The sequence below is a fragment of the Carica papaya genome, chromosome 1 (assembly GCF_054855325.1).
Source record: "Carica papaya isolate Zhongbai chromosome 1, ASM5485532v1, whole genome shotgun sequence".
NCBI classification, from domain to species: Eukaryota; Viridiplantae; Streptophyta; class Magnoliopsida; order Brassicales; family Caricaceae; genus Carica; species Carica papaya.
In genome coordinates this window covers 24,003,550-24,146,441 of record NC_142309.1, presented here as the reverse complement: position 1 = coordinate 24,146,441, position 142,892 = coordinate 24,003,550, and the positions used below count along the sequence as shown (strand labels likewise).

Below are 142,892 nucleotides of genomic sequence, written 5' to 3'. Positions count from 1 at the left end.
ATACAGTGAGATTACAGACATGAGCTTAAAAGATAGACTTTTCCATAAAAGTTACTATTGCAACTTCACACACAAGAACTAAATCAATTCCAAACCAGATGTTCGCTTCCAAGTTTTAGGAAGACGAGCCAATCAGAAAGACCTCTGCTGTAACTTTTCTCACAAGTTAAGGCATAATCTTGAGAATATGAATATCAAGAAAGCTTTGGAGATATTAAGATATTCAAGGAAAAATGTTGATTTCCAACTGTAGCTTGGGCACAACTCACATGTTTAGATCATCTAGCATTGACTCCAAATAGTCAGGAACCATCCTGGCAGTTTAGTGAAGTCTGTTTAACTGTATGTTTTGCGGCAACCCCACTTCAGGAAAAGTGCCAATTGAAGAAGCCAACCCCACAGTGAGACTACAAATCTGAGCTCTGTAGTGCTATGATCAAATGATCTTTCCATCATTGACAGAGCCAACTTTAACTTATAAATTTGGAAAAAAAAAAATATTTGGCACTCAAGAAACACCAGAGTAATCTCGTAAGTATCCAGAACAAATAGGTAATGAGCTGATATTCGGCATTAATTGATGAAATTCATGGGAGATGAATAAATGCACAGAAGAAAAATACGCCCAAAGGCAAAGAGACAACATGCTGACCTACAATTTAATGGTGTGGACATTCAGATCGTAAAAACATTTCAGGTATGGAGAAACATAAACATATATTTCTTTTGTTCAGTTGGGATTACAGTAGAGCCATCAATGACAGGCAATTTTGCACACATCTCTAACTAATTGGAGAAGAAGAGTGTTATTTTAGAACATTTCAAGTCAGCATTACTAAGTAGAGGGAGTTTTTACCAAGTAAAATGAAAATCAAATAACTTCCTCACAAAATCTGGACAATCCAAAATACTATTGTCGTGGAAACATCCATGCTATGGTTTAAAATCAATATATTGTAACTCGCTAGCGGTTAATCATTAGATTTAGAAAACATAAAATTGTACAATGCCTTCAGGGCACCATAGTTGGACGCGGGTTTCATATGGAGGAAGTCATGCTCCCAGTTTGAAGTTGATTTATATCATTGCCAATACAGTAGCAACGAACAATCCTTCTATTTATGAACCTAAGTGACAACCTTAATGATAAATATTTAATATGGAAATGCAAAAACTCAATTAGAGGCGCTTTAAAGTCAACAAATGAAGCATCTGACTTCCTCTAAAAGCCCGATTTCAATGTACAGCAGCCGCCCTATCATGCTCCTCGTCAGGGTTCAACTCAGCCGGTGCATCTTTTGCTTGCAATTTTGCAAATTGTCTACCACGCGCCACTCTAATTGGTCTTCCCATGAAAATCTACAGGCCAACAATATTCACATGAAAATTTCAAGATTCAGACAGAAAATGCACCTAGTATTGGCATACATAAGCACCATAGACAATTAAGAAATACATTGAGATTAGAACCCAAAATACCTTTCCTTGAAAAGTAGAAAGGGCTTCATCAGCCTCTTTCTTGGTTTTGAAAGAGACAAATCCATAACCCGAGGACCTTCTCGGATTATCGTAAAAGATAACTTCAGCAGAAACAATATTGCCCCTTTCAGCACTAAAAAAATCTTTCAGATGTCTAGACCTGGCATCAAATGGCAAATTTGCCACAAACAAGTTAAAAGTCACTGCTGGCCTCGGTTGCACAGGTGGGGCTGGCTTCTTCTTTTTTGGCTTAGCATAATTGACCTTCAAATATCGGCCCTCTAATACCTATCGATCACAAATCACAATATAATGAAAGTACAAGTTGAACAAACAACAGGATTCAGAAGAAACTAAGAAACAACAATATATTATATGATTGAATTGCAAAAGATAAAGAGACAATTCAAGTAGTCTATCTCATATTTCTGCTCATTAAGTTCCTAAAAACTACCAACTACTGCTTAACTTAATGGTTTTTACATTCCTTCCTCTGCAAAGAGTCATGTGTTTGGGTTGGACTATACTTCCGCGTGTGTCCGCATTTTAAGGTTATTTATATTGTATTTCGCTTAGTGTATGTATATTAACTAATTGATGAATGTATGAATTCTCTAGTTGAAAAGAAAGACAGCAAAAAACTAGACAACCAAATAAAAACCAGAGAATATAAACATATATACTTACATATCGCATATATATGTTTGAATTTATTAAACAATATGCTTACATACGATTCGAGATTATTGAGAGCAGCAAGAGCCTCTTCAGGTGAACTCATTGTTACAAAAGCCAAACCCCTATTCTTTGTCTTGTTGTACATGGATAGCTACATCAACAAATCAAAAACCACAACAGCCACATCAATACAAATATTAAGAGAAAAGCTCAAAACCTATAAAGTTTAAAAACCTCAACGTCTTCAACTTTCCCATGCTTCTCAAACAACGCACGAATATCTTCAGGAGTACAAGTCCAAGGAACGTTCTGCGCGACCAACCTCACTTTAGAAAACTCTTCTTCTTCTTGCTCTGTTTCGGATTGCAGCTGTGGGTTATCGACGGAGACATTAACGCTTCTGGTTTTGGTGGAAAAGGTGTTGGTATGAGTATGAGTAGGAGAACGACAATGAGAGAGACGAGAACATGAAGACAGAGACCAAGAAATGGAAAGATTTCGGGAGGGAGTGCGAGTATGGTGCTTAGTATTGGATTGGCCGAGAGGATTTTGAAGATAGGAAAGAGGACTTTGATGAAGAAGACGAAGTAGAGCCATGAGCACCGAATTTTGTTTGCTGCTTAATTTTGCTCTTCAGAAGCAAACACGAGAGGAAGTTCACGCGTGCGTTGGAATTCCAACTTTTGGATAAGGAGTTGCGACAATGCAGGGATATTTTTGCGAGGTCAAATGCCGGGGGAACCGACGTCGTTTGGTAATTGATATTAATTTCTCTATTCCACCAACCACGATAAAAATCTATATTATTATTAATGTGTATTTGGTATTTGAATAATGATATATTATTACTTATATTTCATAAATATACATCTAAAATGAATTTTTTCGTTTTTTAATACGTAATAGATTTTAAAATAGATGGTCATAATTTTATAAAATTAAACAAAAATAGAATTGATAACGAACACCTTTTCAACCGAACATAATCACATTATGTATTTCTCATATTTGTTTCAGAAGTCCACTTTTATGGTTACTGCATATCTCTGGTAAGAGAGTTATAACATGCCATTACATCAGAGAAATCTAAACCTAACCCACTAAGAAAAACAAGAACACCTCCCCATACTATAAAACAATCAACAAAAACTAGCTTCAGGGAAGCCATCTCTTAATTGGCTTGTAACTCCATCCCTAGATACAAAGATATTGAAACAACTAAATGCTAAATATATGGCAGCTGTCATTTCTTACGCATTCTGGAGTCAGGTGAGTTGCACCGCAAAGGTGATAGAGGATGTCTAACCGAATCAACATCATTAAAGTCTAGCTTCTTCTCAATTGGACTGCTGCTGCTCTTAGGACTTGATTTCCGTTTGTTCTTCTGTCATTGCAACTAAATCAAATAAGCATCGAAGGGTGGGTGGCAAAGAAAATATGCAAGGGATACACACTTTAGATATTGTTTAGAATAAATACAAAACTTTTACATGAAATTCATTTGCAAACACCAGCTGATGAAAATGCTACTAGATGATTTAAAAACAAAATGACAATTATATGAAATTGCATGAGTCAATGACATCATTTCGGTGAGTATTTTTCTCTTCTAATTGAACTAAGTATCTGTTTAGAAATTAAATTTGCAAGATTTCAACTTTGTTCCAATAATAACCTTAAACAAGAAGAGAACGTTATTTGTTTTTCTGACCTTAGCAGATGCACTGTTGGCATGCCTTCCACCAGAACCATGAAGACTACGTTCCTTGTGGTATTGTCTCAACAACATATTCTCCTCATTTAATATTTTATTTTCTTTGTATAGCACTTCACCCTGTATAAACCAGTAACTTTTCAATTAAGGACTAGGGTAACCGACACTGCAAGAAGAAAGTGAAGCTATAATATTCTTCTCACCTCTGCTTCAGCTAAATGAAGGTTCTTTCTTAGTTGCTCCTTCTCTTTAGCAAGTGTCCTCACTTCCGCAACCAGTGACAAGACCTTTTTAGTTGTAGGCCTCAAACTGCCAAAGGAAAAGAGAAGATTTTTTGAAAAATTTATTTGACAGACTCAGCAATCCAAATAAGCAGAATACCTGGTGATAGTAAATAGTTTCTGTAGGAAGACCTCATGAGAGGAAAAAATTATGGGAAAAACCTCACCAGTTCCACTTTCTTAACAAAGTTTGACATGATTCTTGTTCATTGTTTGCCTCCAAGAATGTCTGCCCAGACACAACTTCATCTTGGCCAGGCAGTGTTGATAAAATTGACTCAAGTAATTTCTCTTCCGCAGGCATAACTTCAGGAGATGAGTCGACCTTCAAAGTATCAAAATATAAATTTGAAGTCTTTATTAATGAATTAGCTCTTCTCCAATTAAAAAGAAAAAAAAAAGATACTGGCATTACTCCTCAAAAACTGATGTTAGACACCTTTTAACTAGTTTGGCACTTCTACCAGTAGAAACAATCAAAGTTGTGCAGACAATCAACATAATCATGAAATTCAACATTCCTCCAAAATTCTAAACCAGTATCCCATAGGTCCAATCTCTTCCTGACAGAGAAGCACCCATGAGGGATCAATAAATTTTATAACCACAATATTCAACATCCAGAAAGACCAAACATGGAAGGAACCGTCTGATGGATTCACACCTCACCTTACCATGCATCATAGTTTTAACTTCCAGATTTAACAAGCATGGAAATTGGAATAATTAACTGCACCTGGATCACTTACCAATCTTTTCTAAATATAGACTCCACGGGAAGTACCCAAATCGAATCACGGAAAGTACAAAAAGTTGCAAATCATATTATTACTTCTAAACAAAATGCTAAGATCCATTGTACTGTCCGAACGATGCTTCAGTGTCATCAAGCAAATTAATACACAGCGAAAATGAATGCTCGTTAAGGAATAAAATCAGTTACAAAGAGATTAAAAGAGAAGTTCTTAATAATTGTCTTTGGGTATTGTAACTTTTAGCAACTGCTATGCATCATATCAAGGTAACTAAAACGTTATGTAGACAGTAAAATTGAAATCCTACTACTCACAAATTCTTAAAAAAAGGCAGTCATAACTAAAAGATGTTTGTACCAAAAGCACTAGCAAAGGATGTGTTCTGAATATCCTTTAAGCAAAGTAGTTTACTAGGAAAAGAAAAAGAAGAATTCTACTGATGGGTCATATGATATGCTAATCAAACGTCCAAGCAGTACTAAATTCTAATGAATAGATGTTGACCGACAAAACTTGCGGCTTTTAGGTTTTAGCCACTATCATCACTCATACACATCCAAAAATATTATAGCTTGCATACACACCCACTTTCTTTCGAGGCAACAAAACCATAAATCGCAAACAAATGAAGGAAACATATATGAAATTAAAGGAGAGAAGAAAAGAGGAAATGGAATTACCCCACGAGTGTCGTACTGATGCTTGTAGAACTGCAATTCCTGAGACATCCTTTCCAATTCCTCCTCCAAGTCGCGAGCCCTAATCTCAGCCTCCTTTGCCCTCTCATCAGCCTCGTTTCCAAAATCCATCAAGGCCTCGCGGTCGTGATCGTAAAGCGAGCACTCCCTCTCCCATTTCTTGCACTGAGTCAAAAGGCTCGCACACTCCGCGGCCAGTTTCTGGTTCTCCTCTACGAACTTCCTCAGTGCCTGAGCATTCAAGCTTGCTTCCCCCTACCAAAAAGCCAAAAACAGTCGCATAAAACTCACGAATACGTATTAATACAAAATTATATATAAGAACAATACATGATGCACGAACCCTAGCGCTTTCGATAATCTGATCTTTCTCATTCAATTTTGAAAGAAGAAGCAAGTACTGGCCGCGAAGCCGACGTTGGGCTTCTTCCGAAACGCGAAGCTTTAGCTGCAAAGTCTGATTGGATACTGGAAGCCCTACGGATTCGTCGATTGATTCTTTCATGTAATCATCGATTTCTTGAAGAATATCCATCTTTTCACCTCCTTTTTGCTTTTTCCGATCCCGAGAACTAAAAAAGAAAACTAGATCGATTAGCTGCTACTGAAAGAAGCCCTGATTGTTAGAGAATCCTAGAATTAGTTTACAGTTGGAAATGGGGGTTAGGGTTTTGGTCCGGAAATGGTAAGAAGAAGAATTTGGATTGTTTGCACCTTTTTGCTCATTTATTCGCAGGATTCAAATTGACGAGAAAGGGCAATAGCCGTTAGAGCAATTTTTAAAATAAATAAATGATTTGTGTTTGGGCTTGTCTATTCGGCGGGTTTTCGGGTTTGCTATTTTGGTTTCGTAGCCCCGGCCCGGCAACCTTCCATAAAATATCGTTAGTCCAATTTAAAAACTAATAATAATAATAATTAGAGACATCCGAAAATGTTGGGTACCCTTGTTTTTTTAAGTCACTACGTTAATAATTTTATACTTATCATCCTGATTAGGACTCATAACCAAAGATTACCATATATATTTTTCAATCACAATTTATTTAATATATATATATATATGTGTGTATATAAGTAAAGGGTGTAAATTTCTTGAAAGTCTTGGGCTCTCATCTAGAAAATCCTCGTCTCTGTTTTCCGATGGAGAAGTATTAAAACTCTTGGAACTGCTCCAACCCCGACAGGAGGACCAGGAGGAAGAAGCTGGCGAGTAAACCGAGAATGACGATGACGTAAGGGGAGATGTGTTGACTTTCGTCACCGGGCCGGGTTTTGTTTGGGCTACAAAACCAAATGCCAAACCCGCCAAATAGACGAGCCCAACCCCAAATTATTTATTTATTTATTTTAAAAATTGCTCAAACAATCCAAATTCTTGTTCTTACCATTTCCGGACTAGGATTCTCTAACAATCAGGGCTTCTTTCAATAGTAGCAAACCGATCTAGTTTTCTTTTTAGGTCTGGAGATCGCGAAAAGCAAAAAGGAGGTGAAAAAGATGGATAATCTTCAAGAAATCGACGATTACATTAAAGAATCGATCGATGAATCCGTAGGGCTTCCAATATCCAATCGCACTTTGCAGCTGAAGCTTCGCGTTTCGGAAGAAGCCCAGCGTCGGCATCGCGGCCAGTACTTGCTTCTTCTTTCAAAATTGAATGAGAAAGATCAGATCATTGAACGCGCTAGGGTTCGTGCATTATGTATTGTTCTTATATATAATGTTGCATTCATACGTATTTGTGAGTGTTATGAGACTGTTTTTGGCTTTTTGGTAGGGCAAGGCAAGTCTAAATGGTCAGGCACTGAGGAAGTTCGTAGAAGAGAACCAGAAACTGGCCGCGGAGTGTGCGAGTTTTTTGACTTAGTGCAAGAAATGGGAGAGAGAGTGCTCGCTTTACGATCATGACGGCGAGGCCTCGATGGATTTTGGAAATGGGGCCGATGAGGGGCAAAGAAGGCTGAGATTAGGGCTCGCGACTTGCTGGAGGAATTGGGAAGGATGTCTCAGGAATTGCTGTTCTACAAGCATATCAGTACGATACTCGTGAGGTAATTCCATTTCCTCTTTTCTTCTCTCCTTCAATTTCCTGTATGTTTCTTTGATTTGTTTGAGATTAATGGTTTTGTTGCTTCGAAAGAAAGTGCATGTGTATGCAAGCTATAACATTTTTGGATATGTAGGAGTGATGGTAGAGGCTAAAACGTAAAAGCCACAAGTTTTGTTGGTCAACATGTATTCTTTAGAATTTAGTATTGTTTGGATGTTTGATTGACATGTGATATGACCCATCAGTAGAATTCTCGTAAACTATTTTGCTGAAAGTATATTCAGAACACATCCTTGGCAAGTGATTTTGGTACAAACATCTTTTAGTTGTGACTGCCTTTTTTGAGAATTCGAAGTAGTAGGATTTCAATTTTACTGGCTATGTGACGCTTTTGTTACCTTGATATGATGCATAACGGTTGCCAAAGGTTACAATACTCATAGACAACTATTAAGAACTGCTCTTTTAATCTCTTTGTAATCAATTTTATACCTTAAGGAGCTATTTTGGCAGTGTGTTATTTTGCTTGGTGACATTGAAGCATCGTCCGAACAGTACAATGGGCCCTAGCATTTTGTTTAGAAATAATAATATGATTTGCAGCTTTGTGTACTTTCCGCGATTGACTTTTGGATACTTCCCAGTGGAGAGTATATTTAGAAACGTTGGGACGTGATCTCGGTGCAGTTAATTATTCCAATTTCAATGCTTGTTAAATCTGGAAGTTAAAGACTTTGATGTATGGAAAGGTCAGGTCTGAATCCATCAGGGATGCTTCCATTAGCGGTTGGTTTTTCTGGATGTTAAATATTGTGGTTACAAAATTTATTGATCCCTCCTAAGGTGTTACTCTGTCAATAAGATATTAGACGTACGGGATACTAGTTTGAATTTTGGAAGGATATCAAATTTCATAATTGTGTTGATTGTTTGCACAACTTTGATTGTTTCTATTGGTCGAAATGTTAAACTCAGTTCAAAGGGGTCTAGCATCAGTTTTTTAGAAGTATCTAGGATCTTTTTTCCTTTTTTTGTGAATTATAAAAAAGCTAATTCATGAATGAAGTTTATTTAATTTATGTTTTTTTATTTTGAAAGTCGATTCATATCTGAAGTAATGTTTATGGAAGAGAAACTTCTTGAATCATTTTTATCAACACTGCCTGGCCAATATGAAGTTATGTCTGGGCGTACATTTTCGGAGGCAAAAAATGAACGAGAGTTATGTCTAACTTTGTTAAGAAAGTGGAACAGGTGAGGTTTTTCCCATAATTTTTCATCCTGATATTCTCCTATAGAAACTATAAATAGATGTTTGTTTGTTATCACCAGAAATTCTATTTATTTGGATTTGTTGAGTCTATCAAATAATTTTAAAAAAAAATTCTCTTTTCCTTTAGTAGTTTGAGGCCCGTTACAACTAAAAAAGTCTTGTCACATATTGCAGGAGTGAAGACACTTGCCAAAAAACGGAGTCTTCATGGTTCTGGTGGAAGGCATGTCAGCAGTGAATCTGCTAAGGTCAGAAAAACAAACGACGTTATGTGGTTAAAGGTTATCAGAGATTGACAATCATCAACTTACATCTGGAATATTAATTTCTTACAACAACACTATGATCTTGAGTTGATTAGCAAGCATGACAGTGTCTAAATGAGTTAAGGGTTGAGATTTTGATAACCTAAGATGAGATAATTAGGAAAATATGATATATCAAGTTTAAGATCTGAAACCTACTTATATAAAATAAAAAGAGTTGAACATAATATCTATAAAAAAAAATTATTAAGAATCAAGATTGATAATCTTAGATTTTAATAATCAAATTTACAACTCGATATCTACATAATAATTACTTAAATGGTCTAATAAATAATAAAAAATGTATCTTATTAATAGATATTATAATACAATTAAAATAAAAAATATTAAACCAATTCAAAATAAGCTAATTATAAATAATTACTAAATAAAAATAATAAAATTTGTATTAATAATATATAATAATTTTAAATAAGTTAAGTATTTTAATAATAAATAAACATTATAATTATATAAATATCTATTACAATTGAGGTAGATCTACTCTAGGGTCTTCTTGTTCTGCATCACAACGTCATTGGCAAATATCAAGTGCAACATGCAAGGAATTGTGTCCTTGTTGTATAAGGTATATATTTCAATGATACAAAACATTACCGCAAAGCAGCAACGCCTTGATTCTAGTTACGAACAAGAAGCAGTTTTAATAAATAAGAAAAGAGATTTATGTGCAAATTATATGCAATTATGACGTTTTACGTGAGAAATTATATGCACATCCACTAAATGCATTAATAAAAAAGTGTACAGTTCTCCCAAAGAAAAAGTGACACAGAAAATACCATGGGCAGAGAAATTCAGCAACTGACCCATCATTATTTAAATCCACTATATAATAAACCTGTTAATGAGTTACATGATATACATGACTAAGAAATAAATTTAAAAATCGGAAACTAGACACGTATATCTTTTATTTCTTACAAAATTTAATCAAACAAAAAAATTATACTAACCAAAAGTTTACATTAGGAAAGGAGGACATAATTTTGTGAGTTAGGTGATAAACCTTGCAAATCGTAGTCATCACACTAATAAATAAGTGGAGGGAAGGGTTTGTTATTAGAACTGAAGTGTGTATAAACCTTGCTCTAGCGGAAAATATGGCATTTTCTTTAGGCACTGGGTGGTGAAGATCAACTTTCATATCGCTCTAGAACAAATGAGACACTAAAATTGTGTCGTCGATTACTTGAAGAAGTCCTGGGGATCTATTTTTCAAGTTTATGATTAGTTTTATCTTTTTCATTTTTTAATATAATTTATTTACTAATTAGTTTTTTTTTTTATTAATAGATATTTTGGATTGACTTAATATTTTCTATTTTAATTGTGTTGTGGTATCTATAAATAAGATATTTACTTTATTATTTATTAGACTATTTATGTAATTATTATATAAATATCGAGTTGTAGATTTGATTATTAAAATCAAAGATCTCCAATCTTGATTCTCAGTAATTTTTCTCTAGATATTATGTTCAAATTCTTTTTATCATATATCAGTAGGTTTCATATCTTAAACTTAATACATTATGTTTTCCTAATTCTTTAATCATAAGTTATCGAAATCTCAACCCTTAATTCTGTTGGAAACTGTCATGCTTGCTAGTCAACTCAAGATCATAGTGTTCTTGTAAGAAATTAACATTTCAGATTATGTTGATGATTGATGATAGTCAATATCTGATAACTTTTAACCACATAACGTTATTTATTTTTCTGATCTTAGCAGATTCACTGGTGGCATGCCTTCCACCAGAACTACGAAGACTCCGTTTTTTTGTAAGTGTTTTCACTCCCGCTTCAAACTGCTAAAGGAAAAGAGAAGATTTTTTTAAAAAAATTATTTGACAGATTCAATAAATTCAAATAAACAGAACTCCTAGTGATAGTAAATAAACATCTATTTATGGTTTCTATAAGAGGATATTAGGAGAGAAAAATTATGGAAAAAATCTCACCATTTCTACGTTTTTAATGAAGTTTGACATGATTCTTGTTCATCATTTGTCCCCTGAGAATGTCCAACCACACATAACTTTATCTTGGCCAGGTAGTATTAATAAAACTGACTCAAAAAGTTTCACTTCTACAGGCATTACTTAGGAGATGAGTCGATCTTCAAAGTAAAAAATATATATAAATTAGACAGTTTTCATTCATGAATTAGCTTTTCTCTAATTGAAAAAAAAAAAAAGATATTGGATACTCCTCAAAAAATGATGCTAGACCTTTTCAAACTAAGTTTGACAGTTCGACCAATAGAAATAATTAAAGTTGTGTAAACAATTAATACGATAATAAAATTTAATATTCCTCTTAAATTCAAATCAGTATCTCATAAGTTTAATCTTTTATTGACAGAATAGCACTTTATGGGGTAAAAAAGCAAACCAATTTAGTTTTCTTTTTTTGGTTCTCGAGATCGGAAAAAGTCTAGTGTCGACTTCACAGGTAGTACTTATTTTATTTTATTTTATTTATAAATTGAGTGAGAAAGATCATATTATCAAACTTGGTATGGTGTGTTACTGTACATATACTCTTATATAATTACATATAATTTATAATATGTATTATTTTTTAAAAGATGTGAGTATATGTAGCATGGCGTTTAAGGTTGTTTTTTGTAGTCCACGCATGTGAAGGAGAAAAGGTTGAGGCATTTTTAGGTGTAAATGTTTAAAAATTGGAACGAGCACAAAATATTTTTGTAAAGACTAAACATTGACTTACTTGCAAACAACAAACAATTTGGCTTGCAAATTTATGTAAAATCACAACACCACTCTTTTTTCCATTGATTTTGGAACCGCTCCATTTGAATAAATATATACACACACACACATATATATCTTTACATATATGTATGTATATGTGCATACATGTTTGTTTGTACGTATGTATGTATGTATGTCTACTGTGGTGCGTACGTGCGTGTGTATATATGTATATATATGTTAGCCAGGAGATTAGGGGATTCATTATTTTCAAACTTGCTAATCTAATTAATTTGAATGTATGCCAGTTGTTGGTGCATGTATACACGAACTGAGGAAATTAAACTACTGTGATTTGCTATTTTATTTAAATAATTATGTCGTTTCCTAATTTTGTCTCTAATTTTAATTTTAAGTGATTATGCTCTGTCTTACTTTTTGAATAATGAAGAATTTTAAAATAAATTTGATACGTAAAACAATATATTTTAAGAAATTTGAAGAATTTTCCCTAGTATATAAAATATATTTCTATTAATCACCCAAATATAAAATTATCATTATCTTTAAATATTACTATCAATTACCCAAATTTACAATTAAAAAAATACATGTAATAATGATATATGACGTGGATTTCAATTAATACATATAATGTGAACCCAATTGGGCACCCTTGTTTTTCTTCTAGTCACTACATTTTAATTTTACCTACTCTTAGTTATCACGTACTTATCATCTTGATTAGTACTCATAACCAGAGATATTACCATATATATATATATATTTTATCACAGTGTATTTGATGTGTATATACGTATATAATGATAAAAGAAAATTGAGAAGTCAAATCAGCAAGTGAAAGAAAACGTATGTAAAAGAATCAGCTTCTAGGAGAAAGAGACATCCTACTTCACCCATCCTCTCCTTCATTACTTCTCTTTCAAGTCAAACAACCAAGTTTTACAACCCACTGACCCTCCTCTCATCTCTCTTCACCTTCTCCCTCTTCTTCTTCTTTTTTACAGTCTTTAATGGCGAACAAGCACAGAAAACTATTCCCAACTTTAGCCAACGCAAACCATTCCATCCCTTGCCAAGATTTCTGTGACCCACCTTGCTCTTACAACTGCTATCCATACCCAGACTATAACGACATCCTCCCCCCGCCGGCTCTTCTCTCAGACGTTGATCGTGTTGACCAAAGTCCACACATCTCTCCCTACGTCATCGTCATTGTCGCTTTACTCGCCAGCTTCTTCCTCTTTGTCAGTTACTACGTTATTATAGCCAAATCCTGTTGCGGTTGGTGCAGTTCCAGGAGTTATACTACTACTCCATCGGAAAACAGAGACGAGGATTTTCTCGATGAGAACCAAGTTGATCATCCCATCTGGTTTGTCGCCACCGTCGGTTTGCAGCCGGCGATTATAAACTCCATCACCGTCTGCCGGTATAAAAGAGGTGAAGGGTTGGTCGACGGCACGGATTGTTCAGTTTGCTTGAATGAGTTTCAAGAAGATGATACTCTCAGATTGTTGCCGAAATGCAACCACGCTTTTCATATTGCTTGTATTGACACTTGGCTAAGGTCTCACACCAATTGTCCCCTGTGTCGAGCACATATAGTCACCGCCCCGGCGAGTTCTCGTCCGACGCCGGTGGAGCGGAGTTCGGAAAATTCGAGTACGATTGTCAATACCCAGATGGAGGATTCCGGGAATGATCGAGATTTTAACGAGAATCCGGAGAGAAATGGAGAGAACTATGAGAACCGAACAGAAACAGAGAGTCGGCGTGAGATAATACCGCAGGTTGGTGATGGGAAACTTCTGAATGAAGCCATGAATTCTATCGAAAACGGCCGTTATCAAGCTGTGAAAAAGGAGATTCGACCAATGAGGAGATCTGTGTCAATGAATTCCTCAAGAGCTTCACCGCTGGTTATCGGCGTCTCCAGTTTATTCCTTGTTTCATCTGGAGAAGAAAACATAAACCTACTTGATGATCACGAAGAAGATGACAGAGAGAAAGTAGCAAGTACAGGGAGCCCATTAAAGCAAGAAGGTAAGTACTTGAGCAAATTTAGAGAGAAAGCAGGGGCATCTTCAATAGCTCAACGGCTTCACAGAGGACCTGTTTCCATGAAAAGATCGTTCTCGTGTGGAGGAAGGTTTTTGTCGTCAAGACATCATCGAAGTCTGAATGCAATCTTTCCCCTGTAGATTCTCCAGTCCTGGTTAGGATTTTGGACAATGTAGTTCAGACATTGAAAGGAGAGATCCGGGTGATTTTAAAGCTCAAGAGTTAATGTTTAAGTTGAGCCGTGGAAGAAATAAGAAAGATGAAGTCGTCTCTGGTTCAGACCAATAAGACTGAGCTGATGCCAGGAATCCATATACAAGGCCCAATCTAGTAGGATATATGGGTCAAAAAAATCTATGCAGCCCACTCAATAAAAGTAGGCCCATTAGTTTGGCATTGCCCATCTAATTTGACACTAAATAAAATCATTATGCCTATGTTTAAAATAAACAATTTTCTATAATTTATTTAAAATTTTCATTTTTAATTTTGTTAAAATACATAACCTTAAAAGACAAAGAGTCACCTCTCTTAATTGAATTACAATATATATATATCATATTCTTTTAGATCTGTTCCATACAAAGCATATATAATTTTTTATATAATAAATTTAAGTTATGTTACTAATAAGCTTTTAGAAAAGATATTGGATCAAAACATTTGATAGAGCCAATCCATTGATGGTGGACATTATTAAGATTGGGAATGGAAGCAGATCAATTCTATTGAAACCAAACATCTTAATTGCTGTTTTGACTTCAGATTGGTCTCAACTTAAAAACCTATGAATTTATTCAATCAGAATTTAAAAAATATATATATATATATATATACTTTTGAAAACTTATTTTATAACTTTTATGAAAAGTTATATAAGACAAACTAAATATGATTATAATAGTAAATTTGGGTAATTGATGGTAATATTTAAAGATAATTACAATCATATATTTGGGTAATTAATACTAATATATTTACATGCCAGGGGAAAATTCTTCAAATCTTTAAAAATATATTTGTTTACACATCATATTTATTTTAAAATTTTTCATTCTTACAGATCATAGTCATATTTATAAATTACTTAAAATTAAAATTAGAGTCAAAATTAGGATATCATATAATTATTTAAATAAAATAGCATATCACAGTTGTTAATTTCCTCACTTTGTGGGCATCCTGCAATTTTATACATGCAACAACTGGCATATATGGAAAAAAAAGATTAATTAGGTTAGCAAGTTTGAAAATAATGAATCCCCTAATCTCCTAGCTATCATATATGTAGATATATATAAGCATACACTGCAGTAGACATAGATACATACATACATTTACACATAAATATATCTAACTATATATATATATATATTCAAATGGAGCAGTTCTAAAATCGATGGAAAAAGTAGGTGGTGTTTTGAGTTTACATAAACTTGCAACCCAGATTGTTTGTTGTTTTGCAAGCCTATGTCAATGTTTAGTCTTTACAAAAAGATATTGTGCGTGTTCCAATTTTTAAACAGTTTCACCCAAAAATGCCTCAAAACTTTTCTAATTCACATGCATACACCATCAAAAACAACCTTAAACGACATGCTACATATGCACATATCCTTTAAAATTAATATATATATATATATGATAAATTATTATATTATATATTTTAATTTATAATTACCTAACTATACAATGACAAGATGACTATTGTAAAGGGTCGAAATCTTAAATAAAATGAATTTATAATTTAAATGAGTAAACGATTAATAAAGTTAGAGTTTATATTTCTTATATAATAATTTAAAATGCATAATAGAGTTACAAAAATATCCTTAAAGACAAACGATAATTAAAAAAATAAAAAGAAGAACGAATAAATAATCTTCCTAAAACAACTTTCACTAGCACTTAAAGAGAGTTCAGGTGGTAAACTACTCACAATTTTCTTACTGATCGGGATCTGGATCTGGATCTTGGTTTTCTTGATATAAAATATTTAATAAAATGGTGAGGTACATTACTCCAATAAGAATATCACACTAATCATAGAAACTGAAAATTGAAGATTGGTAAAAATTATAAAAGAACTAATTGAGCCCTTAATTTGAATAAATTCATTCAATACAAAGAAAACCGTTTATTTCGTACTTACCGTAACGAATTTTTCAAAAACAACCTATGAATACACATTTTCATACCATTTTTTATTTTCACGCATAAGAGAATAAGAGACAATAACTTTCATTTCTTACCTGCTTACCGATACCCATAGGAGTCTATAGGGATGTCCCCCTACTCGTGAACTCAATATCCAACTTAAACAATTAACTAGTCATCCCCATACCACGTTTAATAATGTGTGTTGTTACATTTTAGTACTTATGATATGCATAGCGAACCTTGAGCTATGAGCCTCTATCATGATGTTTTTTTCAGTTTACTGTCACATGAAATACATACTATGTCCTGAAATATAAGCAACCTATTAGCAGAGACTCATAATTTTAAATTTACTCCATGTTCTGCATCCTTTCTAAGAGCTACTAGGGTGGAATCGGTGAATTAAGCTTCTTTTATTCTCTATATCAATTTGGGTTAGACAGTCAGGTGAGCTAAACATGCAACTCTCTTCAAGTCCTGAAGTTGTATCTATTGTACAACCTCTATTACCCTGTATTGAAAAACCATTAGGTGAGCTAACATATCTGCACTTTTTCTACTGAGTGCGTCAGCTACCACATTGCCCTTACCCGAGTGATATAAAATATTACAATCGTAGCCCTTGAGAAGCTCTATCAAACGCCTTTGATGCATGTTAAGGTCATTCTGAGTGAATATGTGCTTCAAGCTCTTATAATCAATATAAATATCAAAAGTCTCCCTAAACAGGTAGTGGCACCAGGTTTTCAAGCCGTGGATAAGGACGACAGATTCTAAGTCATGGGTAGGGTAATTTTTTTCATGACTCTTTAGCTGTCTAGACCTATAGGCTATGACCTTATCATGCTGCATCAGAACACAACCTAACTCCAAGTAAATGACATTACTATAAACTGTACATCCACATGTCCTACTCGGTAAAGCCAACACGAGTGCAGTAGTTAACCACTTCTTGAGTTCTATAGAGCTTCTTTCGCAGTTTTTATTCCATTTAAACTTAAGGTTCTTCTTTGTGAGTCAGGTCAAAGGAGCTGTTATGCTAGAAAATCATTCTACAAATTCTCAGAAAACTACGAATTTCCATGACCGATGTCAATTTTTCGCAACCAAGCACTGCTTCAACTTTTTTGGGGTTCATTAATACTTCATCCATTGATATTATGTGCCCTAGAAAAGTAGTATGCTTGAGCCAAAACTTATACTTGCTCAATTTGATGTACAGTTTCTTATCTTTGAGAACCTATAAAACTTGAGTCAAGTGGTGAATATGTTTCTCTCTGCTCTTTGAATAGACCAGGATATCATTAATAAATACAATGATGAACTAATTCAGGAATTGTCTGAAAATCCTATTCATCAAGTCCATAAAAATGACTGGCGCGTTGGTTAGTTCAAATAGCATGACTAGGAACTCAAAATGTCCGGACCTGGTTCTGAAAGCTGTCTTAGGAATGTTCTCTATCCTGATCTTTACCTGATGGTAACCCAAACGCAAGTTGATTTTGAAGAAGACTTGGGCACCCTACAACTTGTCAAAAATGTCATCAATTTTAGGGATGGGGTACTTGTTCTTAATCGTGACTCTGTTCAATCTCCTGTAGTCAATAAATAATCTTAACGTCCCATTCTCGTTCCTTATAAATGTTACTCCAACATACCAAGGAGATACACTATATCGGATGAACCCACTGTCCTGAAATTCATTGATATATTTCCTCAGTTCTTCCGTCTCAACATGACTCATGTGGTAAGGGGCAACCGAAATAGGCTGGGTGTCAAGTTGAAGATCTATGGTGAATTCAACTTCTCTGTCCACTGGCAGTCTAGGTAGTTCATAAAAAAATACATCTGAAAAGTCTCGGACTATCAGGATATCTTAAATGCAAACTTCTTTCTTATATTTGTCATGTATCACATCCAGGTTGGGTTCAGTATCCCGCTAAATGAGGTTGTAAGTTCTACTCTAGATAGGAGGTCTGACATGTTTATGATTTTGCAGGCACTCTCTCGCATAATATTGGGCACTCCCACATATGCAATAGGTATTGTTAAGCCGATAGCATGGTCAGTCCTCATGATCTTTACCACAGTATTGACAAGTTCTATCGCGTCTTATTACCAGAGCCTAAGGAGGAGTCTGAGTCACTAGCCTAAGTCTTTTATTCTGCTAGGTCGGGGCAGTGGGTGTTGGCCTACAGTGTGAAACCAGAGGTCTGAGATTCCCCACTACTGAAGGAAAGATGCAAAGTTTCCTCTCCACTAGCTGTGTCTTAACCAGAACGACTGAGTAAGTATTGAGCTCAAATACGTACAACTGTTATTTGATCTCAAGAAGGAGGTCCCACTCGAATTTTTTTGTCTTCTTACTTTCATGCATTATGCTTTCATGGGAATACTGGCCCAATTCTAAGAACCTTCAGGAATACTCCGACACAGTCATATCACCATAGAATAGGTGTGCAAACTCTATTTCTTGCAAATGTCAGAGGTGCTCTAAGAGGTACTCTGCATTGAAGTTCATCAAGAACTATTCCCAAGTGACTGTAAGGGGCAGGGTGACCTATTTGAGCTACCACCAGCAACCTGCCTCTCCCACAAGCATGTAGGTGGCAAGTACAACTTTCTGTTTAGGAACCACCCCAAGAGTCATAAAGGCCCTCTTTATCTCAACTAACCAATACTTGGCCTCTTTAAAAGAGGATGCCCCTATAAAGGTATATGTTTTAATCTTTTGTACTTTTAATGTAGTTTTTGTCCATCATGGGTGGAACTGAGTCCCGTGAAAGAGGGACTAGATTATGCTGGAGAAGGACCGAGTGGTCCTGTAGTAGTGCCGGATGATATGATGTAGGCACCGAATTGTATTGTGGCAGTATCGAATGATGCGGTGAAGGTACCAGTGTAACGCCCAAACAATTTGGGCATTTTTTGTTAGTATTTTATTAATTTTATTTAGTTTAATTAAAAAAAAAGGGAGCGCCACGTCAGCAGCCACGTTAGCGGCCCAGTCAGCAGCCCTGGCCTACCAGGACCTGCCGCGTGGCAAGACCACGTCGACCAGGGAACGAGCCCCATGGGCGATCCGCGTGCGCGCGATCGGACGACCCATATACGTCCCCGCGCGCATGGACGGCCCAGATAAAGCGTGCGCACGGACGACCCAGATGCAATCGCACGGACGACCCAGATTTAATCAAAATGGACGGCTGAGATCAAAAGGCAAAAGGGTATAAATAGAACCCCCACACCTGACCACAAAAACCCTAGCCGCCTGCCCTCGCCGGAGAAGACGAACCAGACGCCGGAGGAGCCGGCCACCGCCACCTGCCGCCGCACCGGGGAGTTTTTTGACTGCCAATCGAGGTAAATTTCATACCCCCGACTCGTTTTTCCACGCTGAGTTGCCCTGTGGCCAAATCGGAGCCAAAATCCCGGCCAAACGGCAGGAAAACACGGCCGAAACCCAGCGACGCCGCCGCACCCATCCTCGGTTTTTGCCTCTGATGAGGCCCTTCCCGGCCTCCGTTTGATGCAATTTTTATATCACCGTGATCACCATTCTTTTCTCTACAGGTTGATCGGAGCCGAATCACCAAAACACGAACCTCGCCGGAGAGCCCCCGCACCCGAGAGCACCGCCGCCGGTAAGCTTCGGTTTTTCGTAATTTTTTTAGCCCCCCGAGGGCCCTAGGGTTGTTTTACCACAGGGACCAATGTAAGTGTGGCCGAATTCGACCGGAAACGGCCCAAAATGGCCAACCCGAGGCAAATTGCTGCCGCAAGCAGCGACGCCGTTGCTGGAGCACGGCGGAGCCGCCGTGCCAGAATTGCGATATTGGCCGAAAGGGGCCCTGGGTCTAATTTGGGATTTTTTTGGAACACGTGCAGGTACCAGTAGTGCGTTTCAGTTCCCCGGGAAAAATTCAGGGAAAATTAGGGATAGCCTGTAGGTGCACTGTGGAGCCGTGTTCGGACCCTGAAACGAGTAAGGACCCCTCACCCTATTTTCTATCACGGTATTAAAGTTCAATAATGATAAAACGGTATTTCTTGAATCAACAAATGTGTGAAATTGCTTAAGGTCGCTAATGGAGCCCGAGTCTGGTGTGTTTGTCGGTTAACTGTTATTTGACCTATTTTACAGTTTTAAATGCAGTATGAGGTCTGATGTTTTCATTTCATAGTTTCGTGTGCATATTTTACTGTTTTATTGATTATGGGTTGAATGACTGAGAAACTGATGCTGTATGTTGTCTTGTTGGGCATAAATTACTGGTTTGCTTATTTGTGTGTGAATTGATGATGTTGACTGAGGAAAAGGGGAATAAAAGGTTATGTAAATTGATAATTGTATAATGTGATCAGCCTGACTAGATATCCTGGGAGATGGTGGACGGACCGGGTCCGTAGGGAACCCTACCGGGATTGTGGTCTCTCATACCGGACGGGGTATGGAGACCTTATGTGTTCGGCGCCCATACCGGACGGGGTATGGGGACGGCCCGTTTCACCCTCATACCGGACGGGGTATTGAGGTTTATAGTTTTGGCGCCCATACCGGACGGGGTATGGGGACGGCCCTGGAATCTGATTACAAGTGTTAAGGGTTCACGGGTAGCGGGATCCCTATGGATCCCCATGGATACTAGTAGGCTGGTAAATGAGGAAGAATATGTTGTATAATGATTGAATTGCAAAGGTGTGATAAGTGTTATGTTATACAGCTCATATGATTTCATGTTATAATGATAATGTTACTGCTTTCGTATCTTGTTTTTTGTGAATTTCACCGAGATAAGTGGATAGTAAAGGTTTTTATATTAATAAACGAGTTTTGTTGTAAACTATGCTCCATTGGTCCTTTTGTGTTTTCTACCCACCTTTACTTCCGTGACGGTGAGATAGTGTGATGTCTTTACTGGGCTGGTGTAGCTCATTCCTTATTTAATCATTTCAGATCAGGAAGACATTGTTCCCGAGCCCGTTCCGCAGGAAGACGGCGAAGGGGACGCCTGAAGACTCCGTAGTCATATTTATAGCTTTTATTTTCGAGTTTTTCTTTTAGTTAGTTTGTTCTTTATTACTTTGAGCACGTTTTTGGTTTTAGTGTAAGGGATGTTAAATCAAATTTTTGTTACGCTTCCGCATTTGACTTTTTTAATATACATATTTCATTTCAAAATTTCTGGGGCCGTTACAGTTGGTATCAGAGCCGCATTTCCTCGGACCCATCCCTTACACAATAGTGCCTTAGAGAAATAGTCACCGATAGATCGTTACTCAACCATTCCTTGTGAATGCAGGTACACGGAAATGAGGAGAGGAAGGCCCCCACTAAATCGAGCGGCCCAAGATAATTCGCTTCGGGAGGATTTAGACAGACTATTTAAGATGGTGGAAGCTCTCGTAGCTGCCCAGCAAAGGCGAGAGGAGAGAAGGGAGTTACCCGGACCTCCTCCGCTATCGCAGGTTGAGCCCTCGCTACAGCAGGCTGATCCCGAACCACCCCAGCAGAAGCCTGTTCCTCCACAGTACCACCCGGCACCACAGTCGCGGTACGACCCGGTATCACAGCCACGGTACCACCAGGCGCCGCCACAGCACATTCCTGTACCCCCACCACATCAGCAGGTGCCACCACAGGGTCCCCCAGTTCACCCTCAGCCGGCCCCAGTCCCTCTACCTCGGAACCCCGCTCCTTCCTTGATCGACCTCGGCTTCATAGAGAGGTACAGAAGACTGAACCCTTCTACTTTTGCAGGGGGATCCTCTTTTGAAGAGGCCCAATACTGGCTGGCAGAGACTGAGAGAGCTTTCGAGACCTTAGGAGTAGTTCCTGAGCAGAGGGCTGCCATTTCCTCCTACATGTTGGTAGGGGAAGCAGTACTCTGGTGGGAGCTCAAGCGGACCACCCTGCCTACACCAGCTACTTGGGAACAGTTCTTAGTGGCCTTCCACGTGGAGTATCTCCCTAAACACATCCAACACCTAAAGGAAATGGAGTTTGCTCAATTGGTCCAGGGAAACATGACAGTGTCGGAGTATGCCCGTAAGTTCCTGGAGCTGGGCCGACATGCCCCGGAGACATTGAGGGATGAGGGCCGAAAGGCCAGAAAATTCCAGTGGGGTCTCCGCCCGGAGATCAGACAGCACTTACTGGTAATGGAGCTCGAAACATATTCAGCAGTCCTGGCAAAGGTGCAGATCATAGAAAGGAGCTTCGACACCCACCCTCAGCTAGCGGGGAGTTCCCAACCCTCAGCCCCGCTCCGCAGGCCAGCACCTGCCATGCCTGTCCAACCCAGTAAGAGGCCCAAACCCGCCATCCAGGCCCCTCCTCAGGCTACGGGGGTAGCACATGGGAAGATCTGCCAGTACTGCGGCAGGGATCACGGGGACCGACCCTGCTACCGCCTCAGCAACACTTGTCGCATATGCGGCAGTGCCCAGCACTATGCAAGGGAATGCCCTAGGAACCAGAATCAAAGAAGGCCTCCAATCCAGGGCAGAGTTTACAACCTTACCCAGAAGGATGCCGACGCAGACCCGGACGTGGTACATGGTATGTATACTATCTCTGGCCACATTGCTCATGTTTTGTTTGACACTAGTGCATCACATTCTTTTGTTTCACATGTTCTTGCTTCCAAAATTTGTGTATCACCTGATAGACTTGATTCATTATTGCTTGTATCTACCACTGGGGGGGAGACATTGCTAGGAGAGGTTATCTACAGGGTATGTGCCGTGGAGATAGCAGATAGAAAATTGAGGGTATACCTGATAGGGTTAGACACGGGGGATTTTGATGTAATCCTAGGAATGGATTGGCTAGCAGCGTATCACGCCACCATAGACTGCTTTAACAAAAAGATTGTATTTAATCCTCCCAACGAGGAGCCATTTACAAGTTAATAAAATCATTAAGTACTGATTTCCCCTTATTGCAAGTTTTCTTAATTCCCAGTGCCTTAATCTTGTATTTTCTCTAACTAGGTAAACCCAAGAAAGAAGTTTGTATCCAAGAAATTCCAGTAGTCCGAGACTTTCCAGACGTATTTTCGGATGAACTGCCCGGTCTACCAGTGGACAGAGAGGTCGAGTTCACCATAGACTTACAGCCAGGTACCCAGCCCATCTCGGTTGCTCCTTACTGAATGAGCCGCATCGAGATGGAAGAACTAAGGAAACAGATCACTGAGCTACAAAACAGTGGTTTCATTAGACACAACGTTTCCCCTTGGGGTGCTGGGGTTACTTTTGCAAGGAAGGGAGATGGAACGTTGAGACTGTGCATTGATTACAGAAGGATAAACAATGTAACAATTAAGAACAAATATCCTCTTCCCCGGATTGATGACCTTTTCGATCAGTTGCAGGGTGCACGGGTCTTTTCTAAAATAGATCTACGATCAGGTTACCATCAGGTAAAGGTAAGAACAGAAGACATCCCCAAGACGGCATTCCAAACCAGGTACGGACACTATGAGTTCCTGGTCATGCCGTTTGGGCTAACCAACGCCCCGGCCATCTTTATGGATCTAATGAACAGGATCTTCAGAGAGTTCTTGGATCAATTTGTCATCGTGTTCATCGATGATATCTTAGTATACTCAAAAAGTAGAGAAGAACATGCGCATCATCTTGCCCAAGTCTTACAGGTACTCAGGGAAAAGAAGTTGTATGCAAAGTTGAGCAAGTGTGGATTTTGGCTCGAGCAAATCGCCTTCCTAGGACATGTTATATCGAAGGAAGGGGTATCAGTGAACCCCGAAAAGGTTGAAGCGGTACTTGGTTGGGAAAGGCTGACAACAGTTAAGGAAATTCGCAGCTTCCTGGGGATGACAGATTATTACCGCCGGTTTGTCGAAGGGTTCTCTAGTCTAGCAGCTCCTCTAACCCGACTCACAAAGAAGAATGCAAAGTTTGAATGGAATGAGGACTGCGAAAGGAGTTTTTCAGAATTGAAAAAGCGACTGACTACTGCACCCGTGCTGGCTCTACCGAGTGGATCAGGAGGGTATACAGTTTATAGTGATGCCTCCTATCTGGGCCTGGGTTGTGTCCTGATGCAGCATGGAAAGGTTATAGCATATGGGTCTAGACAGCTAAAGAATCATGAGAAGAACTATCCTACCAATGATTTAGAGCTTGCCGCAATCATACACGCCTTGAAAACCTGACGCCATTATTTGTATGGAGAGACCTTTCAGATCTATACCGATCATAAGAGTTTGAAGCACATCTTCACTCAGAAGGATCTCAACATGCGTCAGAAAAGGTGGATGGAACTCCTCAAGGACTATGATTGTGACATCTTATACCATTCAGGTAAGGGCAACGTAGTAGCCGATGCCCTCAGTAGGAAAAGTGCAGACACCCTAGCCCATTTGATGGTTTCAGAATGCAGGTCAATTGGGGCCACGTAGCAGGTTCGACTGCGAGATCTGAAGAGGGCCACATGTTTGGGCCACCTAGCAGTCCAACCCGAGTTAATCCAAAGAATAAAGGAAGCTCAGTCCGTCGACCCCGCCCTAGTAACCCGCAAGAAGGATGCAGAACAGGGAGTGAGTTCAGAATTTCAGATCTCTGCCGATGGATTGATTCGTTTCAAGGACAGAGTATGTGTCTCAGACGACAGTGAGTTAAAAAGAGACATCATGACGGAGTCCCATAGTTCAAGGTTTGCCATGCATCTAGGAAGTACAAAAATGTACCAAACTATGCGACCTCGGTTCTGGTGGAATGGGATGAAGAGAGATATAGCCGACTTTATATCTAAGTGCTTGGTAGGTCAGCAGGTCAAAGCAGAACATCAACGCCCAGGTGGGTTACTTCAGCCTTTACCGATTACAGAGTGGAAGTGGGAACATATCACCATGGACTTCGTATCGGGACTACCCAAAGCACGATCAGGACATGATGCTATATGGGTAATTGTTGACCGACTCACTAAGTCTTCCCACTTCCTGGCCATCAGAATAACTGATTCTTTAGACAAGTTGGCAAGAATGTATATTCGGGAGATAGTCAGACTGCATGGAGTCCCAGTGACAGTGGTATTCGACAGGGACCCCAGATTCACTTCTTGGTTTTGGAATAGTTTCCAGCAAGCTATAGGAACAAAGCTGTCTCTTAGTACTGCATTCCACCCCCAAACTGATGGACAATCAGAGAGGACAATTCGTACACTTGAGGATATGCTCCGAGTTTGTGTCCTTGACTCCGGGGGCCATTGGGACGACCATCTACCCCTGATAGAGTTTGCCTACAACAACAGCTACCAAACAAGTATCAGCATGGCTCCATATGAGGCGCTATATGAGCGCCCGTGCAGGTCACCGATTTATTGGGAGGAAGTGGGCGATAGAAGATTGTTCGGCCCGGAGTTGGTAGAGGAGACCACGTCCAAGATAGTTAAAATCAAGAAGAACATTCAGACGGCTCAGAGTAGGCAGAAGAGTTATGCAGATACCCGGAGGAGAGACCTAGCTTTTGAGAAAGGCGACCGGGTGTTTCTTAAGGTCACTCATTTCAAGGGAATTAGTAGGTTCGGCAGGAGGGGAAAATTAAACCCCAGATATATTGGACCCTTTGAAATCTTAGACAAGATTGGTACCGCTGCCTACAGACTTGCACTGCCTCCTGAGCTCTCCCGGGTTCACAACGTGTTTCACGTATCTATGTTACGTAAGTACAACCCAGACCTTTCTCATGTCTTGGCTCATGAACCGCTTCCACTCCAAAAGGACTTGTCTTATGAAGAAGTACTGGTCGGTATCATGGACCGAGAGAGCAGAATACTCCGCAACTGGAAAATATCATTTGTAAAGGTCGTGTGGCAGAACCACACGCCCAGGGAGGCTACTTGGGAATTGGAATCAGAATTTAGAGCCCAGTATCCCCATCTGTTCGATCAAGAGCAAGAGGCAAATTTGGGGGACCAAATTTCTTTAAGGGGGGAAGAATTGTAACGCCCAAACAATTTGGGCATTTTTTGTTAGTATTTTATTAATTTTATTTAGTTTAATTAATAAAAAAAAAAGAGCGCCACGTCAGCAGCCACGTCAGCGGCCCAGTCAGCAGCCTTGGCCTACCAGGACCTGCCGCGTGGCAAGACCACGTCGACCAGGGAACGGGCCATGTGGGCGATCCGTGTGCGCGCGATCGGACGGCCCAGAAGCGTCCCCGCGCGCACGGACGGGCGAGATCAAGCGTGCGCACGGATGGCCCAGATGCAATCGCACGGACGGCCCAGATTCAATCAAAAACAGACGGCCCAGATTTAATCAAAATGGACCTCTGAGATCAAAAGGCAAAAGGGTATAAATAGAACCCCCACACCTGACCACAAAAACCCTAGCCGCCTACCCTCGCCGGAGAAGACGAACCAGACGCCGGAGGAGCCGGCTGCCGCCACCCGCCGTCACACTGGGGAGTTTTCTGACCGCCGATCGAGGTAAATTTCATAGCCCCAACTCGTTTTTCCACGCTGAGTTCCCTTGTGGCCAAATCGGAGCCAAAATCCCGGCCAAACGGCTGAAACCCAGCGGCGCCGCCGCGCCCCTCCTCGATTTTTGCCTCCGATGAGGCCCTTCCCGGCCTCCATTTGATGCAATTTTTATATCACCATGATCACCATTCTTTTCTCTACAATTTGATCGGAGCCGAATCACCAAAACACGAACCTCGCTGGAGAGCCGCCGCACCCGAGAGCACTGCCGCCGGTAAGCTTCAGTTTTTCGTAATTTTTTTGGCCCCCCGAGGGCCCTAGGGTTGTTTTATCACAAGGACCGATGTAAGTGTGGCCGAATTCGGCCGAAAATGGCCAACCCGAGGCGAATCGCTGCCGCAAGCGGCGGCGCCGTCGTCGGAGCACGGCGGAGCTGCCGTGCCAGAATTGCGATATTGGCCGAAAGGGGCCCTGGGTCTAATTTGGGATTTTTTGGAACACGTGCAGGTACCAGTAGTGCGTTTTAGTTCCCCGGGAAAAATTCAGGAAAAATTAGGGACAGCCTGTAGGCGCACTGTGGAGCCGTGTTCGGACCCCGAAACGAGTAAGGACTCCTCACCCTATTTCCTATCACGGTATTAAAGTTCAATAATGATAAAACGGTATTTCTTGAATCAACGAATGTGTGAAATTGCTTAAGGTCGCTAATGGAGCCCGAGTCTGGTGTGTTTGTCGGTTAACTGTTATTTGGCCTATTTTACAGTTTTAAATGCAGTATGAGGTCTGATGTTTTCATTTCATAGTTTCGTGTGCATATTTTACTGTTTTATTGATTATGGGTTGAATGACTGAGAAACCAATGCTGTATGTTGTCTTGTTGGGCATAAATTACTGGTTTGCTTATTTGTGTGTGAATTGATGATGCTGACTGAGGAAAAGGGGAATGAAAGGTTATGTAAATTGATAATTGTATAATGTGATCAGCCTGACTAGATATCCTGGGAGATGGTGGACGGACCGGGTCCGTAGGGAACCCTACCGGGATTGTGGTCTCTCATACCGGACGGGGTATGGAGACCTTATGTGTTCGGCACCCATACCGAACGGGGTATGGGGACGGCCCTGGAATCTGATTACAAGTGTTAAGGGTTCACGGGTAGCGGGACCCCTATGGATCCCCATGGATACTAGTAGGCTGGTAAATGAGGAAGAATATGTTGTATAATGATTGAATTGCAAAGGTGTGATAAGTGTTATGTTATACAGCTCATATGATTTCATGATAATGATAATGTTACTGCTTTCGTATCTTGTTTTTTGTGAATTTCACCGAGATAAGTGGATAGTAAAGGTTTTTATGTTAATAAACGAGTTTTGTTGTAAACTATGCTCCATTGGTCCTTTTGTATTTTATACCCACCTTTACCTCCGTGACGGTGAGATAGTGTGATGTCTTTACTGGGCTGGTGTAGCTCATTCCTTATTTAATCATTTCAGATCAGGAAGACATAGTTCCCGAGCCCGTTCCGCAGGAAGACGGCGAAGGGGACGCCTGAAGACTCCGTAGTCATATTTATAGCTTTTATTTTCGAGTTTTTCTTTTAGTTAGTTTGTTCTTTATTACTTTGAGCACGTTTTTGGTTTTAGTGTAAGGGATGTTAAATCAAATTTTTGTTACGCTTCCGCATTTGACCTTTTTAATATACATATTTCATTTCAAAATTTCTGGGGTCGTTACAACCAGATTGTATTGTGGTGGTGCCGGATGGTATGGTGGAGGAGTAGGGTTGTACTGAGATGACTCTAGATCTTTCCGCTGCAAGGGTGGCTCAAACTGTGGTAGTGGGTAAGGGTCAGACAACTCCCTCATTTCCTCTCAAGCTTGCTGGGCAGAGATGAGTCTCTCCAACATCTCAAAGAGTCGGTCAACATCTTCTCAAAGCAAACCATCCCAAGCTGCTCGATTTAGTGGGGGTCTTCCTCTCCTCATATTCTTGTATCTGCATTTCATAAGGAAGGGTTGAATGATAGTTTATTTTTTTGTGTTTTTAAGTATTTGTGTAAGGAATAGTTCTGAAGAACGTGAGTCTAATACCAACTGTAAAAGCCCAGAACCTTAAAGGAAATGAATTTATAATTTAAATACGAAAGCGATTAATAGAGTTAGGGTTTAGATTCCTTACATAATAATTTAGAATGCCCAATAGGGTTACGGGAATGTCCCTACTAAAATATAAAGGGTAATTAAAAAAATAAAAAGAAGAGCAAATAAATAAGCCTCATAGGACAACCTTCACTAGCACTTGAAGAGAGTCTGGATGATGAACTACTCATAATCCTCTTACTGATCGAGATTTGGATCTTTATTTTCTTGATTTGAAATGGTTAATGAAAAGGTGAGCTACACTAACGTAGCAATATTATCATAATAATTAGAGATATAAAAAACTTAAGATTGCTAAAAATCATAAGAAAATTAATGGAGTTCTTAATTTGAGTAAATTCATTCAATATAAAGAAAACCGTTTATTCTGTACTTAACATAATGAGTTTTCCAAAAATAAGCTATGAATATGCTATGAATATCCATATTCATACCACTTTTTATTTTTACGTATAAGAGAATAAGAGATGACAACTTTCCTTTCTTACTTGCTTACTGGTTCCTCTAGGGTCTATAGGGATGTCCCCCTACTCGTGAACCCAATATTCAATTTAAACAATTAACTGGTCATCCCCATATCACATCCGGTAATGGGCGCCAAATATTCCATCACCTCAATACCCCGTCTGGTATGATGGTGAACCATATCTCCTAAACCTTTTCGATAAGGGACTTTTCAGCCCTATTCGACTGCGACAATGTTCACGGTAGGATTTTCTATGTACTGAGCCCGTCTGCCTTTTCTCTAGGTACCCAGTAAATCTTTCACATAAAGATTTTCATTAATAAAATAACCAACCACGCACACTAATATCTTATATTATATTTACAGATCAATTAAATTATATTTATGCTGACGGTATATAACCGAATAAACTAGATAAATTGATAAGGTTATAGAAAATATAATTTAAGAACATGCACCTTATAATAACAAGAAAATAGGGCAGCACAGAAAAATAAATAGAAAATCGGGACAATAATGAACTAACCGGTTCCGCCTCCACTAGTGACCTGCAACTATTTTTAGGGTTCTATAATTTTTCATAAAAAATTCAAAATTATACATCATTGAGTCTTAATTTACCGTAACGGAGAATAGGATGAGGGATCCTTAACTAGATCGGTATTTTGAGACGTTGTGTTGTCTATTACGCCTCCCAACAAGTACCAAGTTTCTTGAATTTTTTATGTGAAAATTCAAAACACTTGTCACATGCCCAAAAATTCAAAATCGGTATCCAAAACTCTTTTCGACCAATTTTGGGGTTTCGGTACGGCAGTGTCACTGTGCTCCGGCACCAGCTTTACCGTCTATAGCGGCAATTTGCCTCAACCTGACCGATTTTGGCCAGTTTTGCACGTATCTCTACAAAAAAAAACACGTTAATGGAGCTCGGTTGGCCAAAAAATCACAAAAACTGAACTACCGGTAGAAGGACCTCGGGTGTGGTGGCTCCATCGGTTCTCCTTCACGGCTAGGATTCTTTCTTTGGCTAACCTACACAAAAAATGACGATGAATACAATGACCAAAAAATCGCATAAAATGAGAAGTGAAAAGGGGCTCATCGAATGAATTTTTTGAGTTTTGGATGCAGCGTCTCCACCAGGCTTTGCTCGCGATTTCTAGCTCATCTGTCGTCCCTCTCACTCCGATTTGGCCACAGGGATGCTCAGAATCGAATTTCGAGCGGGTATGAAAATCTTTTACCTTTTTTGGCACCTGGCGATGCCTCCGGTGCGGTGGCAATCGGCAGTCAACCTCTTTTTCCTACACCTGGTTCTTCTTCTCCGACGGGGGTTGGCGGCTAAGGTTTGGATTCCCATGCGATACGAAATATTTATACTCATCCCGTGTCGATCTGGGCCGTTCATTACGATTGATCTTATCCGTCTGATCACGTATAATGAAAAAATAACTCTAAACTGTTCATCGTGATTGATCTCGTCTGTCCGATCGACTTTAATGAATGAACGAATCTGAGCCGTCCACGTGCGCGGGATCGATCCTGGGCCCTCCGATTACTGGGCATGCGGATCACCCGCGTGGCGCCGATGTCAGCGTGTCTTGCCACGTAGCGTGCTCCATTTTATCGGGGCTGCTGACTGGGTCATCCTACATGGCTGAATTTTTTCTTTTTTGCATTTTAACCCATTGTTTCTTTTTTTTTTTTTTTCAAAAACACCATTCGAACTCAAATTTTTATCTTTTTTTTCTCAAAATTATTTTCGATTACATTCATAACTTATTTTTTTAATAATTTAACAAAATTATATTAAATTAATTTATAAATAATATTTTTATTTATTTTTAAATTATTAAAATTGATCCTGAACTAATTTTCGAGTCCGGATATTATACATATTTTATTGCCGTACTAATTAAGTAAATGAATTAATTAATAGTCTTAACTAAATTTTTCTTGGTGATTATAGTTAGGAATTTATAGAAAAATGTATATAAATTATTTTAATTTGCATTAATTGGTCAATAATTTGTTACATATGAATTTATGATATCAATTTAATTAAGGTACTCGTGGGCGGATACGGTCCAAGAAAATCTTGGTGCTTGCTTAATTAAAATTAATTAAATAGGCCAAAAATAAGTTGCATGGTTTGGTGAAAGGAATAATATATATCTTCACCAAATTGATTTTATGTTCACGAGGTGAAGTCAAACCATTGATGGTCAACCTCTAAACTGGATAATTAATTATATTATCATGATCATATACAACAAGCTTGTGTTTTGGTATCAAAATGTTGCAAATATATATATATATATATATATACAAATACTAATTAGAATTACATTACCTATTCAGTCGCCTACAACACATTTTAGCGACTTTAATTTAACAATTGTTAAAATGTATGACACTTGGAGTACACAAAGCATAATGGGTAAGAATGCGTATGAGGCAGTAATCATACGTTTGTAAAATGTGTGTGTTTGCTTGTGTATATGTACATGTATTAATGCAAATATTATTTATTTAAGTACAGATAAAAACAAAAAAAAAAAAGAGATGCGAATGCTTATCATTTTTGTATAAATATTTATTTTATTTATTTTCGGACGATCGAGAAGAGATTTTAAAACGACAGATCTAGAGTTTTATTCTTCCAAACCTTTATCTTCTTATTAGATCTGCAACTATTTTATATAATTTTTACTTACTTTTTTTTTGTAAAACTTTGTCAAATACTAGTACGTATAATAATTAAATTAAATACTCATATAAATTAATAAAAATAAATTAACATAAAACTAAAAATACTAAATGTAGCAAAACATAATTAAATAATAATAAAAAATATTCAATAAAAATAAAACATGAATATTTTTAACAATTTAATGGATAGAAAAAAAAAATCCTAAATTCAACTTCAGTAGTTTGTGAGAAAAAAAAAAAAAAAAAAAAAAAAAAAAAAAGAGAACAAAAAATTGTAGGCATAAAATATGAAATGATAAAGTTAACGCAGAATTGTAAGTTCGTATAGGAATGTTTTCAAAAATCACATAATGATTTGGATTTGTAATCATTGCACTCACGAAACTTCTTGGCTCTTACCTGGATCTCCCTAATTAACTTTCACCTCAATTTCATTTGACACTGACGCATGTCCTCCTCTCTGTCTCTTTTTCTTTTCTTCCAAACAAAATTATTTTCCCTCAATAAATTGTATTGTGTTTGCGATATATGTGTGCGTGCGTGTGTATGTATATACATACATGTACATAAAAGTGTTTGTGTTCGTGTAAAGAATTTTATAAATTAAAAGTTGTTCATGGCGGGCAGCTAGGTTTAGGCACCACTTTTCTTTTTCCCTAAAGTTCTAACAAAAATCTAATGAATCTTCTGCCTGCATTAGGCGTTTAATTATTTAATGTAATTTATCTTTACTATATGTGCACGTTACATTTATATATATATATATCTCTCTCTCTCTCTATATGTATATATATATATATATATATATATATACACCCACAAACTAAAGATACGAGGCAAAACATGGTTGTGTATGTGCATATTACAATTTAGAATATAGATAAAACTTACATTTAACACTTTTTTTGTTTTCCAAAATTTAAAATATATGTGAACTAAAAAGGAAAATCCAACTCAAAATAATAATAGTTGAAGAAGAAAAAACAGAATTATTAGGCATCATTTCAATATACAGAATTGTCTGTCATTGTGTCCGCTGCAGTACCAAATCAATCGTTGCTACCATGATAGCCAGCCCAGCCACTAATTAGCTTTCTTAATTAATAATTAAGAAATTAAGTAATTAATTAAAATTACAATGATTAAAACGAAGAATTCCTTGCAGCAATAATAAATTAAATTTAGAAAATAACTAAACGTGGAAGAACAGTGCTGCTTACCTAAGCCAGCCTCGATCCATCTGTAGATCCCCACAAGAAGGATTAAAAGTGTGTAAATTATTGATTATGATAAATTTTCACACCCACAAACATAATTATTAAAATTAATAGCCATGATTATCATGAATAGTAATCAAGTTATTGACAAGTACACCAACAATGTTTCCTTTCTATGTACACACACGCTTATATAGCACATATACTACCAAAACAAAGCTTCCCATTTTATGGTTAATACCTTTCTATCTATCTTACTCTAATTCAGTAATCATACAAAACTTATTATAGGATAGTGGTGACTGATATATATTATTTAATTAAATAAAATTAAATACTTAATTAATATGTTTCTGAAATTACAATAAATAAACTAAATTTAATATTAACTTATTACATTTCTAAACAAATAAAATATTATATAACAACTAAATTTTCTTTACTAATAATATAAAATTTATTATTTTATAAATATATTATAAAATAAGAGTTAAGTAATATATAATGTTTAGTTATTATCAGTATATGTAATATTTGGTTATTGTTAGTAATATATAATGTTTGGTTACCGTTAATATTAAACAATATATAACATTTTTTTTTATAAAATTGTAGAAATAAAATTGAACTTAATTTAGCCTTTGGTTTAAAAATGATTATGTGATAACTAGTTTTATTTTTATTTTTTTAATTAAATAACTAAAATGAATTAAAAATCCCCCACTTAATGTTTTTTTTTTTTAAAAAAAAAAAATTAACACACACACACACATATATATATATATATAATTGGGAAAAAGAAACTTTATTCTCTTTGCAGCTTCCGCGAAGGAGAACAAAATACCCAGAAAAATGAATGTAAAAAAGAGGAGGGTAATTTATATATAAATCCTAATGATGTTTAATCAATATATACATGTGTACGGGTGTAAATGGTTTATACAGAAATTAAAGTTCTTTATTATCATGTTGACTATACCATTCAGAGCACAATTGATGTTTATGTAAATTAGCTCGGAGACAATATTGTTAATTTGATGCCATCTATCTAATAATTGCATTGGTGGGTCATAAAAAAAATCATTCAAGATTAAAAATAAAAATAAAAAAATTCAACTTTATAATGAAGAAATTTAAAGAAAATTTTATTTAATAATTACTAATAATCCCACCAAAAACCCTCCTTACTACGCGTATGGATACAATCATATTTAATTTGTTTATTTTTACCCCTAATTTAATTGTAAAGAATATGAATAAAAAATTCAATGCAAATATAAATTTTATTCTTATTTTTTAATATATAAGAAGATAAGTTTATTGTTATAACTACATTATTATATATGTATATATATATATATCACCATTATAGAAGAAGAAGACACGTACACCACAATTACAGGGAGATTTAATTTAAGATTATAAAAAAGAATACAAAGAGATTTAAAAAGAAAATTAATTGCACATATTAATTAGCGTTTTACATGGTTTAACTAATTGTAATTAATCGTCCAGATAATTCAAGTGCCGCTTCCTCTTGAATTCTACATAGCATGTTATTGACACCAGCTGCGATGTCATCTGCTGTGTTGAACTGGCATCCTTCCTCAACCTACATATATATATATATATAAATATACACACACACATAAATATATATAATAACTTAGAAAAAGAATTAATTATATAATAAATTAACCTAAATTAAGTTTTAATAATAGGAAATGGGTTGATATTTACTTTCATTTTTACCTAGTATTGAAAATGATAAATGGGTGAAAGAAAAAAAAAAACAATTCAGTATACATATAACTACATAATATATATATATGTGTGTGTGTGAATGATAGTTTTACATACCTTGATGCTAATTGAATAAAGGACCATTTCGTCGAAAGTAGTTGTGACATTGAGATGAAGAATACTGAGTTTGAGTCTTTGAAACTCTGCCACAATTGTCAAGAGCTGTCTGGGTCGTTTCTTGGACAGGATCTTTACGTTGGCATGGCTCTCTATCATGCTCACTTCGATCTCCGCCGCGTTTTTGGCCGAGACGCACGGCGAGTTGACGGCGGCGCTGCACTCCGTGGCGGCGGTGCAGGTCGAGAACTGAGGGAAAGTGAAGAAATCTGCAAAAGGTACTGCTGGAGAGACGCCGTTACTGGTTCTCTTATGGGCTTCCATGGATTGTAAAAGCTGTTCTAATTCCTTCACAAAGTTAATGGCGCCACCAATTATTGATGCTTGGTCACCCTGTTGGTGGTAAAAATTTACAAGAACAAGGCATGTTAATTATGGTAAAAATATATTTACCTAGGTTAAGAAAAGAAAAAAAAAAGAAAAGAAAAAACATGGCGTATAGAGAAATAGTGAAATACATACTAACCCTTTGAACATAAGAAGGTGGCATCAAAGACCGGAGAACTGCGAGGAACTCGTTCATCTGTTTCCGGCGGTTTCTCTCGACGGCGATGTGAGTCATCCTCTGGTTCTCGATTTCTTCTTTGTTCTTCGTGCTCTTTGTTCTTCTTCTTTTCCGGCGACCTCCCGCCGCCGCAGTTTCCGGCCGTACTCTCGGCTCCATTAAAGAAAACCCACCTGAAACTCCATGAACAGACTGATCGACAGTAGCAGTACAGACTTCAGGGGAAGAGTACAGAGAATGATCCCAGGATTCCTTCCCATCTCGGAAGCTACTGTTTTCATGGAGACCAAGAAGGGGTTTATCTTCTTCTTGAAAAAGATACTGATCATAGCCGCCTCCTTCAGTCAATAATGAGTAGAAATCCTTGCAGGGATTATAATATGAGTAAACAACTGCCTCCAATGCCATTTTTTTCTACCAAATTTCCTCGTCTTAAAAGAAGATTTGAAGGGAAAGATGGGAAGAGAGATCAAAAGGATTTGAAAAGGTAACTAGAAGAAATTATTTTCTGGGAAGAAACCGAAATCAGGGAAAAGGGAAAAGGGAAAAGGAGAGTTTGAGAAAAGAGCCAAAGAGATACATAGCCAAAAGACCAAACAAAGTAGCCTTTTTATCATATACGCCTGTGGAGAAAGTTGATCAGTGAGTCTAATCCTAAAACTTTTTTTAATTAAAAAAAAAAAAAAAGAAGAAAAAATCTACAGCATTTTGCACGTGAGATTGCATGAAAGAGGAACCGGGAAGAAGGAGAATCTGTTTGTCCCTCATTGAGTTTGGGGACAGTAATTATATATATATACACACACACTAATGTGTCTGTGTGTGGGTTTTGTTCAATTATTAGTGAAAAATAGAAAAACCATTAATTTTATATAAATAATAAAATAGTTTTCTGTTCATTAGACAAAATTAGAATAATTGATTAGTTTATTTATTATTGATTATAATTAAATTGTTCTAAGAAATCAAAAGCTAATTTTGTCTTTTCTGAGGAAGATGAAAATGATTTGTCTTATAATAGAAATTAAGAAATTAAATTAAAGGTGCCCAATTAAAATAATATATAGTTTAAGAGAATTTAGTCTTTCATTAAATATTTTTTATATATAAAAATATAATGAATTTATTGAAATTTTATCTCAAGATAGTTATTGAATATTTCTCTCATAAAATTCGCTGAAATCAAACTTAACCTAATAACACAACTTATTTTACTATTACACTAATAATTTAAATTTCATATTTTCGTAAATTAAGTATTACACACTAATTATTATTAGAGTTTAATAAATTTATAAAGTACTAAACTATATATTTTTAATAAAATTTAAATTCTTAACCTTAAAATAAAGTATAAAAGTCTTAACAACTAACTTACATGTTATGTTATGTTATGAGTTTTTAGTTAGATTAATTAATTGAATATCCATTACATAAAATATGTGTATAGTGTTAATGATGTTGTTGGACATTTGGAACTTAAAAAAGAGAAAAATGACGACAGCTGATAGAAACCCAGAGAGATTCTGTTTGTAGATGGAATAAGATTGAAGAATAATATAAAGAGTTAAAAATTTATAAATGCCAAACACAGCTTAGGTAAGTCCAGGAGCCTGTAGTTGAGCAGAGGAATCCATGTGACCACCAAAAGCTCACTCTCTCCGTTAATACGAAAATGGACTTTATAATAAGGCACGAATATTTAATAATTAACTAATATATATTAAATTTATTTATTTTTTTAGTAAAAATACTTAATATCCAATTATATATAATAAATTATCTAAAATTATTAACACGTAAAAAGAATTTTAATCCCAAAATAAATAGTTTTTGTAAATGTATTAGAAGATATTTTAATTTTAATTTACAAAACTAGCTCAAAATTTACAGATTTGTTACAAAATTTCATTCTATTTCGGACAAGAAGGCAAATATTTTTCTTCTAACAGTAAAGATTTTAATAGTAAATTTTTTGTAAACTTGTAGTCATTTTTTTAAACAAAAACATTATACTAATTTTTTTGTGTGTTCTATATATATATATATATATATGAATATATAATATTTTTATACTTGTACTTTGTATATTATGCATATACACAATAACTATCCCGTAGATCAATAAAACATTCCCGTCGTTGTTGGATTATCTTCCGCGAAACATCACATAATATACCGTGAAACCATGTTTTAACTATAAATTATTATTATTTATATATTATCTTCTGCTGTTGGAATTAGTAATTTTTGCGTAGGAATTGTTAGACTGATTTTTATTGTTTTATTATTATTATTATTATTATTATTATATAAATATCATATGACAATTTCTATGAAGACAAAAAAAAAAATAATTAATTAATTCAAATTTTTTAATTTTTTAAAAAATAAGAAAATATATCAATCAAATCAAAAGGCCAGATATGATATTTTTCTTAATTTGGATAGGGAGATAATTGGATTTTTTGCCCCATTAAGAAATAAAGAATTAGCAATTTGGCTACCTAGTTTTTATTTCTCTAATCCAATTTATTTATATTAAACAAGACACATGAATACGTAACTTGTTTAGAATATTATTGTTTTTATATATACATTGTTGAGTTTAATTATAATTAATTACTTAATTTCCCACTTGATATTTATTATTGAATTCTTTTTTTTTATTATTAGAAAAAGTTAACGCTCTGGTCTTAATTGAGGTAGAATAGACAGTGAAATTTAATAATTAATTAATTAATTAATCACTACTTATCGTCCTATACAATTTATGAAGCTATGGATGCAAGATTCATAGTATTTAAATATTATTAAATTAAGTTTTAATTTTTATGAATAAATTATGTTTTTAATTTTATATTAATTTTATTATTTAAATTTAATTTTATAATATGTATATGACTTATAATTAGGTTACTTAGTCAGAAATAATAAATACTTTTTATTGCGTGACAACTTGAGTTCAATTAATTTAGTTGGGGAATTTAATTTTGATAGTAAGTTCAAAATAACCTCTACCGTGTAACAAGAATAATTAGAAATCTATATTATATATATATGTGTGTGTGTATATATATTGATTAAGATAATACTTATTTTATTGTATTAAGTATTAACCGCGTTAGACACCTACATTTTTTGTCAGAATTTGATCAAGGTAAGATGTGAGAATCAGGATTTTAGGCATATATATGTACATGTATGTATGTATGTATGTATGTATGTATATTTAAAGCTTCACCTATATATATATATATATATATGTAGCTTAGGATTTAGGAATTACTTGTAATTAGCATTACAACTCATCACCTAACAAAACACCAAAATAAATTATGTATCTAAAAATAAAAAATCGTGCTTAGTTTTAATTATCATTCTAACTCGCATCGTAGCATGTGGTTTAAGCGCAATGCACGCTACCAAAAATTCTAACCTGCGCATGTGGGCACAATGTACTACTGCCCCTGGCTCTTATTTTAATTAAGTAATTAATTAAAACTATAGCTATCATTTCATAATTAAGTTTATTAAATTGCTAAACCATATTAGACTAATGGGACTTGTTGACTTTTCGAGAAACCGCGGATTTTGAAACCTCAAATTCTGGGAAACCTTTTAATTTTTTGTTCTTGTTCTTACTTGCAATTCAGATTCTTTCAAAAGGGTACTTGTCTTCTATGTTCTGTTCTGTTCTACCAGTTGCCAAAACACGTCATCAAGGTAGACTAGGCCTATAAATTATGAGTTCAACCCGGCCCAATACAATGTCCAAATTAAGCCCAATTTGAGTCCAATGGGCTTAGAATTATGAGGTAATGCCATTTGGACACATGTTAATCCGGGGAAAAAGGGTATGAGGTAAAAACCCATGTTAGTAATTGAATCAGGAAGCTTATTTCAATAAGTTTTTGGTCAGAAGACATCTGGCTTTATTACAGTAAGTTTTTGGTCTTATTACAATAAGACAAAAGTGTAACAACCCAACCCATCTGCTTTTTAGAAGTAGAAAAAGCCAAAACGACGTCGGTTTTGATATGTAAAAGGGAAAAATATAAGCAGGTGAAACGACATCGTTTTAATGCTATTTTGGTGACATAAAAAAAAAATAGGGAAGCCAGAGGCGTGTATGCCTCTGGCCGCCGAAGAAGAAGAGGAAAAAGAGGCATGTAGGCCTTTTCCCTCCACTAAAGAAGGAGTAGGAAGGCTCGCATGGGCTCTCCTCTCTCCGACTATAAAAATAGATAGAAAGCGAGCCCTTGAGAGAGAGAGTGGTGTGACGATAGAGAAAGAGAGAGAGAAGAAATGAGAATCGCAGCTACCATCGACCTGCACGAGGCGGTATGTGACGGTGCACGACTCTCGTGATGAGCCGAGGAGTCTAAGCAGCTGATAATATGCTCGATCAGAAACTAGAGAGAGAATCGTGCAATGGTGTGTATCCGAAGAAGAAGGAGATTCACAATGGTTGACAGCGCGATTTCACATACTCCTGGCTCCTTCCGACGCGATTTCGCCATGTACGCGCTGGATCCGTGTGCGTGAAACGTTTCACAGTGAATTCCAATTGATTCACGGTGGTCTGCAATGGCATGCGATGGTCCAGCAGCGGCGCTCCATAGCGGCACGTTGTGAACTAGGGATACGCATGTGGCAGCGCGTGGCGATTTTGGTGCCTGAAATCGCATGTCTATGGTAAATCTTGATCCGCTTTTATATTTTAATTATTTCAACAAGTATTCGTTATTTAACCTACGTGTTTTTATTTATAAATGAGAAAATTATCTAAACAGTAATCGGAATTCATAAAAGACTGCAAACTCAAATCAATAAGGATTCCAATACTTTTTAATTCAATTGTAAGTAAGGGATTGTGTTAGTCTCATTCAGAGGACCCCATGTTTTTATGGAATCTTGTTTTTCGTTGAAATGACTTGTTTACAAACTTTACAAATTGTTCACGTTTTCCACCACAAATTTTGTGAACTCATCATATTCGCATTTGTACAACTGCATATGATCAAAAAATTACATGATGTTGTGTATAACGTATAATTATGTATTTATACTGTTGCTTGTATATATATGCAGATTTTACGTATGCTAGTTATCGAGTTATAGGCGTGTGTGACACATATATATATAATTGTGGGTTATGCAATGCATGTGTATATGAGTGAACAATTTGTATGTGTCTGTTTTTAAAAAATTTATGTCTTGTGTTAATATACAAGTATATTTATGTTGTATGTGTTGCGTATTTATATACACTTATTTGAGTAGATGATTGTGTGTATAAAGTGTATGTATTGTGCTTGTTGTGTATGCTTATTGGTGTATAATGTATATATGATATATAAAGAGGTGCATGTCTGAGTAGGTCATCTGGTGGTGAACTTGATTAGTAAAAGAATAACATAAGAATCCTTAAAAGATAAAAAATTCGTTTAACTGGTATCACCGAGGGGTTTGTGTGTGTGTAGCCTTTTGGTATATGACTATAGTGAACCCTACCCATGGACACGGCTTCAGCCAGACGTGGCAAAGCGATAAGAACTGAGAACTGTATATTATGTACTGCAAATTGTGAACTGTGAACTGAACTGTAACGTATTCAAGGTGTAGAGGGGATCCTTACTACCCTCGTTGATACCAGCGAAAACGACATAACGTGGTAAAATTATTTTTAATAAAATATAAACTAAGTGGAAGAAATAAGAAGTCATACGTAAAGTTTACGATACTAAAATACTGAATTGATATATATTGAGTTACTTATTGCTTAAATTGTGATATTGAATATCGAATTATGTTATTTATGAAACTGTTTATGTACTAAGTTATAATAATGAAATAAGAAATTCTGAATATTTATTGAATAAACTGATTTAGAATATTTGGTGATTTAGTGTGTGTATGTCTTTGTTGTGGGCATTGCTTCTTTTCCTTATTGAGTCTGTGAAGTTCACCCCAATTCACACCCTCAATGCATATTAGTTCAAGTCAAGAGTAAGTTCAAGGTCAAAAGAAGATTTTGAAGAATCTTTAGTGACAGTAAGAGTTCGTCTTGTAAAGTCAGTTTAATTATATTATAGCGATGTAAGGTAAAAGATCTTATAAGCCTCATTTCTTGTAATTCTGTATGATGATTGAATCTTAAGTTTTCATTTATTACTGCGTAAATTTATCATATTATATGTATAGAGTAGCGCTCACGCTCATTTCTCAATAGAGAAATCGGGTCATTACAAAAAGGGTATGGAGTAATTATTTAAAAATTACAAATTAAATTATTTATTTTGAAGTTTTATTATGGTTTGTGTTTGAAATTAGATATTTTGTTTCGATGGAAGCTCTTGGACCTAGCGCTTAAGCCTTCGTGCAAGCAAGCTCGAGAGCATCAAGCAAAATAGAAGCTTTGCCAAAAGGAAGTGGAGCTGTCATATAAGTTGAAAGGCTATAAGGAATCATTTACTTACCTATAAAAAATATCTCCTTACTTACGACTCTAGAATTTGAAGGTGGATTGGAAGTAGAAAGGGCTTACAATGGCAATGTCTAGTTCTAGACTCAATTATGCTAAAAAACTTCTTCATGGGCAACACTTTTGAGGGGCTATTAGTGGATTTAAAGATTATATGCATTTGAGAATAACTCCTCCTTCCTCAATTGCACAAACTAACACCTTTTTTGGAGAAAGCTGAAAATTGACTCTTTTAAGTGGTACTCATAGGAGACTCTTGATATCTATATTGATTTTCATATATATTATAATTAACTATATTATTTTGTCAAGTTCAAGTGAAGTACTATTCATGGAAATTTTGTCTTCTAAAAAAATATTACACTTAAGAGAGAATGTGGTCGCTTATTATTAGTATCTAAATTTCATTAACATATTTATTAAGACTAATGTTTTTTATACAAATAAAAATATAATATATTTTTTAAAATTAAATATGAATCAAGTTTTTTTGTTGGGTAATTTAAACTAAATTATTTATGTTATAGCAAAAGTTTATTTAATGGGAATTTTATATTCGTAAAAAATCAAATAATTATATTGTATAAGTTTGCGTTTGTAATACCCAGGACCGAAATTTAGTCCAAAATTAATTTTAACATTTTAAATATATAAAAAGTTATTTTTAAATTAATTAATTTTAATTTTTTGTTGAATTTATGAAAAAAAATAAGTTAGTGATGAAATTAAAAATAATTTTGAAAAAAATAGGTGAAAATTTGGGTTCGGGGGGTGTTTTTAAAAGAAAAATCAGAAACTGAGGGTCAGAGTACAAATAAAAAAAAATTTGCCATGTAGGACTGTCCAGTTAGCAACCTTGACTAACCAAAGCACACCATGTGGCAAGACATGCTGACGTTGATGCCACGTGGGTGATCTGCATATCCCGCTATTGAACGGTCCAGGATTGATCCTGCATGCGTGGACGGTCCGGATTTGTTTTTCCTTTAAATATGATCGGACAATCGAGATCAAACGTAATGAACAGTCCAAATTTGGTTCTTTTTGAGGTGCGATTGAACGATAGAGATCAAATGGGATAAACAGTCCAGATTAACGCGAAATTCGTTTAAATATTTCGCATCACACTGAACCCAAACCTAGCTTCTAGCCACCCGCCGGAAAAGAAGAACTAATCACTAGAAAAGGGAGCCGATCGCCGATCGTCGCTACACCGCAACTGTAACGACCTTGGAAATCCAAAAGAAAATATATAATAATTTAAGTGCGGAAGCAAAATAAAAAATTAAGGTTTACATCCCTTACACAATAACTTAAAAGTACTAAACAATATTACAGAATGAATACTCTGAAAGAAACACAAGAAATAAGAAAAGTAATAGAAAATAGAAAGTATCTAGCATCTACTCGCAATCTTATTGTGGATCGGGCTCTGAAATTGGGTCATTTTGATCTGAAATGGTTAAATAAAGGATAAACTACACTAGCCCAGTAACGATATCACACTATATCACTAGCACAGAAGTAAAGGTTGATATAAAATCAAAACAACTAATGGAGTACTAAATTTAGCAAATTCGTTTATCAATCATAAAATCATTTCTCGTTAACTTACCATAGTGGAATTTATGAAAACAATCTATAAAAACAATAATACCATATAGATCATAATTTCATGAACCATCAGCAACATAGAATGTATTATAAATCAATATTTATTAACAATAAACCAAATTATAACCGTTTCTCATTTCATCATCCTACTAGTATCCATGAGGGTTCACAGGGGTGTCCCTGCTATACGTGAACCCTTTCCCTTAACACTCTCATTTACAGGGTCGTCCCCATACCCCGCCCGATATGAGCGCCAAGATATTAAACCTCAATACTCTGTCCGATATGAGGGTGAAGCAGGACGTCCCCATACCCCATCCGGTATGAATGCCAAATTACCAAGTCTCCATACCCCGTCCAGTATGAGACAATGTTTACAGTAGGGTTCCTTATGCATCTGATCCATCCATCATCTCTCAGGATATCTAATAAGACTGTCATTCCATCTGTTTATTTGATCACACCCCTTTCCTGTTTTCTTTTAATCTCCATTACCAAATCAAACATAATCACATAAAAAAATAAACATACATCCAGTAATGCAGTCATGTCTCAAATCTCAGATCAAACAGTAGTCAGATAGGGCAGTAATACATGCATTTAAACTATAAAATAGATAAATCAAATATTATCATGCTTTTAGAGTATAAAATAAATCAACAGAGAACAATGTTCGGTTCGGGCTCCATTAGTAATCCATAATTAGTTATGCACATTTATTTAATTTGTACAAAATACCATATTATTATTTATTTAAACTTCAATTTTATGCTAGGGAATAGGGTGAAAGGTCCTTACTTGATTTGACGCCGAAAAAGCTAAACGGTTTACTGCACCTACGGACGGTCCCTGGGTTCCCTGAATTTTTCTTCAGAAACTGAAACGCGTTTATAATCCCTACAAATATTCCAAATAAATCCAGAATCAGTCCTAGTGCCCACTCAGCCAATTTTAGAAATTCGGCACAACGACTCTGGTGTGCTCCGGAAGGGCAGGCCTTCGGTCAGTCGTTTTCGGCCGAATTCGATCGATTTTACGTTGATTCCTGTGAGTACACACGCTAAAGGACCTCGGTGGACCGAAAAAATACGAAAAATTGAAACTCACCGGCGGCGGGGCTCTCCGATGCGGTGGCTCCTCTGGCTTAAGTTGCAGTTGGGTGTTTCCATTTGGTCAACTTGTAGAGAGGAAAACGGTGATCACAATGGTGGAAAAACTATATGAAATGGGAATCGGAAAGGGCCTCATCGAAGGCAATTTGCGAAATTCCCCGCGGCGGCACCGTCGGGCTTCGTCGATGTTTTCTGACCAATTGGTCGGTTCTTTCATTCCAATTTAGCCATGGTTGGCTTAAAATTGAATTTCGTGCAAAAAATTTTTTTATACCTTTTTTGGATGTCAAATAGGTTCCGGTGCGGCTGCGGGTGGCGACGGTCGGCTCCCCGGCGGCTGGGTTATCTTTTTCGACGATGGATTTTGGCAGCTAGGGTTAGGGTTTGGTGCGGATGAGGGTTATTTATGCCCATCCACTTTTGATCTGGACAGTCCTTCGCATTTGATCTGGACTGTCTGATCGTGATTAAATGGGGAGTGAATCTGGACCGTCCATCGCGATTCACTCTGGGCCATCCATGCGCGCTGGAATGGACCTCAGCCATGTGATCGCGCACACGCGGATCGCCCACGTGGCCTCTCGCATTAGCGCCTCTGCCACTTGGCGCATTCTAATTGGTCAGGGCTGCTGACCGGGAGTCTAACGTGGTAAATTTTTTCTAAATTGCATTTTGACCTCTAGTTTTCGATTTTTCTTTCAAAAATACACTCAGAACCAAATTTTTCACCCCTTTTTCCCAAAATTATTTTCAATTTAACCAACCATTAATTTTACTCCATTTTTTCATTGAATTAAAATAAAATAAAATATAATAAATAAAATTAAATAAAAAAAATTTTATTTATTAATAAAAAATAAAAAAAAAGGTTTTGATGGGTTTTACAACTCTTCCCCCCTCCCCTAAAAAGAAATTTGGTCCCTCAAATTTGTCTCTCACTCTCAATTGAACAGGTTGGGATACTGGACTCTTAAATCTGGTTCTAACTCTCATGTAGCATCCCTCGGTGTCTGGTTTTGCAATATGACCTTTACAAAGAAAATTTCTTGGTTACGGAGTAATATGCTCTTTCGATCCACAATTCCGACCAGTACTTTCTTATAAGATAAAATCCTCCTAGAATGGAAGAGGCTTGTGGAACAAGACATGAGAGGGGTTCGGGTTGTGCTTGCGTAGCATGGACACATGAAACACATTGTGGACCTTAAAAAGTTCTAGAGACAGTGCTAGTCTGTAGGAGGTACCAATTCTGTCTAAGACTTCAGATGATTCAATAAATTGGGGGTTCAGTTTCTCTCTCCTGGTGAACCTACCAATTCCCTTGAAATGAGTGACCTTGAGGAACACCCAATTGCCTCTCTTAAATTTTAAATCTCTCCTCCGGGTGTCCGCATAACTCTTTTATCTTCTTTGAGCCGTCCGAATGTTCTTCCTAATCTTAACTATATTGGATGTAGTCTTCTCTACCAGATTTGGGCTGAACAACTTTCTATCGGCCACTTCTTCTCAACAAATCGGCGACCTGCATGAACGCCCATATAATGTCTCATAGGGAGTCATGTCAATACTCGTTTGGTAGCTGTTGTTGTAGGTGAACTCTATCAGGGGTAGATAGTAATCCTAACGGCCCCTAGAATTAAGGACACAACCTCGGAGCATATCCTCAAGTGTACGAATTGTCATTTTTGACTGTCCATCGATCTGAGGGTAGAATGTAGTACTGAGGAACAATTTCGTTCTCATGGCTTGCTGAAAGCTATTCTAAAACCAAGAAGTGAACCTGGGGTCCCTGTCGGACACTACTGTCACTGGTACTCCATGCAATTTGACTATTTTTCGAATATATATTCTTGTTAACTTGTCTAAGGGATCGATAATCTGATAGCCAATAAGTGGGAAGACTTGCTAAGCCGGTCAACAATTGTCCAGATGGCATCATGTCCTGAGTGTGCCTTAGGTAATCCTATCACGAAGTCTATAGTGATATGTTCCCACTTCCATTCTGGGATCGGTAATGGATGAAGTAGCCCGCCTGGGCGTTGATGCTCTGCATTGACCTGTTGACATACCAAACACTTAAAAATAAAGTCAGTTATATCTCCTTTCATCCTATTCCACCAAAATCGAGGTCGTATACTTTGGTACATTTTAGTACTTCTGGAATACATGGCAAACTTTAAGCCTTGAGCCTCTGCCATGATGTCCCTCTTTAACTCACTATCACCTGGAACACACACCCTGTTCTGGAATCTGAGCAACCCATCGGCGGAGGCTCGGAATTCTGAGATAACTCCTTATTCTGCATCCTTCTTGAGGGCTACTAGGGTGGAATCAGCGGACTGAACTTCCCTTATTCTCTGGATTAACTTAGGCTGAACAGTCAGGTGACTTAAACATGTGACTCTCCTCAAGTTCTAAAGTCGTACCTGTTGTGTGTCCCCAATTTGCCTGCATTCCAAAACCATTAAATGGGCTAATGTACCTACACTTTTTCTACTGAGTGCATCGACTACCATGTTACCCTCACCCGGGTGAAATAAGATGTCGCAATCGTAGTTTTTAAGAAATTCTATCATCCATATCTCAGGATATCTAGTAAGGCTGCCATTCCATCTGTTTATTTGATCACACATCTTTTCTGTTTTCCTTTAATCTTCATTACCAAATCAAACATAATCACATAAACAAATAAACATGCATCCGGTAATGCAGTCATGTCTGAAATCCAAGATCAAACAGTAATAAGGTAAGGCAGTAGTACATGCATTTAAACCATAAAATAGATAAATAAGATATTATCATGCTTTTAGACTGTAAAATAAATCAATAGAGAACAATATCCGGTTCGGGCTCCATTAGCAATCCATAATTAGTTTATGCACATTTATTTAATTTATACAAAATGTCGTATTATTATTTATTTAAACTTTAATTCTATGATAGGAAATAGGGTGAGGGGTCCTTACTCGATTTGATGCCAAAAAAGCTAAATGATTTACTGCGCCTACGGGAGGTCCCTAGGTTCCCTGAATTTTTTTTCGGAACTGAAATGCGCTTATAGTACCTACAAATGTTCTAAATAAATCCAAAATCAATCTCAGGGCCCACTCAGCCAATTTCAGAAATCTAGCACGGCGGCTCTGGCGTGCTCCGACAATGGCGCAGCTACCCGTGGCGGTGGTCCGCCTCAGGTCGACCAATTTTACATCGATTCCTACGAGTACACACGTTAAAGGGCCTCGGTAGGCTAAAAAAATACAAAAAACTGAAACTTACCAGCGATGGGGCTCTCTAGTGCGGTAGCTCCTCCATCTCACGTTACAGTTGGGTGTTTCGCTTTGGTCAACCTGTAGAGAAGAAAATGGTGATCACAACGGTGGATAAATTACACGAAGCGGGAATGGGGAAGGGCATCATCGGAGGCAATTTACGAAATTCCATGTGGCGGTACCGCAGGGCTTCGTCGGTATTTTTCGGCCAATTGGCCAGTTCTTTCACTCTGATTTGGTCATGGGTGGTCTTAAAATTGAATTTCGTGCAAAAGGAGAATTTTTTACCTTTTTTGACAGTCAGAAAGGGTTCTGGTGTGGCGGCGGGTGGCGGCGGTCGACTCCCCAGCGACTTGGTGTTCTTCTCCAGCGAGGGGTTCTGGTGGCTAGGGTTAGGGTTTGATGCGGATGGAGATTATTTATGCTCATCTACTTTTGATCTAGGCCGTCCATCGTGTTTGATCTGGACCGTTCGATTGCGATTAAATAGAGAGTAAATCTGGACCGTTCATCGTTATCCAATCTAGACAGTCCATCGTGATTCACTCTGGGTCGTCCGTGTGCGCGGGAACAGATCTCAGCCGTTCGATCGCGCGCACGCGGATCATCCATGTGGCTTCCCCTGCGTGGCCTCCCGCGTCAGCGCCTCTGCCACTTGGCTCGTCCTGGTTGGTCGGGGCTGCTGACCGGGCGCGAACGTAGAAAATTTTTTTTAAATTATATTTTGACCCCTGATTTCTGATTTTTCTTTCAAAAATACCTCAAGAACCCAATTTTTCACCCATTTTTTTCAAAATTATTTTCAATTTAATACTCTATCAATTTTACTCCATTTTTTTATTAAATTAAAATAAAATATAATAAATTAAATTAAATAAATAAATAAAAAAATTATATTTGTTAATAAAAATAAAAAAAAAAAGTTTTGGTGGGTGTTACAGCAGCCACCTCTGACCGCCAAAAAGGGTAAAAATTCTCATACCCACTCAAAATTTGATTACGAGCACCTTTGTGGCCATGTAGGAGCAAAACAAACGGCATACGAGCTGAAAACCGCGAGCAGAGCCTGGTGGTGCTGCAACGAGCAAAACCCGAAACCTCCTCCAATGAGCCCCTTCCCCTTTCCTGTTTCGTGCGCTTTTTTTACTATCATGTTCATCGTTCTATTTTTTATAGGTTGACCGAAGAAAAAATCTCAGTTGAGAAGGTGAGCCGACGAAGCCGCCGCACATGGAAAAGCCCACCATCGGTAGGTTTTGTATAGAGGCAGCCATAACCAGGCAAAATCGACCGAAAATGACCAGGCCGAGGCAAACCACCGCCACGGGTGGTGGTGTCGTTGCTGGAGCACCTGCAGTGCTGCCGTGCCGGAACTCCAAATTTGGCCATAAAGAATTTTTAACCCTGATTTTTTATTTTTTAGGGTATTTTAGGTACATGAAAAGTGTTTTAATCTCTGTAGAAAAATTCAAAAAATTCAGATACCGATAGCAAGTGCAGTAGAAAGTTCAATATTTTGGACACTAATTCGTGTAAAGATCACTCATCATTTTCTCCGTTACGGCAAATTGAGACTTAATAATTAATAATTGTGTATTTTTATGAGAAATTAGATAACCTTAAAAATAATTATAGGTCATTAGTGGAGCTGGAACCGGTTAGTTCACAATCATTTTGATTTCTAATTTATTTTTCTATATTGCATATATTTGTTTACTATTATACTGTACGTAACTCAATTGATGGTTTTTAGGGTCTTTTTGATTATTTTGTTATTTATTTTCCCTACATTGCGTGTTAGTATCCTTGTCATTGGTTTTTTAGTAGTGTAAAACTATATTGTTGTTTAAGTGGACAGTGGGTATAAAATGAGATATGGTTATTGCATGATTTATTTTTATGCTGATAGAAATCTATATAGGAAAGAATTATTGGGTACCCGAAAAAAGTTAGATGGGTCTGGTACATAGGGAACCCTACCGTGAATGTTACTTCAGTCGAACGGGACTGGGAAGTCCCCTAGTAGGAAGATTTGGGAGATATGGTTCACCCTCATATCGGACGGGGTATCGAAGTGGTAACATATTTGGCGCCAATACTGGAAGGGTAATGGGGACGACCGGTTAACTGTTTAATTGGATATTGGGTTCACGAGAAGGAGGACATCCCTATGGACCCCAAAGGATATTGGTAAGCAGGTAAAAATGTAAAATGATCGTTTTTTGTTATCTTCTATGTGATAAATAATAGTGCATAAATATGAGTTTTCATAAGTTATTATTGGAATAGACTTGTTACTTAAATATGAAATAAATGGCTTTCTTTATAGTAAATGAATTTATAATAAATTAAGGACTTTATTGGTTGTTTTTCTAATTTTTACCAATTTTTAATTTTTCGTATATGTAATTAGTGTGATATTTTTACTGGCCTAATGTAGTTCATCCCTTCATTAACTATTTCAGAGTAAGAGGATCAAGATTTAGATCCCAATCAATAAGAGAGTTGCGAATAGTTCACCAGTCAAACTCCCTTCAAAAGCTAGTAAATGTCGTCTTAGAATGCTTAGTGATTTGCTTTTTGTTTATTTTTTTTATTTCAATTTGCTCTTTTAGAAGAAACATTTCCTTAACCCTATTGGACATCTAAATTATTGTGTAAGGAATGTAAACCCTAACTCTATTATTTCGCTTCCGCATTTAATTTATAACTTTATTTATATTTAAGTTCTGCGCCTTTACAACGTTACCTTATAGAAGATGACAAAAGGCATAGATTAGAGGAAGACTTATACAGGAGAACAAACGTGTCAACTTTCATAAAGGCATGGGTTCAATATAGCCGCTACTCGCAAGATCACCAGTCACAAAAACCACATATTATGAAATTCAGTGAGCCTAAAATCCCCCATCTCACTCCACAAGATCAACATGCAAGTTTAAAATCATGAATATAAAACACCATATATACATATATATATAATTAATTCAAAGATATCCAAATATGCGATATTTTAAACATTTGTCCCATCCTATTTTTTTGATAAGATAACAAATGTATTAATTAATTACATTATATACATATACTAATAGTAATATTATATAATTAAATTTTAATTGATGACACACGTATGAATATAACTTTCAAGAAGTACATTCATCAATTAAAATAATATATTGATATCAATCATAACGTAATATAAACAACGTTAATTGATGGCAGATATTGTGAGATAATTTAATTCAAGCCCACAATCTCTTATAAAATATATATATATGTAATACCCAGCTGGTGCACCAACTGGGTACAAAAGAAACAAAATATATAAAATATATATTAATTAATTAAAAAAAAGAAGAATGTAGAGAGAAGGAGAACAAAGAAAGCGACAAAAAAATGTATGTATATATATAATGAAATAGCATAAGAGAAAAAAAAAGAGAAAGCGAGATGTGTTCAAGTAGGTGAGAGAGGAGACCGAGCTTAGTGAGGATCGAGGTCGAGAGAGCGGAGCGAGGGGAGGAGCCTAAGCCGCATGAGGAGGAGGAGTGAGCGGCACTAGCGAAGGTGGGACGCGACAGAAGGGGAGACATCGCGGGAAGAAGAGGAATAAGAGAAGGAAAAAAAAGAAGTAGTAGAAGAAGAAGAAAGGAAAATCAAAAAGGGGAAAAGAAGAAGAAGGAGAAGAAGACAGAGAAGAATCATGGTCGGGTAGAGAGAGAAAGAGAAGAGAGAGAGAGAGAGACAAGAAAAGGAAGAAGAAAAGAAAAGAAAAAGAGAAGGAAAAAAAAAAGAAAAAAAGAAAAAAAAAGAGAATGAAAAGAAAAGGAAAAAAAGAAAACAAATTAAATTAAATTAAGGAAGAAAAATGGAAGGGTGACGACCAAATACGATGTTGGTTTGCCACATGCGACAATGCGCGTTGATTTGATCATCAGCACTTTCCATTTTCAGTAACACGCATATGATAACAGGTGGTGACGTTAGCGACCGAGACTTCATGTTCCAAGGTAAAATTTGTTCCTCATTTCGCGTAATATAGTTTCAAAATTATTCATAATTTAATTTATGTGTTTTCTATTATAAACGAAAAAAATTATTCGATGGTATTCGGATTTCCGAGAGGACTGTAGATCGAGATAGAAAGGATTCTCAAAGCTTTCCTGATCACACCATAGGTAAGAATTATGTGTATTATTTATAGAGACATAAATTATATATTTATATAAATGTGTATATGTATAGTGCATTGTGTGCGAATGTTTAAATGTATGTGCAGTATAATAAAAATATAATTAGTATGTTTAATTTGTATTTGTTTGTGTTTATGTAGCGTATATAGATATATATGTTGTTATGTATGTACGTGTATATATATAAGAATATACGATGAATGTGATATGAATTGATAAGAATATAATTGATAAGAATAGAATTAATAAGAACAAATAGGTGAATAAATATGTATATGATATGTTGTGTGTGATTGTGTGTACGTATTTAAGTATAAATGTGTGCGTATTGTAGAAATTGTGTGTGTTTGTGTGAATATAAATATGTATTCTGTTTGAGACATGTAATGAAGATACATATCTGCATTGTAATATATGTGTGTGTATTAAAATGTGTGTACATATGTTATGCATGTGAAATGTATAACCAGTGTGTGTACGTATGAAATTTGGATGCACTGCACTCGCTATGTGATCTAGTCCATATGTACGGTGTACTGTACTTGTTGTGTGATCTGGTACAGTTGCGCTAGAAATCTGAATATTCTATACTTGCTGTGTGATCTTGTACATGACGACTTAGAAAGTGGTTTGAAATGTATGTTTCTGATGTGTGTGATGATATTGTGTATTTTATGTGTGTGTTTGTGTTTAATTATACTAAAAATTAAGATCTTAGGTAAGAAATGAGTAAATTAGAAATGAGAGACATTTGGAAAGAGTGTAGAGTGTAAGGACTCTGAATACCTACTTGTTTAGTCTGAATCGAGGAGGGGAGGGTGCGTGTGTGGCTGAAGTTCAGCGGGTATGGTGAACCTGCACATGGATAGAGTTTGAAATATAGTTCAGACGTGGATAAGTATTTATGAGTGTGGGTCACCTAGCAAACGTACCTGTTGTGGCCATTGTGAAATTTATGTGTGTGTGCTATCCATGCGATGAGATGATCCATTTCGCCTCTCCTCGATGACAATATAAACGGTATCACAAGACTAAACTTTAGATGTGATATTCTGAGTGTATTATGATATTTCGAGTATGAGTGTGATTTGAAAGGAGAATAAGAATAAGGTTATAAGAGTGAGGATTAAAATATGTTTCGTGTGATGATTTATTTTGTTGTGTTTTTTGATTGAGATGTTTTATTTGATATTTTCTTGATTATAAATATTATTTTATTTTAGATATGACATGAATGTATGTACATAAGTCTCCGTTATAAAATCTTTTTTCTTACTGAGCTCGTGAAGCTCACCCCAATTCACCCCCATTCAGGTTAGAGGAGATAAGAAACAAATTCAACATCAATAAAATATGGTGAAGAAAAACCTTAGTTAATTTCTATTTTAGATTTGTAAATTAATTTAGATGCCTTAATTATTTGTAAATGAATAATTATTCTTTCACAAAGTGTAATACCCATAAAAATTTGTTCTAATTAAATAATTAATAAATATAATTTTTGTTTATTTTATTTTATTTTATTGTATTTTATTTGATTTAATTTGGGATAAAAATGAAGTAAAAATTGAATGATGATGAAATTAGAAACAATTTTGAAAAAAATAGGTAAAAATTTGGGTTCTTGGGATATTTTTGAAAGAAAAATCAGAAATCAGTAGTTAAAGTACAATTTGGAGAAGTTCTGGCACGTGGGACGCCTGGTCAGCAGTCTCGACGAACCAGGACACACCACGTGGACACAGGGCGTTGACGCAGTGCCATGCAGGAAGTCACGTGGGCGATCTGTGTGCCCGCGATCGAACTCCTAAACACAATTGAACTGCCAGATTCAAACGCGATCGAACAGCCCAGAGTGAATCGCGATGGATGGTCCAGATTGGATCGCGATAAACGACCCAAATTCATTTCCTATCTAATCGCGATCGGACAGTCTAGATCAAAAGCGGACGGATATAAATAACTCTCATCCGCACCAAACCCTAACCCTAGCTGCCAGACCCCCTCGCCGGAGAAGATGACCCAGCCACCGGGGAGCCGACCGCTACCACCCGCCGCCGCACCGAAACCATTTTTGACTGCCAAAAAAGTTAAAAACTTTCTCTTTGTACGAAATTCAATTTTAAGCTCACCCATAGCCAAATCGGAGCAAAAAGACCTGCCAATTAGTCGAAAAATACCGGCGAATCCCGTTGACACCGTCGCAGGAAATTTCACAAAACGCCTCTGATGAGGCCCTTTTTGATTCCTATTCGGTGTAATTTTTCTGCCGTTGTGATCATCGTATCTTTCTCTGCAGGTTGACCAGAGTAAAACACCCAACCGCAATATGAGCCGGAGGAGCCGCTGCACCGGAGGAGCCGCTGCTAGTGAGTTTCAGTTTTTTGTATTTTTTCGGCAAACCAATGCCTTTTAACGTGTTTTCTCGCAGGGATCGATGCATAATCGGCTGAATTCAGTGGAAAATAGTTGACTCGAGGCGGACTGCCGCTGTGGGCGGTGGTGCCGTCGTTGAAGCACGGCGGAGCCACCGTGCCGAAATTTTAAAATTGGTAGAGTGGTCCTGGGACTTATTTTGGGTTTGTTTGGAATATTTGTAGGTACTATTAGTGCGTTTCAATTCCCAAAGAAATATTCAGGGAACCTAGGGACCGCTTGTAGGCGTTCTAAACAGTTTAGCTTTTTGGGTGTCAAATCGAGTAAGGATCCCTCACCCTATTCTCTATCAAAGAATTAAAGTCTAAATCAATAATAATATGGTATTTGTGCAAATTAAATAAATGTGCATAATTAATTACGGATTGTTAATGGAGTCCAAACCGAAAATTGTTCTTTATTGATTTATGTAAATTTATTTTATAGTCTAAAAGCATGATGATATCTGGTTTATCACTTTTATGATTTGAATGCATGAATTGCTGCCTTTCGTGACTATTGTTTGATTGAAAAATTGAAATATGATTGCATTCCCCAATGCATGTTTGTTTATTTATGCGATCATGATTAATTTAGAAAATAGAGACTAAAGAAAAATGAGAAAGTTGTGTGGTTAAATAATCATATGGAACGGCAACCTTATTAGATATTCTGAGAGATGGTGGACGGATCAGGTACATAGGAAACCTTGTCGTGAACGTTGTTTCATACCGGATGGAGTATGGAGATTTAGTAATTTGGCGCTCATACCGGACGGGTATGGGGACGACCCGCTTCACCCTCATACTGGACGGGGATATTAAGGTTTAATAATTTAATGCTCATACCAGACGGGGTATGGGGACGGCCTGTAATTGAGATTGTTAAAGGAAAGGGGTCACGTGTAGCTGGGACATCCCTATGAACCCCTATGGATACTAGTAGACTGGTGAAAGGTGACAATTATTGTTTGGTTATTTGACAATGTGTATAGATTTATGATATGTGCTATATTGCTGATCTTACATGAAATTATGATCCGTATGATATTATTGTTTGCATAGCTTGTTTTCATAAATTTCACTATGGTAAGTGAACGGTAAATAATTTTATGATTGATAAATGGATTTGCTAAATTTAGCGTTCAATTAGTTGTTTTTATTTTTATATCCACCTTTATTTATGTGTCAGTGATATACTGTGATATCTTTACTGAACTAGTGTAACTCATTTCTTATTTAACTATTTCAAATCAAGATGACCAGGTTCCAGAGTCTGATCCGCAAGAAGATTGCGAGTAGATATTAGATATTTTTTCGTTTTCCGTTTATTTCCTTATTTCTTATATTTCTTTCAAATGGTGAATTTCATAATACTGTTTAGTACTTTTAAATTATTGTGTAAGAAATGTAAAGTTTAACCCTTTTATTTCGCTTCCGTACTTAGGTTATTATCTATTTCCTTTAAATTTCCGGGGTTGTTACACAAGGGATGTATATTAAAGTGTAGTTCCGCTGTATATTTAATATTTATCTATTTTACTAGTTAGAAATATTGTGCTAACGTTCGTAACACCGACAATAGGTCTCGGGCTGTTATAATATATTTATCATTAAAATATCTATAGTTATTTATATTATTTTTCTCTTGTTATATGTTAAATAATATAATAAACAATAAAATGTAATCTATTTATTATCATTTTAATAGAGTTTTGAAATTATTTATTTTCTATTAATAAATATTTTTTTTAACATTGTTTTAAGGTTAATGAATATATTGCTTATTTCATGCTCTTAAAATTCATTTTAAAATTAAAAAGTAGATATTACATTTCCTAAATTTTTGAAAACCTTCTTTTTTTCTATAATCAATTTACTTAATTACTTCTTTAATATTTTTAAATTAACAATATATATATATATATAAATACTAAAATAATTACAATAAATTTACTATTATTACAAAATGTAATTTATTTTTTGGTTGAATTAATTATAATCTATATGAATATAAAAATTGCTATCAAATATTATAATTAAATTTAATATTGCTCTAATTGTGACAATAATATTCTCGACATAATTATTGGCAAATGCAAACTTACAAAACACTCAAAAATTAATTTGTGTTAGTAGTTTAAGTCCAAAACCGGCAAAAACACAATTAAAATGAAAGATGTGATGGAAATTGGGGCCCATCGATAAAGGTGTTGTGCTTCGTCGGATTCGATGAGACAATTGACAAGTGGCCATCTGATAGCTTCCACGTGGTCCTCGGCTTTGTCGGACCGTCGCAGCATAACGAAACCGTGGGCCAATGAAAACCAGGGGCTCCAAAGGTTGTCTGGTTGATAAAAAAACATTTTTCTAGTTTATAAAATTTCTCATATTATATTATTAAAAATTTAAAAAACGCTTTTATACATTATTTAAAAAATAAAATTATATCGACCTGCTGAATATCATTTTTTCCATAGAGAAAAAAAGCTGATGAGCTCATATATCAAGACCAGCCCATATTATCATATTCTGCATCTCCAGACCCATAATTGATTATCAATTTCCTGGGCCCTATGATGGGCCTGGCCCACTGGAACCATAGATGTCCAAAAATTTTGGTATATATTAAAGAATTAAAAATGAATTTTTTATTTACTTATACTTTTGACCAAGTTTAAGAAGTATATATTATGTAACTCAACGGATCATCAAGTTGATAAAATGCCGTCGAATTTTATGAACAAACGTTTTATATATGTATATATATATTTCATTGCAAAATCATTTAAATAAATTAAAAATAATGAAAATGATAATAATAATAATAATGAAAAAATTCGAAGACTTTTAAAATATTGTCCTTATATTTTAATGTTTTATTCTTAGTTGTTGCAAATAAACACATAATATACTTTTGAACTATTCTCCTTTACGGCCGTCTCCATATCCAGAAGTCTCGTTAGAGATATATCTATATATACATACACATATATTTGTATACTATAACTAATTAGGTTCATGGGTAGCATTTAGCCAGTTCAAGTTCGAATCTCTTGACAATATAAAACTAAAAATTATAGGTCAAGGCTTAATCCATATACACTCAGTATTCATGCTTTTTGTTTCCATATTTATTTAAAACAGATGTGCATACATCTAAAATAAATTTTTTGTTGTTCAAATGTATGAAAATTTCCATCATGTTTCATGCATTATCTATTTTATTTATAAAATAATACTTAAAATGGTTAAATTCATACCAACATCATGGTTAACCTTTTTTATATTTAATTAAAATTTATAAATTTTAACTTTACTAAAAATATATAACTACAATTTTATAAGTGTATTATGAATCACTAATTTATAAACTGTAATGATTGATTCAATAATGTAAAAAAATTTATTGATGTGTTGGTAGATTCGTAGTTATCAATATATATTTAATATTAATAAATTATGAAATATCATTCAATACTAACTGTGTATTAAATTTTTTTCATTTAATATTAAGTTTTAAGTAGTGGAAAATTCATTAAGTTTTGTTTAACTTATGTTATCTTGATTACTTTCATGTTTATACTTATTTATTGTGTTTTATGTTGCGTAGTAAAATTTAAAATTTTAGTATCTAAATAATAAATTATAAAATTTTCTAAAAAGATTCAATAAATTGAATTCAAATAATAGATTAAAAATATTTATTATTAAAAACTTGAAAAATATGAGTTAAATACAAAGAAACCAAATTGTTTGCCAACTTAGTTTTGCATACAAAAATAAAAAAATTAAATAATTTATCTTAAATATTATTTTTTAATAATTGATTGATCCAGTTATCCATTTATCTCGGAAAAAATTGTAGATCAAACACAATTTATATTTTAGCATTTAAGAATTCTTATGTTATATTTAGTTTTTATATAATATAAATAAAAATTAACATTGATAATAATGTACACAACAATGATTTCTTTGAAGAAGTCAATGGCAAAGCGTGACTTATCACAGGAACTGATGTTGATTTTCTTTATAAAAATAATATTTTATACACAGTTGTCCTATCCTGGACTTCCTCAATTGGTTCAGCCGGTTTACAATTTAATTTTAGAAGATTATGATGCAAAATTATATAATATACACAAATCAAAACGACATATCAATTGTGCGTTTTGTCCCGCTCGTGATTGGATACATACTTACTATGAATAACTCATTTTAAAATAAATTAAAGGAGGAATTGTTAGATTAATATTTATAATAATTTTAATTCCGACTATCTTCATTTTTATAATTTATTTTAAATCTTTTTTATTTTAAGCTCGGACAATTACCGGCCAACTGCCGTTCTTATCAATGCCGCCGGTTCTTGGTTTACACATATCAATCCGAACAACCTTTGTTCCTTTGAGACCCGAAAGAGCATCTCTCCAAGTCAAAAGTCAAAACCCCAGGATATAGACGAGACAAGCGAGTTCTTTTGTCATTCAACCACTCGCAGCCACTCGCGCGTGGATGAAGGTCCGATCTCTTAACACCTAAAATCCATTTCTGATATTTCTGCCTCCTATATTACCGCCATTGCCATTTCTTTGCTTTGCTTTTCCGCAATAAGCAAATCATTGAAAACCCGAATCAAAAAAGTGCTAAACGAATAAAAAAGCTGAAAATACTTTCGATTAACTCATGACCAGCTCCGCCGCAGAGCTCTGCTCCAGATGACGGTCAATCAAAGTAAGTTCAGTCACTGCGGAGCAATCCGGGTCGGTTTCACATTCAACGATGCGGCCACCAAGGTGTCAGTATCAGTACTCGTTTTTCTCCATGTCTTACAGCACGCCGCTGCACAGACAGGAAGCGGAATGGCGCCAACGGACCAGCTCAGTGGCCGACTGGGGCCGCAGTTCAACCCGTTGATGGCCATCATCATGGTGGTCCTGGTGAGCGCGTTCTTCGTCATGGGATTCTTCTCGGTCTACATCCGCCAGTGCATGCAGCGCCGTGTTGGATCCAGAGAGGGCCTCCCTCCCGGAATCGCAGGCGTTGGCCGCCGTTCATGGCGGACGGGTCGTGGGCTGGATCCGTCGGTCATCGAGATGTTCCCTACGTTTCTATATTCCACGGTCAAAGGGCTTAAGATTGGAAAAGGAGTGCTCGAGTGCGCCGTGTGCCTGAACGAGTTCGAAGATGACGAAACGCTGCGTTTGATCCCCAAGTGCAGCCACGTGTTCCATCCTGATTGCATTGACGCCTGGCTCTCTTCTCACACCACGTGTCCCGTTTGCCGAGCCAACCTCGTCCCCAAGCCTGGGGAAATAATCTCTCACCCGGCTGTCACAAATCCTGACCCGGATTCCATTCAGGTTGAACCGGAAAATCGTCTCGACAACAACCAAGGCGCGGTAGGCGTTGGCGATGATCACACGACCGATTTAGAATCACAGAATACTAATTTGATCAACACAACAAGCCCACTGACCAATCACCATTGGCCACGTAGATCGAGATCAACTGGTTGGCGGCTGACTGGATTTTTTACCCGGTCTCACTCAACGGGTCACTCACTAGTTCAACCAGGTGAGGATTGCGAGAGGTTTACACTGAGGTTACCGGACGAGGTACGGAGCCATCTCATGACGTCGACCTTGAATCGAACCAGAAGCTGCGTGGCATTTCCTAGTGCGAGGAGCACGAGGAGGGGTTATAGGGCTGAAAGTGTAAGGAGCTTTTTTCAATACGAGCGGTTCGACCAAGAGAACCGGTTCGGATTTAGCTTGACTCCGCCGTTTTTAACAAGAACTGGATCGGTTCGAGCGGGGAAAATCGGTGGTGGTGAGGAGGTGGGTGTTGGTTCACCGAAGGGTTTGTTCAAACCCAGTAGGTCACCGTTTTGAGCAAATTTAGGTGAAGGGTTGGTGTGGCTATCAGTGGATTTCTCCCAAATTACGTGAATATAAATTTTTATTTCCTTCTTTTTCTTTTTTCATTGTAATTGTGATTTTAGATGACTTTTTTTTTTTCTTTTTCTTTGTAATTATGATTTTTATTCAATTGTTAGGTTTTTTTGTTTTTCCCTCTTTTAATTATGTATTAGTAAATTAATATAAGATCAATTTTTATACAATTTACCAAATTTCTTAGTTGAATCAAATGTAAATTGAATGATAAATTGTATAAAATTTCTGAATTTTTTTTTTATAAACTAGGTTTAACAACAATAAATTATTTTTCACATTGTATGGGTTATCAAATACTAATGCTTATCTAGTTTTGGTTGACTTATGCAAGAATTACTATTGCTTAAAGTGAACGGTGGTATGCACTAAATGAAAAATTGGACTTTTTTGGTTAAACGAAAATTGATTTTATCTTAATAGATTGTTTTGGAGCACCCTTGACAATGAAATATCCTTTTGACTTTTGACTTTTACCAAAATATAATATTGTATATAATAACTACAAAAAATAGTTATATATTATAATAGCTAAGATAACATAGTTTTATAAAGTTATTGGGAGATCCTTTTCTCTCTCCCCTCACTTTGGTACATTTTTCTCTTCAGATTTGCTTTCTGATTCTTTTTTTTTTTTGTTTCCTTCCTAATCCATTGCATTTCATTTATTCGAATCTTTATTCACCTGGTTTTGAGTTAGAAAGAGAGATTGCAGGAGAAAACTAATACAAATGAAATTGTAGATTCATCATATGAAATTAAGTTTGTCAATTATATCAAAATTTGTTCATGAAATAATTAAAATGTAAAAAATAAGCAAATTATTTCCAGACTTGTGTAGTTTATTATTTTTTTTATCTAACAAATTTATTTATATACATTATCGTTATTCACTTAAAATTAAAAATATGTAGGTAAATGCAAATTATTATAAATAGAAATAAATATATGTTTTAAATAAACCTGTAATAATTACGCCCAAGGGAGAGAAGAGAGCCCAGGCCAAGGTCAGAAAGAAAAAATAAAGAAATAAAAAAAAAAAGAGGAGGAAAAAAAAAACCCTAACAGAACAAGGAGGAGGAGGAGAAGAAGGAGAAAGAAGGAAGCATGGCGCGCAGTGCACACGACATAAAAGAGGATGTCGGGCGCGCAATGTTGGGCATGCAGACGTGCGCTGTCGAAGAAGAAAAAGAAGAAAAGGAGGAAAAAGAATAAAAAAAAAGATGGAGAAGGAGCATAAAGGAAGCAGCGCGCACAGTGCGCGCGGTCGAAAAGGCAGAGTTGCATGTGGTGCCAGGGGCATAGCGCACAATGCTGAGCACACGTCGTGCGGTGCTGGGTGCACTATGTCGGGCGTGCAGCACGCGTTGCTGAAGAAGAAGCAGCAAAGCACGTGTTGGGTGGACCTAATCCGTGTGAGGCAGACTGCAGCACGACGTTTCCGATCCATGCAAAGATTCATCCAATCCCAAAAATAAGGGAACTGGAGAGAGAGACCGAAATCGCATTCTTTCGGGTAGAAATTCTGAATTCGACATCGATTTCAGTAAATTTTTCTCTATTTTATATTCGGTTATTATTTTAAATTAAATCTTTAATCAGGTGTATAAAAATTTTAGGAAAATTAGAAATAGAAAACTGAAAAGGGAGCTGACTGTATGGAATCAAAGTCATTCGAAAGCTTTCTGATTTCTTCTTTCGTTGGATATTCTAGTAAGAATTAAGTTAGTTTTCATTTAGGGATTTCATGTTTTTATAAAATAATTTATTGATTTTAAAATGATTAATTTAAAATTTGATGGATGATTTAAGTGTTGTCCTGGAAGGTGTTTTGTAAAGTTCCATATATACATGAGTGAGTATGCATAGAGCTCCGGTGTTGTATAGGGTATATATATAATACTATGGATATAAATATGTCGCGCGTGAATGAATAGGTAAAGATGTAGTATACAAAGGCTGCTATTTGTTTAACGTATGGGATTTCATGTATAAAAAATAAATGGATTCTAGGGAGTATTTATGTATGTAGCCATATATATATATATATGATTATGTAATATGTGTTTACATATATATATGTTTATATATACGAAGCTGTACGAAAATATAAATAGATATATATATGTATGTTAGTATGAGCGTAAATAGTCCTATGCATTGAATCTGTATGTGTGCAGGTATAAAATAATATAGGTAGTTATGTAGGTGTAGAAACCGTTTATATACATATTTGAAGTGAAAATATAGGTGTATGTATTTTGTATTGGTATAAGTGGTTATGTATGTTAAATCATAATTAGATGAAATATGTATTTTGTAAGAAAGTATAAATATATATACACATAATTAGGATAGGTTTATGGTTAAATATAATGGTACCAAGATAAACTTAAGTAAGCAATATGTGTAGATATGGATTACAGTTGCTTGTTACTTATGTAGTTCATTGGGTGTATGTTTAATACAATGTAAATTGTATGTTTTGGACATACATGTATGCATATGATTGCTTGCTCAAATGATTTTGTATGTGTGTTTGATATACATATAAGTTCGTTGTTCTATATACTCGTTATAGTTGGAATGAATGTGCATATCAGTTGTGTAAATAGGTGTGTGAGAGTGATTAGATTGGTTATTGGTTGTGTTAGCGAGAATATAAATTAATATCATTGTTGAATGTGAATTTTCTTTCAAAAATATATATAATATTTGGGTAGAAAATGAATAAAATATCAAGAATGCTTGAATTTCTGAAATTGAGATATGAAATAGAAATAATCTTTGAAGAAAAAACTTATTGGATATCATGGGAGAGAGTGTACAGACTTGGTATACAGGGTGAACTATACCGTAGATGTGTCCTGAGTCATACGGGGCTAGGAAGTCCCATATCGGACCGAGTTGGAAGTTAATTTAATTATGCTTATATTGGATGGAGTATTGAGACAGTCTATAATTGTGATGTTCATTATCGGATGGGTTATGGAGACGGACAATGAACTGTAAAAGAAATGTTTGTACATCTGCGTATAATGAGGATCCCTATGGGCCCCCAGTGATATCGGTAAGGAAAATAACAATATGTGATGGAAATGTAAATGGTAAGAAACTCTACTTTTGGTGAAATGGTAAGAAACCCAAGTGTTACATTTATTGAGATACATGTTAATTGTACTTTTCATGGTGTTTCTAACGATTTTTTAATGTTATATATATGGATGATTGCTAGTAAGAGAAAGGAATAAAGATTTTTTTTAGTAAAAAGAAAAAGAGATGATGGTATGAGTGTTCAACTTTGGATTTTACACAATAAAATTTGTATTGGTTTTATCAAACCTGTATGAATGTGTATTTGCATATATCTGCTTTGAATACTACTTTATTTTTGATGAGTCCGTGAAGCTCATTCCAATTCATATCCCTACAGTATAATTAGTTCAAGTAATGAGGGTGTTCAAGATCAAAGAAAGACTTCAAAGAATCTTTTAGCTATCTTTGATACTTATTGTAAAGTAGATCTGAATATATTATTGTAATATAATTTCGAAATATTGTTGTGATTCTCATTAATTATGACTCCATATAAGGAATGTATTGTTGATTTATAGAGATCAACATAATATTGCGCAAAAATTTATCAGGTTTATATGTGAGGTGATACTTATTTCTTTCTAGAGAAAACGAGTCATTATAAAATAAATAAAACAACTATTTAGTATTTTTAAATTTAAAAAAAAAAAGACTAGAAAAAATAAAAAAAATATATAGATCAAAAGAAGCTAGTAAATAAAAAAGTAAAAAAAAATATATATATATATATATACGATTATTAATAAAACTTTATTATAATAAACTAAATCTTATTCTAATTATCTTTTAAATAATTAGCTAAAAGCTTAAAGCAATTAATAATATAAATAGTAAATACTAAAATATATGCTTAGGGTACAAGTAGATTTTCTTTTATAACTTAAATGATTTGAATTGATACGGATAAAATCTTAAGGTATTATTTTACATTAGTGGATTTTCATGATGAATTTTGTTTATAATTTCTATATACTATACGAATAAATATTTAACTCTTATTCTTTTTTAATTATGTAATCATTATTCATATGACTTGAGAATTTTGTTTTTCATTTTTGTAATTAGTTATTTTAAGGTATAGTTTAATTTCTAAATTGATGGTCGAAACAATAACCTAATATATTTTCTCAATTGATTATAACACTGATATAATATATATAAATATAGTATTTAACAAAAAGAATTAATTGATTATGTTAGATTTTTGATCCGTTTTGACTGTTTCAATTAAAAAATTTTAATCACTTTGAGATATTTCTTTTTTTATTAAAAAAATAATAGACTCATTAAAATTTAATATAATTTAATCGTTTTTATCATACTAATATATTAAGTTGGGTTTTTAACTCATTGTAATCATTTTAATAAGGGAACCTAATTGTTACATGATGTTTTTTCTATTAAAAAAATATAATAAACTCGTTAAAGTTTATTCTACTTTAATTATTACAATTATACCAATTTATTAGTGAGTTAACTTATCAGTCTTACTAAATAAAATATTATATGTGAGAAACTTTTATGCTTAAGTCATATTTTTATGAATTCAACACATTTTAAGAAAAGAAACACAGCAGAAAGTAAGATCTACATATCGTTCTGAGGTAATGCAACCATAACGTGATTGAGAGACCTATTGAAAAAAAAAATTTAATTCTCTAACTCATTTCTTTTTTCTATCTAATTATTATACACAAAACTTTGTAATTTTGGTTGATGAGAGACACATTAAAAGAAAAATTTATACTCATTTTATGGATGAGAGAAGATGCCAAAACACATTCAAGGTAATTGAATGTGTTAATAATTATTTTAATCCCTATAGATTAATACCCATAAAATACGATAATTGTATAATTTATTTTAAGATTATCCACTCTATCAATGTATCTTTTTCTTTATAACAGTTATCTATTATTTTGGATGTCATTTAAGTTGACTTCAATTGTTATAAATGGATGAGAAAATAAAATACTAGGTTAATGGGTCATCCACTTAATTGCTAAAATTAATATTCTACCACTTGACCCACAAAATTGATTATGAATATTATAATATATATATAGATATATATTTTTTATACTAAAATATATTTATTGGTAAAATAAATTTGATATATGATTATAATAAAATTAGCCAACAAGCCCAAAATTACTATAATATAATATTAAAATAATTTAGATCATAAATGTAAATCATAACGGTCATATGACTTCAATGTCATATTTCCTTCTATGCACCATATACCAATAACTTTTATTAATTCAGTCCATAATGACAAAATAGCCTCTATAATTTGTTTTATCAAGACATTCCATTTTTATTAAATACTAAATTGTGCACTCATCATTAAAAATAGAAAAGAATAAAAACAAATTTTAATGCATAAAATATCAATTATTCAACCACTGAAATATCTATTGTCATATTATAGATTACTCAAAAGACATAACCTTATAGCATGTTCTGTATACATATTTGGAGGTAGTCATTTAGTCAATGGATCAGCAATCATAAGTGTGGTACTAATATTTTCAATCGATACCTGTTATTTATAAATTCTTTTTTCTAACAACTAAATACTTTAAGTTCATGTGTTTGGATCTACTATAATTTTTGTCATTCTTAAAGAAGAAAACAACTTCAGTATTATCACAAAATATTCTTAACGGTTTGGTAATAGAGTCAATAACAAAAAAATTTGAAATGAAATTTCACAACCACAAAGCATGACTTGAGGCTTCAAAACATGTTATAAACTCAGCCTCTAATATTGATGAGGCAATAATAAACTACTTTACACTATTCTACGAAATTGTCCCATTTACTAGCATAAAGACAAAACCTTAAGTAAACTTTAAGCTATCATGGCAACCACCATAATCTGAGTCCGACTATCCAATCACCTCTAATTGTTCTGATATTTTATTTGTGAGCATATAATCTTTTATCCATTGAAGATACCTCATAATCTTCTTTGCAGCTTTCTAGTGTTTAATTCCTAGATCACCTTGATATCTTTCCAACGTACCAACAACATAGCTAATATCTACTTTAGTACAGGTTTGAGCATACATCAAACTTCTCATAGTAGATGCATAAGGAATGATCTTCATCCGTTCCCATTTTAAGTCACTTCTTAGGTACTAATTTTTACTTAATTTGTCACTCTTAAGAATGGGTGCATCACTAGCTAAACATAACTGTAATATTGAATCTCTCCAAAACTCGGTTAATATATCCTTTCTGAGACAAACCTAACAATTTTCGAGATCGATCTCTGAAGATTTCTATTCCAATAACATAAGTTGTCTCACCTATATCAACTATATGAAAGTTTTTAGAGAGATATTTCTTGATTTTGTATAAAAAACCAAAATCACAACTAGTTAGCTAAATATTATCTACATATGGTATCAGAAATATAAACTTGGTCTTGCTAATTTTTAGATATATACATTGATCAACCACATTTTTTTTAATTTCAAAAGATATAACGGTATCATTAAACTTTATATACCATTGTTTGAAAGCTTGTTTAAGACCATAAATTGATTTCTTTAATTTATAAACTAAGTGTTATTTTTATTTCTTTGCGAACCCTTCAGGTTGATCCATATAAATATCTTCATCAAAATTCTCATTCAAGAAAATAGTTTTCACAATCATTTGATGTAACTCTAAATCAAACTATGTTATAAGTGCCATAATGATTCTAAGGGAATCTTTTTCAGAAACTGGAGAGAAAATATCTTTATAATTTATACATTCCTTTTGAGTAAAACATTTGGCCATTAGTTTGGCTTTAAATCATTTAATACTACCTTTAGCATCTGGTTTGGTCTTGAAGACCCAGTTACAACCGACATTTTTACAATTATCAAACAATTCAATAATATCTCAGACATCATTATAGTCCATAGACTTCAATACTTCTTTCATAGCTTCTATTTATTTATTAGAATCATCACTTTCTATGGCTTGTGAAAACATAATCGGATATGTTCTTATCACAATATTAAAATTAGATTCTTAGAGATATATCACATAATCATCTAATATAATATATTTACTTTTCCTTTGAGATCTTCTCAAAGGCATTGATTGAGGTTGTCTATAACATTTTCAATGACGACATCTTCTTATGGTAATGAACCATTTTCATTATATAGCTCATTTTCTATAATTTGTTGAGAAGGATGAGCGAGATTTATTTCTTAAGGCAAAAATGGTGGCGAGATATCCACTCTTATTTCCTCAAGGTCTACTTTTTTTGTTCTTCACTCCCACTGATTTCACCATTTTCTAAGAATCTGTCATCATCGATTTCAACTAATCTCGTACTATGGTTAAGACAATAAAATCTATACCCTTTGGACCTATTTAGATAATTAATAAAATATTTAGATATTGTCTTTGAATATAACTTTTTCTCATGAAGATTGAAGATTTTTGCCTCCGCTGGACAACCTTATATATGTAAATATTTTAAACTTAGTTTCCTACCAATCCACAACTCGAAAGGAGTTACAGATATTGTCTTACTAGGAACTTGGTTCAAGATATATATTGCGGTCTTTAAGGCTTCACCCCATAAAGAAATAGGTACATAAGAGTAACTCATCATACTTCTAACTATTTCTATTAAAATACGATTACGCCTTTCAGTAACACTATTCTGTTGTGGCATATTTGGCATTGTATATTGAGCACGAATGCCACACTTTTCTAGAAATTTGACAAATTGACTAGGATTTTGTCTTGATTCATCATATGTACTATAGAATTCATCACCTCGATCATATCTCACAACCTCAATTTTTTTATTTAATTGTCTCTCAACCTCTGTAATGTACGTTTTAAAGATATCAATACCTTTAGACTTATCATGCATTAGATATACATAGCCATACTGAGATAGATCATCTATAAAGGTGATAAACTATATTTCTCCAATGAAACTAGGAATGGAAAATGGTCCACAAATGTCTGTATGAATTATCTCAAGAAGGTCATTACTTCTTGTGGCATCTTTCTTTGTATATTTAGTTTGCTTTCCTTTTATGCAATCTATACATACTTGGAAATCATTGAAGTCAAGATTTTTTATAATTTCATCATTCACTAATCTTTCAATTATTTCTCTAAAGACATGCTCTAGTCTTTTATGCCATAAGAATGAAAAAATTTCATTAATTAAGCAACATTTTGATCCAATATTTGAATGCAAGGTAACTAATGCTTGTGCAAATTCATTATTCAGGAAAATTTTATATAAACCATCATATAAATACCAGAACCAATTATCATTAAATTAAATACTAAACTTACTTTTCTACAACTAAAATAAACTGAATATCCAACAATATCGAATTTGGATAATGAAATTAAATTCATATTAAGTACCTAAAAATACCCCAAAAACTAAAAAATTAGTGTTAGAAATCTTTTTTGGACAATCCTGGAATTTCGGCATGGTGGCTCCGCCATGCTCCAGCGACGGCACTGCTGTCCACGGTCGCAGTTTACCTCGGGTCAGCTGTTTTTAGCTAAATTCAGCCGATTTTGTACCAATCTTTGCGAGAAAACACATTAAAGGGCCTAAGTTGGCCAAAAAAATTGAAAAATCGAAGCTTATCAGCAGCAGGGTTCTCCGGTGCGGCGATTCCGTCGGCTCACATTCATGGTTGAGTGTTTTGTTTCGGTCAATCTGTAAAGAAAGGAATAGTGATTATAATGGTGGAAAAATTATACGAAATGAGAATCGGGAAGGGCCTCATCGGAGATAGTTTTTGCCTTTTCCTGTGACGACGCCGCCAGGCTTTGCCCGCGGTTTTTGGCTCATCAGCCGGTCTTTTTGCTCTAATTTGACCATGGGAGTGTTCAAAATTGAATTTCGACCAAATGAAAAAAATTTGAACTCTTCTAGCAGTCGGAAGTGGCTCCGGCACGGCGGCGGATGGCTCCCTTCCCAGCAGCTGGCTCTTTTTCTCTGGCAGGGGTGTCAGGTAACTAGGGTTAGGGTTTGGTGAGAAGAGAGTTATTTATATTCGTCTCCTTTTAATATGGGCTATCCATCGTGTTTGATCTAGACTGTCTAATCGCCATTAAAAAGAGAATGAATCTAGACCATTCATCGCAATTTGATCCGAGCTGTCCGATCATGTATGAGGAGGAAACAGATTCGGACCATCCATCCGCGCGGGAACAAATTCAGGTCGTCCGATCAGGGCACGCAGATCGCCAGCGTGGTCTCCCGCATGGCACCGCGTCAGTGTGACTTTCCATGCGGCGCGCTTCGATTCATCGGAGCTGCTGACTGGGCGTCCTACGTAGCACAATTTTTTTAAATTGTATTTTGACCCTCAGTTTCTAATTTTTCTTTTAAAAACATATCCAGAATCCAAACTTTTACCCTTTTTTCCTAAAATTATTTTCAATTTCATCATTCATTTAATTTTTTTCATTTTTACCTTAAATAAAAATTGAAAAATTTGAAAATTATATTTATTTATTAATTTTAATTACAATTAAAATTAATTAGGGTATTATAACTTTCCCCTCCTTAAAAGAAATTTGATCCCTCAAACTTGTCTATCTCTTACTTAATCAAACAGTTGGGGATATAAGGCTCTGAAATCTGATTCTATCTCTCATGTGGCCTCTCCTAGTGTGTGATTCTGCTATAAGATCTTAATAACTGAAATTTGTTTGTTGCGGAGTACTTTACTCTTTCGGTCCACAATACCGACCGGTACTTTCTCGTAGAACATATCCTCCTAGAGTGAAAGAGACTCGATGGCTAAGACATGAGAGGGATCCATGTTGTACTTGTGTAGTATGGATACATGAAACACATTATGGACCATGAAAAGTTCTGGAGGTAGTGCCAGTTTGTAGGCGGCGGTGCCAATTCGGTCTAAGGTTTCAAATTGCCCAATAAATCGAGGGCTTTAGTTTCTCTCTCTTGTCAAATCTACTGATTTCCTTGAAAGGAATGACTTTAAGGGACACCCGATCACCTTTCTCAAATTTCAAATCTCTCATTCGAGTGTTCGCATAACTTTTTTGCTTGCTCTGAGCCGTCTGAATATTCTTCCTGATCTTAACTATTTTTGCTGTAATCTCCTCTACGAGATCTGGGCCGAACAGTTTCTTATCACCCACTTCTTCCTAACATATCGGTGATCTGTATGGGTGGCTATACAAAATCTCGTACGGAGCCATGCTAATACTTGCTTGCTAACTGTTATTGTAGGCGAAATCTATCAGAGATAAATGATCATTCTAATGGCCCCCGAAGTCAAGAACACAAGCTCAGAGCATATCCTAGAGTTTACAGATCATCCTTTCTGATTGTTCATAAGTTTGAGGATGGAATACAGTACTAAGGGACAGTTTGGCTCCCATATCTTGTTAAAAACTAGACTAGAACTGAGAAGTGAACCTGGGGCCCCTTTCAGACACTACTGTCACTAACACACCATGTAACTTGACTATCTCCCCGATATACATTCTTGCTAGCTTATCCAATAAGTCGGTCATCCTGATGGCTAAGAAGTGAGAAGACTTAGTGAGCCGGTCAATAATTACCCAAATGACATCATGTTCCGAGCGTGTCCTAGGCAATCCTGTCACGAAATCCATTATAATATGTTCCCAATTCCACTCTGGAATAGGTAATGGCTGAAGTAGCCCGCCTAGGAATTAATGTTTTGCTTTGACTTCTTGACATACCAAATATTTAGAAATAAAGTTGGTCACATCTCTTTTCATCCCATTCCACCAAAATCGGGATCGCATACTTTGATACATCTTAGTGCTTCCGAGATACATGGCAAAATTCGAGCTATGGACCTCTGTCATAATGTCCTTTTTTAATTGACTTTTATCTAAAACACACACCCTATCCTGAAATCTAAGCAACCCATCGGTAGAGACTCAAAATTCTGAATCAACTCTTTATTTTGCATCTTTCTTGAGGGTTGTTAAGGTGGAATCCGCGGACTGAGCTTTCTTTATTCTGTGGATCAGCTTAAGATTTAATAGTTAGGTGGGACAAGCATGTGACTCCCTTAAGGTCCTGAAGTCATACCTGTTGTGTGGCCCATATTACCCTACATTCTAAAACCATCAAGTGAGCTAATGTGCCTGTACTTTTTCTACTGAGTGCATCAGCTACCACGTTGCCTTATACCCGGGTGATACAAGATGTTACAATCATAGTCCTTAAGGAGTTCTATCCATCTTCTTTGACGCATGTTGAGATCCTTTTGAGTGAATATGTGTTTCAAGCTATTATGGTCGGTATGGATCTTGAAGGTCTCCCCATATAAATAATGACGCCAAGGCTTCAAAACGTGGATAATTGCGCAAGCTTTAAGTCATGGGTGTGGTAGTTTTTCTCATAATTCTTCAACTGCCTGAACCCATAGGGTATGACCTTCCCATGCTGCATCAGAACACAACCCAACCCTAAGTAGGAGGCATCACTATAAACTGTATATCCACCTGACCCACTTGGCAAGGCCAACACAGGTGCAGTAGTTAGCCGTTATTTTAGTTCTAAAAAACTCCTTTCACAGTTCTTGTTCTACTCAAACTTAACGTTCTTTTTTGTGAGTCGATCGTGTTATCACCGTCCGCGGTTTCCTCTTCTCTTCGCTCCACTTCCTTTCTCTCTCCTTCTGGAAACTTCCTTCCTCTCCTCTTTCTCTTTCCCGCTCCCTTTCTCCCTCTGTTCTTTCTCCTTTTTTTTCTTCCTTCTTTTTCTTTCCTTTTTTCTTCCTTCCCCCACCCCCTATTTATATCACCCAAGTTTTGTCAAAACGGCGTCGTTTTTCCCCTTGCAGAATGATGTCGTTTTTTCTTTTTTAAAACGACGTCGTTTTCCCCTCTTTAAAACGACATCGTTCCCCTCCCATGTCGTTTTTTCTTTTTTAAAATGACGTCGTTTTTCCCTCTTTAAAACGACATCGTTCCCCTCCCCTCTCTTTTTTTTTTCCAGTCATTTTATATACTTTTTCCTTAAAAAAAAATTTAGTCCCTCAAATTTTGTTATCGTACCTTCGAACAATCTTGGATAATTTCGTCTCATATCGTCATCTCGTTCCCATGTTGCCTCTTCCGCCGCATGATTCCTCCATTGTACCTTCACCATAGGTATCACCCTGCTTCTCAACCTTCTTTCTTATCGTTCAAGCACCCGGATTAGCTCCTCTTCATAAGACCAGTCACTTTCCAACTGTAATGATTCCCACCTTAAAATATGGTACGGGTTCGGATGATATTTCCATAGTAAGAATATGTGAAACACATTGTGAACCCCACTATACTGAAGAGGGAGCACTACCCTGTACGCAACAACCCCCACCTTCTCCAAAATCTCAAACGACCCTATGAAGCGGGGATTTAACTTCCCTTTCTTCCCAAATCTCAATAAACCCTTCATGGGAGATACCTTCAGGAACACATGATCCCCCACTTCAAAGCTCAAATCTCTCCTGCGATTGTCTGCGTACCCCTTCTGTCTACTCTGAGCCGCTTGAAAATTCTGCCGTATCACCAACACCTTAGCTGTAGTTTCCTCTACCATTTCCGGTCCTAACAACTATCTCTCCCCCACTTCACTCCAATACACTGGTGACCTACAGGGTCGACCATAAAGAGCTTCATAAGGAGTCATTTCGATACTGGTGTGATAACTACTATAGTATGTAAACTCTATTAAGGGCAACATGTCCTCCCAATCTCCCCCCACATCAATAACACAGGCTCTCAACATATCTTCCAATACTTGTGTCGTTCTTTCTGTTTGTCCATCCGTTTATGGGTGAAAAGCTGTACTAAAATTCAAATTGGTACCCAAAGCCTGTTGTAAACCTCTCCAAAATCTGGAGGTGAATCGGGGATCCCGATCGGAAACAATCGATATGGGAATGCCGTGTAACCTCACCACCTCCTTGACATACAGTTTGGACAATTACTCCACTGAATCCGTCACCTTCATCGCTAAGAAATGAGAAGATTTAGTTAGACGATCAACCACCACCCAAATACTATCATGTTTCTTACGATTACCTGGCAATCTGGTCACAAAATCCATAGATACATGCTCCCACTTTCACTCGGGTATGGGCAATGGCTGTAACAAACCCCCAAGTTTCTGATGCTCTGCCTTCACTTGCTGGTATATCAAGCACTTAGACACGTACTCAGCCACATCTCTCTTCATGCCTCTCCACCAGAAACTTTTCTGTAGGTTTTATACATCTTAGTGCTTCCCGGGTGTATGGCAAACTTGGTATCACGTGCCTCACTGAGTACCTCGTCTCGTATTGCCCGATCCCTGGGCACGCACATTCTAGTTTGAAACCTGAGTATCCCATCATCTCTCACACCAAAATCTCTTACTGTCCCCTGTTCTATCCCCTTTCGAATCCTCTGTATCTCGGTGTCCACCAATTGTCCCTCTCTTATTTTCTGTACCAAGGTCCGTTGTGCCCTCAAACTAGCCACATACCTTCCATTGTTCCTATATTGAATACACAGGTGTTGCATGGCTTCCCGCAAAACCCACTCAGACACCATCAAATGGGCTAGTACCCCTTTACTCTTACGACTGAGAGCATCTACCACCACATTTCCCCCTCTAGGGTGATACCAGATCCTACAGTCGAAATATTTCAACAGATCCATCCATCTCCTCTGTCGCATATTCAATTCCCGTTGTGTGAACAAGTACTGTAAACTTTTATGATCTGTATAAATTTCAAAGGTTTTCCCATATAAATAGTGTCGCCATAACTTTAGCGCCTAGACTACTGCAGCAAACTCTAACTCATGTGTTGGATAATTTCATTCGTGTATCCTTAGCTGTCGAGACCCATATGCTATAACCTTCCCCCGTTGCATTAATACACAACCCAACCCCACATGAGATGCGTCGCTATACACTACAAAATCACCTTCCCCCAACAGAATGGCCAATATTGGGGTAGTAGTCAATCTACGTTTCAACTTTTGAAAACTGCTCTCACACTTCTCATCCCACTCAAACTTCACATTCTTTTTTGTTAACTTGGTAGGAGGTGCCGCAATACTCGAGAACCCTCGTACAAACCGACGGTAGTATCCCGCCAACCCCAAGAAACTTCTGATCTCTGTCACAGTCTTAGGTCTTTCCCACTTCACCATTGCTTCTATATTTGCTGGGTTCACCGATATCCCATCTCTCGACACAATGTGGCCCAAAAATGCTATCTGATCCAACCAGAACTCACATTTACTGAACTTTACATACAATTTGGCCTTCCGGAGCATCCCTAGCACAGTTGTTACATGTTCTACATGTTCCCCGAATCCTTCAAATAGATCAATATATCATCTATAAAGACAATGACATAGCGATCCAGTAGGGGTCAGAACACCCGATTCATCAAATCCATAAACGCTGCAGGTGCATTCATTAGCCCAAAAGGCATCACCAGGAATTCATAATGTCCATACCTAGTACGGAACGCCGTCTTATCAATGTCTTCGGCTCTTACTTGTAGCTGATGATACCCCGAACGCAAATCTATTTTTGAAAATGTTTGTGCCCCTTGTAACTGATCAAATAAATCGTTGATCCTGGGTAACGGATACTTATTCTTAATTTGCTCTGATACCAACTGTAACGCGCCGTTTTTTTTTTTCCTTCTTTTCACATTGGGCGTAATTAACAAAGTAACCAATTCCTTAGTCAATCAGTCAAGCACAAGAAAACACTATCACAATCCCTTATTCAATGATCAAGGTAAATCTATAATGATGTACAAAGCATCGCAGACAATACAACCGTACTCAATGGCTATGCTACCATCAATTTACACATTCTATTCGGTCAAAAGAAACAAAAATCTTTATCCTGTTATTCTACACACTAGGTTCGGATGCCAACAATTTCGATCCGGACTCCGTCCCTATATATCTGTAAGGAGGAAAGAGTGAGTCCATTTAACTCAGTACGGTACAAATTAAAATACAGGTGTGAGATGCAACAATATAAACCCCAAGTTCCTACCAACAGTTCACTACCGAACCCCAGTCCCCCCCTCTATCCCACAATCCCACCTACCCAGGGTTTCCGTCCCCCGACGACACCCCAGGCATGCCAGTGATACCACCCACCACTAAGATCGGTGACCATTAACCACCTATCGATCCCTACTAGGCCACGCACGCACACTATTTTCCTTCATTTTCGTCACCAATATTGGCGACCATCATCCACCTACTGACCCTTATCGGGACACACAAACACACTCTAATCATTCTCTCCTGTCATCAACATCGGCAACCATTCGCCACCTCTCGACCTATATTAGGCCACACACACACACACTGATCATTCTCTCCCGTCACCAACATCGGCGACCATTAACCACCTTTCGACCTATACCAGGCCACACACACACACACACACTCTCTGATTATTCTCTCCCGTCACCAGCATCGGCGACCATTAACCACCTCTCAACCTATACCAGGCCACGCACACACACTCTGATCATTCTCTCCCGTCACCTGCATCGGCGACCATTAACCACCTCTCGACCTATACCAGGCCACGCACACACACTATGATCATTCTCTCCCGTCACCAGCATCAGCGACTATTAACCACCTCTCAACCTATACCAGGCCACACACACACACTCTGATCATTCTCTCCCGTCACCAGCATCGACGACCATTAACCACCTCTCGACCTATACCAGGCCACACACACACACTCTGATCATTCTCTCCCGTTATCAACATCGGCGACCATCAGCCATTTCTCGACCTATACCAGGCCACGAACGCACACCACTTTCATTCACTTTTGTCACCAACATCGGCGACCCTCATCCACTTATCGACCCCTATCGGCCACACACACACACGCTACTCATTCTCTCCCACTGCCCCTCTTCACTCACTACCTGCGACATACTCTAAGTGTCCCTACTCACACCGTCTTTCCCCCGCCGCCACGAACTCCACTCACATTGCCTACGTTTTCTCTCTCTTTTCCCCCCGGTCCCGCTCTCTCCCAAAGCTCCAGCAACCCCACTCCACTCCTTCAAGCACCTCACTCACCCTGCAGATCCTTCCCTTCCCCGGCGTTCACTCACTTCATTTCCCTATCTCTCCCTCGGACCACATCTTCACTGCCACAACATCTTCCTCTCTCCTCCCGCGTTGCTCACACAACCCGTCCCCTCTAACACAGCTCACTAACCTCACACATCTTCCTCTATCCTCCCGCGTTGCTCACACAACCCGCTCCCTCTCACATAGTTCACACATATCTTCCTCTCTCCTCCCGTGTTGCTCACACAACCCGCTCCTTCTCACACAGTTCACACACATCTTCATCTCCCAGCCTCCACTCACTCCACACCCCTATCTCTCTCTCGGCCTCCGCTCGCGCCGCCCACCTCACTCACTCACTCGACCTCCACTCACTCCACACTCCGTACTTCACTCTCGGAGTCCACTCACTCTGCCAACCGCTTTCTCTTTCTCGGCCTCCATTCACTCCACCAATCACTTTCTCTTTCTCGGCCTCCACTCACTCCGCCAATCAATTTTTCTCTCTCAGCCTCCACTCACTCTGCCAATCACTTTCTCTCTCTCGGCCTCCACTCACTCCGCCAATCGCTTTCTCTCTCTTGGCCTCCACTCACTCCCCGCCCCCACATCTCCCTCGGACCTCGCCCGTGCCATCACCTTCTCCCTCTCTCCTCCCGTATTTCTCACGCGACCAACTTCCTTCTACACGCCTTATTGCACACACTCACCCTACACAGTCTCCTTCGTACACCGCTACTTCCGTAAGCAATCACAACGTACACCACACCTCCAAAATTCTCATACACATTTCAAATCTCAAATCCACACACGTATTTGAAATATGTTACCGTACCTCCCATTTCCATCTTCCTTCTTTTGGCCGATCGCGCTATCACCGTCCGCGGTCTCCTCTTCTCTTCGCTTCGCTTCCTTTCTCTCTCCTTCTGGAACTTTCTTTCCTCTCTTCTTTCTCTTTCCCGCTCCCCTTTTCCCTCTGTTCTTTCTCCTTTTTTTTCCTTCTTTTTATTTCCTTTTTCCTTCCTTCCTCCACCTCCTATTTATATCACCCCAATTTTCTCAAAACTGCGTCGTTTTTTCCCTTGCAGAACGATATCGTTTTTTCCTTTTCAAAACGACGTCGTTTTCTCTCCTCTACAAAACGACGTCGTTTTCTCCCCTCTACAAAACGACGTTGTTTTTCCCTCTTTAAAACGGCGTCGTTTCCCTCTTCTCTCTCTTTTTTTTTCTAGTCATTACAAAAACACTCCCATAATAAAAAATTTTACCCATTTTTTCCAAAATTATTTTCAATTTCATCATCCATTTAATTTTCTTCATTTTTACCTTAAATAAAAATTAAAAAAATAGAAAATTATACTTATTCATTAATTTTAATTAAATCAAAATTAATTAGGACATTACAAACTGTTAGTGAGATCATATTATATATATACATATATATAAACTGTCAGTGTAATAATATATATATATATAAACTGTTAATGCAATAATATATATATAAACTGTTAATACATTAATATATAAATAAACTGCTAATACATTAATATATAAATAAACTGTTAAAATAATAATATATATAAAATGTTAGTGTAAAATTATATATATATAAATTATTAGTGCAATAATATATAAATTAACTTTTAGTATAATATATAAATAAACTGTTAGAGCAATAATATATATATATATATATACAAACTATTAATGTAAAATTATATATAAATTGTTAGTGCAATAATATATATTTATATATTAACTATTAGTATAATAATATATATATATATAAATTGTTAGTGTAATTATATATATACATATAAATGTATAAACTGTTAGTATAATAATATATTTATAAACTATTAGTATAATAATATATATATAAACTGTTAGTATAATAATATATATAAACTATTAGTAATAATATATATAAATATAAACTGTCAGTAGAATTTTAAAATGTGTGAATTTAACTTTGCTCTTATACTAAATGTAAGAAACTTTTATACTGAAATCATATTTTTATTGAATTCAACACATTTAAAAAAAAAAGAAAGACAGTAGAAAGTAAGAACTACAAATCGTTCTGAAATGATCCAGTCATAACGTGATTGTGAGACCCCTTGAAAAAAAAAATTTAATTCTCTTACTCACTTTTCCTCTCTATCTAACTATTATGCACAAAAGTTTTTAATTTTGGTTAACGGAAGACAACTTAAAAAGGAAATTTGTGTTCCTTTTATAGATGAGAGAAGATGTCAAAATATATTTAAGGTAATTGAATGTGTTAATAATCATTTCTATTATTGTAAATTAATACCTATAAAATACAATAATTTTATAATTTATTTTAAGGTTATTTACTTCATCAATATATTTTTTTCTTTATAACGATTATCTATTATTTTTTGTATCTTTTAAATTAATTTTAACTGTTATAAGTGGATAAAAAAAATAAAATATTAGATTAGTGGGTCATCTACTTAATTATTGAAATTAATATTATAGATATATCAATCTATCATGCATTAACTATATTTTCATTGAGATTTGATTTTTATTTTATCAAATTTAAAACGTTTTGGATATGCCCAAATATTGTGGAATGGTACGTTATAATTAGATATTATTTTCCTAATTCTCACCCCATGAAAATTGATTCGCCTGGACAAAATGTTTTTATCACAATTCATGATTTTCATGAGTTATCACATAATGCATATCCACACACGCATAATCACATAGACAGCTAAGTTCGATGGTGGGAAGGATAAGAGTCTGAGTTAAATTTTTAAACATCCAAATTTTATTTTATCAAATTAACAAAAACTTGTATATTCAACTAAAATCATAGCAATTTAATTTATTTCAATAAAATATTATGAAATTATTTTTTTCAATTGAGAATGTGAATTTAACACGTGATATACCTATAAGAATTATTATTACTTTTCCTTTATTATAATTTTTTATTTTTTTAAAAAAAGAATCGGATATGATAACAATAATATTATTTAGGTTTGCGTTTAAATTTTGAAAAACAAATCCAAACTATTTGACCCACATTTATTATATATTTAAAAAATGCAAAATAATTCCAAATTTAAAATGTGCAAAATTATAAAGTTTCCTTTTTAAAATTATTCACCGACCGTATCTTCCTTTTTAGCCACAATTTCATGAGTTGATTAAGGTTTTGACAAGAAGTTCTACATGCCAACAATATTGTACAATTTGATCAGGCTCCCAAATGAGTCTAATTGTTAAGATATTATTTTTTTTAATATTTTATTATGTAATTAATTATGAATATTTAAGTTGGATATTAAATTTTGTTTTTTTTTTATTAAAAAAAATTAACTTTTGAAATTATATCTTTCCTTTAAATATTTAAATTATAATTTTAAATTAAATATTTAAAAAGGATAGTGAATTTCAGATATTTATATGATGATGCAAGTATCCACTCAATTAAACATCTCTAGGGTAAACTTGAAGATTTTACAATTATGATAATTAATTTAGCTGTAAATTAACAAGTTATGATTATTTGATATATACATCATGTTAAATTTTATAATAAAAATAATTATTTCGGTGTAGTTGTATGTATATAAATATGGGAATACAAATTTTAATTTGAATATTAAATAATGAAGAAGGTAAAGTTATGGTCGGCACGGATTAAATGTTATCATATAATTTGAGCCTTACAAAATAAAATTTTAGATAGATAAAATTAAAACACTTTTATTTTATCTTATTAAAAAATTACATATCTTGAATTTTTTTTAATAATTTATATTCAATTATGATTATTAAAAAAAGGGAGAGAAAGAAAAAAAAAAAAAAAAAAAAAAACATATGAGCAATTTTGCCTGTCTTTATCGGCTTGTTTATATAAATAAGAAGAGCTGTAAAGGTTTTTGATCAACCATTCGACCTACGGAGCGCCATTCTCTTTCACATCTTCCTTTTGAGAATAATTCCTCTCCAAGACCTAAAAAAGAAAAAAAAAAAATGGTGAGTGTTAAAGGACTGACTGAATCAGGCTGTCTCACAAAAGTTCCTCCAAAATTCGTGTATCGTATTAATGGCTCCAACGACGTCGTATCGCCATCAGAAGCCGCATTGCTCCCTACAATAGACTTCTCTTTGCTCACTTCCGGTAATCCTGATGAACGGTTCACGGCCATCCAAGACCTTGCCAATGCATGCCGTGAATGGGGATTCTTCATGGTACGTACCGTAGAACATTTATATATATATATATATATATATAATATCTATATGTCTGCATGAATGTGTATATGTAAATATGTGTGCGTACGCATATGTAATTAATATGTATTATTATATATAAGCTGACCTGTCATCCCTTTTTTTGGTGTATAGCTGATCAATCATGGGGTGCCTGAGCGTCTGAGAGATGGAATGATAAGAGGAAGTAGTAGTTTTTTCGATCTGACAGAGGAGGAAAAGAGAGAATATGCAGGGAAGAAGCTGTTTGATCCCATAAGATATGGTAGCAGCTTCAATGAGAACGTGGATCAGACATTTTTATGGAGAGATTATCTCAAAATTCATGTTCATCCCCACTTCAATGCTCCTAAGAAGCCTTCTGGTTTCAGGTATATATACATACAATACACAAACACACGCATATATATACAGGTATCGCATACATGCAAGATCAAATGGAAGCTGGATGATAATCTTTTTCAATAAAAGAAACCAGAGGATGGATAAAATGATATTGCATGCACATATGAAAGTCAACGTTGACCAGCATTGTAGCTATAATTATAATATACTCCTTTTATCTAGTAAGTTTTCCAAGTACACGGGATCATAATCTCTTTCATGTCTTGTGCTTATTTAATTAATAATATTTGCTAGCTGTTTTCATATACATATATATATATATAATTAAATATCTTACTAATTATGTTATTTATATATTAATTATAAATAATATAATTTTTTTAACGAGAATACAATTTAACTTAAATCTATAGAGTTAATTATAAATAAGATAATTTTTTTAATAAGAATACAGTCTAACTTTAATTCATAATCTTTTGTAAATGGAAAAAAATATTAATCATCTAGTTAATGAGTAATTGGCTTAATAATCATATCAAATTTGTAAAATTAATAGCGGGTAAAATTTGCAGCGAAATAATAGAAGAATACAGCATGAGAACAAGAGAGATAACAAGTGATTTGCTGAAAGGAATATCAGAAGGGTTAGGGTTAGAAGCGGAATACATAAAGGAGAAAATGGAGACGGAGAGAGGTTCACAGCTGATGGTAATTAACCTGTATCCGCCATGTCCAGAACCAGAAGTAGCAATAGGAATGCCTCCTCACTCAGACCATGGCTTCTTGACCCTCCTGGTTCAAAATCATATCCAAGGTCTCCAAATCTTCCACAATGGCCTTTGGCTGCCCCCCATTCCTCCGCATCCTAATTCTTTCCTCGTTAATCTTGGCGATCACATGGAGGTATATATATATATATGTATGTATGTATATTCATTTCTATTTATTGAGTTTGATTTTAATTTTAATTATATATAGTAAAAATTATGAGACTAATACATATATGTAATAAAATTTAGATATTAACGAATGGAAAGTACAAAAGCGTAGTACATCGAGTGGTGGTGAATTGCGAGGTGGCTAGAATTTCGATAGGGACGGCTCACGGGCCACCGCTCGACACAGTCGTGAAGCCGGCGGAGCAGCTAGTCGACCAGGAGGGCCAACCCTTGGCCTATCGTGGCATCAAATACAGAGATTATTTAGAGCTTCAACAGAGCAGCCAACTCAATGCGAAATCCTGCTTGGATCATGTTCGCTGTTCATAATCTACTATTTGAACTATATGTATCTACATATATATATATATATATATTGTGGTAATAGGTTTTATTTGTGTGGGTTTAGAGATTAGTATCGTATTTAATTATCTATTATATAAGATTGAAAAAATCTAGCTACAAAAGGCAAGATTGATATTTGAAGATTAATCTGAGTGATATTCATATCTATCAATCAGAGAAATGTCAAACTTCATAATTTATGATATCATATTTTACAATATTTACATATGGAGCTCATATATACACAAACACACACACACACACACACACACGAGCATACCTTTTCTTTCCAATATTAAGTTACGGCCGGCTTTGCCTTAATATTTAAGTATGTTAAAAAAGTAACACGTTTAATTTAACTTACCACGTCATTAATTATTATCTTTCTCTTATTTTTTACTATTAGTTAAGATCTAAAGTAGTCTTACACCGTATTATAGATTTATTCACAGGCATTATACACGTGTTAATTATGTATGTACTGTGTGTATATATATTTATTTTGGTCATTAAAAAGTTTAAATTTATATAAAAAAATTATAGAATAGTATTTAAATTAGATGAGTTACATTTAAAAGGTCAGTCAATTCACTTGTACTCATTTAGCAAGTTATAATTGCTAGTAATAACTTTTTTAAAAAAAGAAAAGCAAAGATGTTCTTTGTGAAATAAAAGGATTACTAAAAACAATTATTCCTATAATTATTTGTAGAAAAATAATATATAAGTCGATATATGTAAATTTCTGTTGACTTTTAATTTAACTAATTACTTTTCAACTGGAATTATTATACTTGTATATACACACACCTTGTATTATGTATATATATAAATATTATAATTTTTATTGAATTCCCTGAGCTGTTTCTTTTTCTTAACACGGTACTTACCTTAAAATGAATTTTAAAATGTAGGAAAAAAAAAAAACTAAGAATTTCAATGCAAAAGCTCACACGGTATTTAATAATTTGTTTAGACTAATTCACTAATTAATTATTAATTCTCAATTTCCCTTTTTTTTTTTTAATCGGTCAAACTGATTGTAAAGTACGCGATTTATAAATCCATCTGATCTGATTAAGTAAAGTCTCCGATCTCTTCTCTCTAATGCTTTATGTTACTTTCACTGTCTGGAGCGGTTCATGGGTCGACAAAGAAGGAAGCTACGCCTCGTCATTGGCGTTCTCAAAGACAAAGCTTCTCTGGTGAAAGCGAGTCTATCAACCAACCGTTACAACTCTTCCGCGCAGCGTTTGATCGTCCACGCCACAACCCACAACAGTTCTTCGCCGCCGTCTGATGACCGCATAGCCGCCGTGATCGCTCTCGGCCACGGCTCGCGCGCCACTGCATGCGCCTGCATAGAGAGCATCACGGACCGTCTAGGTGGCACCCGCAACGCTTACGTTGCGCTAAAGTGCCTATTCATAATCCATAACATCATTAAAAGTGGCTCCTTTATCTTGAAGGACCAGCTCTTGTTTTGCCCCTTGTTTGGTGGGAGAAATTTTCTTAATTTATCCAAGTTTTGTGATGATTCCGACCCGGATACGTGGGGTTTATCGTCGTGGCTTAGATGGTACGCTGCGTTTTTGGAGCGGAACTTGCAGAGGGTCTCTAAAATTGAGTTGCCTCGACTGCAGAGCAATTTTTCTGGTAAAGAAATTATTTTGGGCTCAAATCTTTTGAGCTCGGATTGGCTAATGGAGGTGAATAATCTCGTGAGCTTCGTCGAACAAATATGTGACCCACCCGATTCGTTGTATCTTAAGAGTAATGATTTGGTCTACGAGATCGTGGGATTGGTGGGTGAAGATTATGGATTGGCTCAGCGGGAACTCTTCGTCCGAGTTGGGCAACTCGTGGGAAGAGTTATGGGCTTAAGCATTACCGAGTTGACTCATTTACTGAGCTCCTTGAACAGGCTGGAGGTTTGCAGAGAGCGCGCGCGGTTGTTGTTTGTAAACAAGAAGAAGAACGATAGCTTATGGGAATTAGTTGCGGAAACAAAGAAGATGGTCGTCGAGGCATTGACGACGAAGAAGACGAAGAGAGATGGGGAGATGATGGTGATTAGACTCGGAGGTGGTAGATCAGAGTCGTATGAATTGACTCAGTTCGGAGTCTTTGGACAAGGCTTTGCAGAGCCGAGTCAGGAACTGGCCCAATTTGGTTCTGGTAGCGTGTGGCTCGGCCTAGACAGGGTTTCTCTGGTCGCTTCCGCAAGAGGATGATGATGCATGTCGTTGAAATTGACGGGCATTTTCATTATTTCAAATTTTCCTTGGTTTGCCGCTGTAAACACGAAATATGAATTATTTGTATTTTACATATTAATATATAATTATTTGAAAATTCATACTCAGTGATAATTTATATGAATTTAGAAAATTAAGAAAAAATCAGAAATGGAAAATTAAGGAAAATCTGAAAAATAATTAAAAATTGTAATTGAATTAATTAATTAATTCCATATACAATTCTGATGGATTAGGGGGTTGACCACTTCTGGACTCTCGCTCTAGCCTTCTCAGCCTGCAAAGCAAAAATCATAATTTATTTATATTCAGAGGAAAATTAGCATGTATATACACACACACACACACATTCACCTGTTTTTCCCAATCGCAGTTTATGGTTGTGATGGCCAATATCACAGTTTGAATAAAAGTGCCACCAAAGATCATTCCTCCCCAGATGCCCTGCAAGCCATTATGTTTAATATGTATTATATTTCTCAACAAAAATCAAATAAAATTTGTAAAAATAAAATTTTCAATAAATTTTTAAACTAAAAAAAATAAATTAAGTACGTTATAAAGTTTATTAAATTAAATAAAATATAAGATTTTGAGAAAAAAAAAGTCAAGGCTTAAAGAATAAGTCAAAATTTTCTCATTTATCTCAAAAAAAATGAGAGGAGGAAGGAAGGTACCACAACACCCATGTTGAAAACCCAGCCCAATACAGCCCCGAGAGGAAGGCCGATAACGTAATAGCAGGCCAGGTTTACGTACGCAACCGACGCTTGCCACCCGGAGCCCACAGCAACTCCTGTCACATCAACAATTGTTTTTTTTATTTTTAATTATATAATAATAATATCAAATTATCAACTTACTCTAAAATTTAATATTCATAATAATTTAATAACAAATGCTTTTTTTTTTTTTACAATTTAATTTTTAATATTTTCTATTTACTTTAAATTCAAACAATTAAAATATACTTTAACGTTTAAAAAATTAATTTAGTAATCTAATCTAATCTAATTATTTTTAAAATACTCAAAAGATTAAAATTTTAAATTATAACAAATTAATTAATTCATTCTGACGATAACTAAAGAGAAAAAAAAAAGAAAAAAGAGGAAGATGGAGGGACCTGATAAAACTGGCTGGATACTGTTGAGGAGAATGGTGACAGCCAATAGGAAAGCGAGATGGTCAACTTCTCGAAGCACGTCGGGACTGGAAGAGAAAATGAAAGAAAGCTTGTCCCGGAATATCACGATCATTCCGCAGAATATAACTCCGATCAACGTCGATTGGATCACAGCCACCACCGTTGCAAATTTTGCTGCTTTCCCATTACCTGCTCCTAGTTCATTACTTACCCTTACTCTTTTTTTTTTTTTTTTACATAATAATTATAATTAGTATTATTCAATTATTACCCGACCCGATAAATAAATTTAAAATTTGCAAAAAAATTAAACTAATAACTAGAGAAATTTAAAAAAAAAAAAAATTGTTGAAATTTTGTACCCGGTAGCAGCCAAGAAAGCCAAGGGGATCATCATTTCCCACCCATTAATAGTCATGCTGCAAATTAATAGAACAATATTATAAATAAGAAAATTAAAATTTAACTTAATTTAATTAAATAATTTTGATTAGATAAAATTAGATAGCCCACCAGACTGATAAGGCATCCACAGCTAGTGTTGCATTTTCCAAATGTCCTGTCATTAATATCAGTATCCTGTAATACCAGTTTTCCAAGCTGCAAATATATACAACACAAATAAATAAATATTTAAAATGAATAAACTAAGAGAAAAATAACACATAACTATATTAGTGAATTACTAATTTATACTAATTAAATTAATATATGACGGGCAAAATCGCAAATATTATGTTATATGTCAATTTATCGAAAAGAAGTTGGTGGCGGCTTCAAGGTAAGCGGTAGTAGTCAGTGTTAATTATGGCAGATGGATGATTAGAGAAGTAGAAAATTGTTAACATGTTAATGAGGGAGTGGGTAATGTGGCATTTTGCAACTACTAACGAAACAAACAAAAATTGCATATAGATAAAATGGAAAACAAAATTAAAGTCCCTACTTGGTATATTTCTTACTAATACTATGATCATTTAAGTTATTAAAATATGATATTTAATTTAAAAATTATAAATTTAAACTTAATTAATACTTAAAACTCATCATTTTACTATTGGTATTATATTTACGAGATCAATAATTTAATTTATAAATATATTATTAATCTTTAGGATAACTAAATTAAATTAATTTAATTTATTATATTTCTAAATTGCATAAACAATATTTATATTTATTTAGTTGGGTTACTCATATATATATATATAAACACACACACACATGTAAACTCTTGTTGGCAAAATTTTCAATTTCAAGGAAAGTCATAAATATCTATTTTTAAAATAACTACTAATTACTCGACAAATATAAGTGAGATAAAAGATGTTATAAAAGCATATCTTTAATTTGTAGAAAAGAAATTATATATATATAGAGAGAGAGAGAGAGATGTAAGGAGATCTTTTAAATCTCAACCTTGAAGAAATTTTAAATAAGTCCAAATTTAAGGAAAATTTTTAAATTTTTCTGGGTATGGGAAGAGTGATATATGTATATATATATATATATAGATGTAAGAAAAGAATGAAATAACTAATTACCATAACATGAGGCCGGAAGCAAAAGAGAGTTTGACGAAATCCCAAAGTCCAGCAAACGCCTCAAGAGAGAAACCAGTCCACGTCGCCGGACACCAACCCGACGTCGTATACCAGAAAAGCCCTAATCCCAACACCCACCAAGAAATATCAAGCGCAATGGCGGCACCCACCACTCCAAATTCCAACACGTGCACAAACAGCCAACATGTTGCGGCATTCACGCCCAGCCCCACAAAAGATACCCACACCAGTACCTGCGTCCTGAGCTGGCTCTGCAAGAATCTCTGTAACGGAAACTGAAACGCAAAGCTGAAGTGGAGAGGGATCAGCCACAAAGCCACCACTCCCGACAGCTCTGCTACCTCATCAGGCAGCCCTAGAAGCTTCAACAATGGCGTTGCGAATACGTAAAACGGAAGCAGCAAGAAGCACCAGAGGAACAGAACGATCCACGATCTCTGCAGGTACATTCCCAGCTGTTCGTATCTCTTAGCGCCGAAAGCTTGGCCGCAAAGCGTCTCTAACGCGCTAGCCATACCCAGCTAATCATAGAAAAGCTAGGGTTAGCAATATTATGTATTGAAGATTAATTCATGATATGCTAAGATAAGAATTTTGTGTTTGTGTGCGTCTTATATATGTGTATTTATATATACCAAGAGGCCGAAATTGAAGCCGACAATGACAGTGTTGGCTATGGAGATGGCGGCGAGCTGGACGTCGCCGAGGTGGCCGGCAAAGGCTTGTGTGATAATGTTCATGGTGAAGGAAGCGACACGGCTGAAGATGGAAGGTCCGACTATGTGCCATAGCTGTTTCGTCTCAATCCAGACCCTTGATGTTAATTCAGAGGCGGCTTCTAATTGATTATGATCTTGGAAAGCCTTTGATTCATTTTCATCTATTGAAGATTCTGGCCGGACTAACAGGGATTGGTTGATATCATGGTCATCGGTAACCCTGTTACCACCATCCATAAAGAATATTATAGTTAATATCTGATCTCCGCCTCTTTCCCAGAGAGAAGAACGGGCAAGAGAGAGAGAGAGAGAGAGAGAGAGATTTCAGGAAATTAGCAGATGAAAATGGAGTTTGTAGAAAGAGAAAGCGGAAGGGAGAGTGTGTTGTTTAAAATTAGAGGCTGGCTGCGTTGGTCAGGGGAGATGCATGTACCACGGCTGCTTAAAGTTCAACTTAACATAGATGTATATGGGTGTGTTATTACGTAAATAAATAAATTAAGATAATATGATAGCTTACGAAAATATTACATTACCATTTAAACATAATTATTTAAATTAAAATTATACTATTGCCACAATAGGATCTTAGTTTTGATAGCAACAAATCATAAATAGGAATTCCTTTAATTTAATTTAATTGGAGATTTAGTATTTTATTTTATTTTCTAAATATGAATTTCTTTATCTAGTCATCAGACTAATTAATTGAATAAATAAATATTAACAAATAAATTAGATATAAAATTCAAATTCTTTAAAGGTGATATATTTTTTTTTCTGTAAATTTTTTAATTTCAAAATAGGTATTAAAATATTGGTACAAACATATATGTTTTTTTTATAAAAAAAAAAATGCGATTAATTCTAGAACTATGATTGGTAATTATTTTTGTAATTATTTTATTAATATAGAATATGTGTTTAATTAATATCAGGGTAAATGAACAGCTCCCCAATACCTGATTCAGATTCTTGAATGAGCCAGAAAAAAATTGTAGTTTAGTGGTTCAAAAGATTCTACACACTCCAGATGGAGAGTTTAATGATAATGCTGAAATTACCACCTAAAGTACTCAACCATTGTTTTTTTCTTTTTGTCCAGTTTCTCCCACTATACAGCATAAAGAATATGTTACAATTGAATTATTTTGAATGGTTTTTTTTTTTTTTTTTTTTTTTAATTGAGAAAATCATTTCCTCCCAAATTAAATTCTGAAAAATTAACTGTAAATTTTCCTGCTCAAAATTATGGAGTGAGAGACCACTCCTTAGGCTGGTGGTTGAACTAAAGAAGTTAATAAAGAGACGAATGCAAGTAGAAGAAAATGGAACTAAGATTAGGGAATGCAAACAGTTGTGGAACTGGGTAGCAGTTGCAAAGACAGCGGTCCACAAAAGGAGGGGACGCTGCAAGATGGCTACCAAAGGCGCGCGAACTAGAGAGGAAGGATGAATGGCGGTTTCTGGAAGATACACATGCTGCAAATCCAATGGTTGAATGCAAAATTCGAATTCGAGCACCATTTAGGGTTATTTCCGGCGTCGACTTTCGTTTTCAAGTCCCCTCTTCTGATTTCTTCACAAAACTAATTTTTCTTCTCGATTTTTTGATAGTAACAGAAATTTGTTAAGAATTTTGAATATTTATTCTCTTTCTAGTATCAATCTCTATGTCTTTCTTTGATTTCTCTCTAAAAATTCTATTATTTCTTTGTGTTCATGTCTGAGGCTCCTGAAAAAGTCTTTGATTCTATTTCTTTTGCTGGTTCTTGGAATGTTAATTAGCTTGAATAGTACCCAAATAGCAGAGGATTGTACCAACGTTTAAAGAACAGTTCCACTTATCATTCCAACCTACATTCCTCGTTTGGATAATGTTAAGTAGATTCAAACTGAAAAATGTTTCATAAGAAATGCGGCTTTCAATCATAAAGATATTGTTGATGTGACTTGATTTGGTAATATCTTATTTATATTATAAGAAATATTTGACATTTGTCACGAGAGATTTATATTTATTACGGGAAGATATTTTATATTTATCATAAATATTATTTTATATATGGCATTTATCATAAAATTTTGTAAGAGGAAAACTTTTATAGTTTTTCTATATGAAAGTTTATACTTTTATAAGCGATGTACTCTAAAATTATTATAGTAAAAAAAAATTTTATCGATCTTACCTATAAATATAGGTACACTACTGAATCATATTAAATTTTGTGTCTTTTCTTATATGTTTTTATTTTATTGTGATTTCACACGATTCAGAAATTAACTTTTATAAAATATAACTTTTGATATTATTGATGTATCGAATGAAAGATTGACTAAAGATAGTGATAGAGAACATGGAGAGATGACTGAACATTGATGGTCATGCAACTCGGCCATGGCCGCTTTGATTCGAGCCATGTTTTACTAATTAGATCCTTGAATTTCGCTTGTTTAAGTCATCCATGACTAGAGGAAAGAAGAGATCGCTTGGCTTCACAAACGCCTGTATTTGCTATAAGCTAACATACCGATGATTATGTTGCTTGTCCTCTGCAAGTGGGCTCATTTAGCTCCCTTAATGCCATAGTTCTTTGTGTAGGGATTTCAAGAGTATATTTAAAATCTAAATAACTAAACGTATATTAAATCAAAAAGATTAGATTTATAACAGAAACGTACTTAATCTATAGTGAAAGAAATTGCACGTCTTGCAATAGATATTTAAAATTAGCATGTAACTTTTTAAGTTCTCATACATTCTCTATCTTTGGTGATGAGATATCAGAATAGAAAAAATTTTACGTGTGATTTAAGGACAATAAACGACTATTTATAGGCAAACTCTGCCTTTAAATTTTCTATATATATAATTTGACCACTCATAAAATTAAAAATTATAGATTTGGTCTCTACACATAAAAATAAAGCTCACACTTTAATTTAATATAATAAATTTTAACATATCTTTAATTGTATTGGATCACTTTTAACCGACCTCAATTAATGTGATAGTTTTTTATCCATAGTAATCTACAGATATAAACTCACAAGGTAAATTTAAAATTTAACACTTTGAGTTACGAGTGATGCGTGTGGAATTGAGCTTAAGTTCACAAAATGTCTTATTATTTCAATTTTCAGTTTTACCTTTGTTAGTTTGGAGTAATTACTTTTTGATATTTGCCTAATTTTTTTTAACTTGACCCCCTTTCTTATATAATTTTTTATCGATTATGTGTATATACATATATCTATATATATATTTAATTTTGATTTATTTAATCTTGATTACTTTACATATTATTTTAAAAATCCTTTTATAGAAAGCATAAAATCTAAAGCATAATATTATAAATAATTGCAATGCTGTCATCGCATCCCAATTTTTTTTAATCTAAAAAATAAGCTTATTAGATCTTAAAAAATTGGTTCGAGAATGATAATGTTGTTTATGGAATTATATACACTCCCAACTTGCAATATCAGCACGTGTTTGTTTGCCCAAGCTAAAGGCAAATTAGTCAATATCAATTTTGCCTTAATTTGCAACATCAGCCAGATAATGAAATTATATAACCTCATTTACTAATTCATAAAACTTATTCATTACGAAATATTTTTTTATTTAAAATATAATAAATTTGTTAAAATTTAATATAATTTAATTACTGTAACTTCACTAATATATTATCTAAATAAGTATCTGATAATAATAATTTAAGTATTATAAGTAAATCACTTTCAAATAATTTGCATTTGAATATTATTTGTTTGCTTAATGATATGAAGTAATGTTCCAAACAAAGATTTATAATTTAAGAATATTCATTTGCTTAATGATATGAAGTAATGTTCCATACAAAGATTTATAATTTAAGAGAATATTTAAAATTATTTATTTGATGTTCATAATTAAGCGCACATTTTATACAATTTATTCTAATGTACTCAGATTAGTAATATATATGTATATATATATATATATAAAATGTCTATTATGTTTTAATAAGAAACTTTGAGCTGAAAAATATACAACTCTACCACTTATTTGATTTTATTTTCTGATTGTTAAAAATATTAAGGGAAATTTTTATTTGCTTCTGTTATTATAATATATATTTATTTCTTTAAAACTTTGAGTTTTTACATTTTTAACTCGTTATTACTATTCTAATTAAGGGAATTTAACATTTTTATAATCTTTATTTTGCCAAAAATTGATACTTCATCTAACTTGGTTACTGTAATGATTATTTTAACTAAAAAATTTAACTATTCCATAATATCATTGTAACGCCTCATTTTTTTTTTCATATTGGACGTACTTAACAAGCAACCAATTCTATAACAAAACGGTCATGCACAAGAAACTATTAGCATAATCCATTATCCAATGATCAAGATAATCCTACAATAATGGGCAAGACATCGCACACAATATAACCATACTCAATATCTATACTACCATCAATTCTACATATTCCATTCAGTCAAAACAAAACGAAACTCTTATCCTGTACTCTACACACTAGGTTCAGAATCCAACAACTTCGATCCAGTCTCCGTCCCTACATCATCTGTAAAAAGAGAAAGAGTGAGTTCATTTAACTCAGTACGGTAAAACTCAAAATACATGTATGAGATGCAACAATATAAAACCATTTACCTCTACTAATAGTTCACTACTGAACTCCAATTTTTCCTCCTGCACTTACAACTCTACCTACCCTAGGTGTCCGTTCCCTGACGGCACTCCAGGCGTACCAGTGGTACCATTCACCGCCAAGATTTGGCAACCATTAACACCTATCGACCCCTAGTGGCCACGCACGCACACGAGTTTCAATCATTTTCGTCACCAACAGCGGCGACCATCGCCATCTTACGATCCCTAGTGGCCACACACACACACTCTAATCCTTCTCTCCCGTCACCACCATCGACGACCATTCGCCATCTTACGACCTATACCAGGCCACTCACACACACCCGATTTTCATTCACTTGCATCACCAACATCGGTGACCGTTAGCCATCTCTCGACCTATACCAGGCCACTCACACACACTCTGACCATTCTCTCTCGTCATCGATATCGGCGACCATTAACCATCTCTCGACCTATACCAGATCACGCACGCACACCATTTTCATTCATTTGATTTTCGTCACTAACATCGGCGACCGTTAGCCATCTCTCGACCTATACCAGGCCACTCACACACACTCTGATCATGCCCTCTCGTCACCGATATCGGCGACTACTAACCATCTCTCTACCTATACCAAGCCACGCACGCACACCATTTTCATTCACTTGCGTCACCAACCTCGGTAACCATCGTCTACCTATCGACCCCCGTCGGCCACACACGCACACACCACTCCTTCTCGTCCACTGTCTCTCTCTCCGCCCACTGTCTGCGACTTGTCCTAATTGCCCCCACTCACCCTGTCCTTCTTCCCCCAAGGCTCCAACTACCCCACTCCATTTCCCTAAGCATCTCACTCACCTGGTAGATCATTCCCTTCTCTAACATTCACTCCCTGTCTCTCCTTAACTCTCTCTCGGGCTACAACCTCCCGCCACACCATCACGCCACATCATTCTTCTCACCTCACTCACCCCGCGGATTCTACCCTTCCCAGCGTTTCCCCACTGCCTCTACCTATCTCTCTTTCAGACTACGTCCTCACACCACAACATCTCCTTCCGCGTTGCTCACACAGTCCGCTATCTCCCACAACGTTTTCCCGCCCGTACCGTCACATTCTCTCTCTCTCTTCCCGCGATTCTCACGCGGTCACTTTCTTCGTTCGCGCACCTCTGTTCTCTCTCCCGACCTCCACTCACTCCGCACTCCTATCTCTCTCCCGACCTCTGCCCGTACTGTCACCTTCTCTTTCTCTCCTCCCGCGATCCTCACTCGGTCCGTTTCCTTCCACCCGCCTCACTACCTATCCTCACCCAGCCTCTTCCGTATACCCCTACCTCCGTAAGCCGTGGCCACGCACGCCACACATCCAACCATTTCACCATCAAATCAACACACACATTTAGAGTTTGGTACTGTACCTCCCATTTCTATTTTTCCCTCTTTCGGCCGAATCTGCTAAAGATCTAACTCAACTTTATCATAATAACTCTGTTAATATATTAATAAATTATATTATTAATTTTATTAAATAAAATATTATAAGTTAATTACTTTAATCACAATACATCCCTAAAAGTGAGAGTTTTATATTATTAATAAAATTTTAATTTATAATATTTAAATAAAGGAAAAAAAATTTAACTACTAGAATGTTATTTTATTGGTACAACTAGTGGCGTTATCAAGCATTTCAACTAGGGTTTTTATTTACTTTTAACTAAAATTGCCACTTATATAATTAGGCATTTTTGACCTAGCTGAATTAGTGTGATCGCATATATATATATATATATATATATGTATGTGTTAGTACTTAAACCTAATAATTTTATTAATTCACCTGCAGGTCAACCATGAAAGTTTGTTTAAGATAGGATTGCCAATTGGAGTTCTTTGTGTTTACCTTCATTTGGCACGAACTAATTTGATAAGCTTTTCAGTTATATATGTTCTTTCTTAAGGTCGTGTTGTACTAATCTTTATTCAACTAACCTTTTTAGTTTATTTAATTAGTTAGCAATATTATAATATTAATCTTTTTTATATATTTAAAATTATTTAATATATAATATATAACTAATTGATAATTAAATTTTATTTTAAATTTAAAATTTTGAATAAATAAATAGTGTATATATTATCATATTAAATAGATAAATTACTATTATATATATTATTATATTATTTTAATATTTAGAAATTTTTAATACATATTTTGTAATTATCATATTTTTATATTTTGAAATTTAAATAATAATTATATTTTTTTATATATATATTTCATATTATACAAATTTTTTTAAAAAAAATTGATACGTGTTAATTTTTACTTTTACTTAATATAATATAATAGATAATAGATATTGTCCCACGCATTATACATACACCGACTTTGTATATGAAGGTGTATATATTTTATACATACACAAACATATACATATATATATTTCCAATTTGAGCTTAGACATATAAAACAAGTTGAGAAAACTTGACGTACGCTGATGAGCTTGCTAAATTAGAATCCTTCTAAGCACGCCATTATCTATATACGTTCACATAGTGATGCCAACAAAATTTTATCATTTAATTAGTAAGGTTTTATTCGTTAAGTTATTTTGATACGTTGAGAGTTTTAATTTAAAAGGAACCGTGAAAGTTTTTGTATATAAAAAATAATAATAATTGAAAAAAACTGGCATTTAAGGTAAAAGGTAAAAGTAAAATTTTGTAAAAGAATTAAGTTTGACTTTTCAAACCAACAACAAGTACAAATAGTCCATCACCTGGATTTGCCTAATTGTACTTCGCATGCCACTTAAGTGCTTAAACACTTCTTAGACTCCTCACAAAATGACAGCTTATCCATACTACTCTCCTCCGCCACCTTCTCCTCCAACTTCAGTTTACCAACCTCCACCCTCTCCGGCTGAACCCCCAACTCCGGCGAACCAACCTCCGCCACCGCCGCCGAAACCTCAAACTCCAAAATATCAACCGCCACCACCACCGGCAAAACCTCCAACTCCAGGGGAACATTCTCCACCACCGCCACCAACCCAAGTGGACTACCCTCCACCACCTCCTCCTATAAGCTATATCCCCCAATCTCCGCCACCACCAACAGGCTACCCCTTCCCCCCATCACCTCCGTTAATCTACAGCCCTCCACCTCCTCCAGTACCTCCACCTCCACCAGTACCACTTGGTCCAGTACCTCCGCCGCCGCCGCCGGGATCGGACCACACGGTTATCATCGTGGTGTTCACCTCGCTTGGTGGACTGTTTTTCCTTGCATTCCTGTTCGTGGGTCTCCTCTGCTTAGCAAAGAAGAAGAAGAAGTATCCAGAAATGGCGGGCGCCGCCGCTGTTGCAGGTGGCGCTGTTGCGTTGGAGGAGCATGAACATATTCACGAGACGATCATCACGGGGCCTTGTGGAGAACAGGTAGTGACGATAGATGATGATATCGATGTTCACGAAATTACAAGCGTCGGCGGTGGTGCGGTTGCGGCGGCAACGAGTATCCAAGCAGGGCACAACCAGCCCGGCCTTTCTTCTTCCCCCCGAACATGACATCGTCCCCGAACGTTGCCGAGTCCATATATAAAATATATATTATACATGCATATATACAGTGCCGCGTCATGCATGTTGTCATTCATTAATCACGTTCATGTGTGTGTGTGTGTGTATGGATACTTGTAACTACTCTCTGTTGTTTGCTTTTCCCATGCTTTTGGTGATTTGTGAAGTTCAATTGTTGTTTTTGTTGGGATTGATTTGGATGATACACTTAGTACCATTAAGTTTGATATGGGATTTTAATCTATACAATGTAAATCATTGGTTTTATTGTGTATATACACATTATGGATCTCGCTCTAATTGTTTTATATATATATATATTATCGTATTAGCACTAGAAGAAGAAATCTGAAGTTCAGTTAATTCCTACCTTTACGATTTGACAAACACAAAAATTTGGCTGGCTTAGAATTTTGTATCAAAAATAATTTTGAATTGTGCCTAATTTAAAATTATTATTATATGATAACGTTATTATAAATATTTAATCATGTTTTGTAGATTCTTTGGAGGGTATTTTATTATCTCACTTTATTAATATAAATTAATATACCTTTATTTAAAAAAAAAAAAAAAACATTACACATTTAGCGAATTATTTATTGAATTGACGAACATAAGCAAAGCCCATGGCCAAAAAAAAATTGATAAAGAAATCCAATTGGTCCCATTTGATGCCCGAATGATCTTGTGTATAAATTTTTATAAGAATAATAATAAAAATATATTCGAACGTTTCTGTCAGCGTACGTGGAAGAACTTCTTTCTTTTAAGGAATCCGGCAAGAGCTATTTCCTTACATTTATCGTGATACAAAGTTGCATATTAACAATAATAGAATTAATTACATCATAATAATATTTTTAAAATTTTAGATCAATATAAATATTATTTTTGTCGTATGAATATTTATTTAATAGTATTAGATATATCATTAGTAAAAAGAAAATACATGTTATATTTATACTGAAAAATAATTTAAATTTAAATTTATATAAATAATGAAAAGACTTTATTACGTATTATTTTTTATAAAATGAGTTAGTATTTTAGTTTTTTTTTTGTAATAATTTTTAAATTATTATGTGATAAATTTTTATCCTCTTAATTATTTTAATTTGTTTAATTTTATAATTCCGTAAGTCCAAATGTGCTATTGTCATTTTGCTTTTAAAAAATAACGAACTTTTTAAAGATAAAATATTAAACTATAAGTTATTAGAATATCAAATAAAATTGTAGAATTAAAATTACAATTAAGCAAAACTACAAGGGTGCTAATGTGTATTTTATCTTAATAATTTTAAAGTGTAAAATTATCAAATTAGTAACGAAAATTGGAAAATATAAGTATTATATAACCATTTTAATTTTTAAGTCATTATAATAAAGTGCAAGTAGTTAAACAATTTAAATATGATATAACTATTTTAATTTTAAATATGTTTACTTTTTATATATTAAAATAAAAATAATTATATATAAAATTCATTATTTTAAAGTATTTAATAAAATAACATCAAGACATATCGTAATATTTAATTTAACAAAATTTAAAATTTTATTTATTAATGTGTTGATAAAATTACAATAATTAAATTAAATTTTATTAAATAAGTATGTATATATTTAAAAATAAAAAAAAATAATTTTTTAATTAAAATAATTACGACAAATAAAAAAAAAACAATCTACTATTTTGTGTCTGTGTATATATATATATATATATATATATATATATATGTATTTCTAAGGTTGTTATAGTTAATTATGTGAGATATTGTCAATTACGAATCGTTTACATATATATACAAGCACAAACACACACACACACACACGCACGCACATTAGGCCGTTATTAGTTTCTCTGGTTAATTAATTATCCTTGAGTGCCTTGTAAGTATATTCATAAATTGGTTATCTATTCAACAGTGTCATGCGTTGACAATTACTAACTACCTACTTGTTGTACATTAATTATTGACTAATCATTTTTCATAAACAAAATTATTAACTAATTATATAAAACACGTCCAGTTGTGCTCTGAGAGTGAGATGACACATTGAATATTAATTGCTGTTAGTTGTGTTTGTGTGTACACACACACACATATATTGTTGGTATTAAAATTGTTATATATATTTAATGTAGATTACGTAATTTTTTTTTTATTGTAGATTTTTATCTTTTTATTTTGTATTCTAATTAATCCACTGCTACAGTTCTGAAACAACTTATAATTAATTTAGTTTTTGATTAATCCACATAACAATTAAAGCCGTCGGTACAAAATTAACTTATAATTATTAATTAATTACCTGTTAATATGATACATTATAACAGTTTGAACTCTAATATAGGTAAGTACGAATGTTAGCACAATATTTTTAACTAATTAAACAAATAAATATTAAATATGTAGCGGAACTACACTTTAATATATATTTATTATGACTGGATAATTATTTGTTCACAAATAATTGAGAGATCTAAATTAATTTACAAATATAAAATAGAAACAAATAAGGTTTCTTTCTCCGTCTTCTATTGATCTTAAACTTCCTCTGACCTGGATGGAAGGTGAATTGAAGTGAGCTTCACAAGCTCAGTAAGAAAAATGATTATATCACAGAGATTTACATACATACATTCACAAAATATATAAAATATAATAATATTTATCATAAAAAAAAATATCAAACAAAATATCACAATCAAAATACACAACAAACATTAACGAAAACTTATGTTAATCTTTTTTCATTATGTTATACTCTTATTCTTATATATTATTTATGAAATTTTATACTTAATTTAAATTATTCTTTCCTTATTATTTACATTCTTATTTTTAATATTTCTCTACTCGAATATCGCACATCCACTTGGATATCACATATATACTCGAAATATCACAATACACTCGGGATATCACATTTAAAGTTTTATCGCGTGATGTTATTTACATCGTCATTGAGGAAAGGCAAAAATAATCCCTCCATAGCATGGATAGGACACAATCTCACATTGATCACAGCAGTTACATTTGCTATATGACCTGCTTATAAATACCTATCCATGTTTAGATTAGGTTTCAAACACTATCTATATGCACGTTCACCACATCCACTGAACTTCAACCACACACGCATTTCCTCTCATTGATTCAGACTAAACGAGTAGGTATCTAGGATCATTTCACTCCAGGCTCTTTCAAAATCTCTCTCATTTCCAATTCACTTATTCTATACTTAAAATCTCAATTTTTAAGCATAATAAAATATACACACACACAAAATATATGATATCATCACGCACATCAAAGCCATACATTTCAAAATATTTTTTGAATCATCTTGTACTACATCACACAGCAAGCACAAGATATTTAGATTTTTCACGCAATTATATCAGATCACATAGCAAATATAGTGCACCGTACATCTGCACTAGATCACACAACAAGTGTAATGTACCCAAATTCCATACATACACACACTGATTATACATTTCACACACGACATGTGTACACATATATTAATACACACACATATATTATATAACATACCATATATATATATATATATATAACATACCATATATATATATATATATATATTCACGCATTTGTTCTTATCAGTTATGTTCTTATCAATTATATTTTTATTAATTCATATCTTATCTATCGTATATTTTTATATATACATACACACACATGCGTAACAACATAGATATATATACACTATATAGATACACACAAATATAAATTAGACACACTAATTATATTTATATTATAGTACATATACATTTAAACATTTATACATAATGCACTATACATATACACATTTACATAAACATATAATTTATGTCTCCGTACATAATACATATAATTCTTACCTATGGTATGGTTGAAAAAACTTTAGGAATCCTTTATGACTTAACCTAAAATCCTCTCGGAAATCTGGATATCATTTAGATAATTTTTTTCGTTTACAACGGAAAATATACGTTAATTTATTAATAATTTCAAAAACTATATAACACAAAATGAGGAACGAATTTTACTTTGAGACACGCAGTCTGGGTCGGTAGCGTCACCACGCGCTACCATATGCATGTCATCGAAAATGCCACGCATCAATACTGGGATCAATATCCGCAGCTGCGTACGGCGTACCAACAATATATCTGGTTGCTACGCTTCCTTTCTTTTCATCCCTTTTTTTTTTCTCTTTTCTTTTTCTTTTTTTTTTGTTTCTTTCTCTCTCTTTTTTTCTTTTCTTTTCTTTTCTTTTTTTTTCTTCTTCATCTTCTTCTTCTCTCTCTCTCTCTTCCTTTCTCTACCCAACCATGATTCTTCTCTCTCTTTTTCTCCTTCTTCTTCCAACCATGCGTCATCGCATCGCATAACCTGCGTAACCCTCCTCCTCTTACTTTCTCTATTGGTTGTGTCGTCGTGTAATGTAACGAAACCCAGCTCTTCTTTACATCTTCGTCGTCATTCCCTCTCTCAGCTGTGAATTTCCTCTCTCACTCCTTCTCTCTTCAAGCTGCTCGACCCTTTCTCTTTTTTATCTATTTTTTTTTCTTTTTTTTTTGTTATTAATTATATATATATATATGACCACGTATTTTCTTCTTTTGCTTCCAGATTACACTATGGGTTCTTCTTTTCTTTCTTTCTTTATTTTTTTCTCTTTTGTTTAATTATATATATACATATACATATATATATTCCACATGTTTTGAACTTTTTTTGTTTTCCTTTTTTCTTTTCCTAAAGGTGTACGCCTCTAGGCTATCCTCCCTTTTTTTTATTTTCTATTTTTTAATTTATAATTCATTGTATATATATATTTTTATTTTTTTTTTCTTTTCTCTTGTACGTAGCTGGGCACCAATTGGGTATTACAAATCTTCCTCCTCTTGCACGTCAAGGAATTAGAATCACTCATCTCCCTACTTAGTAAAATGTTTCTTGTTAGTAGGGAATTTTTCTCTTACTAAGAATATGTTTATCTTTGTTAGGGAATCTCTTTTACTTGGAAAAATTTCTCTCGGGTGGGAATTTCCTCTCTTCCTAAGAAATTCGATCTTTTAAATTTTTATTTGCAAAAAACTTGATCATGTCCACAGATACTATACTTGATCTTAGCCAAAAGGCTAATTATTTAAAGGGGTGTTTGTAATATCCACATAAGAAAATAAATAAATAAAATTGGAGGTTGGATGTAAATGAAATTTTTTTAAAAATTTGGGACTTTTAATTAATTTTAGGAATCTAAATAAAAGTATGAAAGAAAAAGGGGGGCAAAAACATAAATAAAAAAAGTGAAAGGGGCCAAAGGAAATTAGAAAAAATGGACAGCCCAAATTAGATTGCTGGAGGAGATCGAATGGAGAAGATTTAAAAGAAAACGAATGGCTCATATCAAGTCATGAAGATCCAATGGTTGAGGGAACAAGTATATAAAGGGAAGAGATTAGGGTTTTCTCTTTATTTTGAAGAGTAGCTGAAAAAGAGAGAAGGAAAAGAGAGAGGAACAATAGAGGAGAGAAGGAAGAAGAGAGGGTCGCGCGGGGAAGCCGATGTAATAGCCCGAACATCAATATCGGTGGATACGGACGTTAGCACAATATTTTTAACTAGTGGAACAGATAAATATTAAATATGCAGCAAAACTATACTATAATACACATATCTTGTGACTAGATAATTATTTATTTATACATAATTGAGGCATTTAAATTAATTTATAAATCTAAAATAGAAACTAACAAGGTTTTCTTCGTCATCTTTTTTTAATCTTTGACTTTCTCTGACCTGAATGTGGGTGAATTGTGATGAATTTTACGAGCTCAGTAAGAAAAATGATTGTATAACAGAGACTTATATATTTATATATTTATGCAATATATAAAATATCAAGAAAGTGTCAAACAAAACATCATAATCAAAATATACAATAAAATAAATCATCACATGAAATATATTCTAATTCTCACTCTTCTAACCTAATTTTTATTCTCATTTTCAATCACACTTATGGATTCACAGATTTCTCAAACCAAAATGGATTTACTCACACACACATATCACTCTACTCAGATTTATAATTTCACATTATTTAGTCTTGTAAAGCTTAATTAGGTTACCAACGCACGATGCCGTTTATATCGTCGTCTAGAAGAGGCAAAATGGATCTCTCCATCGCATGGATAGCGCACACACACAAATTTTACAATGGCCACAGCAGGTACGTTTGCTATGTGACTACTCACAAACACCTATCCACGTCCGAAATAGGTTTCAAACTCTATCCATGTGCAGGTTGACTATGCCCGCTGAACTTCAACCACACACACACCCTCCCCTCCTCGATTCAGACTAAACGAGTAGGTATTTAGGGGTCCTTACACTCTACACTCTTTTCAAATCTTTCTCATTTTTAATTTACTTATTTTCTATCTAATATCTTAATTTCTGTACATAATTAAATACAAACACGTATACAAAATACACAATATCATTACGCACATCAGAACTTTACATTTTAAAACATTTTCTAAATCATCCTGTACCAGAAGCTAGCACAGGATACTCAGATTTTTCGCGTAACTGTACTAGATCACACAGTAAGTACAATGCACTGTACATCTGTATCAGATCACACAACCAGTGCAATGTACCCAAATTTCAAACGTATACACACTGGTTATAATATTTCACATGTATAACACATATATATACATTTTAATACACACACATATATATTACAATGCAAACATGTATCTTCACTACATGTCTTAAATAAAATATATATTTATATTTATATACACACACACAATTTCTACAGATACATACGCATACGTTCGTACTTCAACACGTACACACAATCACACACAATATACCATACACATATTTATTCAAGCATTTGGTTTTATCAATTTTGTTCTTATCAATTATGTTCTTATCAATTCATATCTCATTCATTGATATTTTTATCTACACACACACACACATGCATAACAACGTTGATATATATACACTATATAAATACGTAAAAATACAAATTAGATATATTAATTATGTTCATATTATATCACACATAATGCATTATACATATACACGTTTATATAAATATATAATTTATGTCTCCTTACCAAAAACACACAATTCTTACCTATATTGTAATCAAGAAAGCTTTAGAAATCCTTTCTATCTCGATCTACGGTCCTCTCGAAAATTCAAATACTGTTTGGGTAGTTTTCCTCGTTTATAATAGAAAACACATAGATTAAATTATGAATAATTTTGAAACTATATTATGCAAAATGAGGAATGAATTTTACCTTCGTACATGAAGTCCCGGTCGCCAACATCACCATGTGCCATCATACCCATGTTACCGAAAATGCTAGTGCTGATGTTGAATCAGCACGCGTTGTCGCATGCTGCGCACTAATATTATATTTGGTCACCACCCTTCCATTTTTCTTCCTTAATTTAATTTTTTTCTTTTTTTTTCTTTTTTTCTTCTTTGTTTCTTCCTTTTTCCTTCCTTTTTCTTTTTTCTCTTTTCCTGTACTTTTTTTTTTCTTCCATCTTTCCCGTAACTCCTTTTCTTTTCTTTCCTTTCTTTTTCTTCTTCTTTTTTTTCTCTCTCTCTCTCTCTTCTTTCTCTCTCTACCCGACCTTGATTTTTCTCTGTCTTCTTCTCTTCTCTTTTTTCTTTTCCTTTCTTCTTCTCTTCTTCTTCTTCTTCTTCTTCTTTCTTTTCTTTTTCTTCTTCCTCTTCTTCCCGCGACATCTCCCCTTCCGTTGTATCCCACCTTCGCGACTGCTGCTCACTCCTCCTCCTCATGCAACTTAGGTTCCTCCCCTCACTCCGCTCGCTCAGCCTCGATCCTCACTCAGCTCGATCTCCTCTCTCACCCACTTGAACTCATCTCTCTTCCTCTCTTCCTCTTTTTTTTCTCTTCTGCTATTTCAATATATATATATATACATATTTTTGCCTTATTGTTTGTTCTCCTTCTCTCTACATTCTTTTTTTCTAATTAATTAATATGTATTATATTTTTTTTTCTTTTATACCCAGCTGGTGCACCAGCTGGGTATTACAGTCGAGAGGAAGAAAGAATGAGAGGAAAGAAAGAGGGAGTTTGGAAAGAGGAAAGGAAAGGAGAGAAAAAAGAGGAAAGAGAAAAAAAAATTGGAGTGGCCGAGCGAAAAAGAGAAGGGGAGCCAAAGAGCGGCTGCTGAAAGGGAGGAAGAAAATAAGAGAGGGGCGGAGGTGGGAGAGGGTAGAAGTCGAACCAAAAGGAAGAAGAAAGAAGAGGGAATGGCCCGAGACGCTGTGTGACGGTGGAGACCGAGGCAAACAAGGTAAAGGTTCGTTCTTTTCCTCTTCTTTTTCCTTATTTTCCCTTTAATCTATTTCTATTTTACACTAACTGATTTTTAGGTGTAAAAATCATCATTCCAATCGCAAGCACGCAAACGAGCCATAAGGTGACCAAAAGGAGGTGACTGTGAGCCAAGTTGATACCAAATCGCCCACGCTGAAAGGTAAACAGTTTTTTCATGTTTTGATGGTGGTTGAGCGGCGATGTGGCAGGGTTGGTGTCGGGTTAGCTACGCAGGCTCGGTCGGGCCACCCACCTGTATAGGAACTGAGGAGGTTTCCTTGAGAATGGGGAAATCCAACTGATGCGGGAAGCCAAAGGGTGTTCCCAAAGAATGAGAACCCGATCTACCATTTTGGGATTCTGATTTGCTGTTCGAGAAGCTGAAAAGTTTTCATCAGGAAACGAAAATTTGATTCACTGTTCGAAAAGTTGAAAAGTCTTTCTCGAAAAATGTGAATTTGATTCACCGAACGGGAAAAAGAAAGGTTTTTCATATACGGATCCCGATAGTTTTGGGAATTCCGTTGGGTAATCATTGGAATTTATAATTTAATTAAATTAATTTTTAGTATTTCAAAGTATTTTAATTAATTATGTCGTGTATATAGAAAAATTTGGACATTTAGGTGAATTCAGAAAGATGTGTTGGAGTGTAAGTATTTTTAAATCTCAACCGGGTTGAATTTCAAAATGTGCATTCATTTTATAAAAATTATGAATTTTGAAATTTAAACAGATGTCGGTCCAATTTCGATGAAAAAATAGAACTAAAATTATGATCAATAAACCTAAGCAATTAGAACTCTATGAGAAGATGAAACTAGAAAACAGACCCAATTGACTGAGAATTATTTGAACTGAGTTATTTGAACTGATGAAATATGAAATTGAAAAAGAAAATTCCTAATTAAGGAAAATTTGAAAAAGAAAAAAATAAAATAAAAAGATAAAAATAGAAAGGAAAAGAAATAATTGATGTTAAAAAATGATCATCTAAACAAATTAAGAATTTTGGAATGAGAGGGTAGGAGTGAATAGGGTAAGAACCCTAAATACCTTATCGTTTAATCTGAATCGAGGAGTAGAGTGTGTCTGTGACTGAAGTTCAGTGGGCATGGTGAACCTGCACATGGATAGAGTATTAAACTTAATCTAGACGTTGATAGACATTTATATGAGTATGGGTCACCTAGCAAATGTACCTGCTATGACCATTGTGTGATTTGTGTGCTATGCTATCCATACGATGGGGGGATCCATTTCGCCTTTTCTCAATAATGACATAAATAGTATCGCACGATGAAACCTTAGAAATGACCTTTCGAGTGTATATGTGATCATTTTTTTTTTGTGTGTGATTATGTTTCGAGATGATGAATGATATTTGAATGTATATATGACTTTCGAGAGTAGGTGAATATATATTTGAGTTTTATATATGATATTTGAGAGAATTCATAAGATCGATCAGAGATATTTGAAATAATAAAAATAAAAACATGAATTTTACACTAAAATATTTTTATTACTTTTGTTTCTTACCATGTGTTTTGCATGAAATTTTATCTGGATTGAGAGAACGAGAATATTTTTTGAGTTGGTGAAGCTAATTAAATTTCACTCTGATATTTTTCAGATGAGAATGAAGAGCTAGTACCGCTACTACATGAGTAGAACCTGTAAAAAAGATTTTTGTTATTATATATTTCGTACATATTCAAAAAGTTTTATTTTGTTCTATTATACTTTAAATTCTGACATCATGTTTTGTTTATATAGTTACTATACATATCACATTGGATGGTAGTTTGTATTATTATTTTCTTATTTACGCATGTATATATTTGATGAGTCCACTACATGAATTGACAAGAGCAAGATGTGCGCCTATATCGAGTACCAGGGCGTGACAACGTCTTTGATGCCTAATTATTTTTATATTTTTCTTAGTGTAAAGGAGTTAATTTATTTTTTAAAATTTATTGTGGTAGTGATTCTGTTATCAGCATACATCTTTAGAGAATTGGTTTTCTTTTTCTTCGAAATTTAATTTCATAAGAGCGGTTATTTAAGAACTTAGGTTCTAATGAAGTGGTGATGTTATAACGTTTCCATTTGGTGGAAACATCTTTAATGAAATTGTACTCATATTTCTTTTTTTTTTTCAATTTCATTTTGTTGGATTAGTTTTTAAGGCATGTTTCTCTATTTGTGAGTTTAAATGGGACAATGCTTTATTCAGATTTTCTTAAAAACAGTTAGTATAGATAGAAAAATATTATTTCATCTAAAGCCATATCAATCATTAAATTTCATGTGTCTAATTTAATTCATTGGTTTTCTAACTTCTAAGAATTAAAGTATGATTTGTTGAAATGAGATTAGAGAGTTACGAATTTGGTGATTATTTTTAGAGGTGATTAGGAATTCTTTAAGTAACAGATTTAATCATTAGATTTACTGCAAACAATTACGTTTAGTTCTAATTATCGCGAACACACTATAAGTTTCCAAGAATTCTGTGACTTTTCTTTGTACAGTCTTAAGTTACGAGTCACCATTTTGTCACCCCATTAATTTACTCTTTTTGGTTTAAAGAGAAAAAGTACCTAGGTTTGGTTATTATGATTCATCACGCTTCTGCTGCACTACTTTTATGAGAAACGCATTGAAAATTTTCCAAATAGTTCGATGTGAGGATAACTACTATGGCTATACCACCTCACCCACATAATTTTTAGAAGAGTACTAGAACTCATAAAAATGAAGATTCTAGTTAGGCATTGTTAGATTTTAGTTTTTAGGATGGCATTTTATTGTTTTTAAAGATATGATTATTTGTTTCCCTAAGATTTGGCACTACTATCAAAGTCTCTAAACGATGTTAGAAAAGAATTTTAGAATAGTGAGGGTATTTGTTTTCCCCAAGGGATGTAATGAGAATTTTTAGAAAAATTAAATCGTTATTTGGTTCCTATCAGCCTAGGGTTTGTTATATGGAGTGTATCTATTTAGGGTTTCTCTCATTTTGAAAATTTCTCCTTACTGGAAAAAATTCTCACTCGAATGATTTTCTTTCTACTTAAAGGATTCTCTTATTTATAAAATTTTGCTCTTGTTCAAGAAATCTCCCTGCTAGGACTATTTTTTATCTTTATTTTTTATTTTTTTAACTAAGAAATCTTCCTGCTATGTGGAAAAATTTCTCATATTAGGGAATTTTCTTTATTCTAAGGGATTCTTGTCGTTCGGGAACCTCCCATCTGAGGGATTTTTGGCGCCATTTTGGGGACTTCCACTTAGATGGGAAGTTTTCTCCCAATTGAGGCATTGGTTCCAAATAGAAAAGAGTTTAGTCGCTGTCATTTAACTCTACGGGGTCAATAGGTCAATAAAAAGGTTAAGGCTCTGATGATTTTTTTCAACACTTGTGGAGTTCAACGGTAGTGATTAGTTAAGTATCATCGTCTGTTAACTTCAGGTTAAAACTTTAGTTTGTATAGTCTTAAGTTTGTTATAAAGTAAATTATACGATTCCTATCGTTAGGTTTGTTGAATACCGTTCTCTTATTTTCCATAGTGACTAATATTTCAGAGAAGGTCCAAAGCATCTCTTAAAGGTCATTCTTCTGAGTTCTATAGGTCTTAAACCTCCTAAAGTTCCTATGACTCATGTCACAAGGGCTGATTCCCAGAAACATATGCTTTGATACCACCTGTAACAGCCCAAACCTCAATATCGGTATATATGGACGTTAGTACAATATTTTCAATTAGTAGAACAGATAAATATTAAATATGCAGGGGAATTATACTTTCATACACATTTTTTGTGACTGGATAATTATTTGTTTATAAATTAAGGCATTTAAATTAATTTTCAAATATAAAATAGAAACAAATAAGGTTTTCTTCTCCATTTTATATTGATCTTAGACTTCCTCTGACCTGGTGAATTAGGATGAGTTTCACAAGGTCAATAAAAAAAATTAAATAATTTTAATTACGTACATACATTCACATAATATATAAAATATAATAATATTTATCATTAAGAAAATATCAAATAAAACATCACAATCAAAATACACAACAAATATTAACGAAAATTTATCTTAACTTTTTTTCATTATGTTCTAATCGTATTCCTATTTATTATTTCTGAAATCTTATACTTAATTCAAATCATTCTTTTCTTATTATTCATATTCTTCTTTCTAATATTTTTTTTCTCGAATATCACATATTCATTTGTATATCACATCTATTCTCAAAATATCGCAATATACTCAAGATATTATATTTAAAATTTTATCGCACGATAATATTTATATCGTTATCGAATAAAGACAAAAATGATCCCCCATCACATAATAGAACACACAATTTCACATTGACCACACGAATTAGATTTCAAACATTATCCACGTATAGGTTTATTATATCTGCTGAACTTCAGCCACTACATCTCCGTCGTCGTCCCTCTCTCCGCTGTGAGTTTCCTCTCTCACTTCCTCCCTCTTTCTTTAAGCCGCTCAGCCCTCTGTCTTCTCTATCCGTTTTTTCTTCTTTCTTTCTTTCTGTTACTTAATTATATATATACATATATATATATTATCTATGGGCACATGTTTTCTTCTTCTGCTCCCAAAGTACATTGTTGCTTCTTCCTTTCTTTATTTATTTATTTTTTTTTCTTTTGTTTAATTATATATATATATATATAAATTCCACATGTTTTATTTTTTTGTTGTTTTCCTTTTTTTCTTCTCCCAGGCGGCGTGAGCCTCTAGGCTATCCTCCCTATTTTTTATTTTCTATTTTTTTAATTTATAATTAATTAAAAAAATATATATAATTAATTATATATATTTTTTCTTTTCTTTTGCACCCAGCTGGGCACCAGCTGGGTATTACACACACTCTCCTCATAATTACATAATTATCTGTTGTTAATTAACTTTTAATCTGAGTCCGACTTTTTCAACCCAAGAAAAGGTACAAATACCCATCGGCTGGATTTGCATAATTATACTATTAAGACATCATTTGAGTGCTTAGACACTTGTTATGCTCATCACAAAACGACAGCGTATCCTTACTACTCTCCTCCGCCATCACCTCCGCCTCTTTCTCCTCCAACTCCGTTAACCAACCTCCGCCCGACTGCCTGAACCTTCAAGTTTGGTTAGCCAAACTCTATCCCCACTGACCGTTTATAGATTTTAATTGTTTGATATTTAATGATATTCTATAATTACACAATAAATATACAATTATAAAAATATAATAATGAAATTCTAGCCACCCTGTGATGTACGTGTCCGGAGGAAATTGAAGGTAGTAAATGAGGGCAGCCAGAATAATGGACTGGTCCATTTTGATCAACGATCAAGTCCAACTTGGTTTATCTGGTCAGGCCTCTATTAAATGCCTGACCACCTGTCAATCAGTTGATCATGACTCCTGACAAATTATTCACCAACCACTCGTACAAATCACCACCACTTTAAAATCATATTATAATATAATAATCTCTTATCGAGGTTTATACTGTGCTCTCCAAATTCAAATCAATATAATGAGTGTACTTTAGTCAAAAATTGAGCATGTATGTATATATATATATATAAATATATTAAAAGATATCATAATTTATATCGGACGAAATTATTAAATTAATTTTTAATATTTTTATTATTATAATTTAGTTCTTGATACTTTATGTTTGTTTAACAATTTTAATTTTAATTTATTTTCTAAAAAAAACAGTTTAAATTAATAAATTATATTTGGAGATTTTAAAAAATAACTCAGTTCACACAAAATAAACAACTCATATTTAAAAAAGTCCTTCATCTTTTTAATTATTTTGAAATTTAAAATGGATAAAAGTTTGTAAATATTGTTTAATTATTTAAATATTTTCTTTTTAAAAATAAATTTTTGATATAGATAAAAAAAAAAATATTAGGCATCAAGTTGCAATTAAAAATTTTATTATGAAATAAATTGTAATAAATTTAAAACTTTGCTGGCTAAATTTATTTTTAAATTACAAACATATTAATAAATGTGCTTTTTAAAAATATTTCGGAAAGACTTTTGGTAGGAGTAGGTGAAATAACTTGTTCTTTTTCTCTCTATTTAATTTGTATTTCGTAATTTCTTAAGAGGAAAAAAAAAATTGGGATTCATATTCTTATTTCCTAACAAATCAATTCTACCACCGTACCTACTCAAACCTACAGAATTGTTTTTTTCGCCATAATAATTATTGTCGATAATAACTCGTGTCCAATATCACCTCACCACCCTGCAACGCTTTTCTGAGACATCTGGAAACTTTCATCGATCTGATCAATTTCCAGTCTGTATATACATGCATGTACGTATATATATATATATGTATATATGTATACACTGTATATTGGGTTGCTTGGGTCATAGAAGGATCTGATTTTTCCACCTCATTTCAGCACATGTAAATTAATTGAACGAACAGTATTATACTTAGGTATAGATGATTATCAATTATTGTACTATCGTGTCTCACCAAATATAATACACGTATGACATTTTTACACCACTTATTTATACAGACACACAAACACACACACACATGAGGTGATTATCGATTCTCACCCACATGATGTTAACAATGCGCCTATTGGTGATCCTTTTTATAATATAATATAAGATATGATACAATGAAAAGGATATCCAATTGCCCTGTTCCCTACATGCAGGTTGGCTCTTGCTAATTCTGATCTTCTTATTTATTGATTGTTTGGATCGGATGCTCATACCTGGACTCAATTAATTCCGTTATATATTCTTTCCTCTTCGCCATATGAAATCCCATTGGCCTCCCTATTTTCAATCTTACCTTCCACGTATATTTTATATTTACTTATATTACATGCATACGTATACATATTCACTTTAAAAAACGAGCTACCAATCTGTTTCTTGTCAGACATACACACCGTATTCATTATTCACATTAAAAACCGAGCTACCTATTTCTGTTTCTCATCAAATATACACACCCCTATATAACGCATCTCGCTTCTTCTGTCACATCATTTGTGTAATATATGTACTCTTCTCTACATCCACCAGAAATTACAGATCACACACAGATCCATACATACATCTAATAAATATTATATATACATATGTACTACTACTAGTTTGCGTTGATATAGAAATGGGTGCGAGCGTGAAAAGAGCTCAGTTAGTCCTAAATATCATCCTTCTTTTCATTGGTGGTGGGGGTTCTCCTCTCCTAACACGTCTTTACTTCGTCCGTGGCGGAAACCGAGTCTGGTTCTCAAGCTGGCTCCAAACAGCGGGCTTTCCCATCCTTCTCCTCCCTATCGCCATCTCCTACTTCAGCCACCGCCGCGCGAGCCAGAACAGCTCATCCCCAGATGGTCATGTGAACAAGTTCTTCATGAACTATCGGCTGTTCTTTGCCTCTGTGATCATAGGAGTGCTGACGGGCCTCGACGATTTTCTAATGGCAAACGGCATGGAGCGCATTCCAGTGTCGACTTCGGCCCTGATCTCTGCCACCCAGTTGGCTTTCACGGCGGGGTTCGCTTTCCTGTTAGTGAGACAGAAATTCACTTCTTATTCAGTCAACGCCTTAGTGTTGTTGACGATTGGAGCGGCCGTTTTGGCTATGCACGGCAAAAGTGACAAGCCGGAGAATGAATCAACTGGGCAGTACATACTCGGATTTGCCATGATGATCGGAGCAGCGGCGTTGTATGGGTTTATCATGCCTTTCCTGGAGCTAACGTACGCCAAGGGTGGACAGGAAATAACGTACGCACTCGTGATGCAGATACAGATGGTGATATGTCTAATTGCTACTGGGTTTAGCACCATAGGAATGCTGGTTAACAATGACTTCCAGGTCTCTCTCTTTCTATGTATACATAGAACATAAAGCATTTCTTGATTAGCTGAAACATAAACACCATATAAATACCAATTATATGGTGGAAAATTTTCAGAGTTATGAACTCTTAAGTATTATTTTATTGGAAATACTAGGAACAAGAAAAATAGAGTAATAGAAAGATTTAATTTTTTATTTTAGTTGCGAAAAAAAAATCTTTAAGCAGACTAGCATATATAAACACTACCGCAACTTTTAAAATTATAAATGCATAATATATATATATATATATACTGTTTTTGTATGTATATAAAATGATAATATGAATTTCAGGCAATTCCAAGAGAAGCAAGAAACTACACCCTGGGAGAAACGAAGTACTACATGGTGGTGATTTGGAGCGCAATCGGGTGGCAATTTTCATTCTTAGGAGTAATAGGGATTGTTTTCTGCGCATCGTCTTTGCTATCTGGAATAATGGTGACGCTTCTAATCCCAGTAACTCAAATATTTGGTGTTATTTTCTTGCGAGAAAAATTTCAGGCAGAAAAAGGTGTTGCTCTTGCACTCTCCATCTGGGGCTTTGTCTCCTACTTCTATGGAGAAATCAAAGCTCTCAAAAACCCTAAAAACATTCCAGAAACCGAAATGTCACAGCCTTCAAATCCATTAGTATGAACCAGACTGTATGATATTCACTTGTATAAATTAATATAAATTATATTGTACAATTAGACAAAGTTATTAATTGAAGTGATCTCCCTAGCGCAGAGTAGTTGGGTATATTTAATAAGCCAACTTATGGTTGTATCTTTTTTTGTCTCTCTCTTTGAATACTAATTTAATAATTTATTCTAACTCTTTTTTTTCTTTTAATACAATTCTTACTTTATTATACCAATTAAGAAAAATGCATGATACAGGTTAACAATTATTGACCAATAATATTTTTAATAAAAAAATAAACAGTACAAATTAAAGCTTGTAAGTATAAAAGTAAATAGAGAATGTATGTTGAAGAGTGAAACCAGTGGAGTGCTGGAGAGACAGGTTGAGTGAAGGTGCGTGCTCGAGAGTCCGCTCATGCGTGTGAAAATATATATGTTGCGTGTGTATATATTTATGTATTAATGCAAACAATGTGCGTTTAGGGTTAGAACACAGGTTTGATTGTATGCGGGTGAGGGGTTGATACACATTTTGCACCCTCATATAAATTTTCTTTTTCTTCATTTTCGAGAAAAGAAGAGATTAAACTTTTTAGGCCGTTGATTTAGGGTTTCATCCTCTCAAAATTGTTGTCTTCTTTCTCTGTTTATTGATCATTTCTGCATTGTCTGTTTACGTTTTCTGCAACTTCTTGTTGAGATTTAGTACTGAAAATCTTTTAATGTACATAATACCTATTTATATCTAACTATGACGTTTGTGATTGTTATATATATATATACATAGATATGTATGGGAAAGAGTATTGAAATTAGTATCCATTTCTACTTCACATTTAGAAGCATAGTAGATATGCTAACTCTCTGGTATTGAAAAGTTTAGAAAATATATTATTTTAATTAAATTATTACTTACATTAAAATTTTAAAATATTATTTATATTTATATTTAGAGATTTTGAATAGGTATTAGATTGCTTAAATTATTCTACGCAATTCGTGTAACTTTCCCAAATATTTAAGCTAAATTATAATATTAAAATTAATAAGTTTGCATAACTAATTTAAAGATTAGGATTTATATTCATTGCGCAGTTTAATATAAATACCTAATAAAATTACGAGAATATTTATTTAAGAAAATTAACATAAAAAGAAAAAATATATATTAACTAGAAACTATGTGGTCTTTATTTGCTAACTCTCTAACTGTTCAGGATCCGAATATTGGTTGTCCCGATCTGAAATAATTAATAATAAGAGGATATGGTACATTTGCTTAGTAAGAATATCAACACTTACTACCGATACAAAAAATCAAAAGTTGGTAGAAATTATAAAACAACCAATGAAGATATTTTTTTTAAGTAAATTCATTTAACTTGAAAACGTTAATCTCGTACTTACCTTTAATTTCTAAATACCACTTATGAAAGAAAGAACCAAGATAACAATACATTATACATTCGAAGAGACCAACAGTAATCAAACTTTACATTTTTACTTACTTAACAGTATCGCTGGAAATCCATAGGGATTCTTACTATACGTTGACCTAATATCCATTCTGTTAATCAAGAGGCTATCCCAATACCCCATCTAGTAATGGGCACCAAACGTGTAACATCCAGCCCCTAAATAAAATAAAAAAAATGTAAATAAATAAATAAATGGATATTAGGGTTTAAATAAAGTGAATTTTAGAAATTTGAGATTTTTATTTAATTTCAATAACCTAAATGAAAACATGTAAGAAAAATAGGGGTAAAAGTATAAATAAATAAAAGTGAAAGGGGGGCAAAAGAAATCAAAAAATGGATGGTCCTGATCAAACTATCTGAGGAGATCAATGGCTGATGTTTTATTGAGGATAAATAGACGAGATCGAGCTTTGTGAGATCCAACGGCTAGGGAGACGAATATATAAAGGAAAGGATTAGGGTTTATTCTTCATTGGAGAGAGAAGCCGAAAAAGAGAGAGAGGAAAAAAGAGGTGAGTCGATCGGGTGTGAGAGAGAATGAGAGAGTTATCGAGTAGGGGAGCCGAGAGGAAGCAAAATGGAGTGAGAGCTGAATGGAAGAGAAAAAGAGATGAAAGGAAAAAGGAGGTCAGAGTGGAGGAAGGGAGAGAAGGAAAAGCGTAGCCAAGCGGGAGAGTGGAGGAAAGAGCTGAGAATGGTCACCACAAGGGAAGAAAAGAAGAGAGAGTAGCAAAGGTGGGAGAGTTGTGGAAGCCGAATTCAAAAGGAATAAAAAGGAAGGGAAATCGGGCCGAGAAGCCGGGTGACGTCGGAAACCGAAGCAAGTAAGGTAAAAATTCGTCCTTTTTCATCTTTTCACCTTACTTTCCTTCAATCGCTTTTTCTATTTTACATTGACCAGTTTGTAGGCGTGAAGTATGTCATCTAAATCTCAAGCAAGCAAAAGTCATGGGGTAGCTGACAGGACCATTTAGAATTAAACCCGAGGCCGAATCGCACCACACTGGTGCAAGTAAACTTCTTTTTGTGATTGTTTGGTTGTTAGGGCAACATAGGCGGGCAATTGAGATCGAGCGGGTCGTGCGTGCTCGGCCAAGTCACCCACCCACTTGAAAATTGAGGGCTCTTCCTTGAGTAAAGGGACCCAATCCACCCACTCGGGAAGCCAAAGGTCTTCCTCGGGTATGGGGACCCGATTCACCGCCTGAAAAGTCGAAGAGCCTTCTTCCGGTACGGAACCTGATATTTTTGGGTTTGGAAATTGGAACCATAAGGGAGCATAAATACTAACCTTTACGCAATTAATCGGACATCCCGTCATATTGTCATTGAAACATGTGATTTGGATTAAATTTAGATTCTGTTTAGTATTTAAATTGTTTTAATTAACTTGTTTAAGTGAATCCGGAAAGATTGTTGCGCAAAGGAGTTGTAATTATTTCTGATTCTGAAATTAGATTAGGATTTTTGATATTTATGTATTCATATAATGAATTTTGTGTGTATTTTAAAAATAGAACGAATAAAGATCCAATTTTTGATGAAGAACAGAACCTGGACCTATGACAAGTGAACCTTAGCTATTGGAATTTATGAGGCGATGAAACCACACAAAAACTCAAGACTGAGGAATACTTGAACTATGATAAGAGATAAAATCAAAATTAAAAGAAATCACTAACAAGTGGAAGATTGAGAAAAAGAAAAGAAAATAGCGTAAAAAAATGAATAAAAATATAAAGGAATAATTATAGTTGTGAAATGATCAATTTAAATAAAATTTAAGAGAAAAATAGAATAAGAGGAAAGCAAATAAGAAATTGGAAACGACATGATGCGAGTTATTAGGGTATGGACCCTAAATGCCTTCTCGTTTAGTCTGAATCAAGGAGGAGAGTTTGTGTGTGTGTGGCTGAAGTTCAGCAGGTATGGTAAACCTGCACATGAATAGAGTTTGAACCCTAGTCCAGATGTGAATAGGTGTTTGTGAGTGTGGGTCATCTAGCAAAAATAACTGTTATGGTTATTATGAGATTCTATGTATGTGTGCTATCTATGCGATGGGGAGATCCATTTCACCTCTCTTTGATGACAACATAAACAACATCGCACGATGAAATCTTAGAAATAATATTTCAATGTATATATGATCTTTCATGTGTGTATGGTTATATTTTGAGGTTATGATTGACATTCAAGGTATATAAATTTTTTCGAGAGTACGTGATTGTACTTCAAGGTTGTAAATGATATTCGAGTGAAATTAAGAAATCCAATTAGAAACATGTGAAAATGGTTAAAATAATACATAAACTTTGCATTGAAAACATTCCTATTGCATTGTCTGATGTTATATGCTTTGCATAAAATTTTATATGGGTTGGAAGAACAGAAATATTTATTAAATTGATGAAATTAATTAAATTTAACCTTGATATTTTTCAGAGGAGAAAGAAGAGACAGAACCGCTGCTAGACGAGTAGAATATATGAAAGGGTTCCTCTACCTGTACATTTTATTCATATTCTAGAAATTTTGTTTTGTTTTGTTAAATTTTAAATTTTGACCTCATGTTTTGTACATATAACTATTATAAATATCACATGGGATGGTAGATTGTATGATAAATTTTGAGGTATGCATATATATATTTTGTGGGCCTATTTTATTAAAATAACATGAGCAGAAATTGCACATCATATCGAGTTTAGAGTGTTACGAATCGAACGGGAAGAAAAAACTCACTGTTTGCTGTCGATTTAGCATCCGGTGCGGCAGAGATGGTGGTCGGCTTCCTATCATGCAGCGACTGGTTCGTTTTTCGGCCACCCTTCTTCTTCTTCTCTGGTGGTCTCGGTGGCTAGGATTTTGGGGCACCGGGTAGCGAGGTTTGAATACCTCTTCGACTTCGATCTAGGCCGTCCGTGCAGGGACACATGGGGTGTCGAGGATTAGTCGATCACCCCTGAATGAAAAATTAATCTGGATTTTCCAAACCGTGGCACGCAGGTTGTTCGATTGAACCTATTTTGGGAATCGATATTAACTGTCCGCGCGTACGGGAGGGGCCTTATACCGTTCGATCGGCCTGACACGTGAATCACCCACGTGGCTTCTCGCATGGAACTGTGTTGATGTGTTCGACACATCACGCACGACGATTCGTCATGCTGTCGACGTGACCATCCCACATGGCCACTTTTTTTTTTTTATGATTTGGCCCCTATTTTCTTTTCAAATACATCATCTCTTATTTCTAGTTTGGTCCTGACTTTTAAAAATTATTTTCAAATACATCCAAAAAACATATTTCTAAAAAAAAATTGAAAGAAAAATTAAAATTAAAATTTTTAATATTTTATTAATATGAATTTAGTCATCCCGAGCTTAAATTCTAGGTTTGTGGTGTCACAACTCTCCCTCTCTTAAGAAAATTTGGTCTCTTAAAATTCCTCTCCCAATAATTAAATAATTGAGGATATTGGGTCCTGAAGTCTAATTCTAACTCCCAAGTAGGCTCATCATGCGAATGATTTTACCATAGTACATTGATAAAGGGAATCTCTTTGTTGCAGAGCACTCTGGTTTTCCTGTCCAAGATACCAACCGGTATTTCCTCATATGATAAATTCTCATGGAGTGGAAGTGACTGGTAAGGAAAAATATGTGAAGGGTCTGAGTTGTACTTGTGTAATATTGACACATGAAATACGTTATGAACTCTGGATAGTTCTGGAGGTACTGCTAGGCTGTAGGTGAATGTATCAATTCTGCTCAAGATCTCAACCAGTTCGATGAATTGGGAGTTTAACTTTTTCTTATTTTCAAACTTGGTGATACCCTTAAAGGTGGTGACCTTAAGGAACACTTGACCAAATCTCTCCTTCGGGTGTCCGTATAACTTTTTTGTTTACTCTGGACAGTCAAAATGTTTTTCCTGATTTAAACTATATTCGTTGTGGTCTCATCTAAGAGATCTGGGCCAATCAATTTCCTATCACCATCCTATTTCTAATAGATCGACGATCTATTTAGTCGACCATATAATACCTCATACGAAGTCATGCCAATATTTACTTGATAATTGTTATTATAGACGAACTCTATCAGAGGTAGGTAGTAATCCCAGTGCCTTCTGAAATTCAGAATACAAGTTTTTAGCATATCCTTCAGTGTGCGAATGGTTCACTACGATATTTCATCTATCTGAGAGTAGAATGTTGTGCTAAGAGAAATTTCATCCCCATTGCTTGTTGGAAGCTTATCTAAAATTGAGATGTGAACCTAGGGTCCCTGTCTGATACCACTATCGCCAGAACTACATGTAATATGACTATCTCCTGAATATAGATTCTAGCTAGTTTTTTCAAAGGGTCAGTCATCATGACGATCAGAAAATTAGAAGACTTAGTGAGTCGGTCAATAATCACCCAGATCATGTCACGCCGCGAGCGTGCGCTAGGCAAACTTGTTAAAAAATTCATGGTGGTATGTTCTCATTTCCAATCTCGGATTGGTAATGAATGAAGTAGCCCATTTGGACATTGATGCTCTGTCTTGACCTATTGACTTACAAGGCACTTGGATATGAAATTGAAAATATTCATTTTCATCTTGTTCCAACAAAATCGAGGTCGCATGCCATTATACATCATAGTACTTCCCGGATCCATAGTGAATGTTGAACTGTGAGCCTTTGTCATGATATCATCTCTGAGTTCACTGCCATTTGGAACACATAACTTGTCCTATAACCTGAGTAATCCATTAGTAGAGACTTAGAATTCTGAGTTTAAACCCTGTTCTGTATCCCTTATAAGAACTGCTAGAATATGATCGGTCAGTTGAGTTTTCTTTATTCTCTGAATTAATTCGGGTTGAACTGCTAGATAGGTCAAACATGTGGCCTTTTTCAAATCCTAGAGCTATATCTGCTACATAGCCTTAATCACCCTGCACACAGAAACCATTATATGAACTAACATACCTGTATTCTTCCTGCTGAAAGTGTCGGCTACCACATTACCCTTGTATGAGTAATATAAGATCTTACAGTAGTAATCCTCAAAGAGCTCTATCCAACACTTCTAACGCATATTGAGATCCTTTTAGGTTAATATGTGTTCTAAACTCTTACGGTCCATATAAATTTGAAATGTTTTCCCATACAGGTAATGGTGTCAGGACTTTAAAGCGTGGATAATGGTAGTAAGTTCCAAGTCGTGGGTGGGATAATTCTTCTCATGAGTTTTCAACTGCCTGGACCATAAGCTATAACTTTCCCGTGCTGCATCATAACGTAATCAATTGCTAGTAGGGTGCATAACTATATACTGTATATTCCCCTGTTCGATTTGCCAGAACCAAGACTGATGTGGTAGTCAGTCATTTCTTGAGTCTTGTAAAACTCCTTTCATATTCTTCATTCTACTCAAACTTGATGTTTTTTTTTGTTAGTGGGGTCATGGGGGCAACTATGCTTGAAAACAAATCTACAAACACGTGTTAATAACATGCCATACCCAAAAACCTTTGAACTTCCTTAACCGAAGTCAACTACTTCCAACCCATCACTGAATCAAAATTATCGGGATTCATTGTCACTCATTCCTTTGATATTATGTTCCCTAAGAATGAAGTCTACTCAAGGCAAAACCCATATTTACTAAATTTTCATATAGTTTCTTTTGCCTCAAGACCTATAAAACTTGAGTCAGATGCTGAACGTATTCTTTTCGGCTCTTTGAATAAACTAGAATGTTATCAATAAATACTATCACGAACTGATCCAAGAACGGTCTAAAGCCCTTGTTCATTAAGTCTACAAAGATCGTAGGTGCATTAATTAATTTGAATGACATGACCATGAACTCATAGTGTCCATATCGAATTTTGAAGGTCGTTTTAAGGAACTCTTCTGCCTTGGTCTTTACCTTATGATATCCCAAACGTAAGTCAATCTTGGAAAAAAATTGAACACCTTGTAACTAGCCGAAAAGATCATCAATTATAGGGAGAAAATTTGCTTCGACCTGGTCGTTTTCGATCAATTTTTACCAGTTTTCTCCGGTTTTATATCCATCCCTATGAGAAAACACGTTAAAGGGTCTCGGTTGGCCAAAAAAATCAAAAAAATAAAAACTTATTGGTGGCGGGATTTCTTCGGTCAACTTGTAAAAAAATGAACAGTGAACACAATTGTGAAAAAATCGCACGAAATGAGAAACCAGAGGGAACTCATTAGAGGTGAATTCAGGTTTTGCCTGCGGTGGCGCCACCGGGTTTTACCCAAAAGTTTTTAGCTCATCCAACATTTTTTTTGCTCCGATTTGGTCATGAAAGTTCTCATAATCAAATTTCGAGTGGATAAGAGAATTTTTACCTTTTTTGGCAGTCAGAAGTAGCTCAAATGCGGTGACCGGTAGTGATCGGCTCCCCTCTCTGATGACTGATTCTTCTTCTCCGGCGGGAGGCTAGTGGCTAGGGTTTGAGTTTGGTGTGATGCGAGGTATTTATACCCGTCTCGCTTAAATTTAGGTCGTTCATCGTGTTTGATCTCAATTGTTCGATCGTATTTAAAGAATAAATGAATTTGGGTCATTCATCGCGATTTGATCTTCACCGTCTGATCACGTTTAAAGAGAGAACGAATCTAATCCGTTCATAGCCTTTAATCGCGACGTCCGATCGTGCCTGAGGAGGGAACGGATCTGGTCCGTCCACGTGCGCGGGAACGCTTCTGGGCTGTTCGATCGCGGGCACTCGAATTGCAAATGTGGCCTCCCGCGTGGTACTAAGTAAGTGTGTCTTACCACGCGCCGCATTTTGGTTCTTCGGGGCTACTTTCTGGGCAATCCTACGTGGCATAATTTTCTTTAATTGTATTTTGACCCTAGTTAAATTTTTTTTAAAAATATGACCCGAATCAAAATTTTCACACTTTTTTCCTAAAATTATTTTCAATTTCATCCTCAACCTATTTTTTTCTGACTTTCACATTAGAAAAAAATTATTAATTTCAAAATTATATTTTTATACATTTTTTAAACTTTAAAATTAACTCTGAACTAAATTTCGGGCCCGGGTATTACATTCGAGATATTACAGGTAGTATTAGAGCACACATTCCTTGGAACCAGTACTTATGACACGAGGCATAAGAACTTTAGGAGGCGTAGGACTAGCCGAATTTTTGAGAATGAGTCTTAAAAAATGCTTTGGATTTTCTCTGAAATATTTTTCAAGTGAAAAATAAGAGAACCGTATTCTACAAATCTAGCGATAGGAACCACATAGGTTATTTTTTGGCAAACTTAGAACTCTACCAATTAGGGGTTCACCATGAAGTTAACAAACGATGATACTTAACCAACCACCGTTGTCGAACTTCACAGGTGTTAGGGAAAGCTATCAGAGTCTTAATCTTTTATTGACCTATTGACCCCGTAGAGTGAAATGACAACAATCAAGCTCTTAGAAAAAAATATTTAATTTTTTTTAAGATAAAAAAGTGGTTCCTAAGGGGGGGAGGGGAGAAATCTCCCAACTGAGAGAAAATTTTTCAGGAGTGAGAAACACTTTCCCATTGGGAGCCAATGTTCCAACTGGGAGACAAATTCCCATCTAAGTGGAAGCCCAGGGAATCTCACCCATGCTACCACAAAGGTCACCGTATCGTTGTTGATGGAGAAAGTCGATATCCATGGTTGCACTATTAATTAGTGTTTGTAGATAACTCATGGACCCCCGGTGAGTCTATGCATGAAATCATTGGGGTCAATGGATTTTGCTTAGTCATTGTTCCTACCAATGAGTTTGAAGGTTCTTGTTGGTCTCCAAAGGTTCTGGAGATGGCCAAGTAAAGTGCAGTAGCTAATGGCTCTGCTCAAGAATCATATAATCACACGGTTCTTCATGGCTTGAGAAATGTAATTATGAACTCTATCAGGGAATGCAATTATAGAGAGACCATTTTCCAAATTGATAACCATGTCCTCATCCTTAATCTCAAGATCTTTTATTTTTTTCTTAGAATGCCTAGTGTTTGTAAGTTTATTTCGAAATGAGACTCTTTAGGGTCTCCAGGTACAATTGTCCTTCATTCTGTCTCTTTTTACTTCCACACAATCCTCTTCTTTAGTAACAACAATCTCCATGTCTTTTGCCTCATCCATTTTTTCATCACCTGCAGATTATCCCTATTTATTGCCATTCGTTCCTAAACTAGAGGCTTCCTTCCTTATCCTTACTTTTTTAGTTGATCATTTTAACCGTAACTTATTTATTTGCTGAAGATATTTTATTTTTACATATTTTTATGGTTAATGCTATGATGGTTCATAAGTTTTAGCATTTCAGTTTATGTTAGTGGGATTATTGCTCCATATTTATATGAATTATGGGTTAGTTGTTTACTGATTGTAATGTCTATTAATAAGCTAATTTGCTATCACTTTAGATAAACTTTTAAGTTTAGTTTCTGTCTTTTTATCCTATCAATCCTATTTCTACAATCTATTAAATTTGAGTCAATAGCGGTATTAGAGCCACAAGTTTCTGGTTCGTATAAGAAAAATAATAGCTTTTCTTTTGCTAAAATTATTATTGTCAATGGCATCTGACAATTTTGTACAACCTACAATTCCTCACTTCAATTGTCACTATGATTATTGGAGCATGTTAATGGAAAATTTTCTCATATACAAAGAGTACTGCCAAGTCAAGGGGTTCCAGAACCAGTAATTAGAACAACTGTGTCTAATATACAAAAAACAGAAATTGAGGGATTGAAGCTGAAGGACCTCAAAGCAAAGAATTATTTATTCTAGGCTATTAATCGTTCAATCTTGGAGACCATCTTACGCAACGATATGTCCAAGCAAATTTGGGATTCAATAAAAAAAAATCATAGTGGAAAGGTTTTCCAAATGATAGCAACATTTCTTAAATAAGAAAAATCCCTAAGGTGGAAAGAAAATTCCTCGAATGAGAAATTTCTCAATATGAAGAAATTATCAAAATGAGAGAAACTCCCAAATAGATATACTCCACCTAACAAATTTTAAACTTAATGGGAGCCAAACAGTGATTTAAATTTTTCTAGGAATTCTCGTTGTATCCCTCTAGGGAAAATAAATACCCTCATCGTTCCAAAATTCTTTTCCAACTTTGTTTAGAGACTCCAGTAGTGGTTCTGAATCCTAGGAAAACAAATAACCGGATCCTTAGGAAATAAACTAACATTCTAGGAAATAAAATCAAATAACATCTAATTAGAATTCTCATTTCTAAGAGTTCTAGTACTCTTTAAAAAAAAAATCATAGGTGAGGGATATGGTTATAGGAGTTGTCCTCAAATCCGAATATTCAGAAAATTTTCAATATATTTCTCATCAAAGTAGCGTAACGGAAGCGTGATGAACCACTATCACCACTTGATTGGAACCTAAGTTCCTAAATGACTGTGCTTATAAAATTAAATTCCAAAGAAAAAATAAACAAAGTCCCTAAAGAAGTGTTCTAATAACAGAATCATTATAATGATAATTTTTTAAAAATAATAATAATCTCCCTTACAATGAGGAAGAATATAAAGATAATTGGATACAAAAATAACCTTAAACCTACAGACCTTCATTAGTAAGAAATTGAAAAAGAAAACATCAGAAGATAAAACGAGTCCGTTAAAGAATATGTCACAACCACTCTAATCTATTGACGAAAGTGTCAATAGAATACATGGATGGGTATTTCATGTTCTCGCAAATGAAAATTTAAAAAAACAAATTTCGTAGGAGGAGAGGAGATTCCAGCCCAAGAAAAATTTCTCAAAGTGAAAGAGATTCCCCAATAAAGATAATAAGCCTATTCTTAATGAGAAAAAAAATTCCTTACTGACAAGAAATATTTTCCCAAATAGGGAGATGAGTGATTTCAATTCCGTGATGTTCAATTTAGAGGACCAAATTATTTTAAAGGATGGTGATTTGTAATACCAGCTGGTGCCCAGCTGGTTATAAAAGAAAAAGAATATAATAATATATGTATACACAATTAATTATAAATTACAAAAAAAAAGAAAAAAAAAAAGAATGTAGTGAGAATGAGAATAAACCTAGCAGTAAATATGTATATATATAATGAAAGAGTAAAAAGAAAAAGAAAAAGCAAGAGAGGAAAAGAGTTGAGTTCGAGTGAGTGAGAGAGGAGGCTAACTTGAGTGAGGATCGGGGCCGAGAAAGCGGAGTGAGGGGAGGAGCCTTGGTCGTGTGAGGAGGAGGAGTGAGCGACAGTCAAAGAGGTGAGACGCAATTGAAGGGGAGACGTTGGGGGAAGAAGAGGAAGAAGAAAAGGAAAAGAAAAAAGAAGAACGAAAAGAGAATAAGAAAGGAAAAAAAGAAGGAAAGAGAAAAAGAAGGAAAAAAAAGACAGAGAAAAATCTTGGTTGGGTAGAGAGAAAGAGGAGAGAGAGAGAGAGAAGAAAAGGAGAAGAAGAAGAAGAAGAAAGGAAAAAGAAAGAAAAAAGAAGAAGAAGAAGAAGGAAAAAGAAAGAAGAAAAGAAAAAAAAGGAGAAAAAAATGAAAAAAAAAGAGAAGAAAAAAAATTAATTAAGGAAGAAAAATGAAAGGGTGGTGATTATGTTGGTGCGCCACATGCAACGACACGCATCGATTCGATCATCAGCGCTTGTCATTTTCGATAGCATGTGTATGATGGAGCATGGTGATGTTGGCGACCGAGATTGCGTGTCTCAAGATAAAATTCATTCCTAATTTCACATAATATAGTTTTTAAAATTATTCATAATTTAATATATGTGTTTCTATTATAAACAAGAAAAATTATCTAAACGGTATTCGAATTTTCGAGATGACCGTATATCAAGTTAGAAAGGATTTCTAAAACTTTTCTGATCATACTATAAGTAAGAATTATGTGTATTCCGTGTGAAGACATAAATTATATATTTATGTAAATGTGTAAGTCTATAGTGCATTATGAATATTTAAATATATGTGTAATGTAATATGAATATAATTAGTGTGTCTAATTTGTATTATATATAGTGTATATATATACGTTATTACGTATGTGTGTGTATATATATATATAAAAATATACGATGAATGAGATATCAATTGATAAGAAAAGAATTGATAAGAACAATGAGTGAATATATATATATATATATATCTGGTATGTTATGTATAATTGTGTATACGTTTTTAAGTATGAACATGTGTGTATATATTGGTAAAGATTGTGTGTGTGTGTGAATATAAATATATATTCTTTGTGAGACATGTAGTGATGGTACATGTCTGTATTATAATAAATGTATGTGTATTAAAATATGTATACATATGTTATGCATGTGAAATATATAACCAATGTGTGTACATGTAAAATTGGGTACACTATATTGGCTGTGTGATCTGGTGTAGATGTTCGATGCATTGTATATGCTGTGTGATTTGGTACAATTGTGCAAGAAATCTGAGTATCTTGTGCTTGTTGTGTGATCTGGTACAAGATGATTTAGAAAGTGTTTTAAAATATATAGTTTTGATATGCGTGATGCTATCGTATATTTTGTGTGCTTGTCTTTGTGTTTAATTATGTATAGAAATTAAGATCTTAGGTAGGAAATAAGTGAATATGAATGAGAGACATTTGGAAAGAGTGTAGAGTGTAAGGATCCTAAATACCTACTTGTTTAGTCTGAATTGAGGAGGTGAGAGTGGTGCATGTGTGGCTGAAGTGTTCAACATGTATAGTAAATCTGCACATGGATAGAGTTTGACGCGTAATACATACATAGATAAGCATTTGTGAGTGTGGGTCACCTAGCAAATGTATCTGTTGTTGCCATTATGAAATTTATGTGTGTGTGCTATCCATACGATAGGAAGATCCATTTTGTCTATCCTTGATGACGATATAAATGGCATCGCGCGATAAAACCTTAAATGTGATATTCCGAGTATATTGTGATATTTCGAGTGTAAGTGTAATTTGAAAAGAGAATAAGAATTATGTTAAAAGAGTGAAGATTAGAATGTGTTTCGTGTGATAATTTATTTTGTTGTGTACTTTAATTGAGATGCTTTGTTCGACATTTTTTTGATTATAAATATTATTATATTTTACATATTGCGTAAATATATATACGTAAGTATCCATTATAAAATCTTTTTTCTTATTGAGTTCGTGAAGCTCCCCCCAATTCACCCTCATCTAGGTCAGAGGAAGTCAAAGATCAAAGAAAGATGACGAATAAAATTTTATTAATTTTTATTTTAATATTATAAATTAATTTAGATGTCTTAATTATGTGTAAACAAATAATTATTCAGTCAAAAATGATGTGTATTAAAACGTAGTTCTAATGTATATTTAATATTTATCTGTTTTATTAGTTGAAAATATTGTGCTAAAGTACGAATCTACTGACATTAAGGTTCAGGAGGTGACATTATATATATATATATATATAAACAATACATACATTACATTATATGTACATATATGAACTATTAGTTATTACTTTTTAAAATCATTGATCAATTACTGCAAAAAAATCTTCATCTCACAACTAAGTTAAAATGTTAATATATATAGTATGTATATTATATATTTAATGTATCACATGATGACTCATTTAATCCTACGCGGTCCCAGAAAACAAAAAATATAGAAACATGTTTTTGGTTTTTCATAAAGTCGGATTGTTAGTTGGAATCTAGTAAAATTTGTCCCAAATAAATTAACTCCGTTGTCATCTACATTTTTGGGGTTTAAAAGTAATTGTATTTTTATTTGTAAAAGTGATCTCTATTATATGAATTAATGTAATATTTTCAACTATTAATTAATTTAATTAATAAGGTATATACCTTTAGTACTAGTAAGTAATATTCCAAATTCAACGCACACTTATTTTGATCTCATTAATTTGAGACCTCTAAAAATAATATACATTCATTCCACACAACAATTTCTCCTGGTCCCCAACGCTATTAGTGATGAAGCTTGTACATGTATATATATATATTATATATATATATATGTTAGCACTTTTACATGTGTAGATTTATTGATAATTACATAAAACTCAATCAAGATATTATATAAAAATCTAATTTATTATATTCTATTGAAATACTTTTTAATTGGCGAGTTCAGGAAACACACACTAGTCTACCTTATGTTAACTCAGACATGCACATGCATGCCATAAACACGAGAAAGATACACACGTCCTCTTTAGCAAACGTCGAAATGGGATATATATACATACATACATATATATATATATATTTAAGTCAATTATAATATCACAAATTGATTTATTCAGGCGAACGTGATGAAATAGATGCATATATTATATACATAGAATATAGACCCAAATACTTTTGTATCAACAAATAATATGACAAATGATTTTCTGCTGGCTTCTTTCTTTATATGATTTTCTTTTTTTTATTTTTTAGAAGACAACACCAGCACTAATAAAGCTTTATGGTTGTTCACAGCGACTTCCTTAAAGGTGGTCTGGGTTTTAACTCAAATTATGATAAATTAATTAATTACTCTCTAATTTATTTTTTAATTTTTATATTTTTTAATAATTTAAAATTCATATATTTTATTGATACAACTGATGTTATGCACGTTAATAATAATACAAATTTTTTTAAAAAATATAAATAATGATATAAGTATATATTGACTCCAAGAAATATACAGGTGATATTAATCGACCCACCCAAGTCTTTTAATAACAATGAGTAGTGCAGTGCATAGTAGTTAGCACCTCATTCCGAGATCTCAGTCAGCTTTCGTAACCCTACCAAATATATTAAGAATTATGACTCAAACCCACATCTATATATACTTCCACCATGACTAATCTCTTAATTCACTAAAAGAAACGCAAGTTTTGATGTCGTTTTAGTGTTTTCTCCTTCTTCCTCTCCCTTCCACAAACGATAAAATCCAACTGATACTTATTTTGTCCTTTGTATAGAAAAGAGCTCTTCTGCTACTAAATTGAATATTTCTCGCCATAGGAAACTGTGGAGTTCCTTTGTTAATGCGGCTCTACTTACGAAATTTAAAACACGAAATAAAAAGAAATAAATTCAAAGGCATGACAGTGGTGGTCATCTTGGTGCCTCTCTGGAAGATTTTTTTTTTTTTTTTTTTTTTTTTTTTTTTTAATTTTTTTAAATTTTTTATATTAAAAATGATTAAAAATTAAATTTTTTATACGTTAAATATCACATAATATCTTTTATAAAAGTTTATCAAATTAAAATATGTAACTACGTGTCAAATTCAGTACCCCGAATTAAATCCATGTTAATTACATTTAATAATTAGAACTTGATACAAATATTCAATATATAATACCAATTTAGTATTTGTACTTTTTAGTAGATTATCTGTATATTAACATTAATTTGAGCTTTTTGGGTGGAGAAAGAAAAGTAATAAGATTAAAATTTACTGCAGGTGATTTCAAAAGAAGCAAGAGAATACGAATTGGGAGAAACAAAGTATTACATGGTGATGATAGGGAGTGCATTGATATGGCAGTGCTACATGACAGGGGCAATAGGAGTTGTGCCCTGCCACTCCTCACTCTTTTCTTGTATTATAGTAACAGTTCTATTACCAGTCACAGAGATCCTCGGCTTTATTTTCTTCCGCGAAAAGTTCCAAGTTGAGAATGCCGTGGCTCTTGTCCTCTCTATCTGGGGCTTTATCTCTTTTTTTTTTTTTACGGCGAGTTCAAACACAAGTTAAAAACAATTCAAAGCCAGATTCACTGGTTAATCCAAGTTCGTAAAAAATAATTGTTACTGTTCTATCTTATAATGTTGATCAGTTAATGTTCTAATTTCAGTAACCAATAGGTTTTAACTCAATAGCTATCTAAGTTCTCGTTAGAAATTTTAGTTTCGATTTTTATGTAACTTAAGACTAATATCTATTGCGTTTTACATCTTCTAATTCATGTTAGCTAATTCGACATTCTAGTAAACTGGGCGTTTTCAACGGCGGTTTCCTGGCTGTTGACAATTATCTGACAATAACACTATAGGTGCTGCTCCTGAAGTTACATACACCCACAAAAGAAAACTTATGCATGAATGTCTATTTTTTTTTCCATACTAATTCTTTTCATTAACATGCACACACGTATATGTGTTATTTATCTATGGAAAACAACATATATTAACCTGGCAAGAAGGGTATGTTTTTGCAATGGACATTTGCCCAGCAAATTGCAGAGACTGGGCATCGACCGAGGAAGGTACGGAGCCTGATGAACGTCTTAAACTCTGGTGTGTGTGTGTGTGTGTGTGTGTACTATATATATACATATGCATGTGTTGAAGGCATCCAAACTTTGGGCCAAATCCACAGTTAGCAGACTCAATGGGTTTTTGAAGAACGGTAAGAGTATAAACGAAAGAAAGTCTCAGGGTATGATTTAGAACAAACTAATAAAGTATTTTTGTAAAATTTAGTTAGGTACAGAGTTTACAATAATTTTGAAATTTATTTCAAATATATAATTAAATATTTTATATTTTCAGGGATTTTTATAAAATATAACTAGACTTAATTTCCTCTCGTCCTAGAAAAAATTAGAAATAAATTGAAAAAAAACTTTGAGAAACTTTATTGTATACACACACACACACACAAAAATTTATATATATATATATATATATTATTTTCGATGTATAAATGTCTAAAGTACCTTTTTATAATTATTATATAAATAAATTGAACTGGGTTCTACCTATACTCTATAAAGATGTATGAACATATCATACGGCAGTATTACAACATACATATGAAATAAAATTAACATTAAACAAATGAAAGAAATGAATAATTAATTCGTAAAGTAGAAAAATCAAATTTGATTTAAATGAAAAAAGGTTCCATGTCTTGTAAATATGATTTTTTTTAATTTACTTTCAACCGAAAGATAAAGTCCACAATTGACGGATGAACATTCAAGAAGGATTAATTAATTTCTTCCAGTTATTTCTGCAACACATACATATATATATATATATATTATATCTATAGCTTTTGGGTGGTTCTATATTTTATATATGTATATATGTATCTGTGGCTGGGGCATCTAGCACTTTTAATTTTTTCATCCTGAAGTTTCAGCAAGGCATATAGCACAATTTTATCCTGCGGCAAATTGACAAGAAGATTAAAAAATTACACAGTTTAAGAGAAAAGGTTCTTTTACAGATATATTCTTACGAATTAGTGGTCCAAAACATATGCTTATAGCAATAAATATGATTAATTTATACACACGCATGATTCATGTGGTTTATGTCAAGGGAAGTTGATGGTTGGAGATAAATTTATGCGTAATTGGTTATAATATTTGATATTATAATTATATCTATCTGTGTAATATTCATTTTTTTTTTCTTTTAACAAATTCATTCACCCATACATCTACGGTTGTAAAATTTGGTCTCTCTCTAGGCAGTGTTCGCAGGCTCTTTGATGGAGGTGAAAGGACATCTGACCTGACCTCACACACTAAATCATTTAAATTTTAAAAATATGTAGATAAATATTTAATTAAAACTATAAACTTATTTCATAATCTAATATTAATTTGATGTTTAATCTAAGTATTAAAATGATAAATTTTTAATCTAATATTAATTTGTTTATATCATTTTTTTAAGTTTTAAGTAACATATCTCCAAATTCTTTTAGCTAAATGTTTATATAATAAAACTAATTCAATAATTACATTTAAATGAGTGATGTCTCTGATTTTATAGTTCGACCACTCAAAATTATATTCAAAGTTCAACAAAATTATTTAATTCATATATATTTTTCTTTTATGCTTCCCTATAAATTCCATAATTTCTTGTCAGATTCTCCACTGAGCAGAGCACTGAATTCAATTCCTTTCAAGGTCATTCGGCTGCAAAGCGCGCTCAGGTCAGATGTCGTTTTACATGTTAAGTTTATGCTTTAATTAATCCAACAATTCAATACTTAACCCTATAAATTCTACACACTGTGATCTTCTTATACGTTTTACTCAGACACCCGGAACCAGCATATTGAAAACAAGCCTCGATAAGGGAGACATTGAGGAGTTCTTTCTTCTGGTTTCAGCTCACTGAAAAGTAAAAATGGTAGACACGGTAGAAGAAGCACCAAAGCCAAACATCGCAATGAAAAGAGCCCTGCTTCTACTAAGCTGCATCGTCCTCGCCATTGGCAACTGCGGTGGACCTCAAATAATGAGACTCTACTTCGTTCATGGCGGCAAACGAGTCTGGTTATCTAGTTGGGTCCAAACTGCCGGTTGGCCCATCATGCTCATCCCTCTTGCTGTCGCTTACCTTCGCCGGCGCCGGACGACCCAACCCACCTCAGAACCCATTAATCCCACCTTCTTCGTGAAACCTCATACGTTCTTCCTGGCGGCAAGTTTGGGACTCATCGTCGGCCTCGACAACTACATTTACGCCTATGGCGTCGCCTGGCTTCCTGTGTCGACTTCGTCACTGATACTTTCTACCCAGCTAGCGTTCATTGCTGTTTTTGCTTTTCTTTTGGTAAAGCAGAAGTTTACTCCTTACTCCATTAACGCTGTGGTGGTGTTAACCATTGGAGCTTCCATTTTAGCTTTGCACACGAATGGTGACCGGCCGGAAAATGTGTCCTATAGACAATATATAGTGGGATTTATGATGACGGTTGGAGCTGCAGTTTTGTATGGGTTTGTGTTGCCGTCGTCGGAGCTCATTTTCATGAAGTCCAGCCAGAAAGTTACCTACGCACTCACGATTCAGATGCAGATTGTCATGTGTATGTTCGCTACCGCATTTTGTTCCATCGGAATGCTGGTTGACAATGACTTTAAGGTTTCATCTCTTTACATCTATTATACATACATATATATATATATATAATCTGGATAAGCAATAGGTGGGTTCTATAATATTAATGTTAATTATTTATTTACAGGCAATTTCAAGAGAGGCAAAACATTACGAGCTTGGAGAAGAAAAGTACTACGTAGTTATAATCTCCAGCATGATGATATGGCAGTGCTACTTCACAGGTGCAATAGGAGTCGTCTTCACCGCCTCATCTCTGCTGTCCGGTATCATAGTCAACGTTCTTTTACCTGTGACAGAGGTCCTCTCTGTAATTTTCTTCCGTGAAAAATTCCAATCAGAGAAAGTGGTCGCTCTCGTTCTCTCTCTCTGGGGCTTCATATCTTACTTTTATGGCGAAATCAAACACGGGAAGAACCGCAAACTACAGACTCAAAAAACAGAGCAAGCCGTACCTGCTGGAACACTTTCTAATAATCCATGAAAAAACCAAGCAAGATTCATGACAAAGAGTCTGAGTGGATTACATCTAATTAACTCAAGAACTTGAAATGACTTTTTTCCCCTCAATTTGAGTCTTGATTGGAGCTAATAAATTCATTTAAAAAAAATCATGGTTTCATTTTAATAAATATAAAAATTCAGTTCATAAAATTTTTAAGAGTATATACGAAAATTCATAGAAAAGAACGCACAAAATCTTGAAAATAATTGGAGAATGTTGTTTTTCTTATTTATGGAAAACAATTAAAGAATATCGTCTCTGATGTCGGGAATCATGGTTTCGCTTCTAACTCTAATAGAGAAAGTAGTCAAAATGGTCAAATAGTTAGTTTAGTCAGTTTCGGATTAGTTTTAGTTAATTGCGATTAGTGTTAATTACTGATGTTTAATGACATGTTTAAATGCTCACCCCGATTCGTGGAAATGGCATCGCCTCATTTACTTTTTCTACGATATGTTCTTCTCTCTCTCTCTCTCGTGATTATTCTTAAATTGGAGGCAATTGCTTTCTATTTATTGTAAAAATTAATTTCTAAAACATACACCATCAACATAAAATAAAAACTGAAACTAAAATAACATTAAGATTTTACGTGATTCGATAATGTATTTATTTATACGAACAAAACTATAAAAAAAAATATTTTATTATAATCAAAAGTGAATAACTCAAATCTATATCTATAAAATTTTTTAGAGTTTTTCTTTATATTCTCAAAATACATATAATATTAATTTCTGAAATAATTATAAAAATACTTTATGATTAAAATTAGAAGAATTTAAGCCGTATGAACACAATTTCATGAAAATCTCTTATTGATCTTAAACTTCAACACCCATAATTCCTTCTCTTAATCAGTTTTCCTTGATCATTTTATCTCGACAGACAAAGAAAGAAGGAAGAAACCCTAAAGTCCACAGATAGTTGGAAATTCCTCTTCTATCTCAATGATTTTCAAGATTGTTCGATAAATTACTTGAAAGAGTAAGAGAAGAAGCTGTATTGCAGTTTGGAGCTTCCGCAGAGTCCAGGTATGAATACTTCAACTCCTGCGTCATAACTTTCGACTTTGACTTCTTTCTCTATTAAATTTCGGTTACGGAGGTTTTAGGAGTCATTTTCTTGGACGAGAAATTCCGTCCGGAAAAAGTGTGTCGCTCTTGCCCTCTCCATCTGGGGTTTTATCTCCTACTTCTATGGCGAAACAAGAAACCTCAAGAAACAAAACCGAAATGCAACAAGCATGAGCAGATATATATACGTGCAAAGTCTATATTTTGCACACTTATTCTTTTCATGCACATGCACACGCAAACACGTTGCAGAACGATATAATAACCTGGCCAGAAAAGCATCTAATTTCAACGGAAATTTGCCCAGCAAATTGCAGAGCCTGGGCATCGACACAGGAGGGTACGGAGCCTAATAAACGTCTTACACTCAGGTGCGTGAGTCTCTCTCTCTATATATATATATATATGTGTGTATGTATGTGTGAAGTCCTCCAAACTTTGGGTTTTTCAAGAATGGTAAGAGTATAAACGCAAGAAGTCTTGGGTTACGATGATTTAGAACAAAGTAATAAAGTATTTTTGTAAAATTTATTTATATATAGAGTTTACAATAATTTTGAATTTTATTTTAAAAATCTAATTAAATATTATACACTTTCAAAGACATTTATAAAATATAACTACACTTAGTTTCCTTCGTTTTAGAAAAAAATAGAAATAAATTGAAAAAAAAAAACTTGAGAAACTTTATTGCACTCATATATATATATAAATATATTATATTGGGTGTGTCTATATTTAATATATAATATATATGTGGCTGGGGCATCTAGCACTTTTAATTCATTCATCCGGAAGTTTCAGCTGGGCATATAGTACAATTTTATCCACTGGCAAATATAAAAAAAAAAAAAATATGCTCATTGCATGATTCATGTGGTCTTTGTCGAGGGAAGTTGATCACCGGAGATAAATTTATACGTAACTTAATATTATAATTTTATATATCTGTGTATATTATAAATATTTTCTTTAACAAATTCATTTACCCAAACATCCAGGGTTATAAAATTTGGCCTCTCTTTAGGCAGGGTTCGGAAGGCTCTTCGATTGAGATGAAGAGACATCTGACCTCAAACACGACCATGGTGTTTTTAACAAATCATTTAAATTTTCAAAATATTAAATTAAATATCTAAACTTAATTTATAAATTAATTACTCTTAATTTAATAGATATTAATTTGCTTGTTAATTTATTTAATTGTTTATATAATTTTTTTTAAGTTAAGTTACATATCTCCAAATTCTTTCAGCTAAGTGTTTATATAATAAGATTAGTTCAATAATTACATTAAAACGAGTGATGTCTGATTTTATAGCTCGACAACTTAAAAGTTATATTCAAAGTTTAACAAAATTATTTAATTCGTACATTATTTTTCTTTTTTACTTCCCTATAAATTCCATAATTTCTTGTCAGATTCTCCGCTGTGTACCTGCTGGACAACTTTCTAATAATCCGTTAAAAAAGCAAACAAGATTCATGAGGAAGAGACTGAGTTGACTCGACCGACACCTGATTAACTCAACGATCTTGAAATGACACTTATTTTTTCCCAATTTTCATGGGCTCACTGTAAATGAATTAGACTTGAAACATTAATAGCCAGTCGTCTGGTTTGTCCACCAATGGGCCTTAATTCAAGCTACCTTTTACTATTCTATAAGGGTAAAAATGGTAAATCAGAGTATTTCCTTAACTGGTTTTGTTGTTTTATTTTAATAAATATAAAAATTCAAAAATTGAAGAATACTCTGATTATTTTACTGATTCTTGTTAATTAAAATTTATCACAATATTAAAAAGAATAATAAACTTAGTCACGAACAAAGAACATATAAAACTAGTAATAATTATAGATTTAACTAAAAATTGAATAATCTTGAACCTAAAGGAAAAAAAAATATTAATCTAGAAATTGAAGTGGTTAAAAATATTTGTTTATAACTCATTATATATAAATATATATATATGTCAAACAATATATATATATATATATATGTAATATGAAATTCTGTCAACACCCAAATCTCTCAGACTTTAGGTAAGCTGCAGCTCCCTTGTAAGATAATAAATATTCCGTCACGTACCGTCCTTTATCTACTAACTTTCAAAAACAAAAAAGAAAGTCAAAGTTCAATTTTTGTGAAATTTCCACGTGATTGATATTTTAATATTTCACATTCTTCAAGCTCCATTACTTTCGCGCGCACATCTTCATAGTTCATTTTTTCTTCTATTCACATATAAAAAATGTCATCTCTGATAATTTATTTCTCTCTTCTACAACTGGATCGATTAATTGTATATATATATATATATACATATATGTGTGTACATACAGCATCCGCAAAAGATGGATCGACACATAAAACGGAAACTCACTGAATGAGATCAGACTACCCCATAAGTACTGAGTCGACAGTTTTCTACTGATTTCTGGCTAACAGAAATGGAGGCGGCCATGAAAAGAGCTCTCCTTGTCCTAAACTGTATCCTTCTCTTCATCGGCGGCAGTGGAGGTCCTCTCCTAACGAGGCTTTACTTCATCCATGGTGGCAGTCGGCTTTGGTTCTCAAGCTGGCTCCAAACTGGGGGCTTCCCCATCTTCCTCCTCCCTCTCTCCATCGCCTACATCCAGCATCACCGCCGAAACCCATCGCCGGGGAACAGATTTTTCATCGGACCACGTCTGTTCATCGCCTCAGTGATCATTGGAATCCTCACAGGCCTAGATGACTTCCTCATGGCCAACGGTATGGCGCGGCTGCCCATTTCGACTTCCGCGCTGATCTCTGCGACCCAGCTGGCGTTCACGGCGGGGTTTGCTTTTTTGCTGGTGAGGCAGAAGTTTACGGCCTACTCGGTGAATGCGCTGGTGTTGTTAACGATTGGGGCTGCGGTTCTGGCGATGCACGGGAGCAGTGACCGGCCGGAGGGAGAGTCGAGTAAAGAATACATGTTTGGGTTCGTTATGATGATCGGAGCGGCGGCGTTGTACGGGTTTATAATGCCGTTTCTAGAACTGGTTTACGCCAAGGCTGGACAGGAAATTACGTACGCGGTGGTCATGCAGATTCAGATGGTGATATGTGTGTTTGCTACGGGTTTTAGCACTGTGGGGATGGTGATTAACAACGACTTCAAGGTTGCTCTCTCTCTCTCTCTCTCCGTGCATGCCAATATATATACACAGACATACACGTATACGTATATATGTTTATACCAGATTGGATCTTTTAACTAAGCTCATGCATATAGCTAGAAAGGATGCCAAGTTGAGATTCACTTCTATCGTTCTTAAGGCCAAAATAGAGTTTTACTAACGCAGTTTACTTTTAAGTAAAAAAAATTTCTGACAATTTAGTGCTTATATATAATAAACATATGATAATATTATTTATTAATTAATGAATTCAGGTGATTCCAAGAGAAGCAAGAGAGTTTGAGATAGGAGAAACGAAGTACTACCTGGTGGTGGTGTGGAGCGCAGTGGCCTGGCAGTTCTCTTTCTTAGGGGTGGTCGGAATAGTGTTCTGCGCATCGTCTCTGCTGTCAGGCGTCATGGTTTCGCTTCTGATTCCGGTGACGGAGGTTTTAGGAGTCATTTTCTTGGACGAGAAATTCCGTCCAGAAAAAGGTGTTGCTCTTGCCCTCTCCATCTGGGGTTTTATCTCTTACTTCTATGGGGAAGCAAGAACCCTCAAGAAACAAAAACATGTCGATCAAGATACAGAAATGCAACAAGTATGAGCAGATATATATACATATATATATATATATATAATTGTAACGAGGCTCTACCATGTATATCAGTTTTTTTTTTCTTTTGAGTTTTTGATTTAGTTAAATTTTTTTTATTCTACTGAAAAATAAGTAGAAACTGTCTTTCTTATTTCCAAATTTATATTTGTAACACCCAAATTTTTAATTTTATTTTTATATTTGAATTTTAGTTTAACTTTTTATATTTTTAATTTATAAGATTTTAATTTAATTTAATTTAATAAAAATAAAAATAATAATAATGATAGAATAAGGTAAAATTATTTTTTGGATTTAATTTAAATTGATTTTGAGAAAAAAGGATGAAAATTTAGATTCTATGGGTGTTTTTGAAAAGAAAATCGGAAACTGGGAGGTCAAAACGTAATTTAGAAAAGTCGTGTCACGTCAGCAACCACGTCAGCAGCCCCGGCCAACCAGGACACGCCGCGTGGCAAGGAAACGCTGACACGGGACGGGCCACGTGGCCGATCCGCGGGCGCGCGATCGGACGGCCCAGATCCGTTCCCGCGCGCACGGACGGCCCAGATTACATCGCGATGGACGTTCCAGATTTAATCCCAAATAAATCGCGATCGGACGGTCCAGATTTAATCTTGATGAACGGTTGATATTAAAAAGCGAAGGATATAAATAACCCCACCCACACCCGACAACAAAAACCTAGCCGCCAGTGCCTCGCCGGAGAAGAAGAACCAGACGCTGGAGGAGCCAGCCGCCGCCACCCGCTGCCGCACCGGAGAATTTTCCGACCGCCAATCGAGGAAAATTTTCTCCCCCTGGCTTATTTTTTGATGCTGAATCCGCCTATGGCCAAACCGGAGCCAAATCACCGGTCAATCGGCCGAAAAACCCCGCCGAAGTCCAGTAGCGCCGCCGCAGCTTCCCTCTGTTTTTGCCTCCGATGAGGCCCTTCCCGGTCTCCATTCGATGCAATTTTTATACCACTGTGATCACCGTTCTTTTCTCTACAAGTTGACCGGAGTAAAACATCAAAACACGACTCATGCCGGAGAAGCCGCCGCACCCGAGAGCACCGCTGCCGGTAAGTCTCAGTTTTTCGTGATTTTTTTGCCCACCGATGGCCCTAGGGTTGTTTTATCGCAGGGACCGATGCAAGTTTGGTCGAATTCAGCCGAAAACAACCAACTCGAGGCGGATCGCCGTCGCCGGAGCACGGCGGAGTCGCCGTGCCAGAATTTCGATATTGGTCGAAAGGGGCCTTAGGTCTGATTTGAGATTTTTTGGGACACGTGCAGGTACTGGTAGTGCGTTTCAGTTTCCCAGAGAAAATTCAGAGAATTTAGGGACAATCCGTATGCGCACTGTAGAGCTGATTTCAGACCCCAAAACAAGTAATGATCTCTCACCCTACCTCCTATCACGGAATTAAAGCTTAATAAATAATTAAACGGTATTTTGTGACTTTATAGATATCTATAATTGATTGAGGTTGCCAATGGAGCCCGAATCTGATACATTGTTGGTCAGTTGTTGTTTGATCTATTTTTCGGTATTAAATGCAGTATGATATTTGATGTATTTATTTTATGGTCTCGTATGCATGAATCATAATTTCTTTCATTATGATTTGTATTATGGTGAACCCGCTACTGCGTTGTCTTGTTTGGTGTCAATGACTGGTTTATATGTTTGTGTATGATTGGATGATTGAGAACAAGAAAAATGGCAAAAAGGTTATGTGAATTGATAAATGGATAATGTGGACAGTCTGACTAGATATCCTGGGAGATGGTGGACGGACTGGGTCCGTAGGGAACCCTACCGGGAATGTGGTCTCTCATACCGGATGGGGTATAGAGACCTTATGTGTTTTGGGGCCCATACCGGACGGGGTATAGAGACCTTATGTGTTTTGGCTCCTCTAACCCGACTCACAAAGAAGAATGCCAAGTTTGAGTGGGATGAGGACTGAGAAAGAAGTTTTTCAGAATTAAAGAAGCGGCTGACTACTGCATCCGTGCTGGCTTTACCGAGTGGATCAGGAGGATATACAGTTTATAGTGATGCCTCCTATCTAGGCCTGGGTTGTGTTCTGATGCAGCATGGAAATGTTATAGCATATGGGTCCAGACAATTAAAGAATCATGAGAAGAACTATCCCACCCATGACTTGGAGCTTGCCGCAATCATACACGCTTTGAAAACCTAGCGCCATTATTTGTACGGAGAGACCTTTCAGATCTATACCGATCATAAGAGTTTGAAACACATATTCACTCAGAAGGATCTCAACATGCGTCAGAGAAGATGGATGGAACTCCTCAAGGACTATGATTGTGATATCCTATATCATCCGGGTAAGGGCAACGTAGTAGCAGATGCTCTCAGCCGGAAAAGTGCAGGTATCTTAGCCCATTTGATGGTTTCAAAATGCAGGCCAATTGGGGCCACGCAACAGGTTCGACTTCAGGATCTGAAGAGAGTCACATGTTTGGGCCGCCTGACAGTCCAGCCCGAGTTAATCCAGAGAATAAGGGAAGCCCAGTCAGTCGACCCCGCCCTGGTAGCCCGCAAGAAGGATGCAGAATAGGGAGTAAGCTCAAAATTCTGAATCTCTGCCGATGGATTACTTCATTTCCAAGACAGAGTGTGTGTTCCAGATGACCGTGAGTTAAAAAGAGACATCATAACGGAGTCCCATAGCTCGAAGTTTGCCATGCATCCAGGAAGCACCAAAATGTACCAAAGCATGCGACCCCAGTTTTGGTGGAATGGGATGAAGAGAGACATAGTCGACTTTGTATCTAAATGCTTGGTATGTCAGCAGGTCAAGGCAGAGCATCAGCGCCCAGGTGGGTTACTTCAGCCTTTACCGATCCCGGAGTGGAAGTGGGAACATATCACCATGGACTTCGTATCGGGGCTACCCAAGGCACGTTCAGGACATGATGCCATATGGGTAATTGTTGACCGACTTACCAAGTCTTCCCACTTCTTAGCCATCAGGACGACCGATCCCTTGGACAAGTTGGCAAGAATGTACATCCGGAAAATAGTCAGATTGCATGGAGTTCCAGTGACAGTAGTATCCGACAGGGATCCCAGGTTCACTTCTCGGTTTTGGAGTAGCTTTCAGCAAGCTATGGGAACAAAGCTGTCTCTTAGTACTGCCTTCCATCCCCAGACTGATGGACAATCAGAAAGGACAATTCGTACACTTGAGGATATGCTCCGAGCTTGTGTCCTTGACTCTGGGGGCCATTGGGATGACCATCTACCCCTGATAGAGTTTGCCTACAACAACAGCTACCAAGCAAGCATCGGCATGGCTCCATATGAGGCGTTATATGAGCGCCAGTGCAGATCATCGATTTGTTGGGAAGAAGTGGCCAATAGAAGATTATTCGGCCCGGAGTTGGTAGAGGAGACCACGTCTAAAATAGTTAAAATCAAAAAGAACATTCAGACATCTCAGAGTAGGCAGAAGAGTTATACAGATACCCGGAGGAGAGACCTAGCATTTGAGAAAGACGACCGGGTGTTTCTTAAGGTTACTCCTTTCAAGAGAATTAGTAGGTTCGGCATGAGGAAAAAATTAAACCCCTGATTTTTTGGACCTTTTGAAATCTTAGACAGGATGGGTACTGCTGCCTACAGACTAGCACTGCCTCCAGAGCTCTCTAGAGTCCACAATGTGTTCCACGTATCCATGCTACGTAAGTACAACCCGGACCCCTCTTATGTCTTGGCTCATGAACCGCTTCCACTCCAAGAGAACTTGTCTTATGAAGAAGTACCAGTCGGTATCACGGACCGAAAGAGTAGGATACTTCGCAACCGGAAAATATCATTTGAAAATGTCATGTGGCAAAACCACACGCCCAGGGAGGCTACATGGGAGCTAGAATCAGATTTTAGAGCCCAATATCCCATTTGTTCGATCAAGAGTAAGAAGCAAATTTGGAGGACCAAATTTCTTTAAGGGGGGAGAGTTGTAACACCCAAATTTTTATTTTTATTTTTGTATTTGAATTTTAGTTTAATTTTTTATATATTTAATTTAAAAGATTTTAATTCAATTTAATTTAATTTAATTTAATGAAAATAAAATAATAATAATGATAAAATAGGGTAAAATTATTTTTTGAATTTAATTGAAATTGATTTTGGGAAAAAGAGGTGAAAATTTGGATTCTGGGGGTGTTTTTGAAAAGAAAATCAGAAATTGGAGTTTAAAACATAATTTGGAAAAGTTGTGCCACGTCAGCAGCCCGATCAGCAGCCCCAGCCAACCAGGACACGCCATGTGGCAAGGAAACGCTGACACGGGACTGGCCACATGGGCGATCGGACGGCCCAGATCCATTCTCACACGCACGAACGGCCAAGATCAAATGTGTGCACGGACGGTCCA

The 142,892-nt window shown here is 34.8% G+C and overlaps 13 protein-coding genes and 3 long non-coding RNA genes across 20 annotated transcripts; 10 read left to right on the top strand and 6 right to left on the bottom strand.

Moving 5' to 3' along the window:
• Window positions 1–952: 952 nt before the first annotated feature.
• Window positions 953–2,859, bottom strand: LOC110816765 (RNA-binding (RRM/RBD/RNP motifs) family protein). The gene is made up of 4 exons (XM_022045082.2): window positions 2,392–2,859; window positions 2,210–2,308; window positions 1,480–1,767; window positions 953–1,359 (listed from the first exon to the last, which is right to left on the bottom strand). Exons 1-4 carry the CDS (start codon window positions 2,752–2,754, stop codon window positions 1,237–1,239), a joined length of 873 nt encoding a protein of 290 aa, XP_021900774.2. The 5' UTR covers window positions 2,755–2,859; the 3' UTR covers window positions 953–1,236.
• Window positions 2,860–3,126: 267 nt separating this feature from the next.
• On the bottom strand, window positions 3,127–6,453 carry LOC110816609 (uncharacterized). The gene is made up of 7 exons (XM_022044861.2): window positions 6,320–6,453; window positions 5,949–6,177; window positions 5,588–5,860; window positions 4,320–4,477; window positions 4,075–4,180; window positions 3,869–3,991; window positions 3,127–3,541 (listed from the first exon to the last, which is right to left on the bottom strand). The coding sequence occupies exons 2-7, from the start codon at window positions 6,138–6,140 to the stop codon at window positions 3,401–3,403; spliced, it is 993 nt and encodes a 330-aa protein (XP_021900553.1). The 5' UTR covers window positions 6,141–6,177; window positions 6,320–6,453; the 3' UTR covers window positions 3,127–3,400.
• Window positions 6,454–6,705: 252 nt separating this feature from the next.
• On the top strand, window positions 6,706–9,338 carry LOC110816619 (uncharacterized). Of its 2 annotated transcripts, none has more exons than XR_015821071.1 (3): window positions 6,706–7,297; window positions 7,386–8,912; window positions 9,106–9,338. It is a non-coding gene; the product is annotated as an uncharacterized LOC110816619 (long non-coding RNA). The 2 variants fall into 2 exon arrangements; XR_002540053.2 differs by having other exon boundaries at window positions 6,724–7,297; window positions 7,386–7,659.
• Window positions 9,339–12,927: 3,589 nt separating this feature from the next.
• LOC110816718 (RING-H2 finger protein ATL54-like) lies at window positions 12,928–14,521 on the top strand. Its single transcript, XM_022045026.2, has one exon. It carries the CDS (start codon window positions 13,018–13,020, stop codon window positions 14,206–14,208), a length of 1,191 nt encoding a protein of 396 aa, XP_021900718.1. The 5' UTR covers window positions 12,928–13,017; the 3' UTR covers window positions 14,209–14,521.
• Window positions 14,522–34,629: 20,108 nt separating this feature from the next.
• On the bottom strand, window positions 34,630–36,423 carry LOC110816729 (transcription factor bHLH94-like). Its single transcript, XM_022045044.2, has 3 exons — window positions 35,630–36,423; window positions 35,104–35,496; window positions 34,630–34,855 (listed from the first exon to the last, which is right to left on the bottom strand). The coding sequence occupies exons 1-3, from the start codon at window positions 36,074–36,076 to the stop codon at window positions 34,733–34,735; spliced, it is 963 nt and encodes a 320-aa protein (XP_021900736.1). The 5' UTR covers window positions 36,077–36,423; the 3' UTR covers window positions 34,630–34,732.
• A 15,027-nt stretch (window positions 36,424–51,450) lies between these two features.
• LOC148270462 (uncharacterized) lies at window positions 51,451–56,186 on the top strand. 2 transcript variants are annotated; one of them, XR_015821065.1, is made up of 2 exons: window positions 51,451–52,328; window positions 56,016–56,186. It is a non-coding gene; the product is annotated as an uncharacterized LOC148270462 (long non-coding RNA). The 2 variants fall into 2 exon arrangements; XR_015821063.1 differs by having other exon boundaries at window positions 53,658–56,186.
• Window positions 56,187–59,021: 2,835 nt separating this feature from the next.
• On the top strand, window positions 59,022–60,738 carry LOC110825400 (RING-H2 finger protein ATL11-like). The gene has a single exon (XM_022055847.2). It carries the CDS (start codon window positions 59,479–59,481, stop codon window positions 60,652–60,654), a length of 1,176 nt encoding a protein of 391 aa, XP_021911539.1. The 5' UTR covers window positions 59,022–59,478; the 3' UTR covers window positions 60,655–60,738.
• A 12,262-nt stretch (window positions 60,739–73,000) lies between these two features.
• Window positions 73,001–73,405, bottom strand: LOC148270461 (uncharacterized). The gene has a single exon (XM_088221258.1). It carries the CDS (start codon window positions 73,403–73,405, stop codon window positions 73,001–73,003), a length of 405 nt encoding a protein of 134 aa, XP_088077384.1.
• Window positions 73,406–74,040: 635 nt separating this feature from the next.
• Window positions 74,041–74,526, bottom strand: LOC148270460 (uncharacterized). The gene has a single exon (XM_088221252.1). The coding sequence runs from the start codon at window positions 74,524–74,526 to the stop codon at window positions 74,041–74,043; it is 486 nt and encodes a 161-aa protein (XP_088077378.1).
• Window positions 74,527–80,846: 6,320 nt separating this feature from the next.
• LOC110809554 (2-oxoglutarate-dependent dioxygenase 19-like) lies at window positions 80,847–83,038 on the top strand. Its single transcript, XM_088221634.1, has 4 exons — window positions 80,847–81,165; window positions 81,322–81,557; window positions 82,104–82,434; window positions 82,551–83,038. The coding sequence occupies exons 1-4, from the start codon at window positions 80,947–80,949 to the stop codon at window positions 82,797–82,799; spliced, it is 1,035 nt and encodes a 344-aa protein (XP_088077760.1). The 5' UTR covers window positions 80,847–80,946; the 3' UTR covers window positions 82,800–83,038.
• Window positions 83,039–83,845: 807 nt separating this feature from the next.
• LOC110809574 (putative clathrin assembly protein At4g40080) lies at window positions 83,846–85,171 on the top strand. The gene has a single exon (XM_022035448.2). It carries the CDS (start codon window positions 83,957–83,959, stop codon window positions 85,046–85,048), a length of 1,092 nt encoding a protein of 363 aa, XP_021891140.1. The 5' UTR covers window positions 83,846–83,956; the 3' UTR covers window positions 85,049–85,171.
• A 59-nt stretch (window positions 85,172–85,230) lies between these two features.
• On the bottom strand, window positions 85,231–88,949 carry LOC110809564 (protein DETOXIFICATION 27-like). Its single transcript, XM_022035438.2, has 8 exons — window positions 88,420–88,949; window positions 87,764–88,305; window positions 86,733–86,819; window positions 86,582–86,638; window positions 86,199–86,437; window positions 85,750–85,868; window positions 85,427–85,516; window positions 85,231–85,349 (listed from the first exon to the last, which is right to left on the bottom strand). The coding sequence occupies exons 1-8, from the start codon at window positions 88,738–88,740 to the stop codon at window positions 85,305–85,307; spliced, it is 1,500 nt and encodes a 499-aa protein (XP_021891130.2). The 5' UTR covers window positions 88,741–88,949; the 3' UTR covers window positions 85,231–85,304.
• Window positions 88,950–104,299: 15,350 nt separating this feature from the next.
• On the top strand, window positions 104,300–105,733 carry LOC148270459 (uncharacterized). 2 transcript variants are annotated; one of them, XR_015821056.1, is made up of 2 exons: window positions 104,300–105,139; window positions 105,219–105,733. It is a non-coding gene; the product is annotated as an uncharacterized LOC148270459 (long non-coding RNA). The 2 variants fall into 2 exon arrangements; XR_015821055.1 differs by having other exon boundaries at window positions 104,300–105,145.
• A 6,387-nt stretch (window positions 105,734–112,120) lies between these two features.
• On the top strand, window positions 112,121–113,932 carry LOC110816618 (purine permease 1-like). Its single transcript, XM_022044878.2, has 2 exons — window positions 112,121–113,089; window positions 113,408–113,932. Exons 1-2 carry the CDS (start codon window positions 112,376–112,378, stop codon window positions 113,750–113,752), a joined length of 1,059 nt encoding a protein of 352 aa, XP_021900570.1. The 5' UTR covers window positions 112,121–112,375; the 3' UTR covers window positions 113,753–113,932.
• Window positions 113,933–132,181: 18,249 nt separating this feature from the next.
• Window positions 132,182–134,203, top strand: LOC110816767 (purine permease 3-like). Of its 2 annotated transcripts, XM_088223048.1 has the most exons (3): window positions 132,182–132,233; window positions 132,341–133,168; window positions 133,272–134,203. In XM_088223048.1, exons 2-3 carry the CDS (start codon window positions 132,431–132,433, stop codon window positions 133,626–133,628), a joined length of 1,095 nt encoding a protein of 364 aa, XP_088079174.1. In that variant the 5' UTR covers window positions 132,182–132,233; window positions 132,341–132,430; the 3' UTR covers window positions 133,629–134,203. The 2 variants fall into 2 exon arrangements, with proteins under 2 accessions (XP_088079174.1, XP_021900776.2); XM_022045084.2 differs by lacking the exon at window positions 132,182–132,233 and having other exon boundaries at window positions 132,259–133,168.
• Window positions 134,204–137,054: 2,851 nt separating this feature from the next.
• Window positions 137,055–138,643, top strand: LOC110816768 (purine permease 1-like). The gene is made up of 2 exons (XM_022045085.2): window positions 137,055–137,876; window positions 138,149–138,643. Exons 1-2 carry the CDS (start codon window positions 137,181–137,183, stop codon window positions 138,479–138,481), a joined length of 1,029 nt encoding a protein of 342 aa, XP_021900777.1. The 5' UTR covers window positions 137,055–137,180; the 3' UTR covers window positions 138,482–138,643.
• Window positions 138,644–142,892: the final 4,249 nt, after the last annotated feature.

Coding starts and splice junctions, on each gene's coding strand:
- LOC110816765 (XM_022045082.2), bottom strand. CDS start 2,754: ATGGCTCTACTTCGTCTTCTTCATCAAAGTCCTCTTTCCTATCTTCAA. Junction 2,309..2,391: donor GGAAAGTTGAAGACGTTGAG/GTTTTTAAACTT, acceptor TTGTTGATGTAG/CTATCCATGTACAACAAGAC. Junction 1,360..1,479: donor TTTCTACTTTTCAAGGAAAG/GTATTTTGGGTT, acceptor GTTGGCCTGTAG/ATTTTCATGGGAAGACCAAT.
- LOC110816609 (XM_022044861.2), bottom strand. CDS start 6,140: ATGGATATTCTTCAAGAAATCGATGATTACATGAAAGAATCAATCGAC. Junction 5,861..5,948: donor AGATTATCGAAAGCGCTAGG/GTTCGTGCATCA, acceptor GCTTTTTGGTAG/GGGGAAGCAAGCTTGAATGC. Junction 3,542..3,868: donor CCAACAGTGCATCTGCTAAG/GTCAGAAAAACA, acceptor TTGCAATGACAG/AAGAACAAACGGAAATCAAG.
- LOC110816718 (XM_022045026.2), top strand. CDS start 13,018: ATGGCGAACAAGCACAGAAAACTATTCCCAACTTTAGCCAACGCAAAC.
- LOC110816729 (XM_022045044.2), bottom strand. CDS start 36,076: ATGGCATTGGAGGCAGTTGTTTACTCATATTATAATCCCTGCAAGGAT. Junction 35,497..35,629: donor CACCTTCTTATGTTCAAAGG/GTTAGTATGTAT, acceptor TACCACCAACAG/GGTGACCAAGCATCAATAAT. Junction 34,856..35,103: donor TTTATTCAATTAGCATCAAG/GTATGTAAAACT, acceptor ATATATATGTAG/GTTGAGGAAGGATGCCAGTT.
- LOC110825400 (XM_022055847.2), top strand. CDS start 59,479: ATGACGGTCAATCAAAGTAAGTTCAGTCACTGCGGAGCAATCCGGGTC.
- LOC148270461 (XM_088221258.1), bottom strand. CDS start 73,405: ATGGTAGAGGAAACTACAGCTAAGGTGTTGGTGATACGGCAGAATTTT.
- LOC148270460 (XM_088221252.1), bottom strand. CDS start 74,526: ATGCGACAGAGGAGATGGATGGATCTGTTGAAATATTTCGACTGTAGG.
- LOC110809554 (XM_088221634.1), top strand. CDS start 80,947: ATGGTGAGTGTTAAAGGACTGACTGAATCAGGCTGTCTCACAAAAGTT. Junction 81,166..81,321: donor GTGAATGGGGATTCTTCATG/GTACGTACCGTA, acceptor TTTGGTGTATAG/CTGATCAATCATGGGGTGCC. Junction 82,435..82,550: donor ATCTTGGCGATCACATGGAG/GTATATATATAT, acceptor AATAAAATTTAG/ATATTAACGAATGGAAAGTA.
- LOC110809574 (XM_022035448.2), top strand. CDS start 83,957: ATGGGTCGACAAAGAAGGAAGCTACGCCTCGTCATTGGCGTTCTCAAA.
- LOC110809564 (XM_022035438.2), bottom strand. CDS start 88,740: ATGGATGGTGGTAACAGGGTTACCGATGACCATGATATCAACCAATCC. Junction 86,820..87,763: donor GCTTCCGGCCTCATGTTATG/GTAATTAGTTAT, acceptor ATATATTTGCAG/CTTGGAAAACTGGTATTACA. Junction 85,869..86,198: donor TATCCAGCCAGTTTTATCAG/GTCCCTCCATCT, acceptor TTGATGTGACAG/GAGTTGCTGTGGGCTCCGGG.
- LOC110816618 (XM_022044878.2), top strand. CDS start 112,376: ATGGGTGCGAGCGTGAAAAGAGCTCAGTTAGTCCTAAATATCATCCTT. Junction 113,090..113,407: donor TGGTTAACAATGACTTCCAG/GTCTCTCTCTTT, acceptor TATGAATTTCAG/GCAATTCCAAGAGAAGCAAG.
- LOC110816767 (XM_088223048.1), top strand. CDS start 132,431: ATGGTAGACACGGTAGAAGAAGCACCAAAGCCAAACATCGCAATGAAA. Junction 133,169..133,271: donor TGGTTGACAATGACTTTAAG/GTTTCATCTCTT, acceptor ATTTATTTACAG/GCAATTTCAAGAGAGGCAAA.
- LOC110816768 (XM_022045085.2), top strand. CDS start 137,181: ATGGAGGCGGCCATGAAAAGAGCTCTCCTTGTCCTAAACTGTATCCTT. Junction 137,877..138,148: donor TGATTAACAACGACTTCAAG/GTTGCTCTCTCT, acceptor TAATGAATTCAG/GTGATTCCAAGAGAAGCAAG.